The sequence below is a fragment of the Lonchura striata genome, chromosome 1 (genome assembly GCF_050655825.1).
Source record: "Lonchura striata isolate lonStrDom1 chromosome 1, ASM5065582v1, whole genome shotgun sequence".
In the NCBI taxonomy this organism is placed as follows: domain Eukaryota; kingdom Metazoa; phylum Chordata; class Aves; order Passeriformes; family Estrildidae; genus Lonchura; species Lonchura striata.
In genome coordinates this window covers 102,372,957-102,517,135 of record NC_140703.1, presented here as the reverse complement: position 1 = coordinate 102,517,135, position 144,179 = coordinate 102,372,957, and the positions used below count along the sequence as shown (strand labels likewise).

The 144,179-nt window shown below is 41.1% G+C and overlaps 1 protein-coding gene across 4 annotated transcripts; it reads right to left on the bottom strand.

Annotated features, from left to right (window-relative positions):
* Positions 1-47,202: 47,202 nt before the first annotated feature.
* Positions 47,203-135,225, bottom strand: REPS2 (RALBP1 associated Eps domain containing 2). Of its 4 annotated transcripts, none has more exons than XM_021532330.4 (18): positions 134,976-135,225; positions 101,509-101,632; positions 99,124-99,272; positions 97,469-97,592; positions 94,619-94,716; positions 92,840-92,978; positions 91,274-91,337; positions 89,572-89,714; positions 86,566-86,660; positions 85,963-86,032; positions 84,059-84,124; positions 79,717-79,759; positions 76,659-76,795; positions 65,370-65,434; positions 54,038-54,121; positions 52,410-52,555; positions 50,271-50,376; positions 47,203-49,691 (listed from the first exon to the last, which is right to left on the bottom strand). In XM_021532330.4, the coding sequence occupies exons 1-18, from the start codon at positions 135,171-135,173 to the stop codon at positions 49,623-49,625; spliced, it is 1,920 nt and encodes a 639-aa protein (XP_021388005.1). In that variant the 5' UTR covers positions 135,174-135,225; the 3' UTR covers positions 47,203-49,622. The 4 variants fall into 4 exon arrangements, with proteins under 4 accessions (XP_021388005.1, XP_021388006.2, XP_021388007.2 ...); XM_021532331.4 differs by lacking the exon at positions 134,976-135,225 and adding an exon at positions 134,680-134,842; XM_021532332.4 differs by lacking the exon at positions 134,976-135,225 and adding an exon at positions 134,296-134,412.
* Between the last annotated feature and the right edge of the window lie 8,954 nt (positions 135,226-144,179).

Sequence of the window (144,179 nt, the reverse complement as noted above, 5' to 3'; positions counted from 1 at the left end):
AAGCTGCTGGTGCCATTTTTTTTTTAACAGAAAAGCCTTCTTGCCTCTCTCAGCAAAACTGGAGCATTCTTGTCTGTAAAAATGTCACATCTTCACCTGGGGCAAATTCATGGAAATTTACAAAGATTTACAACAAGAAGCAAAGTTTTAATTTTCATGAATATGCCCCAGGTGAAAATGTGACATTTTTACTGAGAGGAATGTACCATTCTTCTCAGCAAAAGAGTATTTTCCTAAAGAAATAGCAGTTCAATTTTAAAAGTTGCCTTTCATTACATTTTTTAGACCTACAAAGGAGAGTTTAATGCACCCATAAACTCCTCTCCTTTTCCCAATTTGCTGCAAATTGGATCTTCTCAGTCAGAGAGGTGGTACATTTTTATTGTTGTTATATTTTGGATTCTTAATCATGGCTCAAGACACCGTCATGCCAGGCACTGTGGAAAGAGAGAACATAAGGCTGGGTCTTGCTCCAAAGAGCTGAGCCCCCATGCAAGGGGCAGCACATGGAAACGAGACAACAGATTATCGGCAGAAGAGGTTTAAAAGCTGGTGTTCCACAGCCACTTTCCCTCATGCTGGGAGAATGGAGTCACCACCTAACAAATCACAAAACCTTTGAATTCCAGCGAGGATTAAGGATAGACTTTGAAGGATCCTGCTCGTCTTCAGCAGTCGGAAAAAGATGAGGCGCAATGCCACTAATGCGACCTCCTCCGTTTGTCCTGCTGACACTCACATAATAAGTTGCTTATATATGAAGACGAGACTCATATAAAATACCAGAACAGAGTACCAAAAAATAGAGAAGGATTAAGGAGTAACTGTGGCGTGAGAAAGCAACCATGTTCTGCTACTGCAGAAGGTGAAAGCATTGTACTGGGGTACAGCATCAGGATCACCACTTACAAACTGTCTGACATACCTCTTGTCAATTTAGTGCTGCCAAGGCCCTGCCTAGGGTATTTCATTTAGTTCTAAGCACATCTTAATTTTTTTTTAAGAGGATGAAAAAGGAGTATGTCCCAAGTACAGTTCTTCAAAGTAGCAAAATCAATTAGAGATCTAGAAAATACAATTTATGAAGTTAAGACTGAAGGAAATTATGTTGTTTAGTCTAGAAAAGACAAGACTAAAGGGAGATAATAAGCATCTTTAAATACATCCAAATTATCTGCAAATATAAGGTAATAATTTTGATCAGAGGATGGGAAATAATGGACTCTGATAATTCCAAAAGAGATTCAGGATGAACATAAAAAAATTCTAATAATAAGGATGATTAAGCACTAGATAGATTGGGGAAACTATTACATATCTATCATTTTTTGTTTGTTTTTCAATAAGAGCTTAGGCAAAGATCTGTTGTGAACAACTTAGGTACAAGCTGATCCTGCTGTTGGACAGAGAAGAAATCTGATCCATGCTAAGTCATTAGGTAAGCCATCAAAGTGCTCTGAACAACACCAGCTGCCCAGTTGGAACTGCGTTTGCCTGTTGGGTACAAAAATCCCCAACCAGACTGAGACACATGTGAGAAACTCTGAAATGTGCTGGACAAGACCATCTCTCACAACCCTTTCAAAAGTAGTCTGAAAATTTTTGGCATGTAGAGTGTAATATTTCCTGTGACATGTCTTAGATGTTGCTTGAATACTTTGAAGTTTTATGCAGCTTTTTGAGAAGGTGATGGACACTGGCCCTCTGGAAGCCAAAGAAAAAGCTCTCAGTATTTTCAAAAGCTTGTTCCTCAGTCATTTGTGTCCTTCACTAATTCAAGGGCACCTCTGCTCCGCAGTCTTTTCCAGGCCAGTTTGGGCAAGACTTAATCAGCATTCATAAAAAGAGATGATTGCTCTTAGAGACTGTAGAGAAATGGGAAGCAGGAAACGTGGTTACATTGATGAGAAGTACAACGAGTGAGGCTTGAGTACAGCAGTGAATCAAACCACAAAAGTGTAGAAAAAAGGGATTCTGGAGCATGCAGAAAAGCCAGCAACTTGTGCTCTCCCAAAATTTGTTCTGTGGTTTGGAGATTTGGGTCAGACCACACAGATCAGAGGGAGTTGCAATGACAAGGGTGGGAAGCAGAGAGACCCACACTACAGCAAATGAAACCCTAGAAGAGATTTATAGGAAATGCCTCAGTCTAACCAGCCTAAAATCCCTTTCAAGTGGAGCAGGGGGGAGAGACTATGGCTGCCACAGCATCCTGCTGCTTCGGCAGTGGTAGATGCTGCTGCACAGCTTTGAAACAGGCATGTCGGGTTCTGAAGGCAAGAGGATATGAAAAAGATTACACAGACACTCTGTAGCTCTATTCTGTGTTATGTAGCTTGTCCTGAAAACAGGGAAGAAGTTGTTCCACTATTGTTGGGGTAGGAACAAACACATGAACGAGTACCCGGATAAAAGACATGTTGAAAGATGTAGTCATTAAACTTTCTGACACCTCTTCTCCTTACAGTATGGTGGAATATTTAGGAGTACTTAGCTCTACAGTGTTTGCTTGTTTCTCTTTGAATATTATGACTTGATACATGAAGATTTTGCTCCTTGGAAAGGTGAACACCTTGTGATCCACCATAGAGAAGGGATGGTCAAGAGACAGGTTGTTGCACAGAAACCACTCAGGTTCTTGCCATTCCATCGTGCTATCTGCAGCTGCAGCTTGCTGTATAGTCAGTTAAAAGCAACAGTTCATTGACATCACAATTCTGCAGGAACATGTACTCACCCATCCTGGCACCACAGATGCATGTGTGCCTTCACACCACTCCTGCTAATACCATGAGATTTACCCAAGACCAGCCATGGAAAGTGAAAACAATGATGTCCCATTGCCTCCATGAGGAAATAAAACATCTGGAGAGCATGCATTCAATACCTCAGCCCTCCATCTGCAATGCAACTCCTTACCAAGTGTTTCTGCCCAAAGAAACAAACCATAATGGGGAGTGATACAGACAAAAAGCATAGTAATAAAAACTCCTAATCCATCTCAGACCTGTCCCACATCAGGAAGATGCTGCACATGGAAGCTTTTCCTAATGGTGCTGTCTTTCTGCCTAGCATCAGGACAGCTCTGGTGACAGACAAGGCAGCCAGAGAAACATGAATGTCAACAACATTAGGAGAGTTTCAGCAAGTGCACCCACACAGGGACCAAGTGTCCAGCAAACAAGGGTGGGGGGGGGGGGGGTGATGCTGCACTGTGGATGCTGCCAAGTGTATTAGAAGCAGGTGGAAGATTTATCTCTACCTACATAGACTGTCTGAGTTTTCTTCAGAAATGGAAGATGTAGATGTAGATGAAGGAAAATGTAGCTCTCTAATGTTGAGGAAAATTAATAATTTCTACATGATGTGTGCTTGATACTTGAGTTTCTTCCTTTCACATAAAGGATAATGGTTTGTTTTCCTTTTATAGAACATAATCTCTGTTTTTCCTCTTGTTTTTTTTTTTTTTTTTTTTTGTTTTGTTTTTTGTGGTTTTTTGTTTGTTTTGTTTTGTTTTGTTTTGTTTTGTTTTGTTTTGTTTTGTTTTTTTCTTTCTTGGGAGGTGGTAAAGCAGTGCAAACCATAAGTGACCAGGATGGTGTTTGTCCAGTGGAGAGGAGAGGTTCCCATAGGAAATATTTTTCCTGCCAGGTGGTCTCCTGTTTCTCAACTTTGTGAATGCCTGAAAGACCTGGAGAGATCTACCAAAGGTACACATATGCACATGGGGGAGGGGGGTGAGTGGAAAGGAGGCAACAGATAACTAATTACTTTTGAGATTAATTTTGACAGGAAAACACTCTGGAAGTCAGGTCACCTATGGAGACTGATTCATTTCTCTTGAAGCACAAATGTGGTTGCTAGCCTAATCCCCACAAAGCCACAGAGAATTTCCACTAAAGAGTTCATTAGACTTTGACAAACTATATGCACTGAGCTGTGTGTGCTTGCTGGGCTTTCCTGAGACAGTGGAAAGTGTTTAATACACTGCCAAATATCTTAGAAGGGGAGGTATATTTTCTCATATATTTCCATGTAAAACCTTTTTTGAAATATTTGATCAATGTAATGCTAAAATTGCCATGTATCTCCCAGGAACAGCTCTGAGCTTGGTAATAGATGAGAAATCAAGCAGCTCAGCTCTGAAAACAGTCTTCCAAAGCTGCTCTCAATTTTGGTGCTGCAGTTTTATGCAGGAACTTCCCAGTTCAGTGCCCGTGTGGAGGGAAAGAAGAGGGAAAAAAAAAAAAAAGATGTTTCTATATACCAGCTCAGCCCTCACAAAGTACTATTGTGTTTCCTCCCCAGAGAAGTGCCTAGGGAATGAAGACATTATTTCCTTAAGGACTACCTGCTTCGGTTGTTTCCGATGATCGATTTTCCTGTCCCTTTTAGGCAGCTTAATTCACTTTATGAAGTCAACGGTAAAAAACAGCAATCAAATTAGATAATATTATCAGCATAAGATAAAATAGTAGTGGTTTTATTTTTTGAAGCATTTTTATCTCAGTAGCACAATTTGGAGCAAGTCCAAACACTCAGAAATTCTGTAGATTTGCTTTTAAGAGCCCAGCAGGGGATTTTCACAGAAAATGCTCCAGTATATGAAAGAATTTTTGAATAGCCAAGCCCATTTACTACAATATTTAATGTGGGCTTTTTTGTGGGATTTGAAGTCTATGTATCTGGTTGCTACTTCCTACCATTATATTTTCATTTTAAAATGCAGGAAAGTTTTTTTCCTTTTTAAAAAAAGTTATTACACTAAATAGCAAAACAAGCAAGTCCTTAATAGGATTATTAATCTAGCTGTAACATCTTGAAGTTTGTGGGAAGAGAAACATCTTTTGTAAGAGCTACTTAGAGCTACTGACAGGCCTTGGAAAAATAGAAAAGTTGTTTTTTCATGCCTGAAGCTGCTATAGTCAAAGCCCAATTCTGTTTGTCCTCAGAGAGAATGATAAACTCTTATTTTGATGGAAAATTTATTATCACAAGCACAGCCATGAACTCATGTGCACTTCCATTAGTGAGCTGTGCTCTTAAAAGCTAATGAAGCTTCCATTTTTAGGCTCTGATGGAGCCCAGCAAGCTTGTTTAAGGTGATGACGTATCCTCAGCCACTGACATGTCAACCTGAGGGTGAAGGAGCAGGAGGCGATGAGGACAAAGAGCTTTTGCAGTGACTGAGCACCAGGCAAAGGCTGTGTTGGCCCAGGTGGTGCAGGACCATGCTCCTCCCTTGGTTTTCCACAGTGTCCCAGACTGCCACGAGGGTTGGATCCAACCCAGAGACATGGACATCTCAGAAATCCAACTCAAGCCATAAAACCAGACATTCACGTGATGGAGACATCATGACAATGCCCCACTTTGACAAGGCTTTGCCATCTCTGCCCAGAACAACCACAGATGTCCCATTCCTATCCATGAGGTGGACCAGTCCCCACAAGGCACAAGAGAATTCCCAGCTTGGATGTGTAGGAAAGGATCCTTCACGGGCCCTGCTGCCCTCAGGAGCACAGTGTCCTCCTGTGCCTATCCCATGGGACTCCAACTGGAAGTGAGTCCATTACAGACTGCTGTCTGCAATGTAGAACAGTGCTCAGGTCTCAAAGCTGCTGCTCACAGCACTGTCCAAGCACCAAGGCCCTTCCTCCTGGCCCTTCCAGTGCACCCCTGCAGAACAGCACTGCACAGCATGTGGCCCCAGCAGTTTTCAAGTGCTTTGGGCTGGGTCATCACTGTTGTCAAGATATGGTGTAGTCTACCTTCCAGGCAATGAGAATTAATGCCTTTTGATAATCTCTAGGCACTGCAGAAAGATGGTAACAACCATCACAGGCTTGCCTCAGTCTCTAGAATCAACTCTCTCCAGCTGTCACCAGGAAGGGCCTGGGAGGATATAATCTGTCATTCAAAGCCATTTTTTACTCTGAAAAATACTGATGAGTATTTGTGTTTTCAGCTATCAAAACTAAATCCATCTACTCAATAGCTTACCTTGAACTCCTTAGCCACAAATATTTTTTAAAAAATAGCTAATCATTTATTTTGCCTTCATGAGGCTCTTGCTGTGTATTTTTCTCTCTCTTTGCACACAGCTGAGAAGGAGCTGGGCTACCCATTCACTTTCACGACTGAGAAAATTGCCAAAGCAGTAACTTACCCTGCAGAAGTTTGTAAGGAAAAAGAAAATTGCCCCCAGCTCCTTCCCTTTTTGCTATGCAAAGAACATCCTTCAGAAACCATCCAGCACTCGTGACCTAGTCTGCAGCCCCTCAAACATTGTGCTGACAATGCATTATTTTTTTGGATCAAGAGGGAAAGGGAGAGGTTTCACCCAGCTCTCCCAGCCAGGGAGCTCTTGGGTCCCTCCTACCACTTACTGGCATGGGCTTGTTTTGTATCTTGTGAGAGTGTAGGATCCATCTGAGAAATTTTCAGCAACATTTTCTGGGGTATCAATGGCCCAAGAGCAGCATCGCTGACAAGGACAGTAGCCAGATTTGCCATGCCAAGGGCCAGCTTGGCCATTTGCCAGGATAATAATCAAAGCAATTAATTTTCATACAAATTACTTAGACTTTTAATCAGCAATTAATAAAGAAATGTTATGGTAATTATCTATATACATATATACATATTATCACAGCAATAGTTCTTCACACAGCACAGTGGCCAGCATCACTTGCTCTTGGAGCTTCAGAGAAATATGGCTGGAAAAGAGAAACCCACTGCTCCACTGGGTCAAACTTCTCCACACAGAGCTCTTGCTTCAGCAGTGACTGGACCCCACTAGAGCATGGGTTCCTCCTTTCCCCAGGGGACAGGGCTCTCTGCAGCTGGGCATCTCTGCCATGTCCTGGCAGACAGGAAGCCACTGCTGCCTGAAAGCAGGGCTCAGGCCTCCTGAATTCTCACCTCCTTCTCCTCCTCCTCCTTATTCTTGCCACCAGGAGCCACCCTGCTTCAGCACAGCTCCAGGAGGCTTGGACCATCCAGACTCCCTGAATTGCCACACGTGGGCCCCACAGCATAAGGGGACATTACTAAAAAGCCTCCCATCAAGAAAAAACCCCCACTGCATCAGTCTTCATTGGCAGAGCATCACCTGCCTCCAGCATGCCTATGACAGCTGGAAAGACACTGGTACAGGGTGTGCACAGACCAGTACACACCAGGGAGGGTAAAAGAGGGGAAAACATCTCTCCCCCACTAACACTTCACAGCAAAATAATGAAAAGCTCAGGGAGATTTATACTCCTCCATATTAGCCTTAAATCACAGATTTGTCTGTTAGTTGGTCCTGTTGATTCCCCTCTTACACACTCTGAGCTTTTGTCTTCATGCATGCATAGGCTGCAGTTCAGTTTAAAAAAAAATGGATTTTGGACTTCAAGCTCTCACAGTAATCTCAACCATTTAGCTTTATAAATTATTAGCTGCTATAGTTAGTCATGTAAAAATAGAGGATTTTAAGTCAATACTGCCTAGAAACTGCTGTTGCATGCAAGAGACAGGAAAAGAGATCTCTCTCATTAAGGAAATGCAGGACCAAAACTATTCCCTGGGCACAGAGCTGGTCTGTTCAGCACATCCACACCAGTAACCCAGCAGAGTAAGGTCAAAGAGAATCTGTAATGCAATAAACCTAGCACTCGTCCCTATTTAAGGATTCACATCTGTAGACACTGCTAAACAAAAATCTTCTCTAGGAGGAAGGTACTGGAACACACCATCAACATGAAGCACTTGGGGTGATTTCCCAAGAAACATTAAATGATCTGGGCTTTAAGTTTCATTTTCCTCAACAATGCTAGGCAAGAGCAGGCCCAGCAAGAGTATTTTAGCTTACTTTATGTTAGTGGTTTGCAAACGGAAACTCAACAGCTTAACAGTTTAACACAGCTGGGGATATTCAGCTTCAATGACTAAATATGCCTGAAATATGTCATAGCTGACTTGGAGGATTTTATATTTATTCTGCCCAAAGACTTGCTGTAACACTATTTGGCACTGCAGGTAATTGGCTCTGCTCAGTCTCTGCATTCAACAAAGGAAGGCTCCAGATTTTCCTGTCCATGGGTGAAGGATACAGTGTTTTTCAGTCCATCTTGGTGGCAGCTTTCAAGATTTCTTTTCTAAGGAGTTATCCAGAAAGGACTGATTGCCATTCAGAGATGGGCTGGGCACAAGCCAGGGAGCGGTGAGCAATGGTGCATCAGGGTTTCATTTCTCTCTTTTTTCTTTATTTTTTCCCCATTAGTATTTTTTTATTATTATTTTCTTTCCATCCCACTGGGAACAAAAAGAAAAAGAAGGCAAATAAGTCTACAGCTGCTTCTGAGAAGGCCTTCCATCCAGGTACAGATTCACAGGGATGAGCAGAGTTGTGGACAGGAAAAGAGAAAAGAGAATTGCAGTTTCTCTCTCCTATTAGTAGGTCCTGTGCCTCTCTAGCTACACATTTTTTCTTCCCTCCTCACTTCTCTTGATCTGTTGAAATTGGACCTGTCCTCATCTTTAAAAACACCTGCCACCAGCACTGCCTTTTACTTCTAAGTGAGCACCTCCCCAGCTCCTCCCAACCTCCTCATCCTCCTGGGGCACTGGAGGGCTGATACCCCTTCCTCATCAGCACTTGTTGACCCAAACTGAGCATGTGGTGGGTCCTGGCTCCAGTGCAAGTAAGGATCATTCATAGTTCATGTTAATCTGCTGAGGAAAAATCTCATTTGTCTTTCTCACTTAAGTGTACTCAAGCAGCTTCCCAAAACCTTGCTCCGGATAATACTTACCTGCCTGGTGGGAAGCTTGGTGAGAAGGGTGGAAATATATGGGTGAGTTGAGTGGAAAGGAGCATGCAGGATCTCTGGAGGAACTGACAAAGAAGCTGCTGCCTGGTACAGTTGTGCATAAGGACCCAAACTTTTGTCTCTTTCTCACCACTGAAGACACAATTCAGTGAAAACACCCTACTGTCTGCTTTGTGAAGAACTTTCTAGATTATAAAATCCCCCCAAAAACCAGTGTGGAGGAGGCTTTAGGAGGTCCTGTGCTCAGTGCAACTCCCGGTAGAAGATGTTTCTCAGGGTTATGTGCAGTTCAGCTTTGGGTGTGTCCAAGAATGGAGAAACCACAATGCCTCTGGGCAGTCTGTTCCAGGGTGCTGGTCTAGTCCAGCAGAAGCAGGTGTCACCATTTCCCAGAAGATTCAGTATGTGCACACCCTGGGCCTGACACCACTGGAAGGCCTGAGAGAAGGAAAGACTCCAGCTCCCCCTGAGACTCGTTTTACATGCCCTGGCATCCAGCATTGTTACTTTACTTGCTTTTTTTAACAGGGGAGTGGGGCTATTAGGATCCTTATGTCCACAGAGGGGAGAGAGCAGCACCTGCCTTCTCATGCAATGAGTGACATGGTGGGCACTGAGGAGGCTGTGAGCTTTAGCCTCTAGTCACTCCTCTCCGTGGCTGCCATCCAGGGGTGCCGTCTGGTGATGTGCTCAGTGCACACACCGTGGTCTGTCTCATCCTCACGCTCCAGGATGAGCCATGCAAGCTCCTCTTTGGTTATTGGGAGGAGCTCTCTTGAGAGTGGGTCCTGAGGAGGGGGCAGCAGGAACAGTCTACAGCGAGCTCCTGGGTTGTCCCTCTGAACACAACACGGCCCCCACTGGCATCTTGTGTGGCCTACAGTTCTCTTGTCCATGTCCATCGTGGAGAGGAGTGACACACCAGAAAATTTCCTGCATCCTGACTGTAAAAATAGAGTCAAAGTAGGACATTTCCTCTGCTACTTCAGGGCTCACTCTTTTGTTACTGAAGCACATCATGTAACAGTTTGCAATTAAAACCATCAACAGCATGGAGGGCCATACCACAATAGCTTTGTAGTCAATTATTTGATTTATAATTAAACATGCTGAATTTCAGCTTACTGACTAGAAAGTAGGACAAGTACTTTGTGTTTGCCTGGTTCTAAAAAATAAAAAGCCAGGAATCAGGCTGCAGTTTCAGTAGTATGGATAATTTCTCCAGTGTGGGCTGTCTAGACAATTGAGTAGGTAAGGACAAAGTAAGTTTTGGAATGCAAATTTTAATTATTACCATAACAACAATTAGAAGCCCCAAGATAAACAAACAGCTGGTGGCTATGAAAGCCCGTTAGCCATGTGGGAAAGCAAGCTGGGGAAGAGCCCTAGGTCACCCTCCATGGGGCGTCATCCTCCTGGGTTTGGCAGCGCTGCTGTCGGCTGACACACTGGGCAGTTTTGAGTCAGCGCTCCCAATCAACCCCGAGCACAGCAAGTTCCAGCTACTTTTTCACTCACACACCAGCGACATGTCATCCATCCCCTCATTCCCTCTTTACCTCTCCCTCAGATGGCAGGGAAGATTTGAAGGTGGTTTTCATGTCAGAGTCCTGCAAAGGACACAGCGGAGTCTTTTGTGTTTGTGAGCTCTAAAATAAGAGACAGAATAAAGAAAAGGCCAGGAATGCAACTATTCTCAGTCTGACTGAAACACTGAATTTTGCTTTGTTAAAACCTGCAAATCCTTGTAGTTCTGAGGCCAATCAAACACATATTGGGCTGGACCATCTCTGCTAGGCACATCAGAAACTGACACCTGTGGCCAAGTTTTGCAGTTCTTCATCTGGCTTCCATTTTTATGCACACAGAATGATACATGGTCTATTCTATGAGCATCCTGTACACAGTATGCAGTGTGCTTGGGCTAATACCAGGTTTTACTCAGCTGAAGCATAGAGCACTACACTGCATTTAGCCACTTCATACTCATTCTTCTCTGAGAAGTGGTGAGCATATCTTAAAGTCTGTTACACTTTTCTAACCACTTCATACAATTAGTCTTGAGAACCTTTTTAGAAAATTTTTGTAAAATCTACCCTCTCTACTACTCTCTTGTATGGATTTGATTTTGTTTTTCTCTTCCACAGCTTTATAAGAGGCCACTAGAAACTTACAGATTCTTTGCCTCCACTGGACATGCCACAAAGCTTATGACAACTGCCAGCTCCCAGTTCCTCTGGGATTTCCATGCTCATGTAATGAGAATGAACACTGAGCCACAGCTCATTGTTCAAGATCCCAAACATCTGTTTGTGGGATAGAGATTCTGTGTATCCATACAACTCATTGTAAAAGTGACTTTCATGTGAACACATTGTGACTTCTGCTCAAGACTTGGATGTTTTTCCTACTCACTGAATCTTTGGAGTAGCAGAAAGACATCAAGCTGTGAGTGGTCAAATACTCATTTATCTGATATATTTTCATACCTGGAGAGAAGACAGCTTCCTGTGCAGACAAAACTATCATTACCTTTCCCATACTCTGGCTTTTGAACATTTCCATTACTTATCCTGGAAAAACATTTACTTTTAGGATCATGACATGGAAGTGAAATAAGGCCCTGATTAGTGGAGATCTACCTATTCCACCTCTTGACAGTAGAAAAGGGGCTTTACTTGCTGATTTGTATATTGGGACATTTATATGTCTGCTTGCTAGTCTGCTTTTCTACAGTGGTGGGTAACTGTCTTTTGTATATAAGACTATCGTGTCATCAGAAGAATCTATGTACTTGCATGTGACATTTTAGAAAAGTGGAGCAGTAACGCTTCCCTGTTTCAGAGATTGTTTCAGGAGTCATTTTTACAGGTTGATCAGTAACAAGTATGCCTGAGTGCAAAAGTGGTTCCTCTCTTCTCCTAGGCCTAGCCTAAGCACAGTTTCCAAAGACTTGGATTATTCTGGTATCACAGTGGTTGCACATGCAGAAGAGAAGGTTGCAGTAATTGGCCAAATGCCTTGCAAGGGTTCAGAGGAGCTCAGAGGTGTTCAGCTGATGGGTCAGGTTGCAAGGCTGGAAAACCAGTGACATTTAATAAATGCCAAACAGGTAATATTCTTTTTGTGTGTCAGATGCAATTAGCACAACACTAAAAATACTCAGCATGGTTACAATTGTCACACAGAAAAACAATTAGGCAGAGTAGAAATTACTGGATTTCAATGCAAGAAAACAAAAAAAGAAGAAATTTCAATTTATAAAAACACATGTTTGACTTGATGCATTCTTCTTGCTCAAGTACCATTCCTGAGAAGACAGTCAGCAGTGGATGTTTTTTCCCTATTTTCGTCTTCAGTACAGAAACACATGTTTTGTAACCACAAAGATCAAACAGTACAGTACTAAATAAGGGTTATGTCCAGTATTACTTCAACAGTGACAATTGTTAAAAATAAAATTAAGACTGTTGTACCATATTTTCCTTACTTTGTCATCCAGCCATTTTTCCCAATTTAACTTTTCAACTGCAGAGGGCAGGGGTTTAAGTATGAAGGATCCAACTGGGATTTTTGTATGACTAAATGTTATTCCCTGGAGTCTGGGAAAGTTTGCATCAGCTGTTGCCAAATCCTGCCTGCCTCCCAGTGAGCAGGCCATGGCTTCTTGCTGGAGAGGGGAAGATGTTCCTCTGAGCCCACTAAATGGGGCATGGGGTGACTCAGAGTGACATGGAAAAATCTTCTTCCTCCCAAATCATGGCTCAGGCTCAACACCGTACCAAGTGTAGTTATTTACTTCCCCAGAGGGTAAAACAGGAATATCCTTTTTTCTTTCAGCCAAATATCCAGAACACCAGCAGAGAACAGGAGCCCCTGGCTAGGTTTCAGTCTCTGGAAGGAGACTGTTGGCACAGCTGAGCTCCTGGGAAGGTTGGCATGCTTAGGCAGGCATTTCAACCAGGCAGCTAAACTTCTGCCTGCCACCACAGTGTCACACCAGTGCATGGTGGGGACCATCTATCCAAGCAGTGGCCATGTGGGTCTTACAGATAAACATTTAGTATGACAAAAAAGTCAAAATGAGCTTGGGGTTCAGCTCTCAGCAGCATGAACCTTCCACAGTGCATCCTCCAGTGCTTCACCCAGCCATGATTAAACTTTATGGTCAGTGGTGTGGGAGCCTCTTGGCACAACAGAGCAGGGGTGCCCACAGGTGCTGACTGTGGCCAGTGATTCTGAATGCCTCTGGCCACCACCATTGTGCTGTTCTTTACCTTCCCCACACACCACTATGCTTCTCCCTCACTGGCTTTAGGCTGTTTTGTTTGATAGACAGAAGTATTTTCTGCTCCTGTTCCTCTTTAACATCACAGCCCTCCAGTGAAACTCTTACTTTCATCACACTGGCCATTTCACCAGCTGTAACCTGCATCTGTGCCTCTGGCAAGTACAGAATGTTCCGGGTTTGCCCATCCACTTCCCTGTGGTCTGTAATTTCTCATGCATGGACTCCAGTTGCCACCTTCATGGCTTCCCACAAGTATTTCTATAGAAGAAGTGATTGCAGACAATCTCCATTATGGACACTCCAAGAAAGCAGCAAGTGGTTGTTGATTCCTACCCAAAGCTAGTTCTGTATTTTATTTTCTGTGTCTAGCATACATGACTCTCCTCCCACAGCCAGGTGTCTGAGTCTTACTCAGCATGACCTGGCTTTCTCCCAAAAAGACAGTGTTCTCATTTCAAATCTGAGGAGTGATTTGTTTCTGAAAGTGTGCAAAAAGCCCAAGAAGTTCTCAGCAGTAATTGGCACTGAAAGATGACTGCCTTTTTTCCATGAAGTTTTCTAGATATCATCACTGGAACTTCATTTCTAGTAGCAATGCTGCCAAGCATTGATTAGCACACTAAGAGGCATTAGAAAATTGCAGCAAGTGTCAAAATCCAGTCTATGTCTCCAAGCCTCACACCTTGCTTTTTCATTACATTCATTCAGTTGCAAAATCCGTTTATTTATTTTTGGAGAGTGAGAGAGTCATTAGGGAGAATTAAAGAGGATCTGCTGAAACTGAGGAAGAAAAGCTCAAACATCTGCACGGAAGGGAGGGAGTGGCACTTCTGCAGGTTGGCTTAAGGCTGCATGATTAGGACTGTACACATTCCTGGGAGAACAGAAATTGTCTGGAATACAGGTCTGCAGTCCAGAACCACCTTGACCCTGGAAACACTGATTTCTGCCGTGAGCTGGGGTAAGTACACCCACAGACTCATGAGCACGGCAAAAGTGGGGAAGAATTTGTGGAAAGGAGAAAGCTGCTTATATTTTGTTATCACTCAGTGGAGGTAGTGAGGGATTTAGCCTGATTACACGAGCTGCACCTAATCTTTCATTCCCCAGCACCTGCCTCTTGCAGGGACTCTCATCAGATAATGAGGAGTGACACACGGTGTGAAGTGCCAGCCCTATCTAATCGACGCTGTCATCGCCACTGTCACAAGGAAGCACTACGGGAGATAAATTTAAGCCTCACTGGTGTTTAGAATTTGGATGTTGTTTGTTGCTATTTTAATGCAGCAACTCTTCAACTCAGTTCTCTAACAGAGGCAGAAGGAGAACTGCTGAGTTACTGATCATGAGAAACAATTCCAGCTAATTAGTGTTTCTGACCCATATTGGTAAAACATGGTTGTTCTTTTCTCCCTGAGTGGTTCGAAAATGCAACTGCAGACTTGAGTCTGATGTAGAGGACTCACTGTAACTGCTGGATTTACCATCTCAGTACCTGCTTTAGGGATACACTTTGGGAAAACATTTTAACTATTTTATATGCAGTTTCCCCAAACCAGTTTTGACTTCTCAAAGGTCAGATGTAAACTTCATTTTGTGGCATTGTCTTGAACCCATATGAACAACTGTACCTAACAAAACAAATATATGAGTTGGCAAATTTTTCCTGTGAGGACTGACGTTTTAGTTTGATTCTTCCAAGAGATTATTATAAATGACTGTGGGAAAATGATCAAAAATGTAGAGTCCTTTAATAATTCGTGCACTGAGAAATACAATAAAATAAAAATAATTCCCCATTTGTCTCTGTTTTGTTGAATAATCCTTTATGTTAGACCTGTGATTTTATCTCTAAGTCCTTCTCTTAACTATCGCAAATTATAACACACCAGCCACTCACATAGTAACTTCTGACCTGGTCATGCAGAAGTTTACACCCATGTTTAAACTCCTGTACTGTGAACAGCCTCCTTGGCTAAGAAGAACTGCTTCCTGTACAGAAAAGTAGAGCCTGTGTTTCAAGTTCTGCAGGAGGACTGGAAGTTGTGACCTCTCAAATGGTCTCATTCAGCTCAGTAGCTGTGCAGAAACCTCCTCAACGCCTGACATTTGCAGAGGTCTACCCACACAAAAACAAATGCCAAAATTTTTGCCTCAGTCTGTGGCAATTTAGGATAAAAAGTTCAAAAATATTTTCATATTTATTTTTCCTGAGCCAATGAAAGGAGCATTAGACCGTCTCCAGTGCTAACATCCATTACCATTTTGGAGCATGCACAGTGTTTTCTTGGCTGGCAGTGAGTGCAATTATTGTTCGAAGGATTGAGAAGTGAAATCCTTGGAAGCAGAACTCTGTGGGCTCTCTCCGGACCACAGCATCCTCCCACACGTGCCTATATGACATGGTGTCACAGTGGCTGTCCTGTGGTGTGTGTGTTGCTGTGGGATTCACCTGTGAGCAGTGTGGCTACCCAAGGGGTCCCACAGCTGGAGGGTTATTATATAAATTTCTACCCTCTTTGGAATATTCTGACTTGCAAGGAAAGCACCTTCCTTGGAAGGTGGTGCAAGGTAAGTGAGATGCTTACCTTATGTAAGTGTTAAACCAAAGAGTAGCAAAAAATCCTACCTTTGAGTCCCACAGCATTTCCTATGGGATCCTGTCAAGGCTCCTGATAGACCCCAAATCTGAACTGCAGTTTTTCTTGTAAGCAAAGGAAGCACATGCTGACCACAGGGGCTGTGCACCGAATAGGTTGGTCTACTCCAAGACCAACAACCACATGGCTTCTGCAGCTACAAGTCTGAAAATCCAAAGGCATTTAGACTCCTGGAGTATTGAACTCTGTTGGCTGACTACAGAGGGGTTTAAAGACCTTTTTGTCATCCCCACTCTCACCAGCAGGAACTGGACTATAATTCTGGATGGTGAAACCCTGTTGCTGAGCAGCAAGTTTCTATTTTAACCGAGAAAATGTTTCAAGAGTTATTATCATATTTTGTTTCAGAAGAGGAAAACACAGAATGATTTGTGTTTTCTGGTTGTGTGTCTTCTGTTACTGCATAATATTTTAAAAGAAATGTTCATGTATAGTAATTCTGTGTATATCTATTACTACAGAAATTTTGCATAAAAATCATCATGTAAGCTCTGCTCCCACTCACCCTAATCAGTGACTTCCCTAACTGAAGACTAAACACTGAGCACTAGGTCAAGATCAACATGTGGATTTTGGTGTGTTTCTTCAAAGAAATCAATTAAAATCACATTAAAATGAACAGACCCTCTAAAGCCCATAACAGCTTCCCAGCCTCTTCCTCGAGAGACAAAGAAAAAACCAGATTTGTCAGCAGACTTAAATCCCCTTTGCAGGGATCCCTGCCCCCACAGGAAAATCCTAACAGTTCCAGAAGCCAAAAATACTTCTAAAAATCCAGCTTTACACGGTAGGTTTGCTCTTCTCCCTTGTGTCTGCAGTATGCTGTTAATTACTGATAAATAATTATAATGTCATAAAGGATCCTTCTGCATGCAGCAGAGAGGTGGATGACACCACATACACTGCCACAGCTCCTCTCCCATCATCTGGGAGTCAAGACTCGTTTCACATCCCACTGGGAGTACAGCACCATGGGCTGCTCACTGGCAGCAATGCAGAGGTCCCTGGCAAACCTTATGCAAATGATCCCAGTGACAGATGAGGGAGGGGAGAAAAACAATAGATCCAGATTAATATTAAATTAAATAAACCCGTTTCCAAAGATCCGCACAATTTATCTCTTGGTCTCTCAGTCAACTTTATTCAAGACCCTCTTAAAGTCCAAGTACCTTCTTTGCTACTTCTTTCATATATTTTTACTGCAAGAGCCATAGATAGGATTGCTGAACTACAACAGCATGACTGAAGTATATCCTTACATACTCCTAAGGTTTAGAAAATCCAGGTTTCTCTGCATTCCCTGGCTTCAGACTCAGCTACCCTTTTCTTGTCATTCTTTGCTATTTTTCCAGCATAACTTGACAAACCATGGATGTCTGGGGTTTTTTTTTTTATTTCAACCAAGACATCTCAGTTGATCTCCACTTTTTGGTTATCAGGAAATTAATGCCCGTTTAACAAAGGTGACAATATAAAAATGTCCATGAAAATATCGCTCTGTACTTTTCTGAATTTATCCTCCAAATCTGTCTTGATAATTAGGTCCACACAAACAAATGTATTTGTGCTGTTGTGTGAATTGTGAGCTATGTCTCGATCCATGTCCATGTCTCTACAGATGGAATTGCATTTGGGAAAAATGTGGTCTTTAGTATATCATTCTCTCCTCACAGAGGAAGGAAGTAATTTCAGGTGGAATCCATGTTCCTTTGTAAATGTGGAACTTACCAGCTGAGGAAAACAGCCTGACTGGGTCTAGGACAGGGACTTACCAAGCACTCTCCTCAAATACTCACAGAGCAAAGAAATCCTCCCAGCTGGCACTGGTTAGGAGCCCACAAGCTGAACTCTATGTGTAAGATCCCTTCACAAGGCTTCTTAGAAGCAGAAGCAGCACTGGTTACAGCTGGTCCTCCACTCTGGCCCACCCTTCTTTTTTTTCTTTTTTGTTTCCTGTTTTTCCAAACAAGAGTTGAGTGGGCAAAGAATACGACCAGTTGCTTTGGAAAGGAGGAGAGCTCTATGGCTGCCTTTTAGCTATGGGGTGGAAAGAGTCACTTTTTGAAGACCACCCCAAAAATACTGGATCTGCATTCAGTTCATCCTCAAACAGCCTGAGGAAATCAAATTAATCCCTGCCTTGAAATGGACCATGCAGGGAAGAATAGCTTCTTCCCATCACAGAGAATTTGATATTTATTTAGTGAGAAGAAAGAGGATCCAGGCGCCACTTCAAAAAAATGATCTGTAAATTTCATAAAAAGTCTCCATGGTGAGGGGGTTATTTTTACCTCTCTTCCTTGCCTAATTAATATTTACTGATTACATGTGAAGTGGGACAGCTTCAAACTTGAGAGATCTTTTCTTGGAAGTACTTTCTCTCTGAGTGATTGACTGAAGCCTACATCTCTGAGAGAGGCAGGAACAAGACCTCCATCAGTTTTCCCAGGAGCAAAAGGCATGTCCTTTGAGAATCTGAGACTGGAAACCAAGGGGATGGGTGTCAGTCAGTCTCAGCTCCCTGGAGAAGATCTCTGTGTGCTAAGCCTGCAGTGATCTTCTGTGTCTCTGAAGTGCTATGGGTCAAGGAGCTGCTGCTGGTGCACCTCACTGCTTTGTCACAGCTTTGGGCAGTGTTTTTGCCTTCTCACACAGCCTGGCAATAGGGTTTGGACTTAAAAAGGTGAAGACCTCCCTCTCAATGCTCAGAGGTACTCCTTGAGTTGAGCTGCACAGCTCTTTGTCGATGTCAGCCATCCCCTCAGCTGTCCCTTGGCCACATGAAGGACACCAGCTTGGCAATGGCCTCTCCAGTGCCCAGCTTTGCTTCCCTTGAGTATTCACTACAGGATCCAGCCAGATGGCTCTTCAGGCCACATCCACATCACCTTGATGTCTGCAGGCTGAAGCTGCCATGGGAAACAGGGAGGCTGCTTAAACCTCCAGCTCTTGTTTTGAAGACCCACTTGTAGAGACAGAGACTCTTGGCCAGGAGCCAGGCAAGCTTCTAGGAAACTGTTCTCAGTGAAGAAGGCAAAAAAGACCCAGAAGCCTTGGAATCCCAAGATGCAACATCCCACCACAGGTCTTATTTTAATATGAAGGCTTTGGTCTTCTTTAGATAAATGTCCCCACAATGTAAATGGGTTCACAACCTGAATTGTTCTAGAAGTGGAAAAAGGATCCCAAGGAAAATGTGGATAAATACGCAAGGTACCAACCAGTGCAAATGCTGTTTTGCATATTTACTAATTAAACAGTAACAACTGGACCAACTGCATGCTGTCAGACTATTTAGCAATACTGTAATTTTAAAACCCTTATATAATCTTGTTTAGCCTAGTGGCTTTTGAGGTGTATATCTGAGGTACTGACCCTCCTTACAGATGTTGCAGAAAATGCTACAGCAAGCACATCAAAACCCAGAAGGATATTAATGTAAGTCAATGGGATGCACTGTGACCTCCTGCAGTGGTTTGGCTGCACACAGGTTCCTCAATGCTTTGGCACTTGGGTTTGTGTGCTGGGCTTGCCAGGGATGGCCTGTGCCCACTAAGTACCTGTTTCCTCCATTAACTGGAGCCAAGTGATCATCTCACACTGCTGGCTTTAGTCTTTATTCATCTTTAAGCAGATTAATTACATCTGTGCTATCTCATTTAGATATCCAGCCACTAAGCTCTGCACAGACAATGAAGCCACCATGAAGTCACTTTAACTCCAGCTGCAATAACCATATATGCTAACTGGACAAAAAATTCTTGCCGGGTTGAGGAGCTAAAAAAATGCAGCCTGATTTCCCCAGGAGCCAGCAGAGTGCTCAGATCTGATGAATTCAAAGGATCTGTAGGTTCTCAGCACTTCAGAAAATGAGTTGCACCAGATTTTTATAACAGAATGATGCCATGCTGCACTTAAAAATAAACATTTCCCCCTCCTGCCCCCTCTCTGTGTCCCATTTTAACTTACTTTTTTTCATTTGACTTTCTCCATAACTTTCTCGGTATGAGCACAAGAAAAAGAATAATGCTAATTTTTAATTAGAAAGTAATCTTTCAACCTACATGTAAGCAAGGCTTTAAAACCAGGCAAAAAAAAAAAAAAAAAAAAAGAAGTTGCATGGCCTATTATCCTTAGTTAGAAAATAAATATGCAAACTATGTCACCATATTCTTCATAAATATCTTTCAGCTGTTCTTTTTAATAAAGAAAAAGATGAATTCTCTTGTATTACTCTGAGTTTAAAGTAGCTCAAATGTTTGGTCTACAAACTTTGACAATGTCCCTTTAAGTTTTCTGATTTTTGTGGAAGATCTAGCCCTGGGGTTTTTTGGCTTAGACACAGTACTTGTCAAAACCCTTCAGACTCTTACTGAAGTGGCTGATGCTGTTCTAGAGAGTTTTTTCTTAATATTCTTCTTTTTTTCCTCAGTATGACTTATTTCCAGTTCCAATTTAATGAGAAAATATGATTGTGTCAGAATTTTTCTTTGGAGAGAATTTTCATTTTATGGATCTGACAGATTTTCAATTTCATGCTTTGATTTGAAGTTTCTGTGATTCTTTTCCTCTTTCATTTTAATCTGACAGTCTGTGAAGCTCGGGGGATCTATTCTCAAATGGGTAAAGCAAAAGGGTTTGCATCAAGAGATCTGAATTCTATTTCTGGTTTAATCTCCAGACTTGCTATGTAATTTCAGCAATATGAATATACAGGTCTGCACGTTTGTGTGTCTGTGTGTATTTTGCTGGGCTGTCCTATAAATACATAAATAGGCATTTAAATAGACAACTGTGGGCATAAAAGGCAGTAATGACTACCCCCTCTCTTTCAATTAGTGCTTTTGAGTATTTTAAGCTTCTTGGCTGTGAAAGGAAAAAAAGAATAATGCATGTAAACATGATGGTATCAGTTAGGGTGCTCTCTTCAGCAGTTGAATTTTGACATATTTAAAACTAACATTGATTTGCCAAAACTTTTTGTGTCTGTACATTCATGCAATCTCCTAAACACCATTTTATTTCAGCAAACAGGTAGGGAAGGCCAGGCTGCAGGTGGTTGCTAAAACAAGTTTAGGTTTCCTGGTCAGTCACTGAGAGGTTCCAGCCACTCACAAATAGGTGCCCTGAGAGCAGACAAATATTGCCAGAGTTTCCTGTTCATCTGATGCAGAGAAATTTAGGTGCTTCTGTTCCACTGAGCATACTTCCTTGGGAGACCTTCAAAGACATACTTGTCAATAGGGAAATAAGGTGGTTACTTTAAAAAGACTATTTCATTAGGTGCCAAAAATGTAGATGCAAATTATGTGCTTATGTTGGCTAGATCTCTGTCACAGAGATGTAAATATTTGGCTCAAGTGTCCTTCATCTGGTTCTCATCTGGTAATCATTAATATTTTTATATTTCTGTACTCATAGGTGAGGGGTTCCTAATTTATAGAGGTTATCTGAAAATTAAAAAAAAAAAAAAAAAAAAAAAAAAAAAAAAAAAAAAAAGAGGCCAGTGCAAAATGGACAAAAGATCAAACTGTTGAGCATTGAAAATACTGCTCCATGAAAATTAACAGTATTCCCATCCAGGCTTAGAAACTCTGTGCTGCTCTTGCAGGCTGTGTCTTGTATTTGTAATCAAGACCAATGCTTTCCTCTTCTAGCTGTCACACAAAACTGGGAAGGGAATGTGGAAACCTGCAACTTTGCTTTCACAGTTCAGCTATTTTCTCACTCATGAATTAGATAGGAACTATGGGACTGTTTACAATTTGGTTATTACCTGAAATGTGATCCATGTAATTGGCCATAGAATTCATATCTATTCTCTCTCAGACCAGAAACAATTTCCAAGATTATAAAAGAGGTTTTAGTCTTCTACCACCAGCCTTGCTAGTGAGAGTCCCCAGGTGATGACTATCAGTTAAGTTTTCACATGATTTTTATTTTACAGGCTTTTTATGGCAAAAACAGACAAACAAACAATCAAAAATCAACAAAAAACCCCAAAACACTCCAAACCCCAAAATAAGAACAACAAAAACAACAACCCCCCTAAAGCAAAACAAACAAAATATAATAAAATTCATCTACTTTAATGTTGGTGGAAAGTGCATAAAAGGAGATCTGATACTATAAAAGAGAACTTGCCATTGTTTTAAAATAACGGTATTTTATCAGCTACTGCTTATTCAGATGTGATCTGTGTCACACAGAACTTATCAGATCTGATGAATGATCTGATTGATTTTCATTCATATTAATTTTGAGGGGAATAATAAGCATGTAAGAAGAAACAGATCTCTTCCACCTCTGGCTATATACACATAAATTTAGGCCATAGAAGAGACTGACTCAAATCCTGTCAGGACCTGAAATCCTGAAAGAATTTTATTCTTAACCATGTGGAGGGACTGTTCTTTCTGACATGTTTACACAGTGTCTGCTACAAGCAGCTGGAGTATAAATGCACATGGTGCACCATGAAAGTAATATTCTTCAGTGAAAGGCACTGCATCTAGGAAGTAATATAAGCTGAGAGAGAAATCAACTTCAGAAGAAATATAAATTCACACAAAAATGCTATGTTTTAACTAAGAGCCTACACATTGTTTCAATAATAGTCTTTTTTAAAGCAGATATTAAAAATGGCTGCAACACTGATAACCTGTTGCTAACATCAGAGACAGAGAGACTGAGGAGGGAGCAGATCCAGCAGCACCCTCAGCTCTTGGCAGACCCACAGAGCTGCGGCAGAAGGAGCAGAGTGGCATAAGCATGGCCCTAGGGGGGACTTTCTTAATCCTCCATTAAGGTGAGGAAGTTTACCTTCAGCTGGGAGGGGGATGCTATCTTGCTTTTGCCAAATTTGGCACAAGATAAAGGTACAAATGCAGGTAGTCATTAAAAGCACATGTATCTCATGTTTTTACAGTAACTTACTGCACTGTAATTTCCTGAAAATATGCTGTGTATGGTAACCTACTTAATTATGCTACTTTATTTTTCTTGAAATATAATCTCTTTTTGGTTTTGGTTGGTTTAGCAGTAGTGTGGGGAGGTAGTGAGCAGGGATGGTTTTGCAGTGGGAGAGAGTTATATATGTGTCCAGTATTTTTAGGAATTTATTTCTTATTGCATCCTTTTTCTCAGCCAGCTGTTCTCCCTTCTCACTGAGCTGTGTTCAAAAGGCTGGGTAAGCTGGGTGTGAAGGGACCCACTCAGAAACACTGATACTGCCCAGCCTTGACATGCCCCACGTGTTGGAAGGCTTGGCTGCTCAGTGTTGGAGCAGCACAGCTTCCTGCAAGGAACACCCTTCCCCTCCCATAGACACAACTTATTTAGTCCCATCTGGTACAGGAAACATTTAGAGAGCTTTCTTTCCTCCTGGCAATACAATTGCAATTTATTGGTCTCTAGTAAAACCATCACACAGTAAAATCCATCAGCTTTTCAATTAGAGGAATTGCAGATCAACCACCCTCTTTTCATATCCTCTCCAGTTCATCCCCTGTGTTTACTCATCATCATTGAAGCCTTGATGCCATTGCTTGTGGAAGGTTTCTTTGGTTGGCTCCATAAAAAACGCACCTCTTCCAGGAAGGTCTGAAATCCCAGCCATACTGACTCTTGCTGAGCAGGAACTTCTGTGGATGAAGAATGGGGTTTTCTGCAATACCAAGGACAGACACTTTCTAGGTGCTATTAGTTTCAGAAACAGTTCCTTTAAGCACCACAGGAATGCTTCTCTAATAAAGAGCATTGCAATGCTGCTGGAATGGCTGCCCATTGACAGCTTCTGACCCTTTTGGGTAGGAGTGGTGTCAATTAGTGCTCACCATCAGCAAGCAGGGAGTTTGCTCTGAGGATGCCATGTGCCCTCTCTCTATGGTCTCTGTGGAAAGATGGTCACGTGAAAGGACAAGATCCCCTTTTTGCTCCACAAGGGGATGAGCATCAGGGTCGCAGCAGCTTTTTGTGATGGGATGCTAAGACTTGGTACTGTGAGCCTGCAATGTGTACAGGGATACAACAGTGCTGGGGGACAGGCCCTGAAGGTGTGGGGCAAACTGTCCTGTTAGCAATGGCCAACATTCCTCTTGAACCTTATTTTAGATGGTGTCTGGGGTGGATCTCAGCATGAATTATTATGTTGTCAGTGTGGAGGACTGATTTGATAGCACAAATGCACCTCAAGTTGTTGGGATAAATCATCCTGTGGAGGTATTTGTGGCTCCAGGTCCAATAAAGAGAGCTGAGGCAGCCTGGCAGAGCTCTGCACCCTGCTTTCAGACTGCAAGGTCTGAAAGAGAGGAGCCCCACTGGTGTCTCAACCCTTTCCAGCCTCCACAGGTTTGATTTCTCCCCTATTTTACTGTGTCTGCTGGGACACAAGCCAAAGCCACACGGAGCTGGATCTGCTCCTGATGTTCTTCATGTTCCCACTGTTCATCTCTAAGGCTTTGGGTTGGCCCTTCAGAGGAGCTGAGGCCAGCAGGGAAATTTGGAGCTTGATCAGCTTCCTGAAGCAGGGGGGAGTTTAGATTCAGTGGGTTGTTTCAATCACATCCCCACCAATATTTGCTAGAATAAAAACTCATTTCTTTCCATTAGCTCAACTTGGATTTGCTGTGTTGGTGGTCTCTTTTCCTCTATTTTCTTTAAGTGTTTCTCTATAAACTTAATCAAAACAAGTTTCCTAGATTTGCTGAGTGATTCAATGACATTTCCTGACTGCTGTCTTTCATGAATGCTTTGCCTCTTCCTCTCTGTCCTGCAAGGATCTTTAACACAACCCTCTGAACTCACACAGCCCCAGCCCCTCAGTCTTCCCTTCATAATGCACTGAAACAGGGCTGAAGTAGGCTGGATCATTTGACAGAGTAAAGCTAAAGGGTGTCTCTCTCTGCTGCTCCAAGGGAAAAATCCCTTTCCCTAACACTCAGCTCTGATTTACAGCTCATGTTCTATGTGACCATCAGCTCCAGCTCCCTGTCACCTCTCCCTTCTTGTTAGCTGGCTGTTTTCCAGACAGTGGCTCATGATGTCTGTCCTGAGGTACCTCACAAAGTAGGAAACTCGTTGTGTCACTCTGATGGGTGGTGTTAGAGGTGGGAAATGGTGGCTTCCCCCTGCCCCAAGCCTGGGTGGAGGCATGCCTGCGGTTCAGAGCTCAGGGTGCAGATCCCTCCAGAACCCAGGGCTTGCTCTCCAGAAAGGTCCATGCAACCTCTTCTCCCATCCTGGATAACTGTGGCCTACCTTTCTGCATCCTTTTACTGCTCTCTGATGGAATGAATGCCCTTCCTTAACCTTGCAGGAATGTGAATGCCTACTGACTAGAGGGGATGTATAAAACATGTCAGCCTGTACATAATACTCTGTGAGGGTGCTTACCTGGAGACACTGGGGCATGAAAACTACAGTGTGCTGCTGGGGAATGGCAATATTTATTGGTGGCTTTAGACCTGACAACCTTTTCTGGCTGTCAGAGTGGCAGAGAATAGAGGCAGAGACAGATTTGTGTTTCATTCCTGTTTAACTACCAGGAATTTATTGTTCAATCATTAACATCGTAGAACCTCCTTCCTCCAAAAGCTACAATTATTAGAGGGGAAGGAAAGCCCTTTCTGCTCTTTCCTTCTGCTTTTTCCTCTAAAAAAACCTAAAAAGCCCAAGCTACATATCCTGTGGAGTGTTTGTTTTGTTTTAAAAGTCTTTGCAACAAGATGGAAAAAAGTGTCGGAAAAAAGTGTCAGAAAAACGCAGCGGTTGCTTTGTGTCTTTCCTTGTTTCATTGTGTTCCAGCTGACCAGCTGCAAACTTTTTTCATGCCTTCATTGTTGTTTTTACTGTCAGTGGTTTTATTGCTTGATTTCTAATCAGACATTTTTTGCAGGTGTACTTCCAGTGGTAAATCAAGGCTGCCCTTGGTTCTTTGATCCGGGTCTTCAAATAATGAAACCGAGCGCTTATCTCTCCCTTTTATCCAGGTGCCTGTGTACTTTGCCAGTGCTAATGAGTGCGGTCTCACAGCACCGAGGAGACCAAACTGTAGGTAACCATTGTCCCCATTTAAGCGGAGGTACAGAAGGCTCTCCCAGCACAGCAGTGGTGCAGCCAGAGCAGCACACCCAGCTCTGGCTGCCAGCACAGCCTCTCTAGCCTGACTCCCCCTACTTTGACAGTGACACAGACAGCAATAGCAAGCCCTGGCAGGTGCCATTGTTCCTTTGTAGATAGAAACTCTGGTCATAATAATGAGAACACATGATGAAGAAGCATGTTTCATCTTTGAAGTGCTTTTCAATAGTAGTTCTGTAACTTCCCAGGTACACACTTTGCCCTGTGATCCCTGCTCAGCTTACTGAAACTGCTTATCTGCTTTGCTCTTAATAATTACTGCCAGAGCTCAGGACATTTTCCCTCCTGGGAACTAAGGGTGTGCATGAGACAATGAGGGCAAGTCAAAAAAAGAAAAAGGACTACAACATCTCCCATCTCCATCTCACTGTTCCCAGCCTGCTGTAGAGCCCATGGAGAAGCCTGGTGCACAGCAGATAACAGATGGAGACACAGGAGGCTTGAAAGGGATGACCCATTCGAGGCTGTGGGGCAAACCAGTAGGAAAAATAGCTGTGTTGCTAACAGGAGTGGGTAATTTTGGTGAAGCTGCCCAAGCTTGCCCACTGAAATGCCACCTCAGGAGAAATGACACAAAAGTTGGCTTTTAGTAGTCGTATAATCTAGTAGCTGTTTCATATCCACTGCTGACATGTTTTTTCATACCCTCCAGAACTTATAATTCAAATTCTAAGAAATGAAAGGTTGTATACTCCTTGTTATGGTGCAAACTGTGTCCAGGTATAGCTTAATGTGCACATGTGATTTTAGCTGGAAGTATGGTTTCACAAGGCACCCCAAGCTGAATCACAGATCTGCTATTTTACTGCTCCAAACTGGTTTACCTTACAATCAGACGAGTGCCAGAGCTGGTGCAAGGAGAGTCAGGGAGGTGGGGAGTGGGTAATGAAGACTGGAGTCTGGAGAAGAGCATAGAGGGGATCCAGGATGGAGGAAAAGAGGCTCTCCCCTCCTGTAGCAGCAGGCAGCTTCTGGTTCAGCTCATCCATCACCAAGCCCTTACTGACCAGAGCAGTGTCTGGACAGCTGAGTAACCTCTACAGCTGTAGGGGGAAAGCTTCTGAAGGACCTCATGGCAAGCTCATTGCTCCAGGCTACCATGGTGAGGACTCAGAGACCTGCAAGAGAGGTGTCAGCTTGGGAGAGAACAAATGCAGCTCTGCTACCAAGATCTCGCAACAGCAATTAGTATTATAGGTTGGTTTTGTACTCCCACAACGAGGAATGCAAGTTTTAATGAATGCACTATAAAAAGTAGGAAAAATAAAGGAAAGAAAATATGACCCATGCTGGTTCAATAACGTAATAAATACTTAATGGATAATGATTCCAAAGCAAACCCAAACCAAACAGGATTGCAGAAAGGTGGGAGAAAATGCAAGTGCATCTGAAACAAACTGGAAGACTGTGACATTCTTAATGAGGTCTGAAGAGAGGAAGGTAAAGAGAGGAGCTGGTCAGAAATTTCTGCAGACTCTCCCTCTAGAATATCTCATAAAACCCCACATAGCTCAAATTATTTTACTCCATGACACACATCATAAAGACAAACCTATTATTAATGGGAAATTTTCCTGATATGAAAGGCAATATGAATTTGATTTTGTTCTTGCCATGTTTTCTGAAATGACAGCTAAAGATGGCTGAATTGCCTCCAAGTGCCAGACAGTGGTTACTAAGGAGTTTTTTTTTATTGAGAAAATTATTATATTCCTTTCCACTATAATAAAATTCTTCATAACCCTCATTTAAAATGCTAAGACTTCCCAGGAACGTCGTGCTCTCCTGGAGTCCAGGCAAACCCAAGTAGTGTGTAGAGCTGTCTGTGTATTTCAACATCTTTGCAATCCTCCTTTAAGAACTTGTGATTTGAATAAGCCCAGGAGTGTCCTGATGCTTCTGAGCTGATTCTTGTGCTGCTAATCTTTGCTCCACTATTTTTAGATGATTTTCCAATCTGCTTGCTTTTCAGTTGCAAACTCACTCAAAGTGACGGCTTATTTATGTGGTCTGGGAGCGTTTGCTGTGTGCCTGTCTGTCAGTCTGAGCTCTGCAAACACTTCCTGACAGAAGAAAGCTCCAGTTCCCCTTGTCCTTGGTTCCCTGCTGTAGGAAAGGTCTCCATGGGGCACCTGACCATGGGGTGCAGGAGGAGGAGGGCAGAGTCCAGACCCGTCTCTCACTCCCACTATGTGCCCCTGCTGCCTGCCAGTAAAAGATAATCAATAAATAGTATTCTTCATGGTTTCAAATATTCAGAAAGAGTGAATGGTCCTATGGGAGTGTGAATGCATTGTCAGCATACAGCAGTGCCCCCAGCCATGGCTGCAGAAGAGCCCTTTGGCACATGACAGGGCCAAGGAAGGTGCCCTGGACCACTGACAAGCTTTGTTTTGCCATGTGGCACCCAAAGATAGGCACACAAATGAGGCCAGAGGGTCTTTGTGGGCCCAGACCCCCTCAAGCCCATTTTTGTACAGATGTGCAGTGAGCACAGGGTAAAAAATTATAACTTGTTTCCAAATCTATTTTACTCCTGCCTGCCTTTAAATAGTAGCAAACCAAAGACTGATTGCTGGAACTCAGTGGGTGCAGGAGCCAGACTGTTGCATCCTGGCCACCTGGCCCCATGGATGCTTTGGTGGTGCCATGGAATCTACTTCTGCTCCCAGATGAAATAAAAGCCTCCTCAAGAGTAGTGATACCCTGCTGCTACAGCCTTAAGGGACAGAGAGGGGGCTTGAGCCATGAGGGGATGTCTGCGTGTCTGTTGTCCTTTTCACCATCTGAAGTGCTCACAGATCAAGAAATGAAGATATAATACATCAAAGCTTTATTGCAATAAATAGTTGGATGGATTCAGAGCTGCCTTCTGTGTCTGAAGAATAGGCTCCTCAGGCTGCAGCCTCTCAGTGTGAGCTGCCAGTGGTGAGTGACATCTGTGTTGGCACTGCAAAGCAAGACTGCCATTCTGCTGTGAAAAAAAGCAACATTTCTTTATGCAGGCAGGCAAGTTTCACCTTGACTTAAACTAGGACAACTCATGCAATGTTTGCTGTAGGAAATACAGTGAAAACAAACCTGTGATGGCAGAGAGATGGGCTGGATGGTTTTTGCCTTCATCTCTGAGTCTATAAAAGTGAGGAAATCTCACTTGGGGTCATATCTGAGCTCTCTGTGGATATTCACAAATCTGTCAGTTTTTGCTCAAAACAGCCCTGAGCTGTTCAGACAAGACAGTTCAAAGCCACCCTCCTTCTCTGCTGGAGGAGTCGAGAAGCAGCGGAGGGTCAGGGGGGCGTGTTTCAGCTACAGTGCAGCAGTTTGTATTTCACACTCCCATGCAAACTGTGTGGGTTTGCACTTTTAGGAAATGGGGCTGCCCTCGAGGAAGAAAGAGAGGCTTATCTGAGCTGATGCTGTGAATAGCACTTGGCTGCTATAGCTGCCACTTTTACTTAAGGCCAACATGAGCTCACGTGCTTTACACTACTGCAGATGCTGTGAGTGTTGCAAAAATTCAACAACTGCTGACAATATATCTAGGGATGAGCCCAAACCAAAGCAATTCCTTGAATTTTGAATACTGAACTTCACTAGAATGCCAACTGCTATTTACATAGGGTACAGGCAGAATCTTAAATCTCAAGATTTTTACAGCTAAAGTCTTGCTTAAAAATAGATCCAAAGTAGCCAGCCTAAACCCCTCAGTAATTTGTTTATCTGTTTTTTTTTTCTTTCATATTTGTGACTCAACAATCTGGCAGCAAAAGGCCTCAGTTATTCTCATTATACAGGGTAGTGCGTTTAAAGAAATTGGACCCAATTATGTTGGTTGTGTTTATCTTGACAAACTACCTCTTCCAGCAAGGAATTACGGAGCCAATATAGTTCCTAAGTGATAAATATCTCTAATTTCCTTCCAAACAAGTGCTTTTTGCCCAGAGAAGACTGGCCAGAGCAGCAGGTAGATGAGGCCATCTCCATCCTCTGTGCCAGCAGCCACCCCTGTCCCTTGGCAGACTGCCTTGGCACCTGTCTCCATCGAGGGTGCACAGGCCACCTCTGGCCTGGGGTCCCTGGTGCTGAGAGAGTTATGGAGCAAGGGCTCACCACCCACTGAGGTGTGTCCTGCACTTGGCTGCTGCAGCCTCTGGGAGCCCCAGTTTCACAGACTGTCGGGGTCAGCTGGCGAGACCCCAGCAGTGTGAAAGGCCTTTTCCCCCTAGTGGGGCAGCTGAAGAAGAGGTCTGGAATGAGTGAAATTGAGTTTTCAAGGTTGTTTATATTTTCTTATCTATAATAGTTTCTCTCTGATCTGCCAAGATCCGGCTAGCACAGAAGCCATGGCAGTTTCTGCTGAGTCTCGGGCATCTCCGACATTATATACCTAAAATTACGTGTACCATGTTTACACTTCCTGTACCAATACCTAAAATCTACGTTGGACAGTGTGTCCTTATCCTAGACCAATAGAAACATGTCACCATCACACCAAGACATGGAAGACAAGAAGAAGGAAAAAAAGGCTAAGACATGTCCAGATTCCTCCATCTTGTACCCCTGAATTACATTGTAAAAAAACGCCAAAATTCTATTTTTCCACCCTGTGTCAATTCACATATTACACTTCTCAAACCCTTTTGGCTTGTAATTCCTCATACAGAGCTGGCAGTCTCTCCCATGGGCAAAAATCAAAGCCACAGGTGTTTTTGACTTCATGCCAGGGTCTCTGAGCCCCCTGCCAGAGTCATTAGACATTCAGGGCAGCCAAAGGGATGTTCTGGACTCCAACAACAGCTGGTGAAGCAGAGGGGATAGGGCTTGGTTCACCTTTAGGACTGTTGCATGCTACAGGAGAGTCCCAAAGCAGATCATGTGATGAGAAAAATTTGTCTGTCTGTGGCATTATCACTTGTCTGTGCTGTATGCAGGTAAGCACTGACTGACAACAGGAGCCAGCGAGGACATGTGAAAACCTCAGTACAGTAAAAGCACAAGCCAGTGGTAAATTTACCATGCCAAGTCATGGCAGTGCAGCAAATCCCTTCAACCAAACACAACAGGCTGAAAGGCTAAACAACTATTTCTTGGTGCATCCTCAATGTTTTCATGCGCTTGTACCAGGGCTTAACCTTCACAGATGAAGCTGCTCACTGGAGAACGCACACTTGCAAAAAAGTTTACTGCAGAACCTCTTTGTTCCCATATCCCCTCTGATCAGACCTTAAAACTTCCTTGTTCTTTCCCTGGTAGCCCATTTACCACCCCACCAGTCTGCTCTCCCTGTTCAAGTACCTGCTGCTGTCTGCCCTCCCCTGCAATGATTCTGAAAAATTGGTTGATCTGGGAAATGCACATGTAAATTCCCTCCAGAGAGCAGAAATGTTTTATTTCAAACCATGAACTTGGATTTAGAGAAGCTGGGTGACCCCTGATAAGATGGAAATTTGTAGAAATAGGTATGTGTTTTTAAAGACCATAGAAGCTGTTGGCATAGTTATTTTCATAACCCTAATTTTGGGTTCATTCCTCTCTTTAGGAAGGGAGTCCTATTGAAAAATAAAATTAGAAGATGTGATGGTAATGTTGGGAAGGGTAGTCTTTGACAGGAAATAAAAATAAGGACCATGAGAAATGATGCCATCAAACAGGGTTGTTAAAGAGTCAAAGAAAAAAACAGGAATGTAGAGAACTGTAGAGAACCACTGCTGTCAGTTTCCCTTCCCTTCCCTTCCCTTCCCTTCCCTTCCCTTCCCTTCCCTTCCCTTCCCTTCCCTTCCCTTCCCTTCCCTTCCCTTCCCTTCCCTTCCCTTCCCTTCCCTTCCCTTCCCTTCCCTTCCCTTCCCTTCCCTTCCCTTCCCTTCCCTTCCCTTCCCTTCCCTTCCCTTCCCTTCCCTTCCTTCTTTTTGAGCATGTGCTATTCATAGACTTCAAGGCTTCCTAAGTTTTCAGTTAAAATGAGTTCTAGTGCAAAAAGTGAAGTCTACCTATGGATTTATTACTCTAATAAGGAAAAATGATGGAATGTCTTGAGTCAGTAAACCCTGCCCAGTGCACATACAACCCATACAGGTAACAACTGACAGTTCATCAGGATCAGCAGGAAATAGGCAGGGGAACTGGGAGGTGGCAGTGGCCCATTTAATTGTGTAAGCTGAGGAAAATGGAAAATAATGTCAGAGAGGAGCATCAAGAATGAGAGGAAAACAAAACTTGAGCATCCTTTCAATAGGCATGACTGGTAAAAAAGAGTTTTTTAAAAACTCTAGTGACATTCAGAGATATCCAAATCAAAAGCAATAAGGGGCTGGGGGCAGGTGGTGGGGCAAGATAGGGATGTGCTGGCAGGCTGAGGGAAAATCAATAGCCATAAGCTTGCTGAAGCTCATAAAGCCCTGACTTCACCCTCCATATCTGTCATGCAGACAAGACAAAAGCCTTCACTTTTTAAAGCCTCTCACATTCAAGTCCCTTTAAGGCACCTCATAGTGAACAGGCAAGATGTAAAGAGCTAAGGTTGCAGACCACTCTGGGAATGACCTAATATATTTACTTCTGGAAAATTTTATTTTGAAATTACAACTAATTTTATCTGTTGAAGATTTTTACATGTTTTAAATTAGTAATTATTTGCATATTTTGGAAGAAACTGCATCAATTTTCTTTTATTTAAATGTGAAGATAAAATGGAGCTTTCCTGGTCCTCCACTCAGCACCAAATCAGGGAGTATTAACCAGCATGCAGTGTATTTCTCATTCAAGCTCATTTGGGCTCTTTTTTTTTTTTTTTTTTTTCCCTAGAGAGTTTTGGCCTCTTCAGCTGACATTACACACCAATCACACCATCAGTGCTGAAAGCCAGGCTAACATTTGTGGCAGAAGCTACTTCTCAACTAAATCCCCATGTTTGCCTTGATAAATGCCCATCATTCTTCAGTCCCAGGACCCAGACCTTGCAGTTGGTCAATGGCAACATTTACCAACTGCAGTAAAAGCCTCATCTGAGCAATCTTTACTTGGAGAGGCAACTGGAACAGCAACAGCAACCCATGGACCACATTTTCCTGTGGGAGCCAAGACACCCAGAAGCTCAACATTGGAAGGTGGAACTATTTAAGTCAGGAGACACCTGAGCTCCTGGAACCTCATTCAAAAGGGGAAGCTAGTGGAGGTGATAATTATTTGAATGAAGTTCCTGCTGAAGTCTCCTGTCATCTAGAGCTTATAATTGAAAGGGAATTTAGCTCTCTACCTCAAAAAGTTTGTAAGCTCAAACAAAATTTTCCAACAAATCCCCTAAGTTCTTCAAAGATCAAGTGTAAGAGCTGGGGAATTTGTCGGCTAGCTCACTGAAGTGAAGAAAAAAATAGGAAAAAAAAGAGAAGGGTTTTTAATAAATAAAATGCAACCAGAGTAATAAAATAAGCATAGCAGATTCAGTATTATTTGTTTTTATACTAATTTTGTGCTGCCCTTACAAACTCAGTATACCAGAGCTTTGTATATTAAGAAAATGTGTGCAATATGGAAAGAATTAAGGACGTGTTGCAGAGGTTGCTTCAGAGGAGGGTCGTTACTTTTGGCAGACTGAGGAGCTGTCTGGAGTCGAGGAATGTGTGTGTCAGCTGATTAAAGACCACAGAAGTGATTAGTGAGGGAGCCCTTAACAGCGCTGCATGTCAATGCACATCTTGAGGTTAAGGAGTTAATTGCCTCTCTCAAAACTGTGGTTTCAAGACTTCTGTAGACCTGGGAAACAAACCCAATGGCAATTTGAACTTGATCCACAGTTTTCAAAATTCATTTCACAAATACAAAGGCTAGATATGTCCCCTTTTAATTCCTGCAGAGCATTTTAATGCTGTGTTAAACAGCTAATTCTGTGAAGAATGAGGCAGCTATGACCCACACAAGTGTTTACCCATCACCTCCCCTGTTTGCTCCAACTTTCTATTTTCAGGAAAGCTTTTCCTTGATTTATGAAGTGCACTTCTCCAAGAGTTCAAGTGTGTGTACCTTCCACAAAAGTGCTGATGTACAGCACGTCCTTCAAAATGCCCTTCCTGCCCCTGGGAAAAAGCACAGGCCATTCTTCCCATCAAACCATCCTCTTCCCACCCATATAAGTCTAAGGAATAAATATTGTCCAAAAATTAACAGATCAAAATTTTATGGACTGAAGGAACAGAAAGACCTCTTGATGAAAACGCTCTGGTGTCTTTATTGCATATACATGAGAAGCTGGAGCACTTCCATGTAGTAGCTCTGCCCGTACTCACCCTGGTGGGCACTGGATATCCTCCAGCCTGGCCAATGCTGCCTGGGGAGCTGTCCTGGGAGTGCTGGGTGCCCCTGGCAGCCTGATCTCTCACCTGGACCTGGACCCACACTGCTCACACCCAGGCTGCTGCTGCTTTTCAACCGAAACACTGAAATGTCAGCATTGAGAAAAGTAGGAAACTAGGTAGTCTTCCACCAGAGGAATCCCAGGCCATTTCCAGCTTTTAGAGCTGTCCCCAGACAGACCAAGGAAACCAGGGATAAGACACAGATATTTTTCAGACAAGATGTTCCCAAGGCAAGTGCTGCTTATGTCCCCCACTGCTGGGAGTGCTGCACTGTGCTGGCCCAGTCTCGGGGTATGCAGGTATTGCTCTCTGTAATGCAGTCTGTGAGCAAATTAAATCCAGAAAAAAACCCAACTGAACAGAGGAAAAATAAACATTTGTTCAGGTCAGGCGATCTAATCTGATCACATTTTGCTCAGCTCCCCAAACAAACCAGAAGGATACATGATAGACATGATCTATAATCGAGTGGATCTTTTCTTACCACTAACATGCAGGCATCATCAATTCTACCTAGGCTGAGGCCAGTTGGCTCCAGGTGAAGCCCTACCCTCAGCCAGCCTTGAGTAAATGACCTTTCCCTGTAGCTTGGGGCCTGCAAACCCTGATCCACGCCCCTGCACTGGCTGGCAGGCTGGGAAGGAACAGAGCAAGCTAACAAGCTCAGGCAGTGCCTGCAGAGAATCCATATTTTCAAACAGTAGATGTTTGCAGTGATGGCTGTGGCTGGGGACACTTTGTGTCCCTGCCAATAGTTGCTTAACACAACTATGAGTTTATGCACCAGCAGCTTTAAACAATAGGAGAGGTCCTTCATGACCTCAGCTAAATCTTTAACCTGAGAAGGGGAGAGCAGATTTAATGTGCACAAGCAGCTGCAGATTCAGACGTTTATTTCAGTTGTTTTCAGGGTTTTTTAAAAAGCTGGGCCTGTCTTCTCTAGGTATGAGTTTTTCTTGAGACATTCTGCATTTAATTATCAGCTGGGATAGGAGGCTCGCAAGCACAGCTGTTATTGCAATATTTCAGTGCTTTGACTTCCAGGCCCAGACGGAGTGAGCTGTGCAAAAATAAGGAATCGAGAGTAAAGCAAACTTTCTCAAACTTTCAAAGCAACTGGATGTGAGAAAGAGACTGGGATGGATTAGGAGAGCACACGGCCCAGCTGAGCCGATGAGTCACGGTGCCGCCCTGGCCTGACACAACGCTGTGTCTCCACCACGCTGTGCCTCCATGGTGTGACCCACGCTGTGCCTCCATGGTGTGACCCACACTGTGCCTCTATGGCCTGACACCGTGCTGTGCCTCCATGGTGTGACCCACGCTGTGCCTCCATGGTGTGACCCAAGCTGTGCCACTCTGGTGTGACCCACTCTGTGCCTCCATGGCCTGACCCACGCTGTGCCTCCATGGCCTGACCCATGCTGTGCCACCCTGGTGTGACCCACTCTGTACCACCCTGGTGTGACCCACTCTGTGTCTCCATGGTGTGACCCACGCTGTGCCTCCATGGTGTGACCCGCGCTGTGCCTCCATGGTGTGACCCACTCTGTGCCTCCATGGCCTGACCCACGCTGTGCCACCCTGGTGTGACCCACTCTGTGCCTCCATGGTGTGACCCACGCTGTGCCACCCTGGTGTGACCCACTCTGTGCCTCCATGGCCTGACCCACGCTGTGCCTCCATGGTGTGACCCACGCTGTACCACCCTGGTGTGACCCACTCTGTGCCTCCATGGCCTGACCCATGCTGTGCCTCCCTGGCCTGACCCACGCTGTGCCTCCCTGGCCTGACCCACGCTGTGCTACCCTGGTGTGACCCACGCTGTGCCTCCATGGTGTGACCCACGCTGTGCCTCCATGGTGTGACCCACGCTGTGCCTCCCTGGCCTGACCCACGCTGTGCCTCCATGGTGTGACCCACGCTGTGCCTTCATGGTGTGACCCACGCTGTGCCTCCCTGGCCTGACCCACGCTGTGCCTCCCTGGCCTGACCCACGCTGTGCCTCCCTGGCCTGACCCACTCTGTGCCTCCATGGTGTGACACCGTGCTGTGCCTCCCTGGCCTAACCCACGCTGTGCCTCCATGGTGTGACCCACGCTGTGCCTCCATGGCGTGACCCACGCTGTGCCACCCTGGTGTGACCCACTCTGTGCCACCGTGGCCTGACACCATGCTGTGCCTCCATGGCCTGACCCACGCTTTGCCTCCATGGTGTGACACCATGCTGTGCCTCCCTGGCCTGACCCACGCTGTGCCTCCCTGGCCTGACCCACGCTGTGCCTGCATGGTGTGACCCACGCTGTGCCTCCATGGCCTGACCCACGCTGTGCCACCCTGGCCTGACCCACGCTGTGCCTCCCTGGCCTGACCCACGCTGTGCCTCCCTGGCCTGACCCACGCTGTGCCTCCCTGGCCTGACCCACGCTGTGCCTCCATGGTGTGACCCACGCTGTGCCTCCCTGGCCTGACCCACGCTGTGCCACCCTGGTGTGACCCACGCTGTGCCTCCATGGTGTGACCCACGCTGTGCCTCCCTGGCCTGACCCACGCTGTGCCTCCATGGTGTGACCCACGCTGTGCCTCCATGGTGTGACCCACGCTGTGCCTCCCTGCCACGCACAAGCGCCAGAGGAACGGCTCCTCCACACCGTGCTGCTCTAAATCCCTCCGCAGCGCTGCGTAAGGACTTGGCTCTGCCCTCACTTGGTCAAATTGCCTTCATTCTTTTCCAGGAGCCCATCACAGATAAAGGCCTTCTTTGCAGAAGGTATTTGGCTACCGAGTGCAGACATGGGGACAGCATGGGCTTGGCTTGGCTGCTGATCCTTTCTCAGCCCTGGCTGCACAAATGGCCTCATCACAAGCCAAAGGAAGGAATTAGTTTGGGGTAAGACAAGATGTTTTCGCCAGGTTGGTGTTAGCTCGTTTTTCTCCCCGGTCAGGGTGGCAGCAGGGCTCACGGGGCATTGCCATGGCAGGAAAGGAGCAGCTGCAGGGCTGGGAAGGCAGAGAGCAGTGCTGCTGCACGGTGGTTTGAGACACAGGAGTGACAGGCCATGGTGAGGTGCTGGCAGCCCTCTTGTGCTCACCAGCAAGGTGGCACAGCAGGAGCCTGCCCTCCCAAAGTGCCCTTCTCCCTTAGTGCAGAGGGAGCCCAGGCAACTAGACACCAGAGCTTTAATTCCTAACCAGCTGAGAGTTTAATTCCTAACCAAGGAAGGTTAACTCTACCTCTCATGACTTCCCCAGACCACAGAAAAGGATCTAAATCCAGATTTACGTGGCTCATGCCCTAATGCCTGAACTATCTTTCCTTTCTGGATGCAGGCATCTGAGAGCCAGACTCTCGTCTGCAATGTCAGTGGCAAAGAACCAAATACTATGATAGCAAAGACAGCCTCAAACACTTTTTCCTCATAATTAAACAGATTATTTCCTTAGCATAATATTTTATGAATATAACTGTAACCCACCCCATTAATACCTACATTTACTAGCAGCTTCCTGTCAGGGGCTGCTGCTGCCTATCCCACTGTGTGGGATATTGGCTGGCAATGCTCCAGTCAGTCCCACCAGTTTAGGTTTCCCAGTTGTCTTCAAGCTAACTCTGAATAAAGTCCAGGTCTCTATTTCCTTGTCAGCTGGTTACAGATAAGGGAAAGGCATCCTGTCTCTCTTTGGGGGCCAAAGAATCCAGTCCATAAGCTTAAAGGAGTGGATTTCTAGTAAGGCAGGATTTCAGACAGCTTTGTGGAGCACTCCCTATTGCCTGTGCAAGAAAATAATCTCTTTGGCTGGCTCATCCCATATTAGCTTCCTGATGCATCTCTCCTACTCTTGAGCTAGGGCCATCCATACTTCATTAGTTCACTGAGCCCTGTTGCACCTGCCACATATATGTTATTAGGTCACTGATGATTAAATAATTCAGTGTCTCTGAAAAATTACAGTCCTCAAAAAAGTGGGTTATGTGCTGAGGCCAATCCTGTTTGCCTCAAAGATCACCACTCACCTGCCTCTCTAGGGCACAGAACACAAGAACCCAGTTTAATTAACCATCCCTGGAGAAACACTCAGCTAAATAATTATGATCAGCTTCTACCTAAACATGAGATACATGCAGGCTACAAATCATAAGCAAAATACAGCAAGGAATGCTGTTCAATTTCTTTTATAAAGCTGGATATGGTGGCCAATGCAGATGGGATGCCCCCATTTCTAATGGGACAATATTATTTTGTTAGAGAATCACACACTGGTTGAACTGGGAAGGGATCTCTGGAAATCCCCTCAAGCAAGGCCACCTAGACCTGGCTGTCCAGACCCATGTCCAAATGGCTTTTGAGTATTTTTAAGAAGGGAGTCTTTAAAACCTCTCTGGGCAAATGTGTTATTCTCATAGTGAAAAAGTGTTTCCTGATGTTCAGAGTGCTTCAGTTTGTGCCCATGGCCTCTAGTCCTGCCACTGGACACCTAACAGTCCCAAACATTCTGGCAGTCTCCTCTGAGAAGGTAAGCCTTGGTCCTAAAAAAAAGTACAGGACACACAGGTTTAGTCCCTTGCAATGGGTTCTTGGAAGTCACAGTTACTGAACCCTCCACTAGCTGAAAGATCTTTAGGCTACTACTTATACACTGAATACAATGCTTTAGGATGGGAACAATGCTGTTGCATGAGTATTGACAGCTGAACAGCACTGCTGCCTACTTGTTCTCCCAGTATTGACTGCATTTCTTAAAGCTCCAGCTGTTGGAAGCAAGGGATTAGAAAAAAAGCTTAGCTTTGATTCAGAAAAATCTGTGGTCAAGAATTAAAAAGGGGCCTCGAATAAAAATTCAGGGGTCACAAGTCACATTACGCAGACTTCCCATTTAATTTTTAGATCTCATTGTTTTTTAGCTCACCTCATGGTTTTGAAATCTGGATTCATAAATATCATTTGCTGAGGCTTGTCACACCTTAGCCAACATGACACAGGGAAAGTGAAAATCAAACCTCTTTTAGATAAATTTTTTTTTCCTACTAATTTCTTACGGTGCTAAAGAACTTCTGGAATTTAATTTAATAGTTTTGCCACTTTGTGATGTGTATTGACTTTGCCATTTATTCCACCCAGACAATGAAAAAAGACCAGTCTCTCTGAGTAGTGTGGCTACCCCTGACCTGCAGTTACTGCTGTAAACCTAAAGCACTTGCCTGCAGCAAACTTACACATACAGCAAACAGGTTCACGTCTCCCCTGTGTCACCCACTTCCCACTGCAGTAAAAGATGCGCAATAAAACTGCTGCCAGAAAGGAACTGCTACAAACACATACATCTAGGTTGAGGATTAACATAAATAACTTGTGCCCTTCTAACAGATGAGGGGATTATATGGTATCCTGTTGTGTAGGCAGTGCATATATCAACCTCATTTCTTTTAGACAAAAGCTAAATTTGAGGCCTGAATTATTACTTCTTCCCTAATGACAGAAGACAGCTGCATAAGGCAAAATGTGCAGTGATGTCTGAGCACAAAAATGAGCGCAACCCTCAAAAGGCTTTGCAAAATTCAAAGAGGAGCAATAAATACTCCTGTTTAAGGGAAATAAAAATTGAGACATCCATTACTTTTATTAGGACTGATTTTGTTATCGCACTCCTCTCCTGCCTTTGATCTCGCTTCTTCTTCCTGAGATTAAAAAGATGAATCTGCTAATGAGACACCTCAGGATGTAAAATTACCTGCAAGATGGTCCTTCTCCTTGGGAGCTTCCCAAGCCCATGCTCAGTGTCTCCATTGCCATAAATTCCAGAGTAACCTGTGAGCTTGGGATTTGCCTTCCCAGGAGATGCACACAGCAGTGCCGCCACCCAAGGGATTGGAAACCAAAGAGCACAAGGTCAGAGGACAGTTTTTATCCTTCTGAAGAGACATCTTTTATTAGCAGTATTTTTCAGGAAGACACAGGCTTTCAGTCAGCTAAGGCCTGCCTCTCCAGCTCTCGCAGAAAGCAGTTCTCTGAAAAATGCAGTTACAGAATGTACCTGCTATGGGGCAGGGTGGCTCACACATGCATCTGATGATTTAGAAAAATATTATTACTTTAAAATGATGCTTCAGGTATGATGCAAACATTGCAAAAAGATTGAGAGACAGAAATTCACACTTGTCTCCTACAAACTTGTATAATTTTATTTACAAATTCTCAATTCATTAGTATGATCCTACCATTTCAGGATGCTAGCTGATGTTTACAGGGCTGCCAGATAATGGGGAAAGAAGAAAATAAGAACTATAAACTCCTGGATGTCATGATGCTGTATTTTACAGTCATTACTTTAGAAATGAGATGACAACAAAATGGCTTCAATTTGGCTACCTTACTACTACTACTACAAAAAAAGTGAGAAGCAATAAAACCAACTAGAGATGAAGAAATGTCTGGAAGAAGACAGGCTGAACAGATGGGAATTCCTCTGTCTATACTGGAGAAAAATAACAGAGGAGAAAAAAATACCTATCAAATAATGAACTGCAAAAGGTAAAGTAAAGCAGAAACTTCTGTAAATATGTCTGTAAGATCTTACACTGCTGAGTGTGCATTACAGGTATTTCCACTGAAGGCTGAGAGAAATTACTGTGGTCAGAAGTGAAGCAGAGGCTGCCCTTGATCATATGCTTCAGGTTCCAGGGATGCCAGAAGAAACACCAGCATGTCAGCCAAGGCAGTGGTCCCCCAAACTCTATTTACTGAATTGGCTTTGACAACTTTAGGGCTCTTCCCTTTTCCTCTAACACTTTTTAGCACTGCATAATGTCAGAGTGACATCTTGAATGAGATGGGCCAACCTAGAGCTACAGCCCTGTGTGTCCCGTGCTAGTGCTGCTATTAGTCTCAAATACCATTATTTCTGTAACTTCTCCAAATTATGTCATGTACTCTCAGGTTTCTGGGCTCAGTTGGAGCTGACCATTTCAATATTCAGCTTGCAGAGCTGCAAGTCTACAGTAAGACCGTGTCCATCCAGATGATGTGTCATAGAGGCCCCTTGCTTCATCACCTGCAGCCAAAGCGCCTTCCAGAGTCAACTAAATCAGAGCAAAGCTGTAAACCCAACCATACATTTATACAGGAGAACAAAAGCAAGATGAGTCCCCCAGGTTATGGGCTGAAAGCAGAACCAGCCAGTAAACTTTGCTCAGCCTTCCCAGTTGTGTCAAACCAAGCAAGTGCCAAATCTAGAAAACAAAGCAATGAATCAAACCAGAGAGAAGAGTAATGAAGTACAGCTGAGGATCCAACTCATTAAAATATGAATCAGGCTGTTAGATTTGTAACTAAGGTGAGGGAAATTAAACTGTGTTTTTCTTCCTCAAATTAGAGCTTACCTATGGTGGTAAAATTCAGAAAAGGAGGAACACGCTGCTGGCCTGCCTTCACCTCAGCCCCTGCAGTCCAGCACTAGCCCTGGAGTCCGCCACACTTGACCCAAACACCCCTAACTTGTTTACTCTCAGTCTGACATTGCTCCAATTGTCAACTTAATGGCCAGATCTAACTGGAACATGACATACCTGTAGCAGTTTGAAAGGCTGTATGAATAAATGTATTACTATTTTCTCTAATATGAGTGATTGGGTGAGTGATAGGAGTAAATAGTTTGTAGTGAAACGAGAAGGTCAGCTCCAAATCAGAGACCCTAAAAGTCCTGGGTTATCAGAAGTTCTGGCATGCTTGGATCGAAGTTCCTGAGGATTTTTGCAGCAACAAATTCATAAAGTGCAGCCCTGAGGAGGCAGCTTCTGAGTAATAAAACCAGATATTTGGAGAGCAATCAAAGCAACAACTTTTTTTTTCTCCCCTATGTGATATGGTACTACATGCTGGAAACATACCTTTCGCAAGAAGGGTTTTTTAATCCCAAGAGACATTTTGACTGATAGCTTCAGGTGACTGATGCTTCTGGCAGCACTGGTTTCTTCAGCATCCAAACTGAGGCACCCAAAAAGGAATGCTTTTTCTGTTGGCCGAGAGTGGTGTCCCCAATATGACCCACTAAGAGGGCCAATTACTTTTGGAAGTGCACACCTCCTTCACCCAAGATGGTTACTCTGAAGGGAAACTGCTGTAAGAACTCATTAATGAAACAGGAAGCCATTATTTCTGACCAAGTATACAGTGTCCTTTACAAATAGCACGAGGCTGGAAAACAAATCCAGGTGAGATCATGTGCTGGCCTTTTCCTCTCAGATAAGAGTCTCAAAACTGCAGTAAACAATGTGTGCTCTTATCAGTCTGCTCAACACTGGTATTGCTGCCTTAACACAACCTAAACCTGCGACAGACAGCACAAACTACTGAATTCCTTCAGTGACCTTGGGAGGGAATAACTCATGTATCAGGTGGCAGCCCTACTCCAAGCATCCTGGCAGCGAGTAGTCCAGCAGAGCATTTTTAAGCACGTTATCCTTTTGTGTGGCCATGGAGCAAGGTGGTGGAGGCACACTGACTTCCCTGCCACCTCAGGAGCATGATTACTCTTCCAGAGTCAGGTTTTTTCTCCATCGTGGTCCTGCCAGAGCTGACATACTGCCTTCTTCTCCTCCTTCCTCCTCGCTGGGCTCTGGATGCCATTTGCTGTCACAGGGCTGACACACTATCCTGCTCTGCTCCTGCTCATCTCTGGAGGGCAATGAGGTCCTGCTGGAGGACTTGTGACAGTGAGGCATTACCTGCACATATGTCAGCTGTTGCACCCGTTTTATTGAAAACTACAGCACGCTGATGAGCTCCTACATGAACCAAGCATGGCATGTAAAAAGATAACATTTCTTGTGGGAGCAGCCTAGGCTAAGGAAGCAATCTCCCCCTTTCCCTCCCACAAAATCCAGACTAGATGCAATATATAGCCTTAGTCTTGTCTAGCCCATCACATTTCTGACGCATAAAACATCTTCAAAACGTCCTCAGATATTTTTCCTGTCTCGTGCAATTTAAGTTAACAACATAAACTAATCCAGGATTTAACTGGAAATACTGATTCAGCACGTAGTAGGGGGACTACTGGGCTAACACATCTGGAACACAGCTAACGCCACTCCTTCCAGATGTGTGCCCAAAACAGTGGGTACTGAGGCAATATTGAGGATATGAGAGCCTACTGCAAGTGGAGCTCACATCCCCAAGACCTCCTGCTCCAAGAGCATCTGAGAGCACTGTAAAACAAGAGGAGAAATGAGACCATGAGGTGAAGAAGCTTTGATTTGGCTATAGGCTACAAATACCTAGGGATTCCATTTCTTAATTTTCCTTTATTCTACTTTACTGCAAAATCCATGTAAACACCCCATTGAAGCAGGCACACTTGTAAAGCAGCCCTACCTTAAAAAACAGATAAAAAAGGGCTTTTGAAGCTTCTCCTACTTTTCTTTCTCACTTCAACTAAGAACTTTTCTCTGGAGCAGGAAGATGCATTTTTAATTTTTAAGAAAGATTATTGGAACCATGAATTTAAATATGGAGAGCCAATCTAGATTTGCATGAAGGCACCCCAGAGTACCATCTAATTGTAAAAACTAAGCATGGAGGAGCCATCTAAATCCATCCCACTGCTGATGGAGAATAGCTCCCCACAGGATATTTACAAGTTTTTAATGCCTTGGCCTTGTGCCTCACATGCACCAGAGACATACTTTTAGGCCAATAAAACATCCCTTGTCATGGCTTAATGCTGGAAGAATTAATTTATCACTCATTATTTCCTCTTTTAAAACTCTGCTCTTTGGATAGCTGTGACATAATTCTTAAAAATCACACTAGCTAAAGAGCAGAATATGCTGCACCCTCTGGCTCCCTGCCCACAAAGGCCAGCTATTCAAATGGTTTCCTTTTCCCAGCTTAATTTCAGCTCTTGCAGCTGACAAGGGGCCAAACCCACTGATCACAGGGATGCTGGGTGGAACACCTGGAGCCCTCTTGCAGGTCCTGCCTGGCCACCCTCTGACTAAGGATCTTTTAGAGGCTGGGAGCTTTTCCTTCACAGTGGTGAAAGAGTGTCCCTCTTCAGGCTAAATCAGGGAGTTATGTCTGAATTCTGACAAAGCAAGGCCTGACAAAGCAAAGATGAAGTTTTGACTTAACTGGAGCCTAAGGAAATATGATTTCACTTTAAGTAAGTCTCTCTTTGTCTCTATCGTGTACTCACAATTCCAATGTAAGTGATTTCATCCTTCAAAGCCGAAGGTCAGCCATTTCAACATGGTATTTTTTCCACTGGGTGTCACAGTTTCTGGTCTCCTGGCAGATCTGTACCATCAACATCCCAAATAAACCACAAAAGCAAGGCCATTTGAACTCATTGGACACTTTTTTTTTTAATGTAGCACCCAGCTTCATATCACATACATTTTTCAAAATTAGATGGGCATAGTATAGAACACTATACATTTTGCAGCTTACCATGGGGACAGTCTGCAGCTGTGAAAACAAATTACTTAAATCTGGCTATCTAATTTATAAGTTAAAATTCAAATATATAATAGCCTTGGGGCATATTTTAGGTTAACAACCATAATGCTTTCAATACAACTTCTTTGTATCAAAAAAATTGGTAACAGAGTAAAACATAATGCATATGTTCATAGCACATATCAGGATCGCTGAAAAAAGCTTCAAAATACATTGTCTCTTTTCAAAGATACTAAATCACTAAAATTGACTTTTTTTCTGAAAAAAAAAAATTTTACTGTTTAGTCAGTAAAATTATGTGGCTTTATGAACCCATGTGTTTTCTTGTCAAAGACTGTGTATGCTGAAGACTGAAAGGCTGATGGTACTGGAAAATGGACATCCCTCATTTCCAAGCTAGTAACTTTTCCAGGATCTCTGCCCCCTGAGTTGGAAGCTGAGCTGGGAGGAAAGCAACTTATGCACTACCAACAGGCAATCTTCACATTATGTCCATCCTAAATGCTTTCCATAAAGGTTTCCAGATCCCAGCCATCCCTTTGTGGTCATTTTACCATGCACAGCCTCATCACCCTATGCAGGCTAGCCTTGGCAGTGTTATAGAATCAGAGACTGACTTGGATTGGAAGTGATCATGAAGATCATCTAGTTCCAACCCACCCTGTGTTCACAGGGACATCTTTCACGGTTCAGGTTGTTCAAAGCCCCATCCAACCTGGCCCTGAACACTTCAAGGAATGGGGCAGCCACAATTTCTCTGGCAACCTCTTGCAGTATCTCACCACCCTCACAGTAAAGAGCTTCTTCCTTATATCTAATCCAAACCTGTCTACTTTCAGTTTGAAGCCATTCCCCCTTGTCCTATCACTACATACTCTTACAGAAAGTCCCTCTCCAGCTCTCTTGTAGCACCTTTAGGTACTGAAAGGTGCTATAAAGTCTCCCCAGAGCCTTCTCTTCTCCAGGCTGAACAACCTGAACTCAGCCTGTCTTCACAGGAGTGGTGCTCCAGCCCTCTGATCATCTTGTCAAGTTGGAACTGTCTGGATGATAGCCAAACAAATTCCTCTCCCTGATGTGGATACAGAATTTCCAACAGGAAAATTACTGCCATACAGTCTGAAGATAATTATTTTGACTTTAATAGGATATCCAATTTAACAGTAACAAGGCTGCCTTGACTAAACACACTTTTGTTACATCACCAAAACTCTCTGGAAGAGCACACTGAGGACTTTCTGGAAAGACTTGGTAATGTTTCCATTGCATCCTGGTATAATATTAATAACTAGGAGAAGGACATTGATCCTTAAGGATTAATGTGTGTTCACAGGTAGTTTGTTTAATAAAGGAATGCCTCAGAAATGGAAACTGTTTGCTTTGCTTAATTACCAGGTCATTATTTTGAAAGGCTCAAATAAAAATGGCTTATCTACAAAGGCAATCAGTCACTACACTTAGCTGGGCATTTTTCGTTTTTCAGCACAGAATTACCAGAGATGGAAACAAATATAGGGATCAGGTGATATGAATGTTAACAGACCCATAAAGAAATGCCTGAACGAAAGGAATACATGTGAGTGCACACTTACACACACACTGAGGAAGATCCTTATCTGCTCTGCCTAGCCTTGTTCTATAGACAAAAATATTTATTTGCCCACTGAAGACTTGAGAAGGAGCACCAGGCTCATGGTCAGCACATCCTCTCAGATGCAAGGATGCCGTGGTCCTGTTCCCACTTATCCTCTCTTGCTGGGCATGTTGCTCTGCCCAAGTACCTAGAGAAACCAGAAACTGAGGACAGTGAGAACTGATGCATGGGAATGTGATCCCACTCCTTTAGCAGGCTGGCAGCTGGGGCAGGCAGTCCTTAGTTGCTGTTCTGGGTCAGGGATGTCAGGGGCTTAAAGCTGATCACTCACCTGTAGCTCAACAAAGTACCCTGAACATTAAGCCTGTGAGGTCTCCTTTTCTGACCAAATGGTTTTGGGTGTAGGAGCATCTCCAATCCAAAGTTTGAGAAAGTAAGTTTCTGCAAGAAATTATGATTTTGCTCCACCCATATTTTTCTAAAGAAAAAGTAATTTTGAAGAAAGTCTGTAATGCTGAATTTAGATGTGAACTTGGACCAGTCAGGGTCTGCTAACAGTAGCCATAAGCATGGCTGCATGGAGCAACTGGCAGAAGCACTGTCATAGCTTCATGATGCCTTCTCCTCTCCTCAAAATGCTAGCAGCTTCCCAAGAACAGACACATTTTTTCATTTTGCGTGGGCTATCATAAATGCTTAACCATTGAGACATACAGAAGGGTAACCTCCTGTATCATATGTATAACACATCAACACCTCTCCTTGAATATTTCACTTTACTGATGTGTGGTGTATCACCATCATGGCCGATATTTCACCAAAAAGAATACTAAACAACACACATTCTAGTCATTGAAGCTGAGTGGAGTATTTGACTGCAACACTAAAAATGCAGGGATTGTTAGATGCTTTTATTTATTAATCCAGTGGTAAAGTAACAGCCAAGCAAGTATTTCATTGTCGGCTACGCAAGTAACATAATTCCCAGAGAATGAAAAAAACTCCTGGATTTTAGAAGGGAGACACTTGAAAAAGACAGTATAAAGCAGACTCTTCCACTCTTCCTTTGAAGAGTGTCTATTCCATTAATAACTCAGGTGAAATAAATGGGAGATTATTTCAAAGGAAGTTCCTTTCAAACATGAAAAAGTTCTCTACTTCCTTAAAAACGCAGTGTACACAATTCTTTGTAATAACTTAAAAGCCTTCCTTAAAAAATTACCCATAAAACAAAAAAACAAGTGTGCCATATGATTATTTCCTATGAAATAGTTAGGTCTTATTGTCCAAATTACAATGTATGACCTAAAAAGCAAACCGAGCGAACACTTAACCTCATTAAATCTCAGGAATGACTCAGTAGTATTATGAACAAGTGAAATAAATTATGATAAATTTTCAGCAATACCACTATTAGCAAGAGGGCAGTGGCTCTTTTAAAGATTCCCAGAAAAGCCTGCATTCCTCGCATTTTGTCACTAACCAGGAATGACCATCTGACCCCAGATATGCAACAGCCACATGAGAGAAGTCCCAAATTCAAAAGAACAGTTGTTGCTTGTTGACCCAGTGAATTTCAGTTGAATCAAAACTAGAACATTACAAAAAGAAACTTTCAGCAACCACTCTGCCAATGCTTATTTTCACCTGCAGACTTCTGGATTCTTGTCCCTCTTCCACATTGCTTTCAGCAAAAGCAGACTGTATCCTTACCACTTTAAACACTCCCAGAGATGCCTTTCTCATATCTCAAAAAAATTTTTGGCTGCTGTGGTGCCCTCTGATATGCCATGGCAGCCATTCCATGACAACTCCAAGGAGAGGTTATGCTGCTTCAAACCTGCTTCTCATTCCTCTCAGCCCCAGGGCTATCCTACAGCTACAGGGAGCAAGCATCACACCCACAAGGGTGACAAAATTGCTGCACCATCTCTGCAAGGCAACAACATACACTTAGGTCAGTGAGAAACGTGCAGGGTCATGTTTAAGGTGGACAACAGGTAGGTAACATCCCCTTGCAGTAAATTACACCATACCCATGGTGGGAGCAGGGTTGACATTATTATGTCTGAAGTCAGCCAACCCAAGAGTATTGCCCCAAGAAATACTGCAACATTCATTAGGCAGCTTCCACTGTAAATATCAAGACCAAAGCCACCACTGCAGCCACAGAAAACTCCCTAAGGGATTCAGCTGGCCCTGGATCAAATGCAGGTTAAAGATTAATCTTTGCTTCTTCCTTTAGAAAACAGATGGGCATTAGCAGCGTTCTCCTATCAGTAGCATCTCCACTGATGTGCAAAGGAACCTTAACAAAAGCCTGCTGTAAAAGGCAATTACTTCCATCTCACATTTTATAGCCTCATCCATAGCACTTCTGCTATCTTCCCTCTTCTGGAAGTACAGTTCTTGCACACATCCTTAAAACAAATCAGTAGCTATTAAGACAACAAAGCAGACTAATACAAATGTATATAGAATAGTTTTTATAAAAATGCCCTGAATGCATTTTAACCTCTTGTTAGAAATACACTGTTGGTTAAAGGAAAAAAAAAAAGCTATACACCAGCCATCTCAAACATGCTAGAAGAATGCAGAGACACTGGTAGTTGCAAGCAAGTGCTCAAATACTGGTGATTAGAAACAGCTGTAGCTCAAAAAGATTTCTTTTTCCTAATTTCCAAAATAATTATATTTTTTATTTCTTACTGTTCTCTTATATGACTTGAACTAATAAAATACAAGTTCTCTAACATTAAAATATATCCGTGATTGCATAATAAACAGTACTAAGAAAATAATTATTTGACATGTGATTGAGGATAAAGATTCTGTACATCTTGCAAGTTCTATTCCTGTGGTATGTTAAATCCACTCTACAATGATACAATCCTACAGGAATCAGTAACATCCAGAAGCACATCTCAAAGTATGAGTTTTCAATTTAAGCAAGAATTCAGGAATGCCGTACCTCTTAATGATCAGGGCATATAAATCAGGAATTCTTTACATAAATAAAATACTCTCAGGTTATTCATTTCAGTGATAAACTGCATTTACACATTAGGCTGGGAAGGGGGAGGAAAAAAGGCAAAGCATCCCCCACTCAGAAATATCCCACAGTCAGGTATTTGTTTTCTGTACCTTCCTCACCTGCAAAGGCAAAATGTGTGTAATGGGGCAAAGAGAGACCCAGCAAGGCCAGTCCCCACTGCCTTGGCAGAGACCCTGCTCAGCTGCACAGAACTCCTCTCCTTGCAAGGCTGCTGGGCACTGCTCTGCTCCTGCTCGTGCACAGCCATGCGGGAAATCACAAGACGGTGACAGGACGAAGCTGCTCCAGCTGCGTTTCCAAGGCAATGCGCTCCTTGTGAACCTCCTGCAGGAGGAGAGGGGTGTTAGGACTTTGGGGAGGCTCGCATGAAGCAGCCTGCTCCAGGAAAGGGCAGCCAGGCAGGCTCTCACTGAGCTCCCATGAGAGGGCTCCCTGCCGGTGTGGGAGCTGGGCTGGACTGCAATTCCTCGAGGGTCTGCTTCCCCATTTGGGCAGGCTCAGAGCCCAGAGTGGGAGTGCACTTGAAACCCCCCTGAGCCTCAGAGAAAAATGTGCCTGAGGAGTACCCATCAAGTCTCCATTGAAACAGCAGAGCTCTGCTCTGTCAGAAAGCTCCCAGACAGCAATACAATTTGAAGGACAAGTTCAGTTTTCTTCTCTTTTGTGAACTTAGACAACTTCTCTGTCTTTTCCTGCTGCAAAACACAGGTAACAGCACTGGCCTGCTGAAGATGGAAGCAAGACCTGACCAAGGAACGATGGCAATGTGCTCTCACATTACAAGCTTTCATCTCTGTGCTTATTTCAACTACTGTCCTATATTTTACCATTTTCAATACTGCTGGAGGTGACACGTAACTGATTGAAGGGAGCTTTGTCACTGATTTTCAATGCATTCCTTACCTTCAGCTGCTGCTGGAGCTCACTGTTCAACCTGGCGAGCACAGCATTGGCTTCTTTGTTTTTCCGTATAGCAGTCTGAATAGCCCTTTTCTGCTTGGAAGACTGCCTGCCAGACAGATAAAGACAAGACATTTCAATTAAGAGTCTCAGCTGAGTCTGGCTGATGCCAGAAGAGCAGCCACCCATTCTACATAACTCTCTGCACCCTGGACTATGCATCAAAGACAAGGTATAAACTACAGATTTAAGAGAAGATGACTGAATCAGGTGGAATATTTGAAACTTGTTAACCTGAATGGCAGAAATATTTTAGGCTGTCTCAATTATTTCAAAATCACTGCATTCTCACTGAGTTTAAGAATGATATCTGCAGAGCTGTGCTTAGTGCAGTATCTTTGCATTAGCTGTTTCCAGAGACTTGTAGAGTTTAAAGAGCCAGGAGAGGCTAACAGAAAATACAAAAATCATTCTATACAGAAAGAAAGGACACTGGCATGAAAATTCTGTCTCAGAGTTTTGCTGATTCTGATGTTTCTTTACTTCAAAAATTAATACTTCTTTTATTCAAAGCAGTCATTTCCACCAAAACCATCTGACATCACAAATGGGAAGATGACTGACTGACTTCCCTCAGTTCTTCTGCTGCTAAAATAAAGGATGTACCTTTTTTAAGAACTTATTTTATTAATTAAGAATTTTTATTGCTTCATAGCCTGTGGTAACTGATCTGGAGGAAATGACAGCTATGCAGACAGGTATAAAAAGAGACAGCTGTAGATAAGGACCGACCTATTCAAAGAAAGAGAGATTAACAACAGCAAGAAAGAAAGAAAATACAGAAAATACTGTCTGAATATCCAAGCTCCTTTCCAAATAAATTATTTTAAAGTTTTACATAAGGAAACAAGAGCTCTTTAAAGCCAGATTTGATCTAAAACAGATGCCCTATTCAAATACGGTCCAGGGGCACACAGTCCCCATTAGCTCTTCTCTCTTAACAGAGCTGTTGACACTGATTTTTGCAATAGACTCTCTCTCAGCATGGCGACAGGGCTTTATGCTATTATCTTCCAGTGAACTGTCAGTTTTCTGCTTCACTGTTTTCCTGCAAACTACTCTCCATAGCCTATAAAGTAGTAAATTATAGGAAAAAAAATAAAAGCAGAGCAATATATGTCTATGGCCATTTTAACATTTTAGGAAAGATATAGACAATACAGGATTGAGATGTTAACAAACACTGCTATCTTTGAACCACTATGGAATATTCACTCCCAAAGCAAAATAGTATTTTAAGAGCATCCTAGGAGTCTTATTACTTATTCTAATCTCCAATTATGCAGCACAGATTCAGTCTACTGATAAACACTCTGCCAAGAAACGCTCAGTTGATTTGGACAGCTTGATTTTGTTTCAGACTGAATCAGATGTCTTTTGCAAGGCCCTGGGTGATGGTGGGGTATAATGTTTGCACAGTGCTTCAGCTGAGAGTGATGCACAGACCCAAAAGGGTTTCAAGTGCCTTTGCTTACCACTTTTACAGCCCCTTCTCCACCACTATTAAACACACATAGAGTAAAATCCCTGTAAATCAGCTGACAGCTTTGACAGCTGCATTTACAAGAGCAAACAACACGTTGGGTTTGGCCATTATCAGACAAGTGGTCTGTGGCTTATCTCACACCAGTGGCAAGCCCATTTCTAACATGCCTCACAATGAAGAAATACCACGAGGATATGACCAACATCAAGCATTTCATGACTCAGCTTCCTTGGCATTTATTTGGTCATATCTGTCCACATAGAAGCAAAATTCCAGAAGACACATGCAAGGCAGAAACACACATCCTCACACATAAAACAAGTTGTGTTAGAGATGGTTAAATAGACTTGCTCCTCAGTCATGTCTACCAGGTACAGAAATAGGACACCTTTGAAGAGGTTATCTACCTATCAAATACCACTGACAGTCACTACAGGCTTAGTCTGCATTTGAGAAGACTGATGTAGATTTCAGAGACCTCTGTCCTGTGAAGCATTCTCAGAAGCAGAACTATGAAGCACAAAATTATACAAAGAGCAAACCCTGCTCCATCAGATCTCATGCTGCAGTTTGGCATGCTTGGTACAGGTTTTTACTTTTGGACTGGGAGGTGAGGCTTGACTGCTGGCAGGGAAGAAGTCACATTTATAGTGGGAGAAAGCTCAGGGGTCTCCAGCCCTTGTGCCTCCGTCCGGAGCTTCCTGCGCGCGGGTTTGGAGGGTGGCTGAGCAAGAACAACCTCCTGAAAGGAAAAAGCACAGCAGCATTAAGTCAGGCCATGTGTGTCCCATCATTAGGCTGGAGAATACTTGTGTCACATAAATTGCTGACAGCTGGTTAAGATTTCATAATTTAAAGACACACAGAGCTTAATTCCAATTTGGTAATAGCCTCTCAGGTTTCTGACTTTGAAAAGGAACAATAACTCCTGCAATCCCTTCATGAATGAAAGGGTGTTTTGCTTTCATCTGGATGACATGCTCTTCACAACTGGGCTGTACAGCTTAGTGTGCACTGGGTGGAACTGGGGGTATAAACACATGTACTAGCCCTCAATTGACCCAAAAACATTAAAAACAGAGCAAGATTTATTTTTGACTATGTTCAGTTGGAAAGAATCAATAATGAATCACTTGCATCCCAACTTACTGCTTCATATGTCTGGCATGGAGCCTCTCCCTTCTCCCCTACTGTCTTAGATGAAGGAACACTGAACATGCTTTGCTGCATTTTAGGGAACCAGGTGGGATCAGGGTGAGCATGAGGTAGGAGGACCACAAGGACTTCACTTCCCCCATAGAGCTACAAAGCACAGCAAGGAAAGAGCAGGGCCAGGCTAGAAGTAGGACATGATGAGCACAAGCAGAGCAAGGACACTGCCCAGAAAGCACTGTCCCATACAAAAAATGATGACACTGGATGTTTGGCTGTGCCCCGTGTTACACTAAGAAGTGTGATGGTGCTCCCTGGGAAAGGTACATCCAGCACCTGCCAAAAGTTCTTGGCTGGGATAAGTAAATGTCTTGCAGGTGCTCTCTGGCTGCAGGAGGGGCCAGAATGAGGAGGATCTGTATTTGCTCCCTATCCAAACCTGGTCTGGCTGGGGCTGGTAGAAGGAGGTGGTCAGAGCATGATCAGGAGAGGGAAAACGCTCACAGCCATTGCTGAGGTCACTCCATCCCTAAGCAAGGCCCTTTGAAATGTGCCATTTTAATTTCAGTGCTTACTTTTTACAAATTATAGGTTCATATAAAAACATATTAGAAACTGCACATCTTGTGCAAATCTCTCCTAATCTCACGTATATTTAGTGGCAGATCCTGACCTCTAGCAAACAGGTGTTTACATCAAAATCAAATCCTCAACATCTGAAACGAAGAAGTGCATCACTATTTGGAGGAACTACAGTGAGACAGGGCTGAAGTATAATCAAACTCTTTTTTGTTTTCCCTAAGGCTCCACAAGCCCCTATTGATTTGAAATAAATGGCAAGGTGCCACTCTCAAAGCATGTGCATCAATGTGTCCATACTAAGAGGTTTCTTAATGATTTGAGTTGATGTCACACATGATCACAGTTCTCTCCAGTGTCTTGACCTCCAGAGAAGGTAAACATGTAAAAACATAACCCTAATCCTCTGTTTAATTGCTTTTAAACGAAAAATAACCACATTTGTTAATGAGGGTTAATCACTCCATAATGGTACAATATGTGCAGATCTCACCTTTTTTGCTGAACTGTTTTCTTCTGCCCGCGATGGGGGTCTGTTCATCTGAGGATGTAATTCAACCTCAGATGGTTGCTCTGTCTGCAACAACAAATCAGTCATTGCTACACCCAGAAAATGACTAGCAGTCACATACAATAAAGTCAATGAAAGGAAATGTTACACACAAAAGAAAAGTTACTTTAACAATTCAACAGTAGGAAAAATGGAGACCTAGGGTGACAGCTGAATGGATGACATATGTCTTTTACAGATTTTTAATGAAACCATACTCTTGCATTTTTTTTTTTGTGCTGGGAAAACAGGAGAAAAGATTTTAGTGAAGCATTAGGAACCACGTCTCTGAATGTAAACAATCTAGTATCCAGAATTTCTTCTAGAATTACCATGATGGCCTAAATGTTGTGAGAAAAACTAAGAGAGTATAAAAAGCTAGAAAGACCTTGGATATGACTTGTCACCTTATTATCACTTGAAACCAATGAAAATTCATAGGAGTAAGCCTCTGTCTTTGAAGTGTGTGAAGCTGGAGTGACAAAGCCAGAATCATACCAAAAATTCCAGCAATGTTACTGAAAACACAAGTCATGAAAAAGCAGACAAGTCTTCCCTCCTCCCTTCTCACATTTCAAACAGAAACCCAGATGAAAACTCACCACCCAGATCTGCAAAACCACCACCCATCGGCAAAACAAAACACCTGATTCCCAAAATATCTGACTGAGAAGCAAATTAAAGCAGAGGAGGTATCACTTGCTTTGCCTCTCATTAAGGTTTTTGCACCTTTTGATTTCCTCCACCAGGACAGGGCACAGCACCGGGCAGGGTGTCAGGATTCAGAACTGCCTGTCCCCAGGTGCACAGCAGCAAAGATCGTATTATAAACATGGTGTGGCTGTTTTCTGTCCAGAACGCTTGGGCTGGCTCTCCAGGATGGGGAAGGGAGGCAGGAGCAGGAGGCTGAGGCCACTTGGCACTGGCAGACAGCCTCTTCTCCTCTTTCCCAGCCTGTGCCAAGCTGGAGCCAGGCTGGCAATGGCCCCCAGGCAGCAGGGGCAATCTGCCATCCTGCTCTGTCCTCAGCAAGGCTCATTTCTACACAGGTGAAAGCCTGCGCTCAAAACCAAGGCAAAGGCAAACCTCAAACCTTTAAGGGGCCAGGATTTTAGCCATAATAACAATCTGCTGCACACCAAAGAACCTAACTCACTGTTGCCAACAGGTTTCTGCACAGGCCCACCAAGCTCTGTAGCCGTCACAAGTTTCCAAGTGCTTAACTGTAAGTTAAATAAAAACAACAGAAAGCATTGAATTTGGTATATTTAAAAAGGAGGAACTTTTCCATTGCATTTTTATTTCTTCCATAATAGACACAATAAGAGCTGTACAGAAAGGTGCAGGGTAAATGTGGTTCTGTGGTACGGCTCTTCTCCAACCATACAGTATCAAACATGAGAAGCGAGGAGGAAGTTCTGAAACCAGTTTTTCAAAAACACATGTGAAGTTCCTCAAGAGAGAGGGAAGATAAGGACTGACAAGACTTCTCTCCCACCCTTTTTAGTGTGCTACATCTGAAGTGTTACCTGATGGTTAAAAAAAACCCAAAGAGCCCCTCACACTGTAATATTTCCAGTATTTGAATATTAATATCTTAATTTTAAAAAATTTTAATAACTACTGGATGCTAACATTTGAATTTTGAAAAGCTTTTTATATATTGAAGGGCTTCTTCTGTAAATGTAGATTTCTGGTCAAATAGAGTGAAATGGCAAAAAGCAATTTTTTTGTGCGTCTATAAAAATCAAAGACCTTTAAACATCCATTGAATGCAACAGAATATTTCTTTATCAGCAAGCTGAATAGCCCATAACCTCCCTGATTTCTATAATAGCGTTTTATATATTTGAAAGAAATGAAGGCTCTAAGCACTGCTAACAGTAGCCTGGCAAAATCCACAAGGGTTTCATGGATGATTTGAGGATAGCAAAGCGCAAATAACGAATAGAACCACACAGTAAATTTGGGCCACATCAATTTGACAACCCATTCATTCATTCAGGGACAGCAAGAGTAAATCCAGCCCTTCAGAGAGATACGTAATGCACATACTATAAAATCCTCATGGTATAGCTTTGCTGCACAACACAGAACAGTGCCAGGGTACAGGAGAGATTTTAATGACCCCTTAGTGACAGGGAGCACTAGATACCTGCCTTAACCAGGCAGGCAGGCAGTTTCTGGTGCTCACATGGACTGTTTTCCATGTCTGCAGCAGCAATAAGACTTGTTGGAGTCTACACTAAACACCGCATCAAATGCAAGAATATATTAACTCATTCCACAGAATAGAGAGAAAAAAAAAAAAACAAACTATCAACTCTATGTTATTTATGTATAGATAAAAAAATGCAGCTTTTGAAGAACCAGTTTGTTCCAACAGTGTAGAAGTAACTGAACTCATTGGTTTTGTATGATTCCAGCTTAAAATAATCAGAAAAGTTGAAATCATGGTCAGATAAGGGACCTAGAGAGGAAAGAAAATAATAATTATAATAAAAAAAACAGAACACAAACTTTCTCAGAAATGCCCCCTCTTTTTGCCTTTTTTTTTTTTTTTTTTTTTTTTTTTTTTTTTTTAACTAAAGGGAACTGGAAAGGAAAACAAAGCGCAAACCTTGTGTTCTAGTGAAAGCAAATATAAATCACAGTGAAAATGTCAAAAAGGGTAAGATTTCAAAATCTGTGAGAGCAGGACATGTTTTGTGAGCTGGGTGCTGTGATGTATCTGCCAGGGCCAGCCTGCAGCCCACTCTCAAGGCTGTGGTACCCACTGGCCATGGCTGGGTCAGTGGGCTGGCCACATCTCCCTGATGACAGGACATGCAGATGGCAAAGTTCGACAGCCAGAGGTGCAGGGGCAGGTAAAAATAAAGAAATAGCTGAAAAAAAAAAAAAACCAAAAAAAAAACCCCCAAATAAAACCTCAGAAATCCCTTAGTTGTGGTGATGCAGCTCCTGTATAATGAATAAAACCAAGTGTCTGCCGCGTCCCTAAGCTGCCACCTAGTGGCTCGTGGGACGGGCCACTGCTGAGCGCTTGGCACACGCATCACAATCCAGCCCCGCAAAGGTCTGCTGCCGCGGCAGACCCAACAAAGCCCTCTCTGAAAGGCTTTGTGAATACATCTGCAAGCTGATGCGTCCCCACACAGATTTTAAAGGAAAAAGAACTCCTGCTTTTTCTTTTGGCAGAGGGATTCTTCACAGACTTCCTTCACTGATTTGGATGTGGAGTATTTGTAGCCTGCTGGTGTTGGGCAGAGAGAGACTGACTCAGCAGTACTCTGGTCCTCTAGTGGAGTACAAGGAAAAGGATGTCCTTCAGAAGCAGCTGAAGTGAATTCCCTTTAGTTCTTCACCATTTTAATACCATGCCTAGCACAGTCTGCCCACAACTCATTCAGAAACATGACATTAATTACCTCCCTCCAATCACAGAAATGTCTTAAAATTTTCACACATATTGGCAAAATGATTTTTGGGTTTAAATTCTCCACTGTTGGTTTATTAAATATGAATTATGCACTATGGTCTTCCAAGGGAAACACCATTTTTAGTAGTGTAGAAGTGCTTCGATGGAGGTGTCTCACATCCTGGGAATGGAGTAAACTGCTGACACTGGGAATGCTGCTGAGCTGGCTGGTATGCCTGGGGACACATACAGGTTTACAGGAGATGGGCAAAGAATATCCTGGTCATCTGCACTGCTTATAGTGCACTCTAGAGTCTACAGACCAGGCCTATGGGTATCTTGATTTTGGGAAGCAGGGTAAGAAACCACAGAAAAGAGCAAGAGAATGCTCCATTCCAAATCTCCTGAAGAGATTCTCTTTGCAGAGACCAGTCCAGGTACATTAGCAGACAGTATCTTCTGTTTCCTTAGCACAGTCTAGACTTTTCTAGGAATAGCCATACCCTTCTCATTCTTCCAGGCAGAAGGTAGAAATGGCCAACCAAGTTTCTGTGCAATGGCCACAGATAGAGCCCAAACTGCAGCCTATGGCCAAAACTGAGCATTAAAACAAGTAACTCCTCATGGTTAAGAGTATTGAGTTGCAAATGCTCATTATTTCATCGCATGATCCCTGACCAGCCGCTGATAATCTCCTCACTGCTCCATGTGACAATACTTCACAGTACCTTTCTACAAGAATGTGTAATGCTCACTCAAGCACTGAGTGCTTTGAGAGCCTCAGATGAAAGACTTCGTAACTGTAAGAGAACAGAGTATTTAGCAACTGGTTCTTGACTTACATTTCCAGTTCTTTTGCTTTGCACTGCTGGATTACATGTAGATTACACACCTACTTTTCAAGACAATCTGTAACTGATCTTCCAGAACAGAAGATCTACACCAAGCTTTAGTAATTTCTGTTACCTGATAGCCTTTTCTCAAGAGGTCAAGTATATATATTCAATCATTGCCACAATTCAATTTCGCCCACATTTATGCTTCAGGCTAACTTTACACATGGAAATAGTCCCATTGTAGTCACTGGTACTACTCACAGAAATTAAATTCTCTTTGTGCATTCACTGGAGTAGCCCATAATAATTACCTATATAGTGCCACTGCTTAGCTTTGCAAAAAAAAGTATTGAGAACAGCTTATCTGGAAGGGAAAGTAGGCTACTAAATATGCTTAACACTCTGCATGTGCCCACTGCAATCTTCTATCATCTCTGCGTAAGTTCATTTAAGAAGTACTTTGCTCCTTTCTAAACACTCGTATTTTTGTGCTTAAAGCAAATTTCTGGAAAGTTAAGACATCTCAGTTCCAGTTTCTGTGAGTCTCCTGCATCCCACACTGAATCATCAAGTCTTTTTATTGCCTATTACAAAAACTGAAAATGGTAAAACAGAAAAAAAAACCCCACAGGGATGCAAATGCAACATGCTGCCAGGGTCTTAGTGTGCTGCCTGCTTTCTCAGCACTGTGCAGCCCTGAAGTTTTGATAAGCTTTTTCTTTCCCTGAGCTATCTGAGGGCTGGTGATAAGGTTGAGGAGAAAGGCAGTAAATACAAACAAATTGCTGCAATGTTCAGCTCATTCACAAGGAAAGAATAGGACCCAGATGGAAGCATTAACAATCTGTTTTAATACTTCAACTTCCACAAAACCAGATTAACGTAAGCTAGAAAGGCATATGTGCATTCCACTAGAGATACAGGCATTGAGTTCTTATAGCTTCTTTCTTTGTTGTTATGATAAATGTGAAGCCAAATTAAAAAATTGTTACAACACATTTTAATTAAGATACTCGCCTTCTTCCACTCTTCCAGAAACCTCTTTAGAAAGGATTTTACAGCATCCATCAACTACTCCTCAAATTCAATTTTAACTGTGCTACTTTCCACCACTTCTTAAATCGCAATTTATTTTGTCTGGCTGTCTTAGATTTAATATATAATTTTCATGAGAGGAAGATAATCCATTTGTATATATTAAAGTGGCAGATGGCAAAATCTTTCATGTTATAAAAGACTTTCAGTTTCATTACTGTTACATGCTTTTTCAGTGCCTATTGCATGGCTTATACAACATATAAGCAAAGCCAAAGCCATGGAGATAACAAAAAAAAAATCCAAACCTTTCCTTGCACAGTGGTTGTAAATGCAAGCTAAATTTATTCCTTTAATTTAATATATAATAGTTATTTGGGAGAATACCATCATGTATAAAATTGCATGGTGCCAAAAGCAAAATCTTTACTTTTAGTGGGGGTAATTTTTATTTGTTTAACAGAAAAGTTCCTTCCTGTAAAATTCAAGGTGTCCTGCCAACACTTGAAATTCCTCATGTAATTTTACAGAATAAAGGAATACCCGATTATTTTCTCCAAAGAGCCTTGTAAGCAAGTCTGACCTCATCCTCCGTGTATCTCTGCTTTAGCCAAAGACACCAGTGGTGGGGGACACCTGGACCACCTCCCAGCACGGAGCCTGCATGGGGCATCCTGCTCTGGAGGCCCAGAGGTCTCAGCAGGATGGATGGGAGTCCTTCCCCACCTCCTGGCCTCAGCATGGGCACGTGTAACTGATGGTTCAAAATCCAGCCTGAGCCACATTCGTGGCTCTCCACGGATTCAGCACGACGTGGAGGCACGTTAGTAGAGACAACTTCTTGAAATGGGTCCCAGTTTTCACTTGCAATCCTGGATGATGAATGGCTAAAAAGCTTCAAGGACTTATGAAGTATCAAGTAACATTTGGAGAGAGAACATTTCACATGTTAAAAAGAGTAGTATCTTTGCTTTCCAATGCCACCAGGGGCTGGGACTAGGCAGGGTGACCGACCCATCACCCCTCACAAGTGCTTCATTTCCAGGTTTTCACCAAATCAATAACATTTAACAGTAATGATGGCCACTGAACCGACAGCTGAATTCTGAGCTCATGTAACACAGTGAGATTTTAATCTTCAGACCTGTACTGTATTCAGGGTACTTCAATTTGATAATGTTAACAGCTGCCTACCTACTCTACTTCATTTGAATGCTTCACCCATAATTTTTTCAGTGCCTGCCAAAATTGCCAGCATGGAATCAGTGGGAAAAACACATCCCAAGTTCTCCAGAAATAAAAGTGCAGCACAAACCACTGTGAATTCACAAAACGAACAGGCTTAAAATTGTGACTCTGGGAAAAGAGACCAGGAACATCAATTTTTTCAGCCAAGATACACAGAGTTTTCTTCCAGTCCCACTGTTTTCAAATTCCCTTATACAGCACAAGCAGGATTGAAGATACGCCTTCAATGCTGGACAGGAAGGTACTAAAATACAGTAATTTAAATAAAAGAACATTGATCTAATTGGGCAACATTGCAGATAGTTAGCTGATGTTGGCTAAAATCCTAAAGTTATATTTGCTTTTCAGTGTTCATCCATAATTCCTATTAACATAAATATGTTACTAAATCTCCCAGAGAAAGCAGCTGTGGTAAATGACTTCTGTAGGCTTAAAAGCCAACAGTAATAAAATACTATTTTGTTTTCCATTAAAAAAATAACAACAGGGGCTTATATGAAATGTGCATGCATGTTTGGCTCCAGCAGAACATTATTCATGAGCACCCAAAGTTATTTTCTATTAAATCTGTGTCACTGCAAATTAGCTGCATAGCTATTGCCTTCCTACCATGATTCCTGCACCTCCATGCTACATAAATTTTCTCTGTACAGCCCTGGTTCTGCACAAAAGTTTTGGGGCCACCTTTATGCCATTTCTCCTTGATGACTTATGTTCACTATCAAGTTAGGAACACAGGTAAGGAAAACTTACCCAAGCCACTGAACTCCATTCTCTACAAACACAGAAAAAAAACACAGTAGGTAGGTATCTCGAAAAGCTGCAGGTTATCTTTCTATATACTACAGCATACCATGGGAAATAAGCAGAGGTAAGGCCCTGCCAATATCCTATGTCTACAAGTTTGCAGTATATTAAATATTCATGTCCAGTAAAGTTGGAAACCCGATATGGATAAAATTATCCTTAAATCCAAGAAGGTACTTCAAACTTGCTAAATGTGAGATGTGTTACTAGAGATCACAGAAGGTGTCAGTGAAGTTAAAAACAACCTTATGCACAAAAGGAAACACTTCAAAATAACATATCCCAAAAAATCCCTCTTGTCTATGCATAAGTGCTTTTCCATACATAACCTTTCCAAGAACTCTTTACAAAATTGCAACAAAATATGAATGACTTTTAATAGAAAAGCAATATGAATTGATTAATCTAATAAAAGAGTTCATTCTGCAATTCACAACATCCTACTGTGAACACCAATTCAAAATGGCTTGGATTGCAGAGAGGTATGGGCTGGAATTTGGGTTTAAAGGTCATGAACTGAAGAGAATGATGCATCCACACTATTTAAACTGGCCTTTTGTCCATCTTTATTTATTCAGGTTATGTACACTCACCATAGTGACCTCAGATAAATGCATCACTGCATCAGAGAAGAATCTGGTGAAAGCTCTGAGGAAACCTTAAATACAGCTTATGGACTGATACAAACTCAATAAAATGCTGACTTTGGCAATGGAGGCACATCCTGAGAAGAAACTACCATGGCCTTTTAGAGGCCATCAAGAAAAAGAAACACAGAGTTAAATCCACCAGCTTGAAAAGCTGTCGCAGAAGTAAAAATAGATGGAGTCACCACCTGTAAAGCTGTTTGCCCAGCAGAGGTGTGGAACAGCATGGGCTGGCAGCAGCAAGCTGAGCAGAGAAGCCAGCCCTGCTACTATTTGCCATAAACTGGCCAGATCCTCACAACATCCCAAGACACAAGCTTGCCACAGTAAGCCTGTGCATCCCCTGAACTGTGAAGTCAAGGCCACAACAGCATCAGCTCTATCACCTTGTGCTCTGCTCACCCAGTGATACAGAACTTGCCCTCATAATTCAGCTTCCTGGACTATGGAAGCAGAGTTGGATGCGGACATCATGTAGGAAGTTTGAGATATGAGCAGAGATGTTTGGCACGCTCTGAATAACAAGTGATTCAGAAACTCACCAAGGTTGATTATCTTGGCAGTTCTGACAGGAAAAATAATGTTTTCCTAAAGGCTGAAATAAATTCTACTAAAAAGCACTGCAACATAGGAGCAAAGTCAAGGTGCAATTTCTATATTCTGCTTTCTATATTCTGCGCTAGTGATCCAATGAAATGTAACACCCACCCCTGGGTACATCTCTGTTATGCACTGTGGTCTTTACATCCCATAGAACCCTTTAATCTCACTCTGAAGAGCCACCTGGTTCAATCTGCTTGTCAGTCATCCACAGAAAACCATAGACCTCAGAAAGAAATTATTTCCCTCTCCTCCTCCATCAACTGACTTCCAAAGCTGAGCCAGAATAATCGTATCATGAGCATACTTATAAGGTGCACAGTCACCTGAAATATGCAGGGTTTGCTTCACTTCCAAGCTACATTTGTCATTAACAGTACTTAATTGCAGGCGTACAGCAAAATAAACTAAAGAATTATTCTCAATAACATTGTTGAAAAATAGGTTAAAACTGCAATTTAAGGAGAGTTTGGTAAATCTTGAAACAAGAAAAAGCTGAATGTGCAATTTCAGGCTCATGACTTTTCTTCAGGTCTTGATTCTGTCTCAGCTTTGAAAGCAGATCCCTTCCTCCAACTTCTCTGTGCTCTTTAAATCAAGGGCCCCATTGGACTATGGCAATCCATATGCTCACTATTGCTTACATGCTATTTGCAAAGGTCAGCTCAGCTGAATTATGACCCCATCACACATACTTCCCTACTCTTTGTTACCTTTATCACAGAAAGGCGTGCTTGGAGAAAAAATAAACAATGTGATGAGCACTAAGTGTATTATGTTTTCAAGAACTGGTTTTAGATACAGTTTTGAGAGACTTAAGTACAACAGTATTTTGATATTTGATTCAATATCTTTAAATATCATCAGAAATAAATTAAGTAAATGTACGTGACGCCTGTTAGCCAAGCATCACCTGCCTGTTCGTTACTGAGCAGACAGAAAAATGACTTTTTTTTTTTCCTTTTAGAAACCAGACCTTTGTAATGGAGAGGACTGGATCAAAAATTTCACATGAGAATCTTCACGCATTTATCATTTTAGGAAGGTCCTGTATTCTGCATGTCCCAATGTTGGATGAGCATTTGGTTCACTATTTGGTCAGGAAGCTGCTGGACATGCATAAACAAATTAAGTTGTCACTCCCCCTGCTAAGGAAACACAACCTGATGACAGGACAAGAAAATGGACAATTAACAGAACCTTGCTTGAAACCAATGGTTTTGCTCTCTGAGAACAGGGTTTGTTGTCATTAGTGCTTTTCCCAATGGTAGCAAGAGGGCTTGCATTGCAAAAAGCCAGCACTGTGGGAAGCTGGAGGAGCAGCAGGAGGGCTGGTGTAGGTTGCGGCAGCAACTGCTGCAGGCACACAGCTGGGAGGTGGGGAGCTGTGCTGTGGGAGCTGGGAATGGGAGGTAGGGAGCTGGGATTGGAAGGTAGGGAGCTGTGCTGTAGGATCTGGGATTGGGAGGTAGGGAGCTGGGATTGGGAGGTAGGGAGCTGTGCTGTAGGATCTGGGATTGGGAGGTAGGGAGCTGTGCTGTAGGATCTGGGATTGGGAGGTAGGGAGCTGGGATTGGGAGGTAGGGAGCTGTGCTGTGGGAGCTGGGGAAGCCAGAGGGAAAGGCTGCTCTCTGGGGAGTGTCAGACAAAGCAGGAATGTGATGGGGACACTAAGGGGTGTGTGCTGGCAGCAGCATGGCTAATGCCACCCTGACTGGGGAAACATGCAAGCTCAAACCAGAGTGTTCTACAGTCCTCAAGGCAGAAACTGCACTCAGTGCTAGAAAAGGATGGGGAGAAGGGGAGCACAACAAGCTGCTGATGGAGCTGCATGGGGCAACAAGCCTCCAATCATTTCTATCATAAGCACTGTGCAGTAGGAGGTGTTCAACAGCACACTCTTAAGGGCAGATCCACAGCTCAAGTGACAACCATTCTGGCTTAAGGAAGGTTATCTCACCAGCTTTTTGTATGTAAGGGATGTCAGCTCCCCTGTGGATTTGTTTCCTATCATACACTTCATCTAAAGGAGTAATACATGAAGCATATTGCTGCCTAAGACTTAACACAGCCAACAACACTGAAAAATAATGTGATCCTCCATGATTTCCTGAAAGGCGAAGAATTATCTTGATTCAGACATGCATGATTTTGTCAATTTGTGTTGTGCTGTAGTTGTGCCATGTTCTAAAAACCCAAAAACTCCCCAAAAATGCAAAATAAAAGCACAGCACTAATGGTTTGAAACTTCACAACATAACTGACATAGTATTCGCTTCCTTTCAGCATTATTTTTTTTAAGCCCATGGATGCAACACACACTTCCATGCTATGGTTCCCTTAGCAGATGCCCTTAGTGTTTTTAAAGCTCAAGAAGTAAATAGCAACAGCAGGTATCAAGCCCATGCCTTCAGGCATGAAACTCATTTTAGTAGACTAACTTTCCTAGCCTTTTATTTACAGTTAGGTAAATAAAAGTTAGTAGATGCATGTCAACTCCACTGCAAAGAGGTTTAATTAGTCTGTAATTTGACACTGCAACACATCGGCCAGACAGACACAGGATTTTCATTAACTTGGAAGCAAGAACAACTGCTGTGTCCAAGCCAACTGGTGCTAACCACTGTGATGGTAACATAAATAAATAAGTATCACACAGCAAAAAATTAAAGCTTTATCCATACCTGAGACACAGAAGGTCGAGGAGGCAGTGCAGGTGGTGGTGGGGGCAGCCAGCCAGACCTCACAGCTGAACAGTGGGAAAAGAAGAAGATGACAATGATATAAAAAACCCCATCCAAACAAAACCACTGTAATTTAATTCCAAATAAACACAGAATTAATTCCCAGGGTAAGTGGAAATTCCTCCTAGTGAAGAGGCAGTCAAGATTTAAGACTTAAGATTTAAAGTTTTGAGATTTAAAATTTAAGATTTAATAAAAAAACCCAAACTTGATCTTTATCGAGCAAAAGCTTGTTTGAAACAACCTCATGAGCAGTGAATGAGTAGTAATTTAATTGCAGTAAACCCTCAAATGTTATGATAAAAAGCGGAGAAAGAAGCCAGTCAGCCACAAAACCTGTAGGTAAAGCAATCCAATTCCAGTTAAAGAAACCCAGAAACAGGGTCCACTTGTTCTTCGGACTTTGCTCTTCATCATTAAAAATATTGCCCTTCTTAAAAGGGACACTTTAGCACCCAATGTAAACACTAGCATTCACTCTGGATAAAACACACTCTCTGATAGAGTACCTTAAAAAGAAAGTGCTTTTAAAAAGATTGCCTTTTAAAGAAAGCATCTGCCATGGAATTAATAGCACAAAACCTAAATTAACAAAAAAAAGAATCAATTTCTTTGGTTTTATATTTTGTATTTGTATGCTATTACTCAGTAGAGGTATTTCAGAGGGAGGAGGAAGACAAACCCTAACAGTTTGATCAAGCCCCTGTAAGACAACACAATGTCAGCTTTGAATTTGAGCCAGCAAAAGGGAGGGTTAATCACCATGTAAGTGCAATGCAGTAATTTTTAGTTTTCTTAAAATACCTAAAACCCATTTGGGACAAAACCAGAGGATAGATGACAGCTTCCAAAGGCAACTGTGAGGAGGCAGAGAGAAGGACTAAGATGGCACAGAGATATCAACCAGGACCAGCTGGGTTACCCTCCCCAAGCTGCTGTTGCACTGAATGCTCAGCACTTGCTCTGGCAAAGACACCAGACAGTCCATCTTGCAAAGGCATATTTTTGTGTAACAAAAAACCTCTGACAGTATTCAACTTAGAAATACTTTTTACCACAAAAATGCTAAGCAATCAATTACATTTATACACTTTCTATTTCCATACATATTTTAAAAAGACCACAAAGACCATTAAGAGCCATCTTATAGCTTAGCCATTTACATATTTTATACACCAAATCTAAAAATGTCTACATGGCTGAAAATAAGAAAAAAGATACTAACCGTTAGAGATAATTGTGACATGAGAGTAAAACTGTGTGTGAAAACATTGGGAACAGTTATATTGACTATTTACAGCTCTTAAGAGACTTATAATACACTGGTGGGTTTTTTCCATTTTCTGCTTCATCATCTCTTGTATCTTGTAAAATGAAAACTAATATGGCACACAATACCAAAGAGAGACTTAAAACAACTAAAACAGAACTGAAGCTATGCCAGGGATCCACTAACATACCTACAGGTGTAAGAGAGATTTGAAAAAACTGTCATCAGGAACCTTTCTCTTGTTCTGGTTATAAGACCATTGCAATAACAGCATGATGTGCTAACTACATTCTCCATCTCTCCTGTGCAACTGATCTTTAGAAAGAAAGAAACCTTCCTTTTCTTTAATCTGAACTTCAGGTTATTACTTCATTTATCTGGGCACTGGCAGTGGCTTTGGCATTTACAGCTTGTGACAATATTTAAAAACAAGACCTAGCTCTGACACTACATGCTGGAAAAACATCTGAAGTCACTGAACATACTGTCAAACTCCATGAGTCTCTTGGGATTTGGTCCACAAAATTCCTAAGGGAAAAGTAATTGTTCCATAAAATAATCCAATGAAAAAACACCTATCACAACACAAAAAAAAAGCCACCACAAAACCTCCTTCTTCAGTTTGGATAATGCAACATATAGGAATCCAGCATTAAAGAAGTTAGATGCTTACAACGTGTGCATTTGACCCAGTTTCCTCTTTTTAATCCTAAAAATTCTAGCTTAAGCTACTCATGAAATATTCATAGAATTCCTGCTGTTGCAGAAGATCTTTGGCCTGTTGTTAGAGGGAAATCATGCTTATGTGAGCACAATTACCAGTGAAAGCTGACTTTGGAGGACTCGTAACACCTTACAAAGAAACCCCCAGGCTTACTACCCTAGAAGAGGGAAGTATGAACAGACACTCCTGGGTTTTCATGTGCATTGGCAGGTGACTCTACAATCCAGCTATTCCAGAACAGCCTGGAATAGGGCTCTTCTCTCCTTCCTGGGACAGCGCCCAGCACAGATCAGCTCTTGCTGTCAGAGGTGGCAGCACCACTTATCTCAGGGGAAACACAAAAACAGGGGAAGGTCTGTTTCCAAAATAAAAGCAAGTACCCTGGGGCTGAGCAGCAAACAGACAAATAGACAGATGTGCTTCCAGGTGCACACCTCAGAGCTTGGAGAAGCTGATGTCCCTGATCTTTGAACACAAGTCTTCACCCTGTGCAGGAGCCCAGGGAGCTGAATGGGCCTTGCACAGGTCCTCTTGCTATTGAGCAACTCGTTGGCATTCAAACCAGGCTGAGCCACAGAATTGTGGAACTGGGCTGGAAGGGACCTTAGAGATCAGCTCAATCCAACTGTCACAAGCAGAGACATTTTCCCCTAGACCAGACTGCACAAAGCCCCATCATATAAGGCAAATCCTACAGAGAGCACTGTGGAAAGGCTATGCAGGTACCAGTATAACAGATTTAAGTATCCATATCAGATGTATTCTGACAGCATTTTTATGCACTAGTCACTCCCACAAAGACAGTGTCTTCAGTTCAAAAATCATGGCTCTTTTCTTAGCATGTTTACATTTTAAGACAGATTATCTGCATGGAAACTTTCCAAGAACACTTTTCTGCCCTATTTTGGCAACAAAAAAGGTCTGATAGTACTAACACGACACCACAGCAGATTAAAAGAACAGGTTTTCCAATCTGAAGGTAGATTAATATTTTAAAACAAACAGCAGGCTGCAATTGTATACTCTAAGAACTGGTCATGCCATCGTATCTGACCACTCTGCCTCCAGCCTCCCTAGCAGACAAGAACACTCTGCACTTAATCATTATTTTTGGCAGTGAAAAATGACCATCCTAGGAACCACTCAGATAGCTCCTTTACTTATTTGACGTAGGAAGAGAAGATGAAGGAGAAACAGAAGTTGTAGCAGCCCACAGAAACCTATGGAAGTAGGTCTTCAAGTCACCATATAAAGCAGCAGTGGAGAATCACAAAACTAGGATGAACAAATCTGGGCCGATGGGATCCTTTAGAGCAATACAAGAGCAAGGTGCTGTACTTCTCTTACCCAACGACAGTCATGTAAGCTCTTGGTTTTCAGTATTGGAGAAGAAACTGCCATAATACACTGAGCTCCTGGATGCCTGCTGTTTTTGAAAATTAATACTGGAACAGCAGCATATAAAACTACATACTGAAGTATTTCGATGTTAGATATTTCATATTAATTCCCTACATGTGGATGACATCTTGGTTTTAGATGTCTATCACCTTAGCTTCAGTATCACCTCAGACAAGTTAAATTTTGGGTGGAAAAAATGCACATCCTTGTTCCCATCTGAATTGAACACATATGCAAGCAGTCTCCTGAAAGAAGGGAAGGGTACTCTTTCTGGGTCAATTTGTACCATGCAGACCAAACAGAAACGAGATCCTGCCTACCCAAGGAGACTGACCTCATCTTGAGTCAAAAGAGTCTGGCTGATGTATTTGGCAGTTTCCAAGTGGATGCTACAGTACTGTTGGATCAAAGGAGATCCATGGCTGGTTGCATGGTAGATTTCCATCAGTTTATATTGCTTCAAGGTCCTGAGCTCCCAGAGCAGGTTTAACAAAACAACAACCAAATAAATTTATCAGGAAGCAAAGGGAGTAAAATACTGCAGTCAGCTCAAAAAGATAAGCTAACAAAATTAATCATTCTTCTACTATTATTCTATTCCCATATACCTAAGGCTTTGGTTCCTCAGGAAAGCTAGCATTTTCACCCTTCCACTGTTCTAGAGAGGTTTTTGAGATACTTTTCCTGCTTCTGTTGCCAAAGCAAAGCACAGAGAAGTTCTGTGTCTAAGCTGGTTTCTGTTTACCTCCTTCTTACTGAACTTCTATTCTTGTTCAGAGAAATTAGTACTTGGTTATCCTCTAACACTGACACCATTCTTTGCACAAATTCATTTATTTACATTCCTGACAGCAGCATTAGTAAGTGATTGTGAAATAACCATTTCTCAACAGATCTGGTTTATTAATTCTCACTGCTATGTCCAAAAAAAAAAAAAAAACAAACCAAAAAAAAAACCAACCCAAAAATCTGTAAAACTGTAGCCAGGAATAAAAATTTAATAAAGTATTATAGTAAGGTGGTTGTGAAATACCACTGATCCAGGGATCTGTTCCAATAATTCTTGCTAATATCCCCTTGAAAGGTAAGAGCATTGCAAAAAAAAAAAAAAAAAAACAAAACCAAAAAAACTGGTTTTAGACTCCTGACATTAACTTTATTACAAGGTTTGTAGAAATGCTGCAGAAAGCACTGCCAGTGGCAGAATGAGCTCTCTTCTCACAGTTAGTTTTGGGAACCTGCTCAGCTGGCAGTTTCTTGTGTCATGGCAAATGATGCACACACCTGATGTGAAGAGACACACACTCTTGTTACAGATCTGTTTCAGTGCTAACCATACAGAACGTTATTTGTACCTTAAGTGAGTGGAAAATTACTTATGCACTTTCCAAGTAATTAGGAAGAGATATAGTTAGGCCTTAAGTAATTAATGTTTTTTGCACTGTGAACTCACAGGTGTGACCATTTAGGACATCATGTTCTAATGTATCTGATGGATCACTTCCAAATCAAGCAAGCAAAATATCATTTGAGGATTTTTTATTATGTCTGGTTTTAATCTCCTATCCATTCATTTCACCATGTGTTAAGAAATTCTGTAAACCAGATTTTTTTTAAAACATCTGTTTTCTTGTTTAAGTCATATATCCACAACATCTGTATTTTTACCTCCCTGTCCCTCATTTTTCTTAAGCCATTTAATTATCTAGTTAGTATTTTCTCTACCCTTTCTTTTTCTGTGCGTTTCTATCTGGGTCTGTTTCTCCCTCCTCCCTTTGCCCTTAAACAAAACTATCCAAGATTTTGTTCTGTCCCACTTCACATTTAGCTTCATTCTCCACCCACAGGGAGGCACAGTCTCTCCACCTACCTCCTACAGATCCATGTTGCCAGAGCTTCTTCCCCCTGGAGACCTGGGGGGCAGAGCTGGAGGTTCCAGCACTGGCTACCTGTGACCACTTCCAATGTGGACACGCTCACACCAGGCACAGGAGAGCCAGGAAGAGCAGGGGGCTACCAGGCATCACCCCTCTGGTCCCTCCTGCAGCTCACAGACTTCTTGGGGACATCTGCATCTCCAGGGTCTTCCCCATAAGGGAGGTACCTTGACCCCTGTTCCACATGACACACAGCAGATCCTATCCTGTTGAACCTATAAAGCTGTTCCACGATGGATAAACATCTTTTCACAGAACAGAGTAACCCCCAGGGGATCATGAAAAAGGTCAGTGGGGCTGGTAGGGCTAGTCAAGAACATTTCAATCTTCACAATTTTCTGTAGAAGAGCTTTTGGATTAGAATTTAATTTTTAACAGCATGCAACAGGATGAAAATAGACTGCAAATCATTCCTCAATCCCTGAAAGAGCTAAGCTTAGATAAATGGGAAAATACTATTTTTTAAAAGTTCAATTAATTCACATAAATTGTAAAAAAAGCAGCTACACTTGAAAGGCAGGTAATATTCACCCCAGTAAAGTACTGTCCAGACTCAGCCCTTAGAGATATATACAAGAATCTAAAAATGCAAAAATACATTATCCCATCAGACTCCTATGATGTAATAACTATTCATCCATATATAGTCTCACTATTTTCTCCTTCTTATTTAATCTTAATTACATTCTTGTCCAGTTGGGCAAAGAAGTTAAACAGTTGTAAACCTATAAATCCTTCATAAAAAATTCTAAAAGGCTGACAGGCACAAAACACTTCCATTCAAATCAGAAGGAAGACAAGAATATTTTATTCAGAATAAGCTCAGTTCAGTCATCAAATATATTCTGAAAGGGAATAGGACTAGAAAAAAACAACAGCTCTATTATCAGATCAGGGACTGAGTCCCAAAAGAAAAAAAAAAAAATTTCTGATTCAATAAAGTATTTTTGCAGCAATTATTTTAAAAATGTATTTCATAGAGAAAAATACAAATAACAGTTCAATTTTGTGTTCTCTGTGCTCTACATATAAGACATTTTAAATTCAAATCTGTCACAATTCTTACAACCAGTTACTCATGTGACTCTACACTCCTCACTCAATTAAGCTTGCAGTACTAGAGCTCTTGTACACTATGCAAACAATAATTTATGAAATGTCATATTTGGTGAGGGCATTTGCCATTACCTCATCTCTAAAATAAAAGTCCTTCAGAATTTTCATCTTCTTAATTTCATGTTCAATGGCCTGATTAATAAACACAACACAGTAACATGCAAGACAGTACAGTATTACAACAGAAACAAAATCCCAAGAAAGTAGCTGGATTTTATTAAATCAAGACTAATGTAAGGGCAACGAGAAGAGGGAGTCCTGAAAATTAATGACTTAATTAAATTCAGCCCTAAAAAAACCCCATTATTTTTCTAAGTTCCCCCTTGTCACTTCGGCTTTCAAATAAAATTTTTAAGAAATCTGTAATTTTGGTAACACAAAAACATAACTGCACCACCCATTAATAGCTTGTCTTTAGCAACTACATCTTTCAGACAGCTAACCTCAATGGGCACAGACATTTCCTAGCAAATACAATTAAGGATAAAAGAATACATAAGATAATACAGTAATCATGCTTATCTAGGTTAAGTTTTGCAGGTTTTTTTGTATTCAGTTTCATGTACAAAAGGGAAAGTCACTTGCATTTGACTAAGCTAAAAAGACAATCTAGCTGGGAAAATATTCCTGAAAACAACTGGGAAAACACTATTATGGTTACTGTTTGGGCTTGTTTGTATCAAAACATCTATGACACCACAACAACAATAATTTTAATTCTCAAAATCCTCTTTCCAGTACAGGTTTGAATTGTTTCATTTTACATGTAGACTTAAAACCATTCAGAAATACAAAGAATTGACTTAGGTAAATATAAAAAAGCTAAGATATCTCAAAATGCATTTAATTATTCACAAATCTCCACACTTGGCAAACAAAACCCACCAAGTCTGTAAGCTCAAGGAAAGGATGTGCTGATTGAATGAAGTAATGGAAGTCTGTTGAAGTAAAGAAGTAATGAAAAGTCTTCTTCAAAGGTATGAAAAAGAGGGTAAAATGTGATGCTGAACAGTCTTCCTTTAGCACTAATGAATTGAGAGGGTGTAGAAAGACAATTGTACTGATAGAGTCTTAATGGTACAAGTACCACTTCAAACTGCTTAGGAAACATGTATGTGCAGGAATATAGGAGTGATGTGGGAACACACTTGTATCACAGATGGGAATGCTGATGCACACCAATAAATTCTATTCCCTTGCTCCTTTCCTGTGAACAACACCAAATTAGAACAAACAGGACATTTTCTTGTCTGGCAGCCATCACGAGCCCAGCAGTGCTAAGTACAGTTTACAGATCTGACTGTAGTCAGGAAAACATTTGTGACAGAAAATACTGCAATTGCAATAAAATGCTTGCTGTGTTTCCACCTGATCTAGTGTGGAACTTAACACCTCACATTTTAAAAGGGAGAAAAACCCCCAAAATACTAGCCCTTGGTTGCTGGCTGAAACCAGCACCCCAGAAACAGAGACTCCAAGTTACAGTGAGTGTTTCCTTAGAAGCCTACATAAAAAATGGTGCCTGCATTCCACCATGTATTCTTCACCACAGGGAGAGCCACAGCAGGAGGTGAGTTTCCAAAGCAAATGAGTGCTGAAAACCTCCAGTCAAAAATTCATTTGTAAATAGTTATATGGCTGTTTTGTTCAATCTGGTTCCAGGTAACACGAAACTACACTGTTTATGACAAGCTTGTCATTTCATCAAAGCAAATTCTCTTTTCCTAATGAGTATCCTTTGTTCAACAGAACTGTTAATGAAAATTAGTTATGTGACTCAGAAATGAAACTAAATGGGAAATAAAATGTATTTCAGAGGGAACTGTATGAATCTCGTAAGACTCAGACTGTTGTCACTGCCCAGAAATAAATTCTTTATTGGCTGTCATGGGTAGCAAACAGAACTGAACAAAACATCAGAAGACAATGGATGCATTTTCAGGTTTTAATACTCAAACTGAGCCTTGTCCCAGCCCTGGGCTCCCCCCAAAGCAGACTCTGCTGTTGAGGCTAGAAGGTGGCTGGGGCTCTGCTGTAGCATCTCTGGGTACTGAGCTGCCCCAGTTTTGGCCCCCTCAATACCCAGGTCTTACTCTGGGAGTTCTTGGCTTGTATCTGACTAGAGATTGGGCTAGGGGAAAAATGAAGATGTAAACTAGGTCATGTATGCATTTAAAATGACATTTTTGTTTCTACTTAAAACCTGCTGTTTTCCTTCCAGGAATGCATAAACTCTAGCCAAGTATTTTCTTAACATGAACACAGGCCAAATGTCAGAGATTACACATTCAGCAAAAAGAAATACATTGAGAATGTAGCAGCACAGGATTTTTCTCAGATGCTAACATAAAGACCACACAAATAAAAACAAAAACAGAAGAGATTTCTGTCTCTTAACAGAAATTCATTTGGGTATTTCAGAAACGGTGCTTTTCAGTAAGTTCTCATGCTTTTTTATGTCTGTCCTGGGTAACACTCGTTGCAGCAACCCAGGTAAGTGCAGCTAGGAAGGTGCCTTCTTCCAGTCCAGTTACCTCCCAGTGCAACAATTTTAAAGCACATTTCTATGGCTAATCCATTCCTGGACATCCCAGCCATCACAGAGAAATATTCTGTGTGTATACTGGCCAGGAGAAAGGCATAAGAAGATGATGACAAACATGATACAACAGCAGTAAATGAAGAACAAAAAACAAACAAAAAAAAAGATTACAGTGCCCATAACAGGGATTTGCCACAGTCTTTAACTGAATTTACTTGAAGTGGGTTTTTTTTCTGCCCTTTAAAATGGAAATAAACAAAACAAATACTTCAAAGCACAGATGGTTTTACAATTAAAGAAATGATACCTATAGATCAACATGACCCATGTGGAACTGAAAACAAAACTCAGCACTGCTGAGCATTCATCCAGATCCTCAAATCTCCCCAAACTACAATTATTTCTGAACTAGAATTAGTAGGACAAAAACTAATGCACTGAAATAGGATTATTCTAGTCATGCTAGATATACACAGAAGCATAGAATATCCTGAGTTGGAAAGGACCCATCAGGATAATCAAATCCAACTCCTGGCCCTGCACAGGACACCCCAACAGTCACACCACGTGCCTGAGGGCATTGTCCACGTCCTTCTCAAACTCAGGGCTGGTGCTGTGACTGCTTCCCTGGGGAGCCTGTTCCAGTGCCCAGCCACCCTCTGGATGAAGAACCTTTTCCTGATACCCAACCTAAACCTTTCCTGACATAATTTCAGGTAATTTCCTTGGGTTCTGTCACTGTCACCACAGAGATCATTGCCTGCTCCTCCACTTCCCCTCACAAGAAAGTTGCAGACTGCAAAGACGCCTTCCCTCAGTCTCCTCTTCTCCAGGCTGGACAGATCAAGCCACCTCAGCTTCTCCTCATACAGCTTCACCTCCGGACCCTTCATCATATTTGTAGCCCTCCTTTGAACACTTTCTAATGACTTAATGTCTTTTTTATATTGTGGTACTCAAAACTGCACACAGTTTGTTAACTTCCCCAAAAATAAACCACTTTGTGACTTCCAAATTGACTACAGCAAAAGCAAGATGTTCATTTTCATTCACAGAATTACTTCTTCAAGAATTTACATTATTCTTTCATTTGTGTTCCAAGCGAAATTTAAACCCAAGTTTACTTCTTTCCAGTTTCCTTCCAGTTATATTTGTTATCTGAATTCCAAGAAGATTTGCTGCAGTAGAAAATGTGCACTTGGCTCTGTTTGGGGTTTTATTTTGATGTATAACAAAATCAAAATTAGAGATCCCTCAATGGGAACAAAGATAAGGAATTACTCCTCTGTGTAAGGCAAAAAAAAATGCTTATTCCTATTGAGTTTCAGGGATCAGCACACATAGCAGGACTCTTGAATTCTCTCTACTGTTTGCACAAACAAGTCCCATATAGCAAGAGGTAAAACTCTTTTCTACTCCAAGAACCACATTGGAGAGCCCAGTTAAACATTCCTTGGCACAGCCAAACCTTGGCCTTCTTCTGAAGCATAAGCATGACTGTGTTTAAGCTGGTCCTTGAGTCAGATGATTGGTGTGCAGCACACAAACCATTGGTCTGGTTCAAGGACTGTGCTGAAGCACAGCCATGCTGAGTGACTGCTGCCCTGAACAAACAGCTCCTCTTCCCACTTCCAGGCAAGAGGCACACTCAGGGTAACATGCTGAAAAGCCATTTTTTCAGTTCACCCCAGCTACTAGTCTACATTTTCCTTCTCTCCCCTCAACATGCACCCATGTAATGTAAAAGTAATCACCCCCTTTTTTTTTTTTTTTATTCAGAGCAGCTTCTAATTGATCTCACGCATATGTTAGACCTTAACATCAAAAACGTTTGCTTTCTTTCTCAGTTTAAACATTAAGGGTTTTCTTCCTGCTTCTGAACTACAAAAAAATAAATAGTAATAAAAATCAATTATACTGTAGTTACTGATGAGAGTTGTCTCAACAGCCAGGCTAGTTATAAACAGTCAGTGATGACAGACTACCATATGTTAAGCTTCCCATTACTGTGCCAGAAAACATTATAATCACCTTAATTATAGAAACAGTGATTTTTCCCCTCAGTGGCGATGTAACACAAGCAAGTGCACGAGCAGAACTCCTGTTCTGCAGTGCATTACTGTCTGCAGCAAAGGCCAGCATATGCACACCTTGCCAAGCATTTCTGCAAACAGATCAAGTTGCCAAGCACGCAGCTAATCTGAATGGTCTCAGAAGGAGCAAAGAAAGCAAACTTTACCTTGTGTGTTTTGCTGAAATATTTTGTTCAGATCTAAAGAGGAAGCTCTGGAATGTGATTTTTGTGGCCTTGGAGGTGGAGTAGGGGGCTCTTCTCCCTTTTTCATAGCATCTTCTATTGATGTGCTAGAATAAGACCTAAGGAAAAACATGTTGAGAAAAAGCAGAAAATATTTTATTTCAAAAATTAATTTTAAACAACTAATAGTGAATGTACTTAAAAATACACTGACCAGAAGTCAGGTTCACAGTGGAAATTCCTTGCCCTAATGACTAAGAACTCCCTCTTATAACAATACAGATTTATTTGGCAACAGAGGGACCTAAGCATGTGGAGAAAGGAATGAGTCATGCTTACAGGGCTAGTATTTTTAAGGCTTTTTGTAACACAGCTTGAGGCCTTCTTATGTAACTTTGCCAGCAGGATAATTGTAGCAACTATTTTGAATAAACCAGAGTAAAATTCCCCACATACACCCCTTGGAGTTTCTGTTGCCTTTCCCAACTGCAAGGGTAGTGTTTATACAGGTATAGATTCAACCCACCTCTTGCAAGTACAAATTTTGTATTTTGTGATGTTCTGGCTAGTAGAATAAATTTTTAACTATTAGAATAAATTTTCCATAGGAAATAGTCACGAAATTCCACAAAATCCAGAAAAACTGAATGGCTCCAAAGTGACTACAACTGGTCAAATACATGGCCCAGCATCTCTTTCCAGGTCCTCCCATAGCATATTAATCCCAATGTGGTATGGTAAATTTGTTAAGAATTTTGATTTTGTTGAATAGTATACAATTTTTTCAGCTGTTGCAGTTATGAGTTTAGAAAAATCAAAACCTAGCAAGACCAAGACTCTGTTCAAAATGAGCACTGGCAATGTGAGATGTTAGATTTACTGTAACACGTACTGCATGTCAGGGCAAGACCAAAAGCACATTCAGGTAAAACAGAAATAACTCCCACTAATGACAAATGGATAATATTTTTTTTTGCTGAACAGGTTCCTAATATCCAGTGCCAGCTGTCCAATTAAGAACATATTGAGCAACATCCTGTTACCCTCACTCTCCAGGTCCATTTACGAGCCACTTCACACAACTACTCATAAAAAGCTAATGGAGATTCTCTGTCTCCCTGCTTTACCTCATACAACTTTGCAAGACATCTATGTTTTTCCACTCCATTATGAATTCCATATAAAATCAACACTTTTACACCTCTTAATCCAATATCTTCATTCAAATCCCATTCAAAATTTTATTTAGGGAGAGGTTTATTAGGATTTGATATTCCTGCTCCCCCAGTTTTCTGATCTAGCTCCTCAACTCTTCTCCTACTCAGTCCTTCCTTTGCTTTTTCTAGAACTGCTCTTTTTTTATTTCATAAATAAACAAATTTCTAACCAAACTTATGTATCTCCCCAGCTGGGGTTACATGTCATCATCACAGATTTAATAATTAAAATGCATATCATTTGGATTGTTACAATGAGATGCTACATCCTGTTTCCAAGTCAATAACTCACATCTAGTAAACAGTACACGTACACAGACAGCTTTCCCAGCAGTCCCATAATTTTTCTTAAAGGAGCCTGAATCACTGATTTACTTCATACTCTTGTTCTGGTTCTACTAGAGAAAAGACTTCATTGATTTACTTCTTTCTCTAAAAGGACTGTCAGAGTCCTCCTAACCCTCTGAATTTTTAGGACCCACCAGAGGAGCCACCAACAATTCTATTTGTTCATGATCACCACCAAGTTTACCAGAATTACTTTTCACACCACAATTTCTTTCACTATTCTTATTTATTTTCTCAGTTACTGAATATATTCCAATCTGGTTTTGAAGTCCATTAATACACATTTTTTCCTAACATCCTAATCATTCTTTAAAGAGAAAAATAAATCCCTCTATGGTATTTCATCCCATTTCCAACAAGCACAGCAGATCTGAGTTCAAGGATGTGTTCAAGCATCTTTAGTCTCGACTTCTGCATTGAAGCAGTGACATCCAGTCAAATGTGAGACAGACACATGTGACAGAGTAGTCACATTCAAGTGACTTTTTCTGAGCTTGTTTAAGCATTTAGTGTTCTATGTATTTGTGCACATTTTTTGCGTATTTGCAATTTAGTAACATAGCAAGAAAATTTAAAACTCTGCAGAAACTAAAAAGGTTTGGCCAGCAGCAGAAAAACAGCACACAAGTCAGTTCAGCCTTCCCGAATACAGGTCCTAAGGATTGAGAATTGAGGATTTCAATCCTCAATCACCATGCTTATAGCTGATCCTCTCTTACTAGCAGGCTTTGACAAGACTGTAAGCAGACAGCTTCTGATTATACTCTCATTACCCAAGCAAAAAAATCCCAAGCAGAGCCTTTGAACTAGCACCAAAAGTAAAAGGTTGAAGGTGAATTAACAATATAGCTATACACCAGTAGGTGACAACCAACCCAAGATGTAATCCATCTATATACAATGTTTTCTGGCACAGGTTTCCCTTTTCTTTCAAACATCCAAATTCAGCAGGTGTCACTTCTAGCACACAACAGTGTGCCTGAAGTCCTTCCATCCCACACCAACCAACCACAGCTGAGCACATGAATTTCAATAAAAGAATTCACTCACCCACAGCTGAGAGCTGAGCTACTACTGCTGTTTCTGTAGGAATGTGCAGTGCCTCCCTCCATCTGAAATCACCGTGCAGGTTGCAAGAACACAGAACTGAGGAGGCTCCCTGCAATGGGGTGGTCCCAGCTGTCCTGCCACGACACCCCTGGGGCTGGGCTGGAGGCAGTCACCACCCTGACAAGGCAGCAGGGCTGGGCAGATAGACAGAACTTCCAGCACCTTATGACCAGAGATCATGGGGCTCTAGCACAGTATTTGTGTAGGGTCTATAGCTTACAGATTCCTTCTGGTAAATCTGTCTGATCTGAGCTGTACTTCCTGCACAGCACCAATTAAAAAAAAATCCAACACCAGTTCAGATGCCTTGTATCTAATACCAGAGGAACATTTGCCTTTTCCTGAAACAGGAGTGAAAGCAGTACCTGGATCGTGGTCTGGCTCTGAGTGCATTAGGTTCTTGAGCAGCTGGAATAGAAAAGAAAAAAGCACTGATAAAGCATTGTATTTAAAATAAATATCTTTAGCTTCAGAATCAGTGTCCATTAAACCTGTGAGTGCTGCAAATGTGGATGTGAGAGTATATTAATCTCACATGAGCAATGGGGATTGATTTTCACTTCTCCTTCCGCTTTGTTTTTGTAGTGTGTGATTGTCTTAAGAATTCACAAGCCAACATGTAGTGAGAGCTTCACCTTTTTAATTTGGTTACCAGAACACAGGAAGAGCAATAGAACTGGTACCTCTGAACTACAGTCATGGATGCAGTTGTGATACAGCAATGTAATGAACAACATAAAACATTTTTTTATAAAAAACATCTTGTTCTTAGTCCAAGTATCTATTACTTGTCTGCTTCCAAAAGCACGAAGGTTTACGTGCTTCTGAAATACTATAATTAGTATAAAAGTACATCACCATTAAAAAATACTAACATGTCAAGACTGTTTTGACCTTGGGAATGAAAGGTATTTGAAAAAAGAAAGCTTTTAAGTCTAAATGTTGATCAAACACATTTCCATTAATGTAAAAACGGCTTTCTGTTATTTGAATGAATTCCAAATATCCTGCCACATGCAGGTTTTATGTAATAGGAAAACAGTGCTGAATTATCATTGCTAGGTAATTCCTTGAGGCTGTTCCTTGCTTTATATTGTATTTTCTGTTACTCTCCTTACTAGAATCAGATAATTTTGAGAAAACATATCTGCATGATTGCTTTCAAATTCATCCCACTGAGATATCCTCAAGGTATTACAGCAGCATCAATGATCCCAGTGCACATACAAAGTGAATCCTAGTATTTTTCTCAGTCTACTAATCAAGGTACAACACTCAAGAGAAACAATGTCAGCTGGGGAAAAAAAAGTAATTGTCAGAATTTCTAGCTCCGTTCAGATATATGCCTGCTTTCAAGTCAGACATTTATCACCAGCTACTACAGAGCACTACCTGAGATTACAATGGATCCTCCAAACCACAGAGCAGGAGCTGCCTGTGGCAGCAGCTGGCAAATACTGAGCTTTTAATGGCTTGCACTGTACTACTGCACAGACCATCCATAGGAGGCTTTAGGCTCACAGAAGACAAGTAGCAGCATATGGCACATGTACAGCCACACAACAGCTCTTTGTAAAAGAAACTGCTTTTAGGATCATGCAGAGCTAGCTGGTGTTTTGGATAGAATAAACCCCACTGCAGCTGGCAGTGACCACTTATAAACCAAATTCTAGGAGATTGTCATCACCAAACTGATTCACAGTCATTATAGATTTCTCTGCAACAAACTCTTCCTAGCAACTAAAGAAGGGAGAGGGAATTAATATTAAAATATGCAGTGGTGATAATCCTCCTCCCTTTCTCTGTGTCAAACTCCCAGAGAATACAACTTCAGACACTGCTTCCCTGCAGCCATATGACCCAATTTTCCAATGCTGAAATTGCTGATTATTAAATTACATGCACAATTATTAAATATGCCACTTAGAAATAAGAAGTATAAATCCTTTCCAAGCTAAACCATGTTTAAGAATCTTCAAATTTTCCTTTTCTTATGGAGACTGTAATTCTATTCATACTTCTTTTAGAAAGCCTTTAATATAAAAAACCCATAGGTAAAACTGACATTCAAGCTCTCCAAGGACATCCTGTTGAAGTAAACAGGAAACCACATAAGGAAGAGAGAATTTCTAAATGACTACTAATAAAAAATGATAGCAATAGAATGCTACTGACAAGGATTTTCTTTTTATGTTTTTGAAAAACTAGGAAATTCAAGGCTACAATTACAGAATACCCAGACTTAGCTTTCCTTTCAAAAGAAGCAGTATAATACAAAAAATACTATGAAGCAGGTATTTCATTATTAGGACATACAAATAATTGTGGCAGGATTTCCAAGAAACGTTCAGCTATTTTGGTATGTTCAGTGTGTGCACACTCCATGTCTGAGGAGCAGGTATAAACCTGCTCCTCACATACATGACAAAATGATTCAAGATGATACAGAACTATTTATCCAGTTCACGAGTTTTCCATATTTTTACTGCTATGGTTACATAAGCCTAACTTTCATGAAATGGGTAAGTTAAACCTGTTGAGTAAATAATTTACTTTGATTATGCAAAAGTATGCACAATTCCTGGAGTAGTAGAGCCTGATGAACTGAGCAGCTTGGTCAGCAGTAATTAAGGAGGCTGTGAAGGTTTCTGGTTTGGGTGTTGAGCTGCTCCCACAGCCCACTTGCAAGACAACTTAATTTTAACATTTTGAAGGATGCTGATTTGGTAACTTTTAACTGTAGTCTAACGTCTTACACTCAACAGCTGCCTCCTCGTTTTACAGGCTTAAGATAAGGTGGAAAAATTGTGCTGAAAAAGGTAAAAGGCTAAAGAAAAAAACCCAAAGCATTCCCCATGAGTCAACATCAACAACTTATCTCTTAATGGTCATTTAGGGAGAAATGTACAATTTAAACACTTGAAAATTTGGCCCTCAATCCTTTAAAAGGCTAAGGTCAACAATGATCCTGCACTCAGGAGTCTAAATAAACTGGCCAGATATTCAGAATCCTGAGCTTATAAAATTTTTACTGATTTCATATTTCCAGACCTTCTGATGGCAAAGAAAACTTGCACAGACTATAATTTTTCCTGAGTTTACATAAACAGCCTAAATGAATAACCAAAGAAGAATGTAGAATTTCTCCCACTTCATCCCAAATGAGTTTTCATGCTGGAGGTTAATGATTACAATGACCTTTCAGCATGGTAACTGATTCTGAAACAACCACTCAATTACCGTACTGCATCTATTCAGCTGGATAGATAAACATTTTTATTTTTCACACCAGTTGTAGCACGCAACCTGAGAATGTGCTGGCTCAAATACTTACTGAGCAGCACAGCAGGAGTGGAACCCTGCAGGGACAGGAGCCACAATGATGGAGTGAAATTCTGCCACTGTCCCCCTTGGTATACAAACACAGCAACACTGCTGGAGGAGCGCAGCTGCATGGGGAAGACCTCCCTGACCAGGAGATGAAAGACACAGGGGAAGGAGATGTGCAGATGGCAGTAAGTGTTTTTCCTAAATGTACTATATATATGTTTATATATATTTCCTAAATGTACTATATATGTACAGAATTGCTGAACTGAAATTAAAACTCCCCTGTGCTCCTGGGCAAAGCCAGGGGGAAGGAAAACAGAACAGGAAGTCATGCAACCACCCTCCCCTTTCCCTGAGAGGGATGTGCAAGAGTGTGTGTAGAGGAGAAGCAGCAATCTTTTGAGAATAGAAGCTGAAGATAGCAAATCTGGCAGCTGCCAAGTGTTTGGGAAGAAGCCAGGAAAAAAAGTTTTGGGAAATAAGGCATGCAGCTGTTGAGCAGCCATGAATAAATCGAGCTATAAGACAAAACTGCTGTGACAGACGTGTGGGGTCCATTTTCTTAATCAAGGATATCTTCCTGAGTAAAAACATTCATGCAAAAGAAAGAGAGAGGAAGATTTTAGTTTGACTGGGACCAGGGAGGGCTTACAAACATTCTTACCACTGTAGAAAGAGATTAACAAAGAGGAAGGCAAAGCAGGTCTGATGAACTGAACTGAATGCAGGGGAAGTTTCTGGAGCAAATAAGTACTTTTGACATATGCTGTTCCAAAAATAACATTTTCCAGAATGATAGGAACAAGGAGTGTATGTTGGAGCTGGAGAGAGAAAAATCAGGAGTGATTTCAAAAAAGAAACAAGACCTGAATCAAAAGCTTGTGTCAGTGTCTTAGGTGCCTCAAGGTCTGTGTTTCCAAAGGCTCTCTTTCCTGTAACTCCTTGACACAAAATAGGAAAGCTGAGCTTTCACAAAGAAACAAGCAATTTCAGAATAGTTACAAAACATTACATGGTTATTCTATACTTTAGATGAGTTTTTACCAAGAGGTACAATAGTCATGCTTTTGCATTGTGTTTGTATAGCACAGAAGAACTTCAGAATCTTTAAAAACACTTAAAACATCTTCTACACAGGAAGAATCCATACACTAACAATAAGGGAAAGAAACCTTTTGACAACCTGAAAAGGTAATTAATATTTATCTAACAAATAGTAGTCATTATGAGGTAAAAGCTAATATCAGTAGGGAAGTAGTACAAGAACAAAATGTTCTTTCAAAAAATAACTAAGTTACACTAATTAAGGCCTACTGTGATACAGAAATACTTGATCAAAATTCTCATGCAAGTAACACATGGCAATTTTTTCCTTACCTGCTTTCACAGTCAAGTGCTGAAATTCCTTTGGTATAGTTTTGAGAGTAGTGCTTACTTTAAGAGCTTCAGAAAAAAAAAAAAAAAAAGATAATCACTTTAAGTATGTGTGGGTAAAACCTAGAAATATCAGGTCTGAGAAAGGAACACCTCAACTGGTATTAGACATAACGCCAAGCATACTTGAAAAGTGGCCAAATACCCTCAGAAAACTGAAGTACTCAAACAAGTAATTTCCAAGAGCACAAAAGTCAAGACCAGAAAGAAAGAGCTGTGCTCCAATTCCCAAATAATCTCAAATTTTGAGAATTTGTGGGGTTGAGTGCTTATTCCCCTTCCACACTCCCCTTTGCATCCTTTCTAATGGAGTTTTTCATACACTATAATACACCATAGTGTGTTTTGATGAACTGTAACACTCAGGGTTAAATGACCACTTGGAATGAAATCTCTCCTGCTCTAGGATGAGCCTGCTTTAGCAAGGAGGTTGAACCAGATTTCCCTTCCAACCTTACCAGCTCTATGATCTGCCTTTATCAACCAAAACATGTGGGAAAAGTTTTGCATCTTGTAACCTAGTCTAGTTTACATGATCATCCAAATTTAACTACATTATAACCAAAGTGAAGTTTATTTACTTGGATATTTTGAAAATGCAGGAAAATTTGCTTCTACTGTCCTGAACTGCAGGCTCTTGACTTCTGGGGAGATCCCCTCAGTTAGGAGAGTGATCTGTTCTCATGTTTGTCAGAATAGTAATAAAAGGTAGAACAAAAGTATTTGTTCTTTGTGTCATAAATACAGCATATCTTCAGCCCTGAAGGCGGACTGCATGTCTCAAAACAGGTTCCCATGTGACTTAACATGTCAGCTACAAAAATAAAAGCACAACTTCATCATCTAAACAGGGAAAAAATACTGTCTTAGTAAAAAGTAAATCTTCCCTAAACATTTCAAAGCAATAACCTTCAAGGTTCACGTCCTTCTCTGGTTCACTATACATTTTACAACAAAACAAACCTTGTCAACAAAACACTGATTTCTTGGAATATGCCAACGTGTCAAAATGTTTTACAAACACACGTCAATCCTTTATAAACTTTCTTTGAAGAAGGGACTCTGGGAATCTGTCAAACTCTGTCACACCTGAGTGTGGAAGGTGAATCAGGAATGTGGACTACCTGGTCTCACAGCTCTGATGGAACCTTTTATTTTAGTTCATATATAATCTGCAGCTCTGAGAATCAGGCAACAAAATACCCACAACTGTTTTGTTTCTGCAACAGAGGGACAGCAAGTAAGAATTGGGAAAAGGGAATATAAAAGGGAATGAATAGCTGTGTGATGATCCAGTGCCAATTCTGGAAGCCATAAAAGCTACTGCAGCAAAAAAAGAGAAAGATCACTTCAATTTCACATGATTTGCTGCTGATGGATGTCAAAAGAAATGAATGAATCAATGATTTTTTTCAGTCCAATTTGACTAAAACTTTCATTTTGCAATAAAATACAGGGATTAGTTTTTTCAAACAGAAATAAAAGCTGATTTTGAAGTGTTGGTGTTTCTTGCAAAAATGGAAATTGAAAATTTGTCACAGTGCAATCTTTACTCTTAAAAAATTCCTGATAACAACTAAAATTTTGTTTAAGAAAGAAGCACAACATTAATTGCCTTAGTGCTAGATATATTTTAGGAGGTACATTTTATATCATTCACATATGATAGAACTAATTTTAAAGAAAATCCCTCCATTTGTCTTCAACTCAGCTGCAGTGAGCTGTCTCTTTAAATTTTTAGCAACAAACAGCCAGCTTAGAAATTAAACACACCCAGCAAACATAGGGGCTTACTAAAAACACACATAATTCAATCCCTAATGGAAAAAAGTTATTTATTTGAATACCTTGTTTGTCATCTTTCTTTCCATCTTGTAATAGGGCAGAGTTATCAGGTAGCTCTTCAGCTGATGACTTCTAAAGATAGAAGATTTGTTAATTACACTGATTGTTACAGCTCGTACCTTTCCACAGTCAAATATTTCAGAATACAGATCAACATAAATAACAGGGACATTTGCTCTTGCACCACAATTTCTTTGTTAGATAAAGAAGCATAGAGGACTTATAGAAAGACAATAATACTCTACTTTTCAACGTACAGCAGTTCCACACCAGAAATCAGTTAATGGAGCACTTCAACAGGGAACAACTGAAGGAGGTAAGGACTGTGTAAGGAGACTTCTCCCACCAGAGCCATACTGAACACCTGTGTAAGGACAGATTAAAGCTTCTCCAGCCACCAGGAGAAAAGTCCCTCTAACCAAAACTCCAGCTGTACTGCAGAGCCTGTTGGTTATGCTTTAAAGGCTCCTGGCTGATGTGGCTGAACCTTGAACTACTCTTTCAACATGCAGTCATAGAGACGGGAAAAACAAATTTTATTAGCAAGTCTGTTGGAGGCCCATTCAGGCCTTTGCAAGGCCAGGACCCAGCTCACAGCTTCTCACCTCTGCCCGAGTGAAGTCCCGAGTCTGCTGAGTGCTTGGCAATGGCTCAGAATAAGAATCAAACAGTGCACAGTCACGCAGGGGCTTCAAACAAGCTGCAAGAAAAAAGTAAATAAAAAATCCCAAAACAACAAAAAAATCAACCCAAAGCCAAACACAGACACACCAAGTTAATACATACTTCTTAGAAACCTGTTCTAGCATAATTTGGAAGAATTTTTTTCTTCTCCTAGCCCAGTATCAACTATCTTATAGTTTATATCTTGTTCTCTTAGCAATGTTAAAGAAATGTTACCTTCAGTTGCAATTTTGACTTTTTGAATATTGAAAAGTATAGCAGAATCTACAGTATACTCTAAAATTGAAGGCCAGCAAAAAGCAACGCGCTAAACAGAGTGGATGCTGTAGTATTTACCACCTTCAACTAAACAACATTGAAAGCATGGGAGGAAAAAACAAAAGGAAAAAATCACATCTAACTTCTCTAAGGAATATTCACAACAATCTAATTTCTATCCCACAAGCTCAGGTCATTCTGCTGGTATCACTCTGGGGATTAGCTCCTCTGAGATAAATCTGTTTTATGAGCTGGAAAACATCTTTTTTTAAAGATCAATATATTAAAAGGCAGAACAACCACACGTCTAGTTTTTGGCTAGCATTTATTTTATTTCAATAATTAAGCTCTTGGAAATCTATCTTAATTTACAGTACAGTGGGTTACACACAGGGCAAATAGCTTTTGAGATTTTGCAAATTAGTTTTAATAAAAAGCTTTCAAAAAAAGGTGGTGGGTCAAATTGTCAATGGAGCAGTGCCAGGAGAGCATTTGGACCAGTTGTGCTTGTAGTTTATGGTATAAGCCATAAAACTAGCAAGATTAATGCATTCTTAAATGCTTTTTTGCTCCCAGTAATTTTATTTGACACTTTAACAGCACTCTTATCAGATGCAAATACTTCAATTTAACCAAATTATGCCTCATTCTGAAACTAATACAGCAACCTAATGAAAAACTGTGTTCTTCTTTGGAGCCCTAAGAAGCCAAAAAAAATTTGAAAAAAATGTCTAAATTTCACAGAAATCAAATGATGAAAACGTTAATACACAAGGTTTCTCTTGAAAATTGCTTTCAACATTTTAGTTAATTGTATGAGGAACTTACATTCTTGTCAATGTTTTATTTCAAAAGCAATACAACCAGGCTCTGTGCTTTTCTGTGATTCACAGTTTTACAGTGTGTTGAGATGTTCTGCTTTTCATTAATGCAAGTCTTTCAAAAGAAAGATTTATGAATCCTGACCAGAAAGCAGAATGAGCATGAGATATTTTCAGACCCTCAGATTAACCAGAACTAGTTCATTAGCTGGGGTATTTAAAAGACCCACAAGAAACAATTAGTCCTTTCACCTCTTCCATGTAGATTTGCTTCAAATGCTTCATCTCATGCAACAGCATGAAAAAATAATCATCTAAGAAAAGGGCAGAACTAAGTGCTGAAAGGGACAAAGAGGGAAAAACAGGACTCTCAGGGAACAACTGCAGCTTACCACGCTATTTCTCCCATTGACATAATGATTCCCTGCTACTAGAGATAGTTATTTCCATTGCAGCTTTACCCAAAAAGGTTCAATGTGAAGACACATCATAAAGAAATTGCATGGATGAGTTTACAAGCCAACTTATCATGAGACCAGGCATGAAAGTAGTGAACAAAGTGGGGGTCCTGGAGGGAAAAGGGTAGTTGTAATTATGACAGGGGAAACGTAATCAGAGAGACTAAAAGTGATGAAGATTTGGAAGTTCATGTTTTCCAGGATCTTACTGCTTTGGATATGAATATAATGGATCACAGGGAACATGACTCCATCAGAAATTATTTCACAAATCTGATACGGGGTCAACATTTAATTTTCCTAACTGCAGCTTGATTTGTTCTTTTCCTGCCTTTTAATATATTCAGTGTCATCAAATTTAATGGAGATTTTATTAGGTCTTAAATATTATCCCTTAGCACTGTAATTATCATCTGTGATTAATCCTCCTTGCCCTCAAGAGTCATGCACATTTTTAGATGTAACAGTATATATTTCAACATTCATTTATAATTAAAGAGACATAACTGAAGAGAACAAATGAAAGGGCAGGTCTTTCACTGCACATTGTTACTGAAGTATGTTATATTTTTTGATTAATTCATCCTTGTGCTACACAAATTGTTGTAATCCTCCTGTCATTAATGCAAACTACCCACAGAAGAACCTGTGGATTATATAAGATAAGTTACAAAAAAAAATAACTCTTTGATTTAACCAGCATCTCTCCATGTAAAAAAATACACTAGGATATTCTAATGCAGTCTAGTATCATTTTTAACAAATTTTCAAGAGATAAATACTTTAAGGAACAATCACCAGAAGAATTAAAAGCTGTATCACAGATTCACAGGATGGTTTGGATTGGGAGAGATTTTAAAGATTATCTAGGTTCTAACTTCCCTTACCATGTGTAGGGACACCTTCCACTAGACCAGGTTGGCTCTAGGCCTTATCCAACCTGGCCTTGAAAACTTTCAGGGGTGGAGCACCCACAGCTGCTCTGGGCAACCTGTTCCAGTGACTCACTGCCCTCACAGTAAACAATTTCTTCCTAAAATCTAACATAAACCTGTCCTCTTTCAGTTTAAAGCCATTGCTGGGTTTCCTTTGCTTTACAGGCACTCAGCTACTTCTTTATCTGTCCTGACACCTGAAACACAACAGAGCAAAGGGGCAGATACTAAGAGGCAGGAAACTGTTCTACTTTGCATCCCTATCTCTATGTTTTGATATATTACTTCTTCAGCAGCCACTTCATAAGCACAATTAAAAACACATGCCCTAAGTGCAGCTGGAGAATCATTACACAGCACAGAAGCCCATTCCAGGATGGAAAGTGAACCTGTCATACACACACACTGGATTTCTGAGATGGCTGCAGGGACATGACTTGCCACAGGAGCTTTACCTGCTTGAAGGTACTCGGGCAGCAGTGTCTCTGGCAGTGTCTCAGGCAGCTGGTAACCATTCTTCCTTGCAACCACAAGGTGGAAAGCAGCACAAAACTCCGGGAGTGTCAGCGCCCCATCACAATCCACATCACTCAGCTCCCTGTGGATAAAACAGGCACATGTTTTCCAAGGTGTTACCTCAGGGAAATATATGTGTGCTGTCACAGAGGAGACAAAAAATGCAACTCTGAGAAGGGATGTTTTAACACAAAACAAGCATCTCTGCCATGTACACTTGATCTTGATTTGCACATTTGCCTTGGTGAAGGTGAAGCAAGCTCATTTTCTAAAACTGACTTACCAATTTTTTGTTTTTCAGTAAAGTACATTTCTTTAATACATCATGCCATTGAATATGATGGTATGTGGATATTAGAATGTAAAATACATAGTCTATACTTATAGAATCATAGGGTGGTTTGGGTTAGAAGAGACCTCAAAGACCATTCCAACCAGTTCCATTAGATCATTCCAGATCTAACTCCAACTCCCCTGCCATGGGCAGCGAGCCTTCCACTAGACCAGGTTACCCCATCCAGCCTGGCCAGGAACACTTCCAGGGATGGGAAATCCACAACCTCTCTAGGCAATCTGTTCTAAGGCCTCATGACCCTTATAGTAAAGAAGTCCTTCCTAATATCTAATCTAAACCTGCCCTCCTTTAGCTTACAGCCCTCTCCCCTTGTCCTACCACTACATGCCCTTGAGAAAAGTGCCTCTCCAGTTCTCTTGTGGACCCTGCTAGAAAGGAATACTTTTCTTGAAACTCCGCACAGAGAACAACTTGTGTCAGCAATAGAAATACAATCTGATTTGCTAACATATTAGGTTAATCCATTCTTTTTAAGTAATCTTAAATTTAAATTCCAATATTCACTTCCCCCAGCACTATGTTTCTTCAGTTGTTTTTGTTTTTTTTTTTTTTATTTTCACAACTGACAATCCGCTTTGAAAAGATTCCAGACATATCCTTTGACCCTGACAGATGTTTAGGCTCTTGCAAGCTTTTCTTCTCATCTCTCTTCATAAAAGCATATATAAAAACAAAATCACTATCAGCATTTCTGATCCACATTTAAAACTGTTTGTTCCTCCTGTCAGACATGCAACGATGACAACAAATTACAAAGCACCATGTTGTTGATGGAAATATAATAAAATCCTTGTCAAATTTTATCATGTACAGTTCCATCCACAATTGTTTCGCAATAAGCTCATTAAAAGTAAGAGCACTAGTTCATCAGAAAAGCACTAATGAATTATGTAGTTGTTTAATTAGGCCTCCTCTGACAGAACAGAGACAGAAACATAAAACCAGCAACACATCTAAAACATTCCAGTGGTGCTTGTCCTCTGTGTAATTTAATGAAAAATGCCAGTTCTTTGAGCTAATGATGCTGCTTGCAATACACTTAAGAACAGCTCTCAGCTACGTTGTGGTTCAAACCTTCCCAGTCCTGCTGAGAAGGTAAACATCTCTCCAGAAAACAAGTGTGTCAGGAAAACCAATGACCACCCTGCTGCTGGGGCCTCAAAGTGATTCTGGAGAGAAGAGCAATAATTATATTGAAGACACTTTTAAAATTTAACAAGAACTCTTGAATTAAGCATCTTTTAAAAAAATGTGATTGGCATCCCCAAAAATATTACAGTACTTACCAGATGTGAGAAAGTTCTGGGATGGGCAGCTTCGATTTTGTGAAGAAATTCTTTGCTACAGAACCTGTTGGGAAAGCATGCCTCATCAACCATTGGAAATTAATTCTCCAATTAATTCTCCAAATTCTCCTTTTAGCAGGACTGCCATGCCAGAAGCAGGCAGTTAATTTATGTCCGAGAGATGCTCAGAACTAATCGGATGTTACTATAGATGCTGGACCATTTGTCTCCTGAGTAAATGACGGAGAAAGTCAGACAGAGCTGTTGACATCATTTCTCCATTCCCTCCATATGGGAAAAATAAATAAAGGGAAACCTACTTTAGTACTAGTAACTCTAACCTGCATAACGAGTATGTCACAAATGATTAAATGACAGACACAAATCACCCTATTCACCCACAAGTCATGTGCACAGCAGTAGGGTGCTTTGACATCTGCACTGCTCTCCCAGTGTGCTGCTTCAACCATGACTTTTCCCTGCAATGAAAATTTTACAGAGGCAAAAAAAAAAGAAAATAAAAAAAGAAACTGCAGAAGATTCAGCTAGCACACAGCTCCTGTTCTACTGTAGGCATCCTCACTCACCCTGCCACAGCAGTCCTTCTCATGCTTCTAAGTTAACAAACACACTCCTTCACCATCTCATATGCACAGGATGTCAGAGGTACCCTGGAAGCCCTTCCTGGGTACAGGCTTACAAATTGTAAGGAAACAAAGCACAGACTTCTGGGACAATAATCCTCTTCCCCTTGGGCAGCCACTGAGGAAAGAACCAACACTGAACAACCATTTGTTCTTTAAAGCAAACTGTATGAAGAAGACTTAACTGAGGTGAAGAACTGCTGAAGCAATAATTTCAGTTAGCAGCAGGTCATTTCTTTAAACTTTGGGCTGCATCAAAGCCTCCTAAACCCCAGTGACAGGGCTCATTACAACTGTCTACATATAAAACCTGTGACATATTCCTTGCCAAACCATCTCTCTGTACATGGCAAAGTCTCCTCTCAGAAGCAGCCTGGACCTCCTATTCAGGATGGAAATCTGAGTTTGATCAGGGCCATCTCAGTATGCTCTTAACAATACTTCTATCATGTATGTGCTCTCCAGGATTGTTTTATAATTACCTAGAGGTCAAAACTTCAGTCCCCCGAACCATAAACCCTCAGGCTTGACCTCCCAGGGCAGTTAACTGCATGCTTCACTGTCATCACACGGACACTGCCACAGTTCTGCTGGATAAGGCAGCACAACCCTCAGGAGTTTTTCAACTCAATATACACTGCAGGTGTGATCTACAAATACAGCACATCAAATGCAGAGAGCTCATTTTAATGTTTACCAAATTGTCAACACCTCTCCCTTAGATGTAACTACTTTTCTAAAATCAGGGTATAGGAGAAAATGTAAGGACCCCAATATTGATTTGAATAGTCTGCCTTTAAAAAGAAATCATAATCAACTCCTACAAATGCACCACCAGAGACAAAAATAATTTATTTACTTACACTTTTCACCTCCCATCCTGGTCCCCCTATTCAATGTGCAGAGTGTTTGGTATAATTACCTGAAATGAAGGCGTTGAGGTCGGGCTGCAGGGACCTGAACTGGTTAATGTAGTAATCTCGCTGCTCCTCCGTTATCCTCCAAGGGTCATCTGAGTACTGCGTGCTGCTGTCCTGCTGCTCTCGCTCCACTGAAAGAGACTGAAGGGAGGGGACATTGGCACCAGCCACAGAGAGCACCACAAGGGCACTGGGAACCTCAAGAAACCAGACTCACACTCTTCTATGTAGCACAGACAAATTTTCAGAAGACAAGAAGCAGAAATGGCCACAATGATGACCATCCCACTACTTACCTGTGAAAACTGAGGCTATTATTACGTATCTTTACCCATGCAATTAAAGGAAGCTTTACATGACCAATGGCCAAAGGAAATCTGGCTACTGCTGACCACTAGAAGTCTGAGTCAGATTTTTTACCTCTAGATTCATTTTGGGGGTCCATTTTTTCTACTGTGCATTACAAACCTGAACTGCACACTGTACACCTCAAATGGATGGAACTAGTAAAGGCCCTAAAGCTGCACTTATGCAGCTTTGTGCATGAAAATTTATCTTCACTATCAAACTACATATTTAATCTAGGAATGGTGCTGTAACTATGGAAATATTCCACTTCTGGACCCTGTGCTCACCCCAGTAACTCAGCACTCATTATGCTAAGTCAGGGAGACACATAAACCCCTAGAGGCCTCCTCAAGCTTCTATCACTTCCCAAAGTTTAAGCAAAAATCTACCTTTGGGTAAAGGAATATTCCTTTATTATTATTTATTTGCCCTGTCTTTGCTCTCTGATTAACTTTTTTAAGGGAGGCCTGTACCTTTTGCAGGTTGGATGAAGCTATCTACAAGAGGGCTGCCAGTACAGCTGGTGTATTTGTTAAAATGGAATAAATGAGTGTTCAATATTTAAGCCTGCATAATAACAGCTTTAAAAACAGAGGGCAAGAATGAACAACAATCAGCTGTGAAACCCTTTCTCCGACATACCTGTCTATTTCCCAAGAATCAAAAAAGTTCTGAAATACATCAAAAGATCCCTGAAACAGGCAACATCATAAACCTGCAAATTAATTTTCATTTCAAAGTGCTACACAAATGCACCTAATTTCATTTCAAGTTAGCACAAATTATATGACACTACCTGTAGATCTCTTTTGGAGACTTAGGTGACATTTTTTTGTGGGTGTGAGGTGCTAAGCACTCAGGAAAATGTAGAGTCTCTGAGTCTTACTTATTTAGGAAAATCTCTTGCTTAAGAGAACTTTGCCTTTCCTTAGGGCAAGCTAATTGTTTGCATAATAAATGCACAGCAGGCATACTGGAACAGGAAAGATCTGCTTTTGCAACTAGCAGGAAAATATAAAACCCATTTTCATAAAAACAAACAAATTCCCAGAAACTAATATGTTCTCTTTAAGGTGTAATTTAACCAACTGGGGTGAAAAACCAAAATATGCAGAAGGTTAGCCATAAATACTGTGCATGTGTTACAGATAGCAATCTAAATGAAGAAGGAATCTCTGTGAAATCTCATGTACTTTCAATGAAAATGTTTTACCTTGACTTACCTTTAGCGATAATTAATTTGATTGTTTATTGTAATTTCTCCATCCTATCAGCTTTTTTTCCTCATATATCAAAAAAAGCACACTTCAGTCTCTAGTCTAAAAACACCATGGAGAACACTTTTCACTTTCAAAGTGAGAACTTTCTGCCTTTTTTTAAAATTTCTCTATTGTTTTGTTAGTACTACTAAAGAAAAATATGCAATTCATTACCCTGTTAGGAGTTGAACAGGTGAGTGCAGATTTGGCTCCATAATTCCCAGAAGATGGTCCATCTTGCTGGTGAGTAGAATGTCTGACTTCATAAGGAGCTACAATAGACATTTAAAATTAAATACATAAACGTCAGGATAATAAAAAAATACTGCTAAAGTAAAGGAAACAATTAAATACCACAAGATCAAGAATGTAGCTTGTATCTGAGCATCAAAGTCCATTTGGTCAAGCATCTACCAAGTGAACACAGTATCACAGTATCAAAGTTCATTTTGTCTTATGCAACAAAATTCCAGCCACATACTTGTCTTTCCCATTGCACCATTCTTCTTCAGACATTACTGAGACACTGTCACTTATATATTGCTAGACAAAAGAAATCGCTGTTCATCGTGTTTAAATATACAGTTATACAGCCTGTCCATGCATTTATACATTTTATATACTTACAGCCACATTTAGCACAAGAACTATTTTAAGTAAGAATAAATAATTAATTTGATTTATAAAAAATATGCTTTGACAATGCTATAAAATAGCAAACCATTACTTCTCCATATACTCTTCCTCTCCCTTCCCTAACTTCTGTTGAAAATCAAAATACACAATTCACCATTTTGTGCTATTTAAAGTTAGTGAAGAAAAGTAACAATTTCTTCTGCTTTTGCTAAAATAAGTCACTTGGGCTCCACTGCAGCAAATATAGTAAGCAGTGACACAACAACACATTTAGGAACAATGTTTTAAAAATAGGGCAAGCATGCAAAAAAAAAGGCAAGTCACTTGCAAACCCTTACACAGATGAGAACTGCTGCCAGCCTATTTAAAATTTACCATTACAAACTCTACATTAGATAGTCAGAACCTTAACGAGTCATGATGAAAAAGGAGTCCAAGAAATCTTAAAACTTTTGATCTCAGGAAGGGCTTAAAAACTATGCCTCCAACACCCTTGTCTTCCTAAGGGGTCTTATCCTGTATTGTTATATATTTTTATTTACGTACAAGTCACTGCTAATTTCAGATTAAAAAAAAAACAAACAGGAAAGTGAAAGGTGAGAAAAATTTAGATGCCCTCAGAGGGGAGATTTAAGCATGAAGACTCATGGCTACATGCTTGCTAGCATGAAAATCTTTCAGAACTGTAAAATGTACACAGCCATGGTTGCAGTGAAAAGGGCTATCCCTGAAGACATCCTGCCTAGTTTCAGGGTCAGGTCTACAGCCCAGCCCAGGGCAGGGGCACAAGAACCTCCTCCACATGCACTACACACAGCTGCCCTTTGGAGTGCTCCTCAGGAAACTGGAATGGTCTTAATCTTAAAGGCCAGGAAGAACCAGCAGATCCTCCATTAGGTCTGGCACTTGGTACAGCATGGGTCATAAAATATTAACTGCTCACTGCCATTGAGAATACATTTGGCTGAAGTATCCCCAGTGGAATTAAAATAGGAGTGATTCCTTTTCTGGAAAATAGGAAAAATTGCTTTCTGGAAAATAGTCATTGTTCTGCACCTCTAAGATCTTATTACCTTAGAAATTTGAGCAGTTAAATAATTAATTTTGGAAGATGTTGACAGCTGGACTGGATGCTGCTGTCCCTGGTCACTTTGCATAGCTGCTGAGTCCATGAGAAATTTCACAGAAATTATATTTGCAACCAAATTCAGAAGGAAAAAAACCCCAACACCCAAAATACTCCTGCACAGCACTGACAGATATGGGATAGAGTGCCAGAAAAGAGCAGAGCACTCAACAGGTACATGGTCAGCCAGACCTGACAGACACCCCCTGCCCAGCTCTCTAGAGCACAGGCTCTCTGCCACATGCCTTCTTCACTGGGGCAGAACATGCATTGTACCAGAAAGCAACTGCACTAGTGTGCTTCTTTCAGAATTAATCCCACCTCAGAACAAGCTGCACTTTACCTACACAGCAGGGGAATGCCTGTGACTCAGTACTGGTACAGTTTTCAGGTGGAGGCCACTTTATAGTGTCAAACACATTCTTATCACAGCTGTACTGAAATTCAACATGTTGAATAGCTCTTTTGTCACTTATTTGTAAATAAGGACAAAAGGTGAAGGACTAGCATGCTTCAATCTTCACTCACTACAAACACAATAATGTAAAGCAGGAGGGATAATGGTATACACCAATGCCTCCTATTGCCACCAACTTGGTCACCACATGCTGCAATTGTGAGAGCACAGGTGCTTTGTATTAAGAGGAACCTGTAAGCCATAGTTAAACTGGTTTCTGCCCCTTAGCATCTTATTAAAATCTGAATGTTTTCCCACCTACTCTAATGGCACCAAAATGAGAGACAGAATAACCTATGCAGTGCCTAGTTTTTGTTTGAATTGCTGAAGTTACACTCTGGGACTGCTTCTATACTCTCATCCTATTATTATTTCTGTTACAAAACCACAGATGATATTATCCGTTTCTGCAAAGTATGGTTCACTTCAAATTTGAAAATTAGTATGTGTCTACTGAAATAGGGAGCAGGCTTTTCTTGCCCTCTAATGAACCAAAACCATCATGCAGTCTTGACAATCCTTGCAGGCTCTCTGCCACTGGGGTATATTGCAAACCCTTGTCAGAGCTTAGGTATTGGCATTTGTGAGCAGTCAGACACAAATCTAATTTAACAGAAAGTGAATAGGAAGACAGGATTGAACAGTCAAAATATATTGATCAAATAATTTCTCAAAACATGAGTCTAATTGAATTTTAAAATCATTAGGCTGATTGTCACTGCAATTTAGAATTTGGATGCTTCTCATAAGGGAAAAAAAAAGAAAATATATTTGAATACAATGTGCATTGCCATTTTTATCCTACCTCCATGCTGCTGTTCCAGCCCACTTCTTGCTTTACCATATCCATAACTTAGGGGTATTCTCTGGTAAGTAGATGGAGAAGCAGGAGGTGAGCAAATTGGAGACATCGGAGGAGACTTGGGCTCCTATTTCAAAAGCACACCAACACAAAACACAAGTCTGAGACAAAAATTTTAAGAAACAACCAAGTAATATTGCAACGTGGTAAAAGTGCATACAATATGATGGACAAACAAGAAAAAAAAAGTGCAGCATCCTCAAGCCCTTTACTTCGAAGAAAAGGCTTAAAATGGACAAGACAGGCTATGGTACTGAGACTTTGAGGGATAAAGCATGGCAGTGCTATAACAAAGCTTTACAATGGTCAGCTCAATGTATTTTACTTCCAAAGATGCCTGAAGAAGTATATGTAGAAGGCTCAATGTGAGTGGATAGCTTTGAATTTACACAGTATGAGTGCATTCTTTGTGGGATATAATTTTTCACATTAAAAAAAAAGTACAAAAAAATAAAATACATTTCTAGATCAGTATTTTAAACACTGTGGCTTTGTAAGTATCACTGGGTAATTATCCTAAAGCTTCCTCTTTCCTTTGATTTACTGAGATTGCTTGAGAAAAGGATGTAAGCCTGAAAGGTTTTATTGAATAAAGAGGAAAATTAACACAACACAGATAATCCAGATGGAGCCAGGGGTTTGAGGGCAGTGCTCTGCTTGGGTGTCAGTACACAGAGAACAGGCAAACATGTTCCTTTTTCCTGATCCTGTTATTCCACCTGTGTATCTTGTCATCAGCTCACTCCTGCTGGTTGACCTCAGGCTGGGAACGCCGTTACTGACGGCAGCACACCCCGTGATATACATGAGCATATGTTTTGGGAAGATAAAAGTGCTTCCACCAGGCACTTACAACATGACCTGATACAGTACCAGAGGAGAAGGTGTTAAGCCTGGGGAAAATTATGCAAATCAGCATTTAGGAAAATTATGCAGCACTGTGAAGCTCCTTGTATCTGAACAAGTGCTCTCTACTCTCCTAAATACAGGTAATATGAATGTCCCTTGGATGCTTCATTAAACTGGCATCTCAGAACAACAGATGCTGGGACAATGTTTTACTCAGGAAAAAAGTAAAGCAGACATCTTCTGGACCATTCCTTGGGGAGATAAAAAAATGAAAGAAAACTTGGGGTCCTTACCCCACCCAACAATAGTGGCTCATCACTGAATACCTCATTTCCAATTGATTTATTTCTGGAGTAAGGACCATTAGTCCATTACCATAATGGCCATGGGAAATCACTCACTTTCCTGCTCTCTTTCACAGACAGATTTCTATTTGCTGCTTCTCATACTTCCTCTCCAAGAAACAGTGTTGGATTAAGTAGGAGGAAAACACTGAAAGAACTTACACAGAGTATTAAAGAGCTGACAGCTTTATACAAGCTCATATAGAAAATTTTCTTCAGGGAAGCAACTGGAATGCATCAAAACTAGAACACAGGCACGATGGGGATCATGTGCACATCAGGAGTTCATCTCCTGTATAGTATTGGAAAATTGAGTAAGCCCCTGTGAGTGTAATCATTTACAGGGCTGGACCCAAAAAGAGGATCCATAATGACATGTTGGCCTGAAGGAGATACGGCTGTTACCTGTTTGTCCGCTTCATCTGTTCTTTTGTAGGAATTTTTTTCCAAAGTTGCATGTGGACCCTGAAATTTAACTCCATGGAATTCTGCTGGAGTCCCGTAACGTACTTCAGTGTCATTTTTCAGTGCCATAAATCGTGGCAGAGGCAATTCTGTATTAAGAGAGAAAAATTCAATTGAGACTACAGAACATAAGAAGCACTTTAAGCAGTATCATCTTGTAAAACGAATGAAAAGTTTATCTATAAAAGACTGCTAGTTATATTTTGTAGCAGTTTTAAGTGTGGGACGTCTTTGATTGTTTTATGTCTTAATAAAAATGTGAATGTTACACAAAGCTACATTCACTAATTTAATATATAATCTCTCCATGCAAAGAGAAAGAAATAAGCCTTGTGCATGTTATTAAAGCAAGCAGCAAACTCATTTCCTGCCTTCAAAACCTTGCCTGTAATGAAAAGAATAGTTTCCCACAGAAACTGTGGGACGGATAAATTAATCAGTCAGGATCACAGTATCCTCAATGCTGCCATCATAAAAGGAACAAATCAAAAATAGTAGGGTTCAGAGATCACACCAAGGCCTAGAAAGACAGCTGTGTCAAAAGGTCCCACATTCCATCTGCTGTGCTGAGCAAGAGACTGACACTTTTTCACTCTTTAAGACAATTCCCAATTATTTTGCAGAAACACCATTTATTTTTGTGCACAGTCACCCTAGAAGATCAATATTATTAACATTAACAGATGCTCAACACCAAGTAAGGTTATTTGTTCATCACCTCTGTAATCTTTTACACCTACAGCTACAACCATGAGAAAAATAAATCAATTGGAATTTGGTACATGTTACTCACTTCACTCTAAAGGTACTCATAATACATTTTCAAGAGAAAATGTAATTAGCACTGGAAAAAGTTTTATTGGAATTTTATTGAAACAGTAAGTAAGCAGGGTCTCAATACAAGACTGCAAGTACCTGTTTGCACTCATATTTGTGGATTATTTGCATATGCTGGACTTGTAAAACATACAGAGTAAATCTCAGTCCAGGTTTCTAATTTAGTTTGTTGAGAGTTTTTTTGTTGTTTGAGTTTTTTTTTTTTGTTTTGTTTTGTTTTTTTTTTCTTTTTAATTAACATCTTTAAAAAAGACAGCAATGAGAGAGTGCAGAAGCTGTTTGTAAGGAAAACTGACAGCCAAATCCAAGCCACTCCTCTTCACCCTTGGTTCAAACTCCTGCTCCAGCAAGGCACTGACCTGAACTGTGCCAGCTGCATCTGATCCCCGGCACTTGGCCAGGAGCTCTGCACCACAGGAGCTCAGCTCACACAGGTCATCATGTGCTTGCCATTCCAGCCTTCCCTCCCTGGGATGGGGCAGACCTGGGAACCTCCTCGTGTGCCTCGCAATGCACATGGATTTGACATTTCATTGCCCTTATCAGGGACAGCAGAGTAGAAGCTGTGCTGGGAGCAGTGACCGGATAGCAGAGTTGTAAGCAGGCGCTGCCTTTCCAGCTTTCTCTCTGATCTTGCAGCTGGTTGCTTTGCTCCTCCAGTGCGATGGTGCAAGCACAGCCTCAGGGCATGGCTTCAAGGCTCACCCAGGATACAGAAAATAAGGGTTCCAACCTGTTCCAGCTCAAGCAAAAAGCCCTGCGTTTTGAAGCCTGAGCCCTGCAGAGGCAGTGTGCATCACTGAAGCAAGAAAACTGAGCCCCTTCCAAGTTGCTATCAAGGTTTCACAGCTGAAAGGGACCTGCTTTCTCTCTTCACAGTTTGAGTTAGATAAGACTATTTCAAGAAGCTTTCTTCTCCACCAAAAATGGTAAATTTTATATTACTGTCAATTCATTGGGAAGAATAAAAGTGTTTTAAAATGTATCTAATATGCATTTTCACACCTATTCACAGTAAGCACTATGATTTTATCGCCACTACCCATTTATTTCAGCAGAATTATTTGCTAAAGCAGATGAATGTTACAACCTGCCCTGCACAGAGCGACTCCCTGACCTGCCCATGTCCCCCCACGATGTGCCTCCACCCAAAGCAGCTAACAGCTCTCACTCTGGACAGCTGAAAAGATTAGAGGCTGCAGGTGAGAGAGAAATGCATCTCGCACACTGATCATCTGTCATTCCTGCTGCTCCTTTGTAATGCCTCTTCCAGAGGGAGACGTCATCTCAGATCTCCCGTGTCGGTAATTCTCTGCAATCTTCCACCACTCACCTGGAGCATGTAACACTACCCTCCACTCTTTCTCTGCTCCTCAAAATTGTTCATAGAAATGCAAGAAGAAAGAGTTTACCACCATGGAGAATTGACAAGCATTAAAGAAAGGGAGAAACAAGTGCATAGCACTGCAAGCAAAATTTGCTACTTACCATTCTTAATGCTCTCAATCCGTACTGGGAACCCTGACTGTGCTGCCGCAATTAACTTCAAAGCAATATAAAATTGAGCAGGACCAAAATAACCCACACGCTTGGCGCCACAAACTTCTGTAATCTGAGAGAGAAGAGACACATTGTCAGTTAAATGCATTTTGCTCTTCCAGATGTCAACATCTCCATATAAACAAAGAAAAAACTTTAACAACACAAAATGCTTGTAGTATTTGAAGCTTTCTACTACACGTATTTGTTTCAACTCAGAGCATTAGTACATGAGAGACAGGTTGGTAGCTGTTAACGTTTTTCAGAAATGCTGCTGGTTAACACTGCCATCCTAAAACAAGTTATGGGTTTTCATACTATGTAAGATTTTAACAGCAGGGGAAACTAGAAGTTCTTATGTACTCTGTCCAGTAAAACATTTTGCACCAGGAAAATTATACTTAATATTAGCCCTAACAACAAGAGTTCAGATAATTACCGTAACTGGAACATAACGAAAGACCCCAGCACACCACTTGAGCAAACAATTTTTTGTGTGAAAAATTAACATGGTCTCAGCACTGAACTTTAAATTCTATGTATACTTTCATGAAGCAAAGAGCACCACACACTCACACAATGCCTAAACAGCAAGTATCAGCAAATTTTAAGCATGGCCACCAATTCTCCCATGCCTGGAGCTACCAGATGTTCACAAACAAACTTCAGACAAGCACTGGGGTTAGAACAAAACTCCATTTGCCCCAGACATAATAGGAAATCTCAAATTATTTTCCTGAAAATACACCTAGATTAGCAATGACTACTGGCTGGCAAGGTGAAGCCTCTGTGACAGTTCTCCATGAGTTAAGTGTCGCTTCTGGAAAGCCATGTCTATGGATTGGCTCCCAAGCTACAATAGCCTGACAGAAAATATTAAATTGAATATAAGCAAATAGCACAAATGAAAAGTCTATTTTTTCTGATTATTTTTATATGTATATATACACATACATACACAGCAGCAAAATGTCAGGTCAAAAAAATTACTGAAAAAATCAAATGTTTTGAAATGGTAGTTCTTATTAATCAAGACAATTGTTTTCAAGCAAACCCCTTCTTTTCTGTATGTGCCCTCTGCTTTGGCTAAACAAACTCTGGCTACTTTCTCTTCCTACAAGTTTCAGACTTGGTCACAAGATACATCAAATAGTTTTTTTCTCTTACTGCTTGATCAAAAGGGAGATTGAGTCTCTGTATAAGGACAGTTTCAATTAACCAGAAGCATTTGTCATTCTCTTTACTTTTTTCTCTATTACTGCATCCTTTTTTATTCTGCTTTTCCCTCTATCACTAGCCTTGCTTCTTTTATTTTCCAGTGGGAAAGCAAGGCAGTTGGGATGCACCTGAGATGGATGACTGGGCTCACCCTTGGTACCCTTCCTGAGCTCCACAGCAGGGTTCTCCCCTTGGAGAACCTGGCTGGATGCCCTGGCTCTGCCTGGTGCAGTGGTGTGGAGTGCAGAGGTGCAGCGTGTGGAGCACAGATGACTGGACTGGAACATGCACAGCAGCTGCACTTCAGACTGCTCCTCACGGGCAAAACCTCTGGGCACGCCAGGATCCAGCAGCTCTGGGGACAGTGCTGCTGTGGCAGGTATATGAGAAGCCATCAGCTTATCCAAGTCACCAGCCTGGCGAGAAGCAGATGGAGAAGGGGCACAACCAAGCTGAAATTCAATCTGGGTTCACAGCTCTGGTGCGTTATGGAGATGTTTGTTTAAAACATGCCAGCGCTGAAAGCTGGGCACCACCAGCAGCCAGGCCCTCCCATGGAGGCTGCAGGTGCTCAGCTCCTGCGTGATCCACGGGCAGCACCTGGCATGGCTCCTGCTGTGGGGCAGAAATGGCACACAAAGTCCCTGCCTGTGCCTACAGGATATACCTTATAGGGACTTTTCTCCTCTTGGGCTCTTTTCCTGCCCTGGCCACACTTCCTGCCCTGCCAATGCTTGCTGACATGGAGCAACAGCGTCACCATGATGTGTTTCCTCTCGCTTGCTGCTGGAAAAAGGCAATATTGAGCAGCTGGGACTTTCAGAGATGCTACTACCTACCCAAAGAGTTCATTTACCATATATTTTCTCTACTTTGAAATATTAAGGTTGCTGAATGCTGCAAATGCTCTGCTTACTCCTCATATGGAAACACAAATATGTTATAGTGAACAAGCAGACTAAACAATTTTATCAAGGACATCTCACCCCTCGAAAATACAGTGATGTTTCTCAAGCACAATCTTATAGCAAACCAACCAGAATTTGCCTCTCTGTAATTCTGCTTCTTGATGATAACAACAGAAATAAATTTCATAGACACAAGCTTCTGTTATTTGTGCAAACAGACTTTGAATTCTTTGTTAATGATCCAGAATAAAAGATGGAAGCTGACAGAGTAGTCAAATTTACTAGACAATTAATAGTGTGTATATATATAGATTAATTGCGACTATAGGCATTTACTTGCATCAGGCTCCTTGTCCAGTTAAAGGAGAGGGTCTTGGCTTCCTTCCAGACAGCATTTCACACTATCTGCATCAGAACCCTGCTTAGAGGTGCCAATAGAGCAGCCCCTCTTCTCCAGCAACCACAGAAGTTGGTAGCAGATTAGCCTTTATCCAAAAGTAAATCCTCAGAACATGTTGCCTGCTCAAATTTTCACACCAGCTTAAATTGAACACTGCATTATTTTTGTGTTTCCTGGTTTTACTTTTCACAGGGTCAGTGCACATAGCTTTTTGATGAGCAAATTACACTTAGTGATATGCAATTCTGAAATTAAGCTAGTTTGTGTGATATGCTATTAAGAATCTCCTAAGGTCTATCCAAATTAAAGGCACTGCATATGAATGTGATATGGTAATTTTTCATTTTAAATCCTTGAATCTGTTGTCAGTTTGGGCTGCATACTTTTTAACAAGCCGGCAAGAAAAGAACTGGTATTTTCTGCTTGTGCCCTGCTAAACAGACGCACATATAAATCAAAACAACTGGCATGCCTTGATACTTCAAGGGATTTTAATGCAAAACAATTGACTGTCCAATTATATTACAATTTTTCCTTTAATTCTCCAGCAGAAAACTGAAATCCTCCAGTGATAGCAAAATATTGAAGTGTAATGAAGAATGTATTGGAAATAATTCTCCATGGTGGTGGGTTACAGATGTTATTTGCCATATCTAACCTAAGGACAACAAACAGAGTTAGTCCAAAGAATCACAGAATAGCTGGAGTTGGAAGTGACCTCTGGAGATCCTCGAGTCCAATCTCCTTGCTCAGATCAGGATCACCTAGAGCTGGTTGTACAGGATTGCACACAGGAAGGTTCCAGAAATGTCCAGAGAAGGAGAATGTGCCATTCTCCCAGTAAAGAAGTCTTCCTCATTCAGAAGGCACCTCCCATGTTTTACTTTGTGCCTGCTGCCCCTTGTGCTGTTGCTAGGCTCCACCAAGAAGCCTGACTCTATTCTCTTGACACCTCCCTTCAAATACTTACATACATTGATAAAATCCCTTCTCCAACTTCCTCAAGCTAAACAGGTCTTGGTGCCTCAGTCCACTCCTAACAGATGCTCCAGTCCCCTGGTCATCTTTGGAGCAGTAATGCTTGAAGCTTAACCACTTGGACCCACCCCATACCTTCTAGACCCGTAACCCATGGGATTCCTCCAAGCAGATCCCTTTAGAGGCTGAAATCCAGGGCTGGGACCCTACTTTCTGCCCTGTTTCCTCCACACAGGTTCTTCAACTCTACCATGTCATGGTCACTGCAGCCAAGGCTGCCCCAGCAGCCCACATCCCAAACTAGTCCTTCTTTATTCATTAGCACAAGGTGTAGCACCACACCTCTCCATGCTGGCTCCTCCACTACCTGTATCAAAAGCTGATCACCAGTGCTCTGCAGGACTCTCCTGGTCTGTGTGCCCAGTAATGTCTTTCCAGAAGATAGCAGAGTGGTTGAAGAAGGTGGTGAAGGCTTGTGATGATGAGGGTACTGCCAGCTGTCTGTAGAAGACCTCATTGACTCCTCCTGATCAGTTGGCCTGCAGCAATATTCCAGTTATGGAAAATTGCCCTGTTCAATGGTTTGTGAGATAAGAACACTGCTGAGTAGACAATGAATATTCAGCAGGTTGCCTTAACACATTTGTTCTGTAGAGGAATTGCATCACATTCTCTACCAAGTGCCCATAAGAAGGGGAGAAAGAGCAAGATCTATAAACCTGCACACCTTCTGACAGGTCAGAAGTTTTGTTTTTCTAGGGTTGTAAAAATATATACTTTTTAGTAAGTATTAAAAAGCAAATCTCAAATTCATAGACATTAAAATTTGAAATGTAGGTATGAGCTCTTCCGAAGAGATACTGTTTGAAACCACTGTGCTCCACACAAACTTCTAATAGAAAAGCTCTACATCTTCAGGTACTGGAACACAGAGCAGATTTTTGTATTTTTTTATCCACTCACTGCTCTGCTCTATTGGCTGACAGCAAGTGTTATTTTTATAATTGCTCCTTGAAGACATCCCATATGAAGCAGCTTTTCCCAGCCCAATCTGACATTTTTCCAGCTCTCCCCAGTTCTCTCCAAACAAGTTTCCACTGCAGTCTCCAAGAGCACTGACCTCACAAACAGACTGGGCAGGTCTAATTTAGATTGCAAGAACTAAACTTCAGAAACTGAATATGAGCCAAGATCTGAAGCTTGTTTTTAATAAGTAGAAAAAGGAGTATGATCAGAAATAATTATACCCTATTCCTATGGCCAGGCTGAAATGGTCATCCTGGAGCCTTGAGGCAAAGGTAGATCTGGGGCTTTTGCTCTTTCATTTCGCTGCTGTGGCATCCTCTGTATCAGGCTGGCACACAGTTTTTGTTGATTCTCTGTCACTCTGCTGATACCTGCCACATAGATGGTCACAGCTTGTCATTCATGGGCAAATCCAGCTCAAAGGCTCTCACAAGTCCATGTGGGCTGAGGGATCCTGCAAGAGCACGTGTGAGCTGAATGAGTCACCTTATTTGGAGGGAAAAAGAAGGTGACCATCACTGGCTCCTATGTCAAATGAAATTTTCTCTCTACAATTTCCATCTCAGCGCAACCCCATAATGCACATCTATTTTCCTTGTCCTTGCTCAATCTATAATGAGGTAGAAATATTTTCCAGTTTATCAACTGCCTCTGAATTTTAGGGAAAGTGTTGAAAAGCTTTTGCCACTACACAGTGCACACCTCACCCAGCACTCTCCTGAGGACAACCAACTGTGATGCCACTGCTCAGTCCTCAACTACAGTGTGACCTCAGGCTCCCTTCTGGGTCAGCCAGCTGTTTATAATAGTTTCAAAGACAAATATTTGCAGCAGTGGCTTATCAACAGCTTATCTCAAAATTGTGTCATGCATCTGACCCACTTTACCCTTTCTTCTTTTTTTTTTTTTTAATTTGTGTTTACAGACTCTTTGATCTGCTTATTACAGACAAGTTTTGCTACATTCTTAAACAGGTACTTCTCAATGGATCATTGTTCAGACATTGGTAATACTATTTCGAGCTCAGGGCTACATATCTATTTCTTCAATATTTAAAGCAGAGTAAAAAACAACACATCAAGGTTTACAGACTGGGAAGGCATTAAGAATATGCTGGGGTGTTACATTCCCAGCATATACATAGGAACAGTACACAGGAAAAGGCCTTGCCATGGATTAGGTTCATTACCTCTGCTCCATCATATCAGTGATGTTTCTGTAACTATTTATTTTCTTCTGTCATCTTGTCTTTTAAAAACAGATGTTTTATCTATTTTGGATGTTTTTAAGCACCACCTGAAATGCTTACTAAAAATCAAGCTATTTTGAACAAGCAGGGTTCAATTTTTATAACAAAATTTTAAACAGCTTAGTTTATGGCACAGAAGGCAACATATACACAGTATATTTTTAAAGTGCTAACTATAATACATTCTTATAGTTTAATCTCTGCATGATCATCACTTTACATTTAAGAACATAATTTTAAATTGCAAGGCAAGCAACAGATAAACTGCAATAGTTTCACAACTTCATATAACAAACATAGCACTAAAAGTAGCAGAGAGCAACCTCCTGAGTTAGGCAAAAACCTGCTGACAGCATCATCAGGGTTTCCCTCCTCCTGGCAAGACCCAGAACCATCCACATCTGCCTGCACTAGTGCATCACACCTTTACATATCTGGGGAGAGAGCACTTCACTCTGGGAATAGGGAAACATTTTTCCATCAGCTCCAAGCAGAACATTTTACACCGAGAACCTCATGATTCAGCGCCCACTGTCCGCAACACTACTGACAGAACTGCATGAAACAACACAAAATCAGGTTCAAACAACTCCAAGTCTGACAATGAAGCTTAACAGCAGAAACATTTTATGTACTGGAAAATATTGATTCCTTAGCAGAGGTTAAAAATAACCCCAACCTGTAACAACTGGTTTCAATCCTGCCTGTGAGCAGGACAGGAGCAGGACAGTCACACCTGGTCAGTGCAAGAGCCTGTCCAGTCCTCTGTCTTGTAACAGGGAGCTGTGCATGCCCAAGGAAACCCAAGCATGTGAATCATGCAGCACTTCTCTTCAAGTGGAAGACTCGTAATGCCAGCATACCACAAGTCACAAAATATTGATCTGAATTATACAGCTATGAGGACATGTGAGTCAGCACTGATAAGCAAAAGATTTCAATTATTAAGGAGTGTTGACAAGAAAAAGTCTGCCAGAGAATAAAGGCTGCTGATGCATGCTAATACTTAAAAAACCACTGAAATGTACTTGAAAGAAATGCCATCTCCCATGCTCAACCTTTGGTCTTTAATACACAAAGGTTACTCAACCATTTACCTGTATGTGACATGGAAAAGCTAGATACTTTCAGCTCACGCCAGTCTCATAGGGGAGTTTAAGAAGCCCCATTCCTGAGAAATATCTGACAATCACCACACCGAGTAAATTATTTTTGTGATAACAGTGTCTACGGCCATAAGTCAGACGTCATTAAACACATTTGCTGATACTTCATTCTGTCTTTGATAGGAAAACCTAGCACCTCCTTCACCAAACACATACCTTTAGGAGCATGTGTAAAGGCTACAGAGGTGAAAGAGATGAAGCAAATTATTTTCAAAACTTCCTTGCATTTTTTTTCTCAATATTTGGAAAATGGATGCTCCAAGAACAACATTCATGCATCTAAAGTTGTTCTGTGTTTCATATTCACTGTACCAAATTTGTATTAACATGATTGTTAAATACAGCACATGTCAATAAGTATCTGTAAGAGTAAAAGTAAAATTTTAGTAATGCTTAGAACACAAAAATAAAGTCTGACAACAGGTTACTCCAGCTTTAAGAACTTGGCACAAAGATGTCAACAATCACTACAGATTTTTTATATAAATCCATTTATCCACTGAACTGCTTCACATTCTTTGTAGATAATCCGTTTGCATCTAGATATGGCAACACATACTCAGCAGGTCACTCTCTGAAATGCTGCATGCACAGTCTTGCCAAAAATCACTGTTAAAATCTGAAAACCCATAGAAATTTACAAAGTAAACAGTTATAGATGCTTTATCTGCTTTTCAAATCTTGACTGTGGAAACAAGGGAGTAAAAGCAAGTAAAATGGCAAGCACGGAGCTGTCACACTGCCCCATCCAAATAAGTAAATTGCAGAAAATTTCCACAAGGGTTATCCAAGTTTCTTCTGCTGCAAGTCCCTGCCAAGAGCATTTAATTCTCTTGGACATGAGTTTCATAAAGCTCATCCTACAGATGGTTATCACTATATGTTTTATACAGTGCAAATATGGTAAAGGCACTAGTAATCCCAGAATTTCTGTTCATTTTCCTGCTCACCTCATCTCTTTCAAGAGCATATCTAGGGACATAACATAGATAAAGTCCAAGACATGACAGAATAGAACCCAGACTCTCCAATTCTTGTCCACTCAGCAGAGACATGATCCTGAACTCCACTTACCCCATGGCAAGAGCTTGATGGAGGCAGGATGCAACTATCCACACTGAAATTTGGCCAGGGCTGGAACTAGGCCAACCAAAATATCCATCTGTTCCTAAAACTTTCATTTTCTGAAGGTTGAACAAAAATAGTATCTAAATCTTACTGCTAGTGAGAGTGAATGGGGAGCTGCTTTTTAGCTCAAGTGGAAATGCCATGTTTTGCACAGGAGCTGCACCAGTATCCTCTGGGAATGGAAATACAGGATGATCATGGGAAAATTAAAGGACAACACTACTTTTTTGGGGTGTTTTAGACTACTTTGGCAACAAAGCTGTTTATTATTTCAAGTAATACTTCACACAAGCAGCGTAACTGTTAGCATATTTTGATCTTCAGAGTACATTTTCACTAACTTAAAAATACAGCACTCATTTATAAGCTTGAGTTCATTGTTAATCCAATGTATTTCAAAATATATTCAAAATGGTGTGTGTCTATACATATGCAAAATAGAAATTAAATATAACTTGAAACTTAGCCTAAAAAAAATCAAACCTTTAAAGGAAAAACTTTTGCAATCTGCCCAAGCCTTTTTTTTACAAAAGGAAAAATTGTCCCTCCATTGTTGCAGTTCAGATATGGATTGAAATACCTATCATGAGGGTTTAAAAAAAAAAAAACCTTAAAATACTGACATTTTATAATGGAACTTGAAGCCACTTAAAATTATGGACTTTCCAAGTATGCACAAAAGCATATAAATGAATCTTGTAGTTTGCCATTCATACAGAGAATTCTTATCCTACCTTTGTTAAATTTCAGTCTCTTAACAGCATACCACAGACTGAGAAATAACAGATTTTTCTGAAGAAAAAAATTAATCCTCATTGGTTGGGTTGATGCCTTATTTCTTGTTGAAGTACAAACTCAGTTTGTGTATTACTCATACAAAACAAATGCGTATTACAGAAAATTCCGTAACGTGTTGCTAGACAGGATTTAATTTACCCTTTGAAGAAGCAAACATCAAATCTTTGTTGCAACTTACTTTTCAATAAACGAGTCACACATAAAGCTCTGCTTCATGTATACAAGTCCTTTTTGTTCTCATGTTAAAACATCATCATAAAAAGCTTCAGTATAAGTAATAGTCTGTGAAATCATTGTCCCACCACCCATAAAGAAACTCACAAAGGTGCAAACTCACAAAAGATGCAAGGAGTATCTTGAAAAACGCTGAAAAAACTTAGATTAAGGAGATAGCATCTCCTGTGCACACACCATAATGTGTTATGTACAATCAAACATCTTCTCAAATTCAAAGACCCTTTTTGCACCTAAGAAAAACTATGGAAACCATTGCTAGATAAATGCTGAAGTCAAGTATACTGAGGAAAATGGGCTAAAAGTCTTGTAACTTTTTTGTAAAAGTATAAAAATTAACTGTTACCAGAAATTTCTTTTGACGGTTCCACTGTTAAACTCAAGCTAAGGCTATCCAAAATATATGCCTTTACAGTCAAATCCTTCTTTTGCCATTCTGCCCAAGTAACTGCATTGCTATAAGTGAACATGGGAAAGCAGAGTTGTTTTAAGTCACCACTGCAGGTCTAGAGGACTGCCTACAGACAGTACTACAGTGTGCTCCTGCTGCCTCTAAAACAGCTGCCTTATTATTTCCACATCTCTTTGTAACTACAAGGAAATACTTCAGGAGTTTCACTCTCAGATGCTATGCCAGGATAACTTTACAATCTGTTCCATTTGTAGGCGTTCTCAGAGCTGAAAGCATACCAAGAGCGACCGACGGCAAACCTCATGACAATTGCTGTTATCTTCTCACATCCAGGCAAAAACATTTCTCTACTTATCTTGGAAGGTGAGCAGCCTTTTCTTCTTAGCAAACATTTTCCTACTTGTTGATGGAACACAACTCCAGCCACCACTGCAGTCTTAATGCACCCAATCACAAACTAGAGCTAAATAAATTCTTCATCTCTGATCATATTCAAACAAGGCACCTCACTCAATTCCCCTCTGCAGACGGACAAAAAACTTGTATGCTAATCCACATGGGCCACGGTTTAATTGTGTGGGACAAACTTTTGTGTGGGTAGTAGATGACAAAAGATCAAACACAGAGAACACCTAATGCTGTTTATAAAGATTGCAGAAAAACATCCAGTGTTTAGTTTTTTTAAATTTTAGTGACGACTTGCATCATTGCAATACAAGGCCCATGAAGAAATTCAAAATCTTTTGAAGTTTCAGGATAAAACATGAGTTTTCTGCTGTTTGAGTTCAAATACACAGAGTATTACCCAAATAACAAGGTACTTTGAAAAACTAAAAAGCCATAGCAGAGGCAGTAATCCATACTCCCCTTTCAGCAGTCATCAGTACTTAACTCATTTTGCCAAACTCTTTTGGCCTCAAGCAGCAGTAGTACCACTGGCTACAAGTGCATTGATGTGTTCTTCACATTTCCTTCTACAAACCTTACAAAATCCCAGCCCAAAGCTCAAGAGACTTCCACTTCTCATTCCCACACTGCCAGCACTGCGCCCCTTCCAGAATGCTCCGGCAGCTCAGGGCGCTGGCGGCCAGGCTGCACCCAAAAGCACCTGGCTGCAGACCTTCCACTTCCATGAGCTCACATCCCCGAGTGAGGGTTTGCAGAGGAGCCTGGAAAACCCCTCCTCTGGGAGATGTGCTGACAAAGGCTTGGAGCTGGCTTACTTTGCTCTAAAAATTGGCAATTAAGTCAGGTTTCCCATGAATTTTGGACAAACCCTTTAAAATGCAGGAGGAATAAAAGCAAAGGTAGTGACCCTTAACAGAGCTGAGACTTGAATTTTGTGCTGCTGTGTTGAACTGTGGTGTCTCTGATGGGATCCACAGGCTGCCCTGCTGAAAGCCCACTGGAATAGTGGGTTCTCAGGGCAGGGGGACAGGCAGGCTCCTGGAGTACCTGTTGGTACTTCCATGCAGGAAATATTCCCAGGATATGCATCTGGGGAATAGTCTCAGACCCCACCCAAATATAGTGACCCAAACCCAACCAGTGACACATAGCAGAGCTGGCCAAAAAAATACAGCAGCAAAGTTATCAGCTCCAGGTTTCTGGACTGAACTTTTGAAAGCCTGGCAGATGGATCAAAGCTGGATGGCCTCTCCCACGCAAGACTCTTCAACAGCAAGATTTCTCTACAAGACAAAACTCTAGTTGACCCCTCTGGATCTCTTTCTTCTCAATGGGCCTTGGTTTCAGTAAAGAAATGGAATAAAGCCTTTCTTATACATTTTTCTCTAACATATGACTTATAACACCAGATTTTTTCACTCCAGCCAGTGCAATACAGATGAGTGTTTAAACATTCAGTTCAGCAACACCTTTATGTTTGTTTTCATTACATTTCCTCCCTCTTTAATTGCTTAAAACAACTCTAAGACCTAAACATCACAATATGCAAAAATAAATAATACATCACTTAAGAACACCCCCTTGCAAAATCTTCTGTAGCACTACAGAAAGAGATAACTGTCCAGAATTAAACTTTAGCAACATGGTCTTAAAGATTCAGAAATTATTTAGAAAAACTACTCTTTTTTTTAACCAATGTGGTTTAAAAAATAAATTAAAATATTAAAATTAAATTAAAATTAATCAATGTGGTTAAAAATTAAATTAATTTTAAATTAAATTTGTGGTTACAAAAATTAAATTCTGTACATTAGAAAATGAGACCAAAAGTATTACAGACTGTTTTAAATTATGCCTTTTCCAAAACCCCAGTGGGAGTAAGTGATGAAGCTTGTTTTCCAAGTCTTCATGGCAGAGTGAAGATTTCTGCAGTTTAAAATTAATTGACATGTTATTAGGAGCATTGCACTCAATTGAAATGGGCATAATTCACTGACAAAGAGGTAAGTCAGGAGTGAAATTCTGTAAAAGGATTTTCTAACCACCAAGTCAGTGGCAATTTGTGTGGAACAGCTTAGGCTGGTTCACTCTGGAAAGGCAAAAGTCACTTAATGGTGCAGCCTATTTCTCTGCTATCAGAAATGCTGCACGATCCATCACACGTCAGTGCCACAGCCATTCCTGCTCAACTTTTCTCTCCTGTTCTGATAATGATAGCCTAACTTGCACTTGCAAAAGACTGTCAAATATTGCTTTGGACTTCTAAGACATCAATAATTCTCCACACAGGGTATCTGTGCACCAAACTAGGGAACTCACAAACTTGCACAGCTGAGGGGAGCAACTCGATGACAGAGGTTTGTGATAGGTATGCAAATGCCTGTTTCATTTCTCCATTCTTGGCACAACTTTCAACAAAAATTTATAGCTCAAAATAGCAAATTAATAAGGGAGAAATTAAAATGTTGTGCAGAGAAAAGACTGCTAATTTATTCAATTCTGAAGAGAGGGGTAAAATGGAGAGAGATCTGCGACCAATGTTGCATGCAAAGGCACTAATGACCACTGCAGGAAATGTATTACTATCTGCAAAGCAAGAAACAAAGGTCCCGTCAAATCTTAGTGATTTTATAAGGATATGAGTATAGTTATTTGTGATCCGGGTCTCATTTGATACAGAAATCAAAACACTCTGGGAATTCTGTATGAAATGAGACTTGAATCACAAACAGCTATACTGAAATCAATTTGCGATTGGCACAAAGTACATGAGCTAGCACTTCTTTAACCCTGCAAGAAATCCTTCTACAATCAAATGGGTCAGTTCACAAATGGAGCATAATCCAAAACCAGGACAATAAGTCTGCATTTACCATCAGAGGACAGTTCCATGCTTGTCTTTTGTTGTGCTGCATATTCAGTATTTACAATCTGCTCTAAATAACTATTCTATTAAGCAATTATTATTATTTTGCATTGGCCCATCGTTCAAGAAAATTAAGCTCAGCAGAGATGCACTGGGAAAGAGCAACTGTGTACCAGCTCCACTCATGGCTGTTGCTGAAACACCTTCTCCAGCTCTCAGTACAGTTGCTTTGCAGAGGAGCTCACAAGGTATTTGAAATGCAAAATTATTCCGTTTCTCATTTCTTTGGTCTTAATGCAACAATTAACATTATGCTTATTTTAATGCACCTCTATTATTGAGGAGAAAACACAGCAGGCAAAGCATTTAAGAATATTAGCTGTAAGGCTTTTATGACTTTCACAGGACTTTCTGGCATTAATCTAGAAAAACAAAAGGACATCTGTACACATTGCTAGATATTAGAATAAAAAATTATTTGCAAAAGCTTGCCACATGCAGCTTTTCTAAATATCTGTTTGTTTTTAGCATTACTTTGCTTCAGTATTGAAAATTAAGCCTATGCACCACGACAGTGAATGAACTAGTTAGCAATCATTTTTCCTTTCAATTGCTTTATTTTCTTTCTTGTTCTTTAATACTGGGAAGTTTTATATTTAGTCAGATGTCTCCAGGCAAATTATTGCCTAAAGTAAATGAAAACTAAATACTAGAACCCAAGCCTGTGTTGCACAACAATTCTTAAAGGCAGCAGCCTCTCTTCCTTCTCCTAACCCTCTGCCTCATACTTTCCACAATTTCTGCACTAAATGAAAGCGGAGTCCTGAAGCGCAAATAGTTTATCGTAAAATTAAACCCCACAACACATTCACAAAAGGAGACAAAGTATAGCAGCTATAAAGAAAGAAACAAAAATGCAGAAGATTTTAATAAAATTATATTTTATTAAGCACATAGTCTTTGAATAACTGAGCTAGAAATTCTTTTCTTCTAAATTTCTCTCTCAGACTCACATTAAAACAACCCCATGGAAATTCACTAGGAAAGCTCAAGGGTTGAAAACGCCTGAGTCTCTTAACTGCTATGTTAGTTTGAAGCCTGAGAACAAGCAGAAGTACTTAACAAATATATACTCTTTCCCCTATTTTCCTTGACTAGACCATTCAAACTCCTCAGAGTGCAGGAACTGCTAAAGCTTTTAATTCCCTTAGTGCTTTTGCACAGGAATCTGTTGGCTTAGTAGACTTACAACAACCACTTTGTTAGGCATGAGAAGCAAGATAACATTGCCAACAGTGCCCTTCACTCCGGTCCCACCTAACAAATATTGCCCTGCCTCCCCAGCTGCTGCCCAGCAAGACTACCACAGCAAGTGCTGTCAGTTTGGGATAGCTCAAGATTTATTTTACTGGGAAATTAAATTTCAGCTGTTCCTATTACTGACAACTTACTGAAAGCAAGTTTAAATGAAAGAGGAAAAAATTTGAATACAACAGAAAACACATTATTGCCACATTTCTTCACTTGTCATTTTTCAACTGTGGCTTAGTTTTATTTTGCTGTTGAAACTGGGTCTACAGTCAGAAAGCAGGAGTGTTTTTTCCGTGTGTAAATACTTAAAAGATATACAGATTACATTTCATTGATGGTTTTGAGGGTAGGCTAACAGGGAGAGAAGGGCTGATGCAAAATACTGGGAATTTTTGGGGGGAGAGGGAGGTGTTTTAAGTTGCTGAGGCTTGCACAGGGGCAGGGGAAAAATGCTAGTTTTACATCTGCTCTCCTGGTGACCCATCCACCAAGCAAACAAAAAAGCACCTCCATGGATGGTCTGCTTCAAACCACATTTGCGAGCTCATTGCTGATGAGCATGAATAGGAGTTCTTTCTTTCTTCAAGTCCTTAGCCATACTAACTTTCTAAGTTGCTCTGCAGTACCTGTACAGAGGAGTTTCAACCTCTAAAAAAACTGTTTTAAGCAGAAAAAAAAATCAAACTATCCACAAGCACTTTCTCTCTAGAAACAAATCAGTGTATGCATATTTTGCAATACTATCTGAAAGACTCTCAGGTTTTATTAAAAAGTGAAACATCAAGATAAAATTACTTTTAAAATAACCTATGGTATGACAGTAGTTCTGAATTAAAATTACTTACCTACTCTAATTAGCAACAAGAAATTAAAAGAAGCACTGCCCATTATGCATTTTTAAAAATGTAAACTCTCTAATTCTCAGAAAAAATTCTGGTGAGTACAAATTCTTAAAATAGTTGGAGAAAAAAAAAAGGCTTTTCTCAACATGTATGGCAAATAGACTGGTTTTACTCACTACAGTTTCAAAACTCTGTTTGGGATTGATGTCACAAATAATTCTGACTCTCAGCACTGTACATACCTTACTGGCACAAAGAGGGAATTTAATACTGACATATAAAATACAGCTTTGAGGTATTTTATGCCTATAGACTCCAGTGATCTTGAGGTACATGCAAAAGCAGGATAATTTTAACTCTGGCAAATAACAAGCTTTTCTACCTTTTCCTCTCAAATAAACCCTAAGAACTACACAAATTTAAAGATAATCTGTATGTTCCTATGCAAACAATCACAAAAAAAACTGTGAAAATTGCAAATGTCACAATGCACTAAGCCGGAAAAAGCATTCAAAATGCTACATAAATAATACAGTTAGTAAAACCAATTTAAAAAAAAATTCTGAAAGATAAACTTATTCTTCAAATACCCGTGCCCTTTTAGAATCTTATTTGCCTACCTGTATGTTTCATCCTTCTAGATTTAAAAATACAGAAAACCTTTTGTTCACAATGAACAAGTCATGCAAAAATTACTCAATTAAATTACAGTTTATAATAGAATTTATTTGTATTATGTACCTTTCTTTTTAATGTCACAATATTTTGGCACCGTACCCAGGCTTTTATTTTTTTAAATCCCTCAGAAGTGCTTTCACAATAATAATTCCCACAACACTGAAAATCTTTGGCATTACACTTTAACGTCAAAAGGAATTAATTCAAACTGAATGAATACAAATCCTTTTGTCCTTTTAAACAAGAACTTTTAATGAGGTATATAATTGCACTTAACTGCACATCAACAGTACAAATTTAATTCAGATTGCATAAAAATGCCAGATTTTTTTTTCCCTTCTTGCTAAAAAAGCTGGAGGCACTTCCACAGAGTATTAACTTTAAAAATCTTGACACTCCCCACAGGAAACTGATTTTCTACAAAAACTTTGGGAAGAGCTTAGCTTGGATCCCTGAGCAAGACATTTATAGTCCATTTGGGTCCCAACCTCCAACACAGTGCACAGATGAGGGCGCAGCATATGGAAACCCAACACATTGAACGAGTCCACATCAGATGAAACTTTGAGAATAGGAGGAACAAAATAGAAGGTAACAGAAAACCAATTCTAGAGTTTAATATTTTTCCTAAGTCTCCTTATTAAGCATTCTGTAATGAAAGTGTTTGCATAGTAATTGCTGATCTTCTATAAGACTTGACAGACATACGAGATGGCAATCATCCAACTCATTTGGCTCCCAAGAGCTTCATATACAACTTGTTTTTAAAGGAATTAATAAGCAACATTTCCAACTCAATAAATTTACTGTGAATTCATTCCCTTACTAAGGGATGACTTTTGCGGGGGGGTTGTGTGGGTTTTAATCTTTATTTTGGGGTTGTTTGCTCAGTTTGGTGCCAGTATTTCCAGCTGAGGGCCCTTTAAACACTGGGTGCTGTTATGAGGCTTTTATTTTCTGGTCCACAACCAGTGCTGGTTTCAGGGACAAGAAGTATATATGACCACACAGGGAAGTCACTAACAGTAATATTTTTTTTAAAACTAGAATTTAAAGGAAAGAAGACAGCTACACCATACAACACAATCCACCACCTCAACACGTGCAGAAACCACAACCCTGCCTTGCTGGAAACTAGCATGGTTTTATGAACCTCAAAATCTTCATTAACTCTTTATGGATTAGCCCACTGGGGCAAGGAGACAGTTTTGGGGCAGGCAATGACCCCAGAAAGTAAAGATCCTGCAGTTGGTTGATGCATTTTTGACTGTCTTGAGGGCCGTGATCCGTGGTTGAGATCAGCAGAATGGGCGGTACAGCCCTGTCCACAGGGAGGACCTCTCCTGGCACTGCAGCTCCCCAGGCCTTTGAAAACATACCAGTGTGTCTTGGGCACAAGGGACTCCCCACTCAGAACCCAGAGGAAAGCCACAGTGGAATTCTCACTTCTCTGAAGAATCACTCCCATATGGTGTTTATTCTTACATCAGATGTGACCATTTACACTATCTTCTGTCTTACTAGCAAATGCCACCTCAAGATTCTTGATTATAAGCTTTCTCTGCTTGCACTTTCCCAAGACTTCCAGCAGAAATGTCCAAATGTAAATGTCAGTCTGCAACACTAAACTAAAAGGAGGCATGGTAGCAGTAGCCTTTAAAAAGGATGGGAATAATCTATTCTTTACACTGGATACAAACAACATCAGGTTTAAAAATAACCTTGAACCCAAAGATAAGGCAGCAGTAGAGTCCATTACCTATAAAAATTATAGAGTTAGCACCAAGGATTAACAAATTGCTCAATACATGGCAATGGGATTTTGCTATGGGCAGAAAAGGGTAGGGAGGGATGGTCCAAGCTCCTTTCCATGCCTGTAGATTATTCAGCCTCCTGTAAAGATGTGGCTGATGTTATCACACCATACAATACTCTCCCCAACACTTTTCAGAACTTAACAGCTTTGGTGTTCATCTGGTTTGAAATAAGGGCAGAGGTGTCAAGAAAAGCATTTCCAGACTATGATTTTGACAGGTCTTATGGGTACTGCTGATGCAGCTCAGCCCCTTCTCTGTGCTGACACGGCATCAGGTGTCACGAGCTGTTTCTGAAGCAGTTAATGCTCCTGCTACCCTGGCCCATGAAAAGTGCTATGCTGCGTTCATGCTGCCACTTGCCTTTTTCCTATGAAAAGGCAGTGTGGAAGGCCAGGAGCAAGAGATGGCAACCCAGGGGCAACTTAGGACACAAGTCATAAGACCTGAAAGATGAGACTGTGTCCACTGGTCTGCACCTCAGCAGCCATTTCAAGAAAAAAGTACAGAAAGATCACTAATTTTCAATGACACCTAACATCTACAAAACCTCATACAAGCTTTTCCTGATTATCCTTTCTTTTATTCTCTGTCATACTTTGAAAAGTGAAAATGACAGTCTGGTCTTACTGGGCAGCCTCTCTTCCTAATGATCAAACCCTCTTCCTTTTGTACACTAAAGGGGTCCTCGATCTGTCCAGATTCACTGGTCTTCCTCCCTACCAGTTTCTTGCTCCAAAAGTAGCAGAGTCAGTATGGAGAGCAGAGGAACATCCAGACCCAGCTGAGCAGGGCTACAGGGATGAAGGTGAGCATTGCCCATTGCTTGTATCCTCCTGGCATTTTCAGAACATGCAACATCTCAAGCATCTCTCTAGACTGGGGAAGCTGGTTAAACACAAGCATATGTCCTCCGAAATTATTTTGCCTTCCAAATAGTCTTTCAAACAAACCACGTCACAAGCAGTTTATACAGCTCAAGATCTAAAAACACGTTTACAAAGTCAAAAGGTACATAATCAAGGTAAGTTTGGCTCATAATTAGATAACCTTACATAATTTTTTTCCAGGATTTAGTATCAGCAAAAACATTTCTGACATGAAATGAATGGTGGAGTTTGTTATTTTAAAATTCCACTGGGCATAGTTGTGCAGGTTTTGTACAAGTAAAGAAAAACTGCAGAGGAATAGTAAGAAATTAATGAAAGTCTCTCTTACTCATTTTTACTCATAATAAAAAACACTGGATTTTTTTAAAGATAAAAAAAAATCTGTAAGTACTTTCAGAAAGTTCCACAATCCTCTCATATAAGGATGAAATAGATATGCAGATACTTAATGAGATAGATGTATCACAAGAGAAATGTTTTATAATAAGACATAATCTTGCTGCAAAGGAGTTTTAAGCAAGCAGAAGAATCTCCTGCACACCAGCACAACTAGGGCAGTTCTCTCACCACAGGCAGTGAAACCTGCAGTGAAACCAGTGCTAAATGATCTAGACCTCTTAAACATAGCTGAAGAAATTAATACCTCCCTCACACAAACGAGTGTGGAATGAGCAAATGTCAATGATGTTGGGTATTTAATTTCGAAGTAGCCATCAACTGCAATATGCTGAGCCAGCCCACTGTGTGTGAGGGGCTCATCTTGCTGTGCCAAGGATAATCTACCTGTTCACCTCAATCCCCAACAGGAGACATCACTTGGGGTCGCCAGGAACCTGGGCCTAAGTAGAATTTAAAAAAAAAAAAAAAGGGGGGGGGGGCAGAGGTGGGGTGGGGTGGAGTGGGGAAAGGAACAGCCCCCAGGCAGATGGCAGTCACAAAGGTTGGAAACACTGGGAGAAAGAACTGTCACAAAAGGAACAAGAATAGTGCTGGGGCACATTGTCTTCAGTTCATGGGGAGATAAGAGGAATTTATGGGACAGACATCTCCCAAAACCCTGCAGTGATCAAATGGTGTGCAGGTGCAGGTCATCCTACAAAGCACTCCGTGGGCAAGGATGTCTGCAAACAGAACTGCTGGCAAGCCCTTAAGGGACAACATTAAACCTCTTGGTGCCTGTGGCCTATTTAATAGCAGAATATATGAGAACCTATGTCCACCAATGTCCAAGCACCTGAATTTTTCTTAATGTCAGAAAACTAAGGAAACCAAGGAGGTGATAGGATTCAGCTCTAGTTTCAAGGAAATCTTCTCAAAGTAATGCATTTTAGCAAGGCATACAATTAAAAAAAAAGCCCTAAGCAAAGCTGACAAAAAGAACAAGAACACATCCCTTCCGTTTCTCATCCCTCTATTTATTTATTTCCTGGCAGATGCAGAGAAGTGCTGAAGCAGCAGCTCTCTTGGCTGGTGGAAGTCGCCAGCTGGAAAGGAGTGGAACAAAGAGCAGTGCAGGTGGAGCCTTGTGGGAAGAGACGGGAGCAAAGAGGGGCACAAAAATAGTGCCACAGAGCAGATACAGAGACACTCGCCTGTCCCTTTTGCTCTTCTCCACTCACTACTACAGTGTTTTTTAAAATGCTATTTACAGCCATTTTTTACCTCATGCCCACAACACTCTTTAGAAGCATAGAATCATTTAGGCTGGAAAAGACCCTGAGTTCAACTGTTAATCCAGCACTGCTCCAGGGACGGGGACTTGACCACATCCCTGGGCAGCCTACACTGGTCAAGGAGTTGTCTTCCAGCAGTAGAACCAATAAACCCCAACTTTCTCTAGACCCTTGTCTTGAGGTGACATTCCTATAGGGATTCTTTAATATTAATCATGGGCTTATTTTCTTATGGAACGTACATCTCAGCAGCAAAATTTATAGGCTTTTCTTTCACCACATAACTCTTAGGTACTCTTCAAAGTCTCTCAATTTTCTTGAAATTTTGTTGATATAGTTAAGAAATTCAGAAGTTATTACAGGGCTGAATTAATAGCATCATTGCACAAGCCTCACCTCTTTCAAAAATCAGACCAAAGAAACCTCAGCCCTTGACAGGAAATTTTAGATTACAGTAAGAAAGGTGAAGTAGAATAAGTAGTAATAAAGGAGACTATCTTTTGTTTGGGGTTTTTTTTGTGGGTTTTTGTTTGTTTGTTTTTGGGTTTTGTTTTTTTCCCTGAAAGCACACAGCTCTGTAGGAAATGGCAAAACCTTTCAGGAATATAGGTTTGTGGTTAGTCATATAGTGCTAACAAACAGACCATTAGCTGATAGCAGGAGATAAAATCTCACTGCTAGCAGGCGATAAAATCTTGAATTGAATAAAGAACAGGGTGACATGTTAAGCCAGCCCCTAATGTGAAACCAGATGAAGGATGCCTTTCCTGCAGTATACATGACCCATTCAGAAACTCAAAGGTATCTTCAGCCATTTGACCATTTAATGGTTAATGAGACAGATGGGTGTTCACACAAGGATATAAATAGCCTTCATATTCTCTTTGCAACCTTGGTAATAAATGAGCTACTGCTGCTACAGAGGGGTAAACTGAATGTTCTATTGCAAATAAGTACTCCTAGCAGTGTGCTTGCAGCAGTTCTAGATAGACCACAAGAAAAGGGGAACTCAGCAGAGAGCAAGACCACCATTAAAAGCATTGACAGAAAATTCTAACAGAATAGAAACAGCAGCAGAGCAAAAGAAACATTTTATATTACATAGCACTGAAAAGCCATTTGATGTTAAACATTTTTAAGTGCTAAGTTTGGGAAGGGTCCCCTATGGCAATGTGTATTAGCTTCTGATTCAAACACACCTTTCCTTGGAACTACACCACTCCATTATGCTCTTTCATCATAAAACTATAGCCCTGCCATCTTAGAGCAATGGTGAAATGTTTTTGAAATAGCTGCATATTCTTCTGCAGAGGAAAATTTCTGTACAATATTTCTCGGAAGACATGCTGTCTTGAAAGTGTCATCAGGAAGCAAAACAGAATTTCAGGTATTTAAAATTGGCCCAAATAATTTCACTGCTCCAAATGAAGTTTTCTCTAGACTAGAGTCACATATAACCCAAGCCACTCAATGAGACAGTGCTGTTAAAACTGCAGAAATGCTTTTCTGGGCCAATGCCAATTTGACCATAGGATGGTCCTGCACCTCTCAATTTAGGGCCCTAAATATTACCAGAATTCTCAATATGGTTGGGAATCAGAAACACATAAAACTAGATAGTATTACTCTGTCCTAGGTAAAATGTCATGGTTTGGCACTGGCACAACACCTGCGCCCCCATGAAAATGCAAACCCTCAATTGAATGCTGTGAAATGTGATCAGGAAACAGAGCAGAGCAGGCCCAAGCTTAATAACAAGGGAAAAACTTTATTAAGCTACTACAACTATACTACTATAAAAGAAAAAAGAAAGAAAAAAAACACACACAAAATTCAAAATTAAAACCTTTCAAAATATTCCTCCTCCCACCACCTAACTCCAACAAACCACAGTGAGACACATTTGGAGCCTTCAATATAATCAATACTAAGTCCATTGGGGAGAGAGGAGTCTCCCTCGCACCACAGACCCCCAGGAAAACACAGCTGCCACTTCCTGTGTTTCCATGTCACACAAGTATTACAGCGCTCAACTATTGATAAGATGGTTACTAATATTTGCACTGATATATTGCCAAGTAATTTTAACTATAAAATTTAAACTATGTAGTAAGGGTAAAAAATATATATATATATTCACAATATTCACAAATGTTTCTTTTACTTTTGCCTTTCTGGAAGTTCCCCTCACTCAGAGATGTTTACTTTAAAGTCCATCCTTCAGTACCTGAACAGAAGACCTTCATTCCATTTCCAGAGTAATCTCTTTTGTTGCAGGGCTTAAATTCAGTAGTTACACTGAATACAGAGTGCCTCGCTAGACTTAACTAAGGCTTTAGCTCTTGCACACTTCCCCTGCAATCAAATATATGCATAGTAAGTAATGCAATCTAAAAGCAGCTAATGAGTATTTCCTATGGAAAAATACTCCTTTGGAGAATATACTCCTCAAGGACAGTCCTGATTTAGACTAGAACAAATAAAAGATATAATTACTATAATACAGCTGTGGGTGGAGGAGGGGGAGGAGAAAGGGAGAAAGAAAATAAGGGACTGATAACTTGATGTAAATAACACTAAGAATTATTTTCCTGCTGACATCAATACTGCTCAATGCTGCTCTTTCTTGTTCTGAAACATTTGCTCGGGCCAGTGAACCTGGGACCTGTCAGGCTGTGAGGTCGTAGGTGCTGTAACATCGTCAATCCTAAGCTCCCCATCCTGGTTCCTTCCTCTCAAGACACTCAAAATATGTTTTGACAGACATGACTTCACAGCTGCATTATATTAGAGGTATAGTGTATCTCCAGAATGATAATGTAGTGCTGTTTTTAAAAAGAATTCCATGGTGAAGTGAGGGTAGCAGCAGGGTACAATACAACTGCAAAAAAACTCCAAGCATACTACTTTTTACAAGGGGTACATCTCCATCATATATCAAGCATAAAAGACAGACAGCTGAGGCTCTCTTCATTTCTAACCCTTGCAGAACCTCGTGAAAAACTCAACCTAAAAATTGGGTAAGATTTTGACTCCAAAATTTGGGTTGTTTTGGGGAATTTTGAGGGGTTGTTTATTTGTTTTGGGTTTGGTCCTTCTCTTGCTGTTGCGAGGCTTTCCAAGAGATTACCCAAAGCCTCTGCAGGACGCTTCAGATCTCAGCACAGTTTTAAACCTTATGTTATGTCTCTTTAGAGGTTACTGGGTTCTAGCCTGTTTCATCTTCCATCTGCAGCAGACATTTATATTTATAATGTGCTCATCACCATGATACCTAAAGCATCTAATAAAAACCAGAAACAAGCAGCTTCCTGGACCCTGCGTTTTATTACTCAACAACAGAGAGCAGCTGTTAACAACATAATTGTGTTTTATTTATTTTTGCCTTCTGATCTCTTCCCAAACCAGATAAGCCCCAATAAACACTGGCCACCAGCATTGACTCCTTCAGGCTTCTCCAATCTCTTTCACATCCACTGCTTGCACTGACATTCACTGCTGTCCTGCTTCTACTTATCTCCCTCATTCTCAGGTAAGGTCTTTGTTTATACATTCTTAAAAGGGAAAATTCATTTCAGCCTATCCATTCTTTATGCTTCCAGCCATAAGGGATCTCCCGTAAGTACCAGAAGCACAAAAAGCTGCTGGGAGGCATGAACTCCACAGATACCAAACTCAGAAAGGAACCCAACCAGTAACCCAGACATCAGCTCACCACAACCTGCAGAAATGTATTTCTTTAGCAATAATAGAGAAAAATCTCATTCTTCAGAGGTTTAAACATTTGTTTCTTGCTTATCAGAATGAGTTATGGACAACTCTGCCTGGCAGATCTGACAGCTGGTGTCTCCCTCATTCTAAAAGCAGTGTCTGAAAGCATTTAAAATTGAAAAAACCACTGAAGTTAATATCCAGGAAGTAGCAAACACTGCATGAAAAACGTGAGAAATCCTCCCTAGCTTGATGGTAGTCACTAGATCCAGTCATCCTGAACTGACTAAATGAAAATACTGCAGTATCTTGAATCTTTTCCTAAAAAGAACTGGATTCCAATAAACATTTCAAATTTCCACCAGGAAATGAAATGGGTTCTTTCCAGGTCACCTTAACACAAAGATACCACAGAGTCCCATGGAAGCTGTTGTTTTGATGTTTCACACCTTTGTGGTTCCTCAGCAGGTGACATCTCTGAGGGCACCACAGTCTCCCTTCTGAACAGGATGCCCAGCCACTACCACTTCTATCTGTAAGGGCAGAATTAATGTAAGGAACAGAAAGGAACTAGAAATGATGCACACAAACAACCTCTTTCCCAAAAATCAGGGATTTAAGGTGTCACAGTGCTTCAACATCCAAGCAGTTCAAAACAAAGTGTTTCGATTTAATTCAACAGATTACAAGTTTTTAAACATTTCCAAAGGAGCTTCTCTTGAAAACATTCATTGCTCTGGAAGACAAGAAGAAATTCTGGCATTTCCCATTAAAATGCAGTTTTGGGTTTTGTTCTGCTTTCAAGCAAAATGAGACTTAACTAATACAGAAGTAAACAGAAATTCTGTGACACATGATGACTTTTTGCCATAAACAAATCTCTTACAGACTTATCTTCCATTCCATCAAAATATTTTTTATTTCAAATGAGCTTCTTTCTTCCACAATTACTGTTATGTGATTTTTTTGGACTGGATACCCAATAAAACCTTGATGCTTTCCGTACCCCTCCTGTTTTATCATATTTGGCATGTTTCCTGAGTTCACTTCCCTAGTGCTTCCAACTACAGAAGGTCCTTTTAAAGGCAATGCAGCAAACACGCAGAACATTATCTTCTATAGTTGTGCAGTTATCTTAATCAGTAATAGTTATTAAAACCCTTCTTTCGTTGACAGTTATGGACTATTTATAAGACTTAAGAGTTGTCAAAAGTTTTCTTAACTGAAGATGTACCCTTGTTCCTAATTCCATTGCACATTGTGTATGCTGATGACATTTCTTACCCTTCCTTGATCTTATATCCTGTTTACCTCTGGTTGGAATCAACACATCTTTTGGAAAAGCAGGTTATTTTTTTTTTATTCCACACCACTAAACAAAACACTAAAATTATCACTATTTCCCCCAACATGCTTGCACCTTATGTGCAGAAATGCATCCTTCAGACAGTGAGAATCTACTTCCTTGTGTCCAAATCAAGGGTTTGTCTTCGATTCAGCTAAAGAGCACAGGATTTCAAAACAGCAGCACTAGAGTCAAAGACAACACTGTCTCCAGTGCCCATGCACAGTATGCCAGCATTTATGGAACATTTCCTACCACAGTTTGTATTTCCAATTCTGTCTGTACACAGTAAAGGAAAAGCACCTATGGCTATTAAAATATACAGATATTCTTATAAAGACAGCAACTATTCAGACGAGGGAAAGCCAAAAAAAAATTTAAATACATACAGAATCACACAACTGAGTTTCGGCCTCCCTCTCCTTTTATTCTTATTTTTGGCATTTGGGATCTCAAAGTACTTCACCTTTTACTGCTCCACTGCTGTTACTGTTCACAACAAAATAATTCTGACTCTGTTTGTTAGCCCACAGCAGTCACCCTGTTTTGCAAATGATTAGACACGTTGTTTTGTTCCGAATACCATCATCTTGGCTTCCATAGGACGTTATTGTGTAAATTATGCCAGAAGTAAATAATGCATGAAATGTGAAGCATTGCCTATGCCAAAGCTGATCTAATGTTTCTTGGTGTGGAAAGAGACTTTAAGAAAAAGAAAATATTAAAAAAAAAAAAAAAGGTAAATTAATTTGTAAGGCTCACACAAAAAAAAAACCCCTTGAAATTTATAATCATAATAATAAAGTAATGCTACAGACATTTGCTATTGGAAGTAGAATTCAGCTTCATGACTCATATCGGAGTGAGCAAGCAGACACCACGGACCATGTTCAGACGGTCTGAATTCAAGCTCAGCCAAGTGTTTCCCATTAAATTTTCAGTGCCACCAAGCCAGTGGGAATAATGAAGCCCAAATCCAGCATTTCATGATGGTTCAGCCCAAAGGAGCATCTCCCCACCACTCCCTGACAGTGAAGGGGACCAACCCAGTCCTGCATATTCAGACTGGAGGACTACACAGGTGCAGGGCTAAAATACTAGAACCAGTATTTGCAGATTTTTTGGATGGAGGAAAGACTGCGAGGCAGGAAAAAAAATCCTACAGATGTAAAAAATAAAGCAGAAGAAAACACTGAAGTTGTGCTCTGGTAGTCAAGCTATCGCACGTTACTCCAGACCCTCTTTTTTTGCAGGCTCCACAGCGCTGAACATGGGGCACCCCTGTAGCTCTGCTCAGTGTGCTCATTGTCAAGGCCTGCATGGCTCCAGCAGACACAGGAGATGACTGAACAGGAGCCACTGTGTAACCTCAGAGTGGTTCTAAGCTGCCTGTCCCCAGACCAGAGAGTGCCAGGGGACAGAGGAGCAGCTTCAACACCCCTCTGCAAAGATACCACCCAGTCTGAAACAACTGGCAGCACCAAGTGTCTGAACTTCACTGTTTGCAGGGCAGATTTTTGGGAAAAACAAGCTATTTAAAACATTATTTAAGTCCAAAGAAGTAGGACCTTAATTTCATAATTATCTAGATAAAGCCCTGTCTTGCTAGTTGGTCATCATTAAAGCCAGACTCTTACTTTAAAAAAAAAAAAACTGTAACGTTTTTGCTCTTATCACAAAGTAATAATTTAAAATATATCTGAGCAACCACATCACCTAGTATATATCTTAATTTTTATTTTGTCATAAGAAAAAATTTAATTCTTTAATTAATTTATTAATTATTTTATAATAAGAATACATTTTTATTTATAATATGAAATTTACTCCATTATAATCACTAATAAGAGAAACACTGACTTCTGTGGGTATGTATGACACATGCAAAGTTAAATTTAGCTGAAAACTGGAATTCATTTAAAAATACACAGTTTTCATCTGCTAAATAACCAAAAGCTACACATTTCTCATATATACAAAGATTTGGAACTTTATAAATACGTTTGCATTTAAACACTTCAATAAATGAAGTAAATATAATTTGCAGTTAATTATTTAGTTGATTATTTCTGGTCACTATGTCCTACCAGATCAGAGAACTAATGGATCTTGTCCCACCACAACCTTCCACCTCATCATCATATCTAAAAGGCAGGAATAAAACATAAAAATGAAATTAAAAAAAAAAAATTATAAACAAAAGAGTTATTCCCAACAGAATTCTCAATTTTATGCAGTATGATTCAATAATGCTGCAGAATACAATGGATAAAGAAAATATTCCCCCTGTTCAGGAAGAGGGGATTACTACTTGTCCACAGTTGATTTTCTACTCCAGCAACCTTTTCTAGTTAATTATCCACTAACTCAGCTGTTAAACTGTTTGACTGTCTCAAAAGTTGAACTAGCACATATGGCTCATTAATGTCTTATTTTACCATACTGTTGGTATGTTTAGATGTTAATACATCAAAGAATCTTGCTTTACAAATATTATATCAGATGTATTTCTCAAAATATAGTATTTTAAATTTAAATAGGTCATTTATCCTGATTCCTTGCTCAAGAAATGCTTGTTCCATCTTTCATTAATCTATCTTGGCTAAGTTTTCCAGCTCAGCTTAATTAATGTTTTGAGACTTTATACCATCCCTCTTTCACAGGGAGTGTTTGAACCAGATTCAGCCACTAAAATGAATTGTGTTCAACACCTCCTTTGCAAAATACACTGTGGCAATATCATCAATCTGTGTATAAACATCACAATACTGACAGCAGATTGCTGTAGATATACACAAGACTAGAAGAAGATATACTCAACTGTTGGTGAACCCCACTGCACTTATGTAAGTACCATGACAAAACCACTTACTGAAAACATAAAAATGAAAACCATTCTTCATTGTCCCAGCTTCATACTGCAGTAATCTCTCATAAAGAAAGTTAACTCTTTTTCACCCCAGTGGATCTTCTTCTCTCATCTATTTTGTATTATTTTAAATCACTGGCACAGAAAAGCATTATTTCCTTGGTAAATTCAATAATTAATTGACACTTGGCTGTTATAAGGGTTAATTACTAAAGGCTGCAGGCCCTGACCAGACTAATTCTGACCATCCCACTGGATGTCTGTGACAAGCGGGTCTAAGAGTCTGTTTTACAGTGTGATTTGAAATACACTTGGATGGAATGGCTTCTTCAAATCATCTTCTGTGTATGTCAACACTGAGGCACACAAAATTACTAATCTTGTAAGCAATGACTATGAAGCGATAGTAATTTTTAATTCAGCAAGATAGCTCCAGGTGAAGTTTTACCCTTTACTTTGTTAAAATTTAGAAGTTTTCTTAGTAACAATACTCCTGTAGCTTTTACATCTGGGTTTTTCGTTTTCCTACTTCCATAAACAGAAGTTTGCTTGTGATCCTAGAAAGGCAACCACAACCTAGGAGACTGTGGTCAGAGATACTGATACTGAAATGTCAGTTTCCCTTTCCTCCTCTTGCTGCACTGCTTACACAATGATGTACCATGCTTTTGTTTCTTCCTGACTCAAAGATGTCAGTAGGATGCAACTTCTCTCTAACATCACTTTTTGATAGATCAACTGTTCACTCAGCAAAATCACACGGCCAGCACAAACATAATGCCACATTCTGTCAGCAGCTGCAACAGAGTGAACTTTATTTTTGTAAAGTAATGTTGAGTCCAGACTTTCCTCACTCAAACAGCTTGCATTGTAGCTGCCACAGTTCTTTTCCCTTTCTGCCTGTTCAAAGCAGACTGTTAGTTCCACCCCAGCTATCATGCAAGTAATAATTTATACTTACAGAATTAAGAAAAATTAATTTCAGAAAGCCAATCCTTACTGGCATTTTTCCGAAGAAATCAACAATTTTTTTTTAGTCTATTCACACTTCTGCTTTTTGAACATAATACAGTTAAAGTGTAGAGTTGTAACTATAGAGACAAAGCACAATAAATACAAGTTAACTCACGAAGTCTGTGGAAGAAAAGCACAACCGTTTGTCTGTGTTCCCTATTCACAGTGCTGGAAGGAGAGTCCCAGCTAAAAAATGCAGTGCCTGTACAGCTCCAGCATCACACAATTAGTACTTGTCATCCTTGGAGCTCAAAATAACACAGTGTGTTCGTTTGCAGAGGAAAGAATGCGTTTTCGTAAGAAAATTGGATCTCTGTACTGATAGTGCCAAGTCCACAAATAAGATTAAGGTTTATAAAAGTGAGAATTAAAGACACTGTCAGACAACCAAGTGAGAATTAATCAAGTAAGTTGGAAACTAATGAAAAGAAATATGCATTTTAGTGTAAATCCTGAGTCCAATTCTGTTCCTCAATTTATTAAGACAAAATATTCAGAGACGACAGTAATGTCAACAGACAGCAAATCTAGCACAAGGTACGTCTCCTTTGCTGATCAGAGGGCAGTGACTCTGTAAAGCATTGTTTTATCCAAAATCCCTGCAGACATCAGCCCATTGCAAGTTGGCATCCACACCAGACACACTTGGGGTCCCACACTCAAGCAGCAGAGGCTGTCTGCACTTGCTGGTGGCCAGCTTCAAAACAGGGTCACAAACCAACTGCCCCAAACGAGACAGGGCAAACCAGCCACTGTCAGCACCTGGCACAGCCACCACTGTGGAGTACTGACATCCCAGTGCACTTGGGGAGCATAATCCAACAGATCTTCCAAGGAACAGGCCCAAAACCCCAGAGAGTTTGCCCACATGGCCACACAAACTTGTTTCAGTCATCCACTGATGACCAACAGTGGTGCCTCCTGCCTTCCTCCCACACCCCTGCCTGCTGTTTCCCCTTGCTAGAAGGGTTACTGATACTGATCTATGTAACAAAGCATGCTGCAGGATCACCAATGTTCTCGTGGTCCCAGTGAATCCAAAACATTTTCTTTTTTGAACTTTTTTTTCCTTTGTATAAATTCAGCTCTTTTCCCCTTTATTAGGAGCCTAAAGCATAGAGAATACCATTTTCAACATCATCAACACACATGCATACATAGAAATCCAGCAAATGCCATTGATTTTCTTCCAATTCTGCATAAGTGCTGGGTTCGTGACTAGTGTGCTCCTTCTCCTTCAACATAAATATAGTAAAAAATATAAATAATAACAACCCAGCACAGACATTTCAGGCAAATAATTACAGACATTTTGCAGAGTTACTTTAAATGGCCCTGGTAAAAGATCTGCCATCAGCTCTGCTCAAGTATAAATACAATCTTAATGGCTCTGTCTTTAACCAAACAATATGTCTAGCCAAAGACTTTCAGTACACTAGGGAGGTATGATTATACCGTCCACAAAACCCATGCTGTTCTGTCCCTGTCATGCCCTTCTCTGTCCTATGAAGTGTCTGACATTTTTAATTTTAGTGCTAACTGCAACCTTTTCCAGAACTGAAATAACTCTTGCTGAGTTCATTGTTCGATCCGGTCTGTAAGTAAAGTGAAATCAGTACAAGCTCTGCTGAACCTTACTGCCCAGCAGAATTGCTGGTTTTAATGAGCCCGGGTGTAATGAATCTGTGTTGAATCACTTCATTCTTAGCAAGACCCAGGACTCTCGGGTGCACGCCATCTGCTCCGACTGACCCGGCTGCTCTTGGATTTTTTCCATTTATTCCAGCATTTCCTCTTCTGCCACATGCTCTGGCATTCCCTACCTGCTCGATGTTACCTTGCCTATTTCATCCATGTATCTTCTTGGAGTAAGCCAACTAACCTGTAAACCAAACCAAATCCTTGCCTGTTTGCTGTCTGAGTGCGCACACCACTGCTTTTCCCCTAGGAACTGACACCCCAAACAGCACTACTCCATCCAGCATGCACCCACTGAATTTTGTCTTAACAGCAAATACTGCCATTACAGGTGGGGAAATGGAGAAGATTTTCTGTGATGCTTGTGAGCATCATCCTCAAACAGTATAAGGAAAAGCTCCTTCTTTCTCAAAGATTTCTCCCACTTATTACACAAGTACAACTGAAGTCAACAGCACAGGTTTGAGACTGCACAGCACTAAATGTCAGTTCTGGAAGCATCCTGATTTGTAAAACCACTCCTCAATGAATGCCTTGAGAATAAAAAGCTGAAAATTGCCCATTGCTTACAAAACCATCTATAACTGTCTCTTGCCACAGCCCATGCACGGCCAGAGAATGGTGTTAAGTACCCGCTGGACTGTGCCGGCTCTTCTTAGCAGAAATCCAGAATCTGTTTCCAAACCAAATCTCCCCATTTCTGACACGAATAAACTCAGCATGATCATTTCTCAGTTGGTCAGTAGGGATGCTGCCTGTATGCAAAACACTAATAGTGACAGATGGAGATTTTAAAAAGCATTAAAAACCCCCAAAAAGCATTCATACTCAAAAATTATTTCAAAGAAACCATGTTATCCTAACCCAAATGAGCTGTCTTGGCCTAAAATAGGTATTCCCTGTACTAGCAGAAAACATATACCAGGAATCTCTGTGTATTGCTCCCCTAACTGTTAGAATGGTGGGATTTTTTAATGTGAAAATATTAAATTGCATTTTTGGAATATAGTAAGAAAAAACATCAGAAAAATATCTCAAATAACATTGTGGAATTTTCCCTATCAAAACATCCCCATTTGCAATTCATTGTTTTAACTCCTTCCATTAATTGATTTTTCCTGAAGTCTCAGTAAACGTAAGAATACCTGGCAGCTGTGGGTTCTGAGGACAGGCACACTAGCAGTAGAGCAGAATGCCACTGTGATTAGTGCCCTATAAACAAGAGGGGGAGGGAAGGAAGGAAAAAGAGAAACAGACCCAGATCCCACAGGCCTTATTATCTGAATATTCCTGAAGCCAATTACAGGCTTCTCTGCCAGTAATGTTCTCACCACAACATAAATATACCTGGAAATAATCTAAATAGTTTTAAAAATCCCAGAATGTCAAAACCAACAAATAAATGCAAAAACAAACCCCCCAAAACAAAACCAAAGTTAATACCTCACCGCTTCCAGGCTTAAATCACACATTAGTACCAAAATGACCCTGAAAACAAACTGTGATACTAACATAATGATAAATTTCACTTAAATGATAGGGTAAGAAACTACATAGCTAAAATAAGAGGGTTTTTTCTGTACTTCTTGGGGAAAATTAAGTGGCTATTTGGATAAGCCTTTTTATTTGAAATTAAATGTCTTTGCAAAAAGAGGAAAGAGGAAGAACACTCCTAGTGCTGTGTCTATGCAAAATCTCTATTTTCACTACTCCATTCACCTGCAAGACCAAGGTCACAAGTGTGGTTCAATACAAGGTAGTAATACAGTGCTTGGTAAGATTTTTGTTTAACTGATCTGGTAAAAAACACAAATAGGAAGAAAAATATCCTTGGAACACCACAATTTTCATTCAGAATCCCCTGCGCAATACGAATTTCTATAACCCATTAAAAGATCTGCCAGCTATCAGGACAGCAATCAGGTTCACTAGGTACATGACCTTCATTTCAACATAACTTTTTTCTGCTTGATAAATAAAAGCTATTGAAGAACAAAATTCCTGGAAATAAAAGTTAAATTAATAAATAGATAAACAATCAGAAATATCCTATCTCTGTTCAGGAGGTATTAGGCAACTAGAGTGTGTTAGTTAAATTACCACTCTGCAGGTGGAGAAGACCCAAGCCCGGTTCCTCCCTGTCCCTGGAAACTGGCTGGCACAAGCTTTCTCCCACCCCGGACAGGCTTTTCCTCAGAAAGCAGGCGGGCTCCGCCTCTCAGCCCCTGCTGGGGACCACGTCTGGGGCTCTGCTGCTCTCACGGGGAAGGGAGACCCTCGCACTTCGCACCTTGTATTCGCGCTCCTGAACTGACACAAAACACCGCGACATCCTCTTAACCTGCGGACTTTTTACCCACCGAAACAACATTTAGGGAAAAACCCTCAGTGGTTAACCAGGAATTTAGCACATGGCACGTCCTTTCATACAACTGCCTTTATGACTTTCGGGGCCCTTTTGAGAAAGGCGACGGCACTACCGACCTGACGGGGAGAGCCCGAACGGAGCCCGGGGTTGCGCAGCCCGGCACAGCCCGGCACAGGGCGGCCGCTCGGAGCCCTCAGAGCTCTCCAGCGCCGGTCTGCAGGAGGCCAGCGGGCACGGAGCAGCCCCAGCATCGCCGCTGCGGGCGGGACCGGCCCCGCTCCGCTCTGCCCCGCCGCCAACAGGGCTGTGCCTCGTCCCGGCCCCGCGGGCAGCGCCGGACCCTCTCCCGGAGCAGGTCCCGCTCCACGCCCCGCAGCTCCGGGGGAGCCGGACCCGACAGCCCCGGACCCACCTGGTGCAGCGTGTCCGGGGGCAGCTGGGAGGCCCGGAACAGCTCGCCCACGCTGCTCCCCCCGGCGGCCGCCTCCGGGGGCGGGCAGCACCGCGAGAAGAGCTCGGAGTAGCGCTGCTGCTCGGTCTCGCTCAGGGGCAGCAGCAGACCCCCGGTGCCGGCGGCGGGGCCGGACGCCCCCGACGGCCCCTGCTCCATGGCGGGGCGGCGCAGGCACAGCCGCTCGGCCGGGCAGCGGGCGCCGCGCCGCCGGGGAGCGGGGGGACGGCCGGGGGGCCGGGCGGTGGGACGGGAGGTGTGGCGGGGCCCGGGGGCGGTGCCGCGCTGCGGCGGAGAAGGTGCAGTCCCCGCCCGGTGAGCGCCGCGCCGGCTCCGCAGTGCCCCGGCCGCTGCCGCCGGCCCCGCCTCTGCCCTCGCTCGGGCCCGCCGGCCGCCCGCCCGCGCCGCCGAGCCTCCGCTGCGCTGCGGGACGGCGCTCACGGCGCTCGGCAGCACGCGGGCTTCTCCCCGCATCCTAGACTCACGGAACGGCTTGCCTTGGAAGGGACCTTAAAGGACGTCTCGTTCCCACCTCCCTGCCATGGGCTAGACCCGCTAGACCAGGTTGCTCAATTCCCCATCCAGCGTGGCGTTGGGCACTGCCGGGGACGGGGCATCCCGCACCAGTAGCGTTTCAAAGTACCACCTGCTGCTGAACGTGCCACGTGGGCACCACAGAAAAGAAATGGCATCATTCGATACTCTGCAGTGAGTCCTAATCGATTAGCCATGACAGTCTGAGAGAGAAGCATCTCACCGTGTTCTCTTCTCTCTTGTGTTTGCTTTAAGGTGAAGGGCAAAGAGCCCCTTGTTCTTGGAGACAAGATTCCTCTTTATTACTCCTTTGTCAGCAGTGACACTCTAAATGTTCCATTCACAGGTCAAGCAACACCTCAAAAGTCAGGCAGATCACCACCGAGGTGGGAGGGCTGGGGACATCTCAGCCAGGAGGTTGTTTGTGTGTCTCATACTGGTTTTTGCAGCCTTTCTTCCCAGCAGTTCTTTAGGGAAGTTCAAGGAATAAACTGACCACAGATATTTACAGGGTGATCCTTGTAAATATCTGTGAGGAGTCAACAACTCTTCACAGCAGCTTTGGTGCATAGACATGGCCTGGTCTATGGAGAAATAAGACTACCTCTTGTGTATTTCCATCCTGTACCATTAACAATGTCGGGTCAACGTTGTTACTTGTGTTCCTGAATGCAAAACATTGGGGAAGTCAATGTGGTTTAATTTTTATATGCTTCTTTAGTATTAATCCAGAAAAAAAATGAAATAAAAATGTAATAATTTTACATGACATTTTTACTAGAAAATAGTTCAATTTATGGTCTGTAAAGCCAAAAATAAAATTACTATCTCATCACTTCTATTCTTGTTAATCAAACATTGTTACCTCTTTTTAAAACCTTTTTTTAAGCTACTTTATCATCTTCACACCACATATCTGTGCCTCCTTCTCACTTGCACAAAAAATGCAAACTCTTAATTCCTGTAATCCAAAGTGAAGATCTGTTCCTGCCTTCTCAATGTGTGGAACACATTGAATGGTTGTTAGATACAGCTATTAGCAGGTGAATAATTTCTACATGTGTTTAAGGATGGAGTTTTATTGAGAAATCTTTTTTCTTTTAGGGACAGAGATTGTCATGGTATTTTCTCATTTTAAAACATATTGTTATACAGGAGGGCAAGACTATTTCAACATCTGAATCTTGTAGCCCAACTTAAAGTGGCAAATATCTGTAGTAGCTAAAAAAAATTAGGCAAGTCTGCTTGAGAAGGCTCTGCAGAGCAGAGTGAATGACCCTCCGACTGCAAGGTACATCACTTGGAGAGTCCTAAGATGTTAGTGGCCTTTTCCTGTGTCTCCAGCCAGGTACAAGGTACTGCTTTGAGGAAATGGTGCCAGCCATGTGGAGAGGATGTAAGGCCATACCTAATTATTGCCATATTTAACTATATGACCCTCATGATAAAATATCTTCAACCTAGCTTGTGGAAGAACAGCTCGCTTCCACATGAACTTGAACAGGAGAGATGTTACCCTGACAAGCAAAAGAAAACACAGTAAATAGTTTGTGCTCCTTGTGCATTTTTCTGTGCCTGAAAATGCTCATCTGTAACTGACTAGCTCAATACTTATGAAACATCACATCACAAAAACATCACAACACAAAACATCACAACAAATACGCCCTTTGCCAACACTCCAGCAGACACCATTTGATCTTGGTTGATGTGTTAGTCAATTCTTCAAAGTTTTTCTAAGGTAGAACCTGGCAGGAAGATTTTGGAAACACACACCATCCAGAACACAATAGTCTGTTTCACCAGTCACACCTCTTACTGCCAACACAGGCAGCTGCTTTTTTTTTCTCCTTTGGACGTTTTTGTCTTCTTCCTTGACCTTTAAAACTTGCATTCCTCTCTCCATACAGCCCACTCTCATCAGAAGTTACACAGTGGCTGTGTTCACAACCAGTCTACCCCAGCGTTGTTATCTCCAACATGTTGTCTCCAACACATGAAAGAAGTGAACCACCATAAGCCGAGGGGGCAGGCAGGAAATCCATGCCTCTTAAGCTGCCAAGTACGTGTGAGCCGAGAGGTGTACCTGGTGTGAGCTGAGCAGCCCTGCTTGCCTTTGGGGATTACAGGGGGTGCTCAGGTGTCTGTCTGCTCCCTGCAGGTGTTCTGCACTCAGCAATGCCAACCACACCAATTTCCTCTGCTGCACTCACCCCTTATGGGGAGTTTCAACCCACCCCATGTGCCAGCACCACTTTCTGTTCAGTCCAGTGCACCCTGTGCAATGACGCTTATGGCCTTTGTGTGCCATAAAGTTCTTGTGACGGTACATTAGTTCAGACTAAGAGGCACTTAATGATAACAAAAGCCATAGAAATATCATATTCAGCCTTCCTGTTTACATGGAAGCTGTGACATCATTACAGGTTACAAAGCTTCCCTACAACTAAGAAATGCTGCGTATCAGTATCAGAATCCGAACAATTCAAGTGTTTATTTTTTGCTGGAAAAAATAGTCAGTAATGTAAACTGAACTGAAATCTGACTTATCAAACTATGGCTTAGATCTGTGTGTGGTCCTCCTTCCCTCCCCACCCAACTAGTAATGCAATTACTTACTCTGAAGTCAGCCAGCAGCAGTCCTGCAAATAATTGTGTGATCACATGTGGGAGGGAGACAGAGGTCGAAGTAAAAAAAAAAAAACAACCAAGAACCAAAACAAATACTACTTCCAAAGATGTGCTAATGAAAATAACAGTATATATAATAATATGGAAATAACAGATGATAGGCATATTTTTGTTCAGGATATAAATTAGTATAAATTATCATGTATAATATGACATAAAACCTAACCTCCAGTAAAAAAATTCTCCCGATACATTAGTATTTAGGAGATCCTGGGAGTTTTTATTTGAGCAGTACAACCAAACACTAGTCACTCAGATTCATGTGTTTTTTCACAAGTCTTAGGGTTGAGATCATGTCAGACTTGTCCTGGCCAAAAAGGCATGAGATCTGGCTGACAGCTGCTTTCCATTGACAGTGGAAACACTCCATATATCGCCAAGTAAAGCTTTGGAAATTTATGCAAATGGTTGGCTGGAAAACTGTGATTTAGCTTTTTCCAAACCAGTTCAAGTAAATATCACCCACTGTCCCTCATAACAATTCTTTTTATTTACTTTCTTTACAAATCAAAGAAGACTTTGATGGCAAGCAACTGGTGGGACATGTTTCCTGACTGTGGTATCAGACATGCTTGGAATACACTTGACAAGCCTGATGTTTAGTGTATAGATTCAGCATGCAAATACTCATATTCTTCTTTGCATAGTTGCTTATTAAGAGATCCTATTTCTAAGAAAAACAGGAGAAATGCTTAATTAATTGTACAGTTTGATTCCCTATTTTCCAGCTTGTTAACACCTTTAATGCATGAAGAAGACTAAGAAATAGTAGCTGTTTTCTACTCTGACCAATTCATTGTTTTCAAAAATTAGATAGCAGCATAAATTGCACATTGTGGAAGATGCAATTCCTGGCAGGTTGTTTGTTTTCTGTAAGCAACTGAGTACATAATGGAGAACTAGAGTTTGTGTCACAAAATATATGACAAATATCCACATATTAATTAGTTGGGAGGAGAGGAGGGAAGGAGGGAAAGAGGACCACACACAGATCTAAGCCATACTTTCATAAATCAATTTTCAATCCAGTTTACATAACTGACATTATTTTTTCTAGCAAACAATAAATACTTGAATTGTTTTGATTTACTGGTATGTAAAGTTTCTTGGTTCCAGGAAAGCTTTGTAACTTAAAATGGTATTACAACTAATTGTGTTTAGAAAGTCTTTTTGTAAAGTCCTTTTATGAACATTTATGCATATAGTATGAGCTTTAGTTGCAGAAGATAAAGCCCATGCACACATCTTTGTAAGAGCAAGGACAAAAAGTACAGTGCTTTTCAGGTAACTTTCCAGGAAAGTACATCTTCATTTCCATTGTATTCTATCATGGTGCCTCCAGTTTATTTCTTTTAAAATAATGGCTTCATGTGAAATTGAAAAACAATTTAGGTGCATGCTTGTTTTTAGTTTAGTTTTAGTTTTGAAGTATCCACTTACTTTTGTATTCTGCAGAAGCAAAAGGTCACTCAACAAACCAAGCACTAGAACACGATGTTCTTCTATCATTTGTCCTTCAACTTAGGAAATCCACAAAGCTTTCAGCAACTACTCAAACACCAGGTTTCACCCAGAACACACTAAAACTTACTATGCAGAGTGATCATTCCTGAAGGTTCTATCATCAGACACTTAAATGCCTGAACCAAGAAATGCTGCCAGAGGAAAATCTATGTGATCCCAGAAGTCCCACAGAGAAAAAAAATTAAAACCAAGTAAATAAATAAAATAAAATAAGGATTTATTAATGAATTCTCGCACACATACAAGGTAAAATGTACAACTTGCAATATATTCTGAAAATTAACTCTGTTCTCATGGACAAGGAGAGAAACATGTTAGGCAGAAGAGCACAGGTGATAATTAAAGAAAATCTCTTAGTGCTTTGTGTGGCAGTTCATGTACCATTGCTTGTTTCTTTTAACTATCTGTTACTGGTAGCCACACTCTTAAGTGAAAAATAATCACAGAAAGGCACAGAGACATTAATCACTGCAATGAAGCCACTAATGCAAAGAAAAATGCATATTTTCCATTTGAAGAAATAAAAAGTTAAAAAAATCACTGTACATTTTCTCCTCTGTGTGTCCTGCAGCTAATGTGCTGCTCAAAATTTTGCCTTCAGACTTGGAAACAAATTCTAATAAGTGTTCAGTTATCAAATAACCTATTGATCGTAAATGGATTTCAGTGCTGCTACTGCAGTCTCAAGTTTCCTATGTAGTTTTGACCTAAATATGTCCCCTTTGGGGTAAATAGTATATGTCCTTATGCCATTTTCCTGGTTACATTTTAACATAGCAAGTGGTCCACCTTGTCCTTCAGTTAATTCAGGAACTCAATATAAACCACAAACAAATCAGCTGCAATTCACTCTGGCCTCTGCTGTTAGTATAGACAGTGAAGATAAACCAACAATAAATTCTATTTACAACTCATTTTCCCAGACTAAAACCAGCTACAACAACTCCATTTCAGCTGCAGAAAGAATTGTGGGAGGCACTTTCAGCAGGAGTGTGCAGTGTGGTGTAAAGCTTGTAACCTGCACATGACAAAGCTTTTCATTCAGCATCAGCCTGAGAAGGGCTGTACTGTCGCTGTGTGGCTCTTTATGCCAAAGGCACTGGAACAGCAGCCAGGCCTGCAATGTGATAGCAACCTCCAGCTCTCAAATCCCACATGCCAAGCCACAGCGGTTCATATTCCCCAGCAGCCAGAGCTGCATCTCCCTCACCTGCAGCACCATGCCCTGGCCTCACTGCCTCCTCACAGCCTCCCACAAAGTGGGGTTTGTCAGAGCTGGGCACCTGTGCCTGCTGCAGGGCAGTGGGATGGAGCTCAGGAGCAGGGACAGGCTGGTGGAACAGCTCCGAGATGTGCCAGCCACAGCCTGGCTGCAGAACCACTCTGACACCATCATGTAGGAACCTCCTTTTCCTTCTCTCCCCCTTTTAAGTTCACAACAGATACTTGGGATATTGTTTTCAAAGACAAGTAACCTGAGAGACCTGAGTGGTGTTAGTTTGGATCAGGCTTTTTTTCTCAGCAGCACAGGAGAAGATCTCATTTTTTAGTAAAGCCCTCTCATAGCAAGGAGAGCCTTGGACAGTCAGAGCCCCTGAGGCCACAAGCAGGAGATACACAGGAAAAATATCACAAATCATAGCTGGCCTCTCAGTGTCACTGCCAGCCCAAACATCAGCAGCCTGTTCATGGTCAGCAGCCAGCAAGCAGGGGAAGGCAGCACAGAGGCAATTCAGTGCCTCTCTCCCATGTGGAAGGCTGAGCTGCAGAGTTGAACACAAGAAGTCCCACATGGATTACACAGCTTGACCTGGGCCACAGTGAAGCCAGAACACAAATGGTTTATGGTATGGTTACAGGAACAGCTTTCCCCTGGGAGCCTCTTGCAGAATAAAGCAAGATGGTCTCCCCAAATCCCTCTTTAAACTGTCTCCTGCTCACAGACTCCAGGAGGGAATAGGGGTGGCTGACCCATTCTTCACAGAGTACTGCCAGCTTGCTTCTTAAATCTGGACCAATTTCACTGAAGATATTCTTAATTTACAGTAATGTGAGAGAAGAAATGGCTTCTATTCTTTACAATATATTTAAAGTCTTTCATAGATTTGATATTGAGGTATCTAAAGAACAATTTAAAATAGGAATAGAATCAGGCCTGAAATAAAGGCTAGTCTGTGCATATATACTTTCTGTGCTATTGAGCCAATATCATGTCAGTTATTATAAAAATCATATATTTTTAGTTACATGTGTTATTATTGCCAGTACTTGATTGGCATAGACTAAATATTGTTAGAGTACTACTTGCTTTGTCATTTATATACATTCACCATCTTTTCAGTGTAAGAATTCCAGGCAGTTGACATATGACATATTATTATTCAGTACAGAGATGAGATATTAAATCTCAAAGGTGTGTGCAAGAAAGATAAATTAGTATTGTGACTGAGGAGTGTATCTCAGTGAGATTCAAAAAAGTGTGGAACTGCTCCTGTCTTTGCTACAATTGCTGTGCAACCCTGCAAATTCTTTAGTAGTAGTAAAAGAAAACATTTTCCAATCATACTGCAGTCTTGTGAGATACAGGCAATTTCTTGTGAGATTGTTGGGCATTGAGATGTTCTGAAAGGGTGAAGGGGACCAAATATTTAAAAAAAAAAAAAAAAGAAAGAAAAAAAAAAAAAGACATCTCTGCATAGGCAGAGTTTAAGCTCTCTCCACTGGTTTAACCTGTCTCCTGTCTGAGCATTAGCACTGAAGAGCTCAGGTTTGCACACATGGATCTGCCTGGACATGGCCTGTGTCCCCCCTTGCCTGGATATATCCTGTGTCTCTCCTTGTCATGAAGCTCTGCAGAACAAAGCAATAGATGCAGCCTTTCCTGTTTACTACTCTGGGTGTGGTACACTAACTGCTCCTGGCCCTAATATTAGAAAAACAATTGGAGTTGGGCCACAGGATGTGTAGCTACTCTCTTGTGCTTGATCAGTTAGATGATTACAAATATTTCCTACAATATCATTCCAATTCTGCTCAGAACTAATATTTCAATCCCTTCTATTCAGGTGCAGGAACACTGCAGTGAAACTCAGGATGAGTTCTGTCCTGAGAAAGCACAGCTAGAGACAAAAGGTTTTACAAAATATTGCCATTCTACATTAAAACTTCCACGGATGTCTGGTGCTTTTGCTTTTACATATCAAGCTATTAAAAGTGTCCATGTCTTGCAGCCCTGTGGAAACTTCAAAAGAATCCGCTGAAGCCACAGGTGAAGCATTTCAAACTAGGATGGCTCAGAAGTAAAGCCCTTGCTCCTGGAATCCCTGGGTTTGTAGTGAATATGTACCCTCCTTCCTAGCAAGCAGACAAGCATTTTTGAACAGTTGTATTTCTGAACCCTGTTGTACTTTGCACTTAGTTTAAATAATAAACATTTGGCAAGACTTGCCTTCCCCAAAACTATGCATATTTTAAGGGAGGAATATTTCCAATGTGTTGGTTATAATTTAATGAACATAGTTAATTTGAAGGAGTAAGAATTGTTCAGATACCCTGGTGTGGGTTTTTTGGTTTTGGTTTTTGGGGGGCTTTGGTTTTTTGGTTGGTTGGTTGCTGTTTTGGTGGGAGGGATGTGGGGCTTTTTTTTGCTAAGTTTTGGTTTTTGTGTGGTTTTGTGTGGGTTTTTTTGTTTGTTTTTCAAGGTAAATATGATACAGTTTTATGAAATGTATGTTCTTATATAGTTACAGAAGAGTACTTATTTCTAGAAAAGAGTAGCTGTCAATGTTATACTTTCAATATTGTATTTATTAACTAGCAATATTGGAATAAACCATTATATATTAATATTTTCATAAAGTATGATTATCTACAGTCAAAACCAGAGTATGGGATGGGGGGGAATTGCAGGGGGAGGGAAATTTTACTGTGCTTTGCAGCATAACTGAGTGTTTCTGGTGGTAACTCTTGGTACCTAAACACAGTCCAGTAATCCTGTACCCTGAGAGCAACATCTTTTTGTACTTGCTTACCTTTAAAATCCATGAAAGAATACTGAATTTACACAGGGCTGCACACAGCTGCTAAATTAACGTGCTGGTTAACGGTCTAAAAATTTAAAATTTACTGTGAGATAGATAGCACTGTAATAGATTCACAATAAATGACCAGGACAGATGAGGCCTGAATCTCAATATGATTTTCTATTTTAGTGAATTGTTGTTGAAGCTTTCATGGAACAGTGCATCCTGAGCAGGCACGTAAATGAAAAGTCATAATCTAAAAAGTCAAACAACTTTTCCAGTTATAAGAAATGCCATGGAAAGAAAATTAAATGCAAACAAAAGGGAAAGCTAAAAAGAATAGCTAAGCAGAATGACTAGGTATAAGTTCTGCAAAATCCTTCAATATTTAAAA

Excerpts from the sequence above, each read along its gene's own strand:
- REPS2 (XM_021532330.4), bottom strand. The coding sequence starts at position 135,173 with ATGGAGCAGGGGCCGTCGGGGGCGTCCGGCCCCGCCGCCGGCACCGGG. Across the intron at positions 86,661-89,571 it reads GCCCGAGTACCTTCAAGCAG|CTTGTTTGAAGCCCCTGCGT; the intron begins GTAAAGCTCCTG and ends TTTTTCTTGCAG. Across the intron at positions 54,122-65,369 it reads CTCGACCTTCTGTGTCTCAG|ACAGAGCAACCATCTGAGGT; the intron begins GTATGGATAAAG and ends TTGTTGTTGCAG.